The 138,135-nt window shown below is 49.8% G+C and overlaps 3 protein-coding genes and 2 long non-coding RNA genes across 74 annotated transcripts in view, besides 12 other annotated features; 3 read left to right on the forward strand and 2 right to left on the reverse strand.

Annotated features, from left to right (window-relative positions):
• The first annotated feature begins 5,877 nt into the window (after positions 1-5,877).
• On the forward strand, positions 5,878-10,298 carry MARVELD1 (MARVEL domain containing 1). The gene is made up of 2 exons (NM_031484.4): positions 5,878-8,133; positions 9,342-10,298. Exon 1 carries the CDS (start codon positions 6,025-6,027, stop codon positions 6,544-6,546), a length of 522 nt encoding a protein of 173 aa, NP_113672.1. The 5' UTR covers positions 5,878-6,024; the 3' UTR covers positions 6,547-8,133; positions 9,342-10,298.
• Positions 6,190-6,239: an enhancer, noted in NCBI's record as "active region_3858". NCBI's record gives its function as "activates an Ori minimal core promoter by ATAC-STARR-seq in GM12878 lymphoblastoid cells {active_cell/tissue: GM12878}" and the evidence as "EXISTENCE:reporter gene assay evidence [ECO:0000049][PMID:35858748]".
• Positions 6,550-6,769: a silencer, noted in NCBI's record as "silent region_2685". NCBI's record gives its function as "represses an Ori minimal core promoter by ATAC-STARR-seq in GM12878 lymphoblastoid cells {active_cell/tissue: GM12878}" and the evidence as "EXISTENCE:reporter gene assay evidence [ECO:0000049][PMID:35858748]".
• Positions 11,207-12,027: an enhancer, noted in NCBI's record as "H3K27ac-H3K4me1 hESC enhancer chr10:99478816-99479636 (GRCh37/hg19 assembly coordinates)". NCBI's record gives its function as "activates a minimal SCP1, AML or CMV promoter by ChIP-STARR-seq in primed H9 embryonic stem cells {active_cell/tissue: H9 hESC(primed)}" and the evidence as "EXISTENCE:reporter gene assay evidence [ECO:0000049][PMID:30033119]".
• Positions 23,960-24,254: a silencer, noted in NCBI's record as "tiled region #11334; K562 Repressive DNase unmatched - State 12:CtcfO". NCBI's record gives its function as "represses a minimal TATA promoter and a strong SV40 promoter by Sharpr-MPRA in K562 cells {active_cell/tissue: K562}" and the evidence as "EXISTENCE:reporter gene assay evidence [ECO:0000049][PMID:27701403]".
• Positions 28,992-29,141: an enhancer, noted in NCBI's record as "active region_3859". NCBI's record gives its function as "activates an Ori minimal core promoter by ATAC-STARR-seq in GM12878 lymphoblastoid cells {active_cell/tissue: GM12878}" and the evidence as "EXISTENCE:reporter gene assay evidence [ECO:0000049][PMID:35858748]".
• ZFYVE27 (zinc finger FYVE-type containing 27) lies at positions 29,276-53,043 on the forward strand. Of its 70 annotated transcripts, none has more exons than NR_169808.1 (13): positions 29,276-29,473; positions 30,625-30,822; positions 35,242-35,312; positions 35,741-35,779; positions 36,877-37,052; positions 40,417-40,512; positions 41,622-41,734; positions 42,479-42,618; positions 43,539-43,610; positions 45,186-45,330; positions 49,413-49,459; positions 49,790-49,871; positions 51,384-53,043. NR_169808.1 is itself a non-coding variant. In NM_001385876.1 (13 exons), exons 2-13 carry the CDS (start codon positions 30,626-30,628, stop codon positions 51,446-51,448), a joined length of 1,269 nt encoding a protein of 422 aa, NP_001372805.1. In that variant the 5' UTR covers positions 29,276-29,473; position 30,625; the 3' UTR covers positions 51,449-53,043. The 70 variants fall into 70 exon arrangements, 52 of the variants coding, with proteins under 52 accessions (NP_001372805.1, NP_001372800.1, NP_653189.3 ...); NR_169805.1 differs by lacking the exon at positions 35,741-35,779 and adding an exon at positions 46,875-47,006 and having other exon boundaries at positions 36,877-37,063; NR_169801.1 differs by lacking the exon at positions 35,741-35,779 and adding an exon at positions 46,875-47,006 and having other exon boundaries at positions 29,276-29,469; positions 36,877-37,063; positions 43,524-43,610.
• Positions 29,472-29,541: a silencer, noted in NCBI's record as "silent region_2686". NCBI's record gives its function as "represses an Ori minimal core promoter by ATAC-STARR-seq in GM12878 lymphoblastoid cells {active_cell/tissue: GM12878}" and the evidence as "EXISTENCE:reporter gene assay evidence [ECO:0000049][PMID:35858748]".
• Positions 51,666-51,715: a silencer, noted in NCBI's record as "silent region_2687". NCBI's record gives its function as "represses an Ori minimal core promoter by ATAC-STARR-seq in GM12878 lymphoblastoid cells {active_cell/tissue: GM12878}" and the evidence as "EXISTENCE:reporter gene assay evidence [ECO:0000049][PMID:35858748]".
• Positions 52,188-52,687: an enhancer, noted in NCBI's record as "H3K27ac hESC enhancer chr10:99519797-99520296 (GRCh37/hg19 assembly coordinates)". NCBI's record gives its function as "activates a minimal SCP1, AML or CMV promoter by ChIP-STARR-seq in naive H9 embryonic stem cells {active_cell/tissue: H9 hESC(naive)}" and the evidence as "EXISTENCE:reporter gene assay evidence [ECO:0000049][PMID:30033119]".
• Positions 56,600-56,894: an enhancer, noted in NCBI's record as "tiled region #10521; HepG2 Activating DNase matched - State 5:Enh". NCBI's record gives its function as "activates a minimal TATA promoter and a strong SV40 promoter by Sharpr-MPRA in HepG2 cells {active_cell/tissue: HepG2}" and the evidence as "EXISTENCE:reporter gene assay evidence [ECO:0000049][PMID:27701403]".
• Positions 58,899-64,147, reverse strand: SFRP5 (secreted frizzled related protein 5). Its single transcript, NM_003015.3, has 3 exons — positions 63,453-64,147; positions 61,816-61,893; positions 58,899-60,008 (listed from the first exon to the last, which is right to left on the reverse strand). The coding sequence occupies exons 1-3, from the start codon at positions 63,979-63,981 to the stop codon at positions 59,662-59,664; spliced, it is 954 nt and encodes a 317-aa protein (NP_003006.2). The 5' UTR covers positions 63,982-64,147; the 3' UTR covers positions 58,899-59,661.
• Positions 66,980-67,274: an enhancer, noted in NCBI's record as "tiled region #10024; HepG2 Activating DNase matched - State 4:PromP, and K562 Activating non-DNase unmatched - State 7:EnhWF". NCBI's record gives its function as "activates a minimal TATA promoter and a strong SV40 promoter by Sharpr-MPRA in HepG2 cells, with weaker activation in K562 cells {active_cell/tissue: HepG2 | K562}" and the evidence as "EXISTENCE:reporter gene assay evidence [ECO:0000049][PMID:27701403]".
• Positions 114,045-133,580, forward strand: LOC107984260 (uncharacterized). Its single transcript, XR_001747563.2, has 3 exons — positions 114,045-114,836; positions 132,973-133,082; positions 133,548-133,580. It is a non-coding gene; the product is annotated as an uncharacterized LOC107984260 (long non-coding RNA).
• The window catches only part of GOLGA7B-DT (GOLGA7B divergent transcript), a 21,321-nt gene continuing 3,811 nt past the window's right edge, over positions 120,626-138,135 (reverse strand). The window contains exons 2-3 of the long non-coding RNA NR_108035.1: positions 121,742-121,869; positions 120,626-120,782 (exon numbers count right to left, since the gene is read on the reverse strand). This is a non-coding gene — a long non-coding RNA (GOLGA7B divergent transcript). The remainder of the gene's footprint in view (positions 120,783-121,741; positions 121,870-138,135) is intronic.
• Positions 132,022-133,221: an enhancer, noted in NCBI's record as "CDK7 strongly-dependent group 2 enhancer chr10:99599631-99600830 (GRCh37/hg19 assembly coordinates)". NCBI's record gives its function as "activates an origin of replication core promoter dependent on BRD2, BRD4, P300/CBP, MED14 and CDK7 cofactors, with strong dependence on CDK7, by STARR-seq in HCT116 cells {active_cell/tissue: HCT116}" and the evidence as "EXISTENCE:reporter gene assay evidence [ECO:0000049][PMID:35650434]".
• Positions 133,722-134,664: an enhancer, noted in NCBI's record as "NANOG-H3K27ac-H3K4me1 hESC enhancer chr10:99601331-99602273 (GRCh37/hg19 assembly coordinates)". NCBI's record gives its function as "activates a minimal SCP1, AML or CMV promoter by ChIP-STARR-seq in naive H9 embryonic stem cells {active_cell/tissue: H9 hESC(naive)}" and the evidence as "EXISTENCE:reporter gene assay evidence [ECO:0000049][PMID:30033119]".

The raw sequence follows: 138,135 nt of genomic DNA on the forward strand, positions 1-138,135 counted from the left end.
TCCTGATGGTGTCAAGAGTATTGTGGTAACACACCATATTGTGTGTCAGGAGACCTAAACTCCCATCATCAATGAGCAGTGTGACCTGGGGCAAGTCGCATCCCCTCTCTGGGCCTCAGTTACTCCCTCCATAAAATGAGAAGCCTGGAGCAAATGATCCTTAAGGCCTCTTCCAGCTCAGGCATCTAATGGTAGCATACTGCCAGGTACACAGTAGCTGCTCAGGGAATGGTTAGTAATTTAATCATAAGATTCAAGGCAGGATTCCACAGTTCCTGGCACCCATCTGCTTTCTTGCTTTGCATTTTGCCTCTGCCATTAGCAGATTTGTGTCCGGTGTCAGCCCAGGGCCTGGCATATAATAGATGTTAAAAAAATGTGAGCTGAGTCTATATATGCAGTACTTTTACAGTAGCCTAGAGACAGAACAGGATCTGACTGTGAACTGCAAGTGCTGATCACGGGGTCACAGCATGGGCCACACATTTCTTCTTGTTACAAGTTTCTGGCCTTCCTTTCTGGCCAATTGAAAGTCATTGCACTGAGGCTTAGATAATCAACCAAGCAGCACTACCCTGTTCCCTGAATAGTGCAGGCACTGCTTTTGCTCACACTGTTCCTTCTGCCTAGAACACCTGTCAGGGGCTGGGATGTTACTCCACCAATAAGCTAGCCTGGTGTTGTTTCTTAGATGCTGGTAGGAGACACAGGATTCCTGAGACACAGATAAAGCAGCCTGATCATCCTAGTTATGTCTGTTCCCCTTGTCCTCAACTCTCACGGGAACAACAACAGAGGGGTGCAGGTGGACATTACACCTGCAGTGTTTGTGACACAGCTGAGAAGCACTGAACTTGGGGAACCCACCACTGTTGCCACCACCACCACCACCTTTTTTTTTTTTTTTTTTTGAGGCAGAGCCTTGCTCTTTTGCCCAGGTAGAGTGCAGTGGCATGATCTCGGCTCAGTGCAACCTCTGCTTCCTGGGTTCAAGCGATTCTCACACCTCAGCCTTCCGAGTAGCTGGGACTACAGGTGCGTGCCACCACACCAGGCTAATTTTTGAAGTTTTAGTAGAGATGGGGTTTCACCATGTTGGTCAGGCTGGTCTTGAACTCCTGACTTCAGGTGATCTGCCTGCTTCGGCCTCCCAAAGTGCTGGGATCACAGGCATGAGCCACCACGCCTGGCCACCATCATCATTTTTATTGTAAGCAAGCCTGCTCTTTGGGAGATGTTCCCTTATCTCTTAAGGTTGCTGGCTGCAGACACGACCCTGAAGAATGGCAGGGGAAAGAGCAGTCATAGCCTTGCATTCATGGCACGCCCAGCAATAACATCCAGCCATGCTCTGGACCCATGGCGGGGGACCGCTCCCAGCAACTCTGGTCTCCTACCTCTGCTGGTCGAAGTTCTATCCGGCCTCCAGTGACAACTTCTGCTGAAAGATTCCCCAGCTCTCCCCTCACATACTCTCTCCTTCCCTTTTGTATTTCCTTAGAACCCTCATCTACACCTCTCTTTTGTGTCCACAGTGATCCCTCCCCTACCAGCAGAGTGCAAACGCTTTGAGGGCAGAAGTTGGTCCTTTTCATTCCTGCTTTCCACATCCAGATTGTTTGCAGCTAGCAGGTGCCTAGACCATATTTGTTGAGTTGGACGGAATCATAATTTTTCTGCATGTTATGCTTTTTCCAGAGAGTCTGCTGGACCGCCCCGTGGAATGTGAAAACATTCCAGAGGCTAAAAATATCGCCCCAAAGCCGCTGCAGGAGCTTCCTTGTAAGGGGTGATGTGACTCCAGAGGCTGGAAGTTTATGTTCACCAGGTGGCGCTCTGACTCTCAAGTTTCCCAATGCCTTTTTTAGAAAGGAAGGATTATGTTCCCTCTTTTAAAGTTTGTTCACTTAGGTCCCCCCCTCACATTAATTCCCTGTCACCAGCCCAGCACCCAGATTCGGATCCCAGCTGCCCATCTGAGCCTACGCCCTATTCAAGACCGGCATCTGGAGGGCACTGAGGATGTCCCCCCAGGGCACAGAAGGATGCTAAGGGATGCTGAGGGGAAAGCCCTGAAACTGGGATCTGAAGACCTAGGTTTGAGTCCCAACAATGACACTTACAAGTTGTGTTTCTTTGGGCAAGTCACTTAGCCTTTCTGGGTCCCTGTGAGTGTAGTCAAGAATAAAATGTGGAGATTATATAAACGCACTTTAAATTTGGTGTGGAGTCAGCTCCCCTGGGCTGGTGTTTGAGGTTTCACCACCTTCCTATGAACATGGTCAGCTTCTTTTTTTTGAGATGGAGTCTTGCTCTGTTGCCAGGCTGGAGTGCAGTGGTGTGATCTCGGCTCACTGCAACCTCTGACTCCCTAGTTCAAGCGATTCTTCTGCCTCAGCCTCCCAAGTAGCTGGGACTATAGGCGCATGCCACCATGCTGACTAATTTTTTAATCTTTAGTAGAGACAGGGTTTCACCATGTTGCCATGTTGGTCAGGTTGGTCTCAAACTCCTGACCTCATGATCCGCCCGCCTCAGCCTCCCAAAGTGCTAGGATTACAGGGGTGAGCCACCGTGCCCAGCCATGGTCTGCTTCTTTAACCCTGTAAGCCCCAGTTTCCCCATCAGCAAATCAGAAATAGATATAAAAATAACAATCATTTTATAGGGTTGTTGTAAGGATCAAGTAAAACAACGAATAGAAAGTGCTTGTCATAGTGCCTAGAATACAGTAAGCATTCAATTAATAAAAATCACATGTATATTGGCCAGGCATGGTGGCTCAAGCCTGTAATCCCAGCACTTTGGGAGGCTGAGGCAGGCGGATCATGAGATCAGGAGATCGAGACCATCCTGGCTAACATGGTGAAACCCCGTCTCTACTGAAAATACAAAAAATTAGCGGGCGTGGTGGCGGGCACCTGTAGTCCCAACTACTCGGGAGGCTGCGGCAGGAGAATGGCATGAACCCGGGAAGCGGAGCTTGCAGTGAGCCGAGATCGCGCCACTGCACTCCAGCCTGGGAGACAGAGCGAGGTTCTGTCTCAAAAAAATAAAATAAAATAAAATAACATGCGTATTATGAATCCCTGGCCCCTAAAACAGTGCCCAGCATTTAATAGGTGCTCAATATCTATTTGCTGGTAACAGGATTTTACAGATGAGGAAACTGAGGCACAAAGAGCTCAAGCCTACCCTCCCTGCAGGTTCCAGCACTAAGGAGTAGTGAAGCAATGATTCATAGCCAGGCAGTCTGACTCCAGGACCTGCACCCGTAGTCTCTATACCATGCTGTCGCACACAGACAGAGGTGTCATACATCACCATTTGTTCATTTAAAATATGCATTCAAGCCTGTAATCCCAGCACTTTGGGAGGCCGAGGCAGGCAGATCACTTGAGGTCAGGAGTTCGAGACCAGCCTGGCCAACATGGTGAAACCCCGTCTCTACTAAAAACACAAAAATTAGCCGGGTATGATGGTACACGCCTGTAGTCCCAGCTACGTGGGAGGCTGAGGCAGGAGAATCGCTTGAACCTGGGAGGCTGAGGCAGGAGAATCGCTTGAACCTGGGAGGCTGAGGCAGGAGAATCACTTGAACCTGGGAGGTGGAGGTTGCAGTGAGCTGAGATCCTGCCACTGCACTCCAGCCTGGGTGACAGAGTGAGACTCCATCTCAAAAAAAAAAAAAAAGAATATATATATATATATGCATTTATATATATATGCATTATATATATAAATGCTTACATATATATGCATTTAGGCCAGGTGCAGTGGCTCATGCCTATAATCTTAACACTTTAGGAGGCCGAGGAGGGAGGATCATTTGAGCCCAGGAGTTTGAAACCAGCCTGGGCAAGATGGCAAGATTCCGTCTCTATTTTTTTTTAATACATTCAGAGCCTTCTCCAAGTGGGCTGAGTTGGCAGTGAGAGCATTACCCGCTGAGAAGCCACATAGCTTTTCTCTCCCAAGGGGAGCCAGCCTGCTGGAAGAGGACCTGCTCAGCCAGGCCAAAGGCCAGAGGACTCATCTTATGACCGGGAGATGAAGACTAGCTCTGCAGCGTGGGGTCAGCTGTAGGTCTGAGGCATGCACTGTCCCCAGGGTAAGAGGGGCACCCTCAGTTCCATTGCTGCCCCTGCAGCCACTCAGTCATCTGCTCCACGTATTTTACTCAGGGTCTCCTATGAGCCAGGCACAGGCAAAGATGGATAAGACATGATATCCAATAGTTATGATGTAGCCGACTCAACACTGCTGCAGAGGGATGGTCCAACTGGGGGCCTAGAAGAGCAGCCTCAGAGGCTGGACCAAAAGGAAGCAGCATTTAAACTGAGCCTTGAAGGATAAATAGGAGTTTTGCTGTCAAGTGGGGTGTGGGAATGAGGGCATTCTGAGCTTACTTGGGAAATTTGGAAAGGATTAGTGGGTTGTATGCTGGGTGACAGCATGGGACAGGGAAGGAAGTGGCAAGCCAGGAAGTTGGAAATTGGTTGGGGACAAATTGTGAAATAGGCCACACAGAAGAGACAGCTTCTGTCCTGTCTCAGTAGGGGAAGCAGTGTAACAAACATCAGGTCTGTCTTTTAGAAAGATGTCATGACCTGGCTTGGTGGTTCACGCCTGTAATCCCAGCACTTTGGGAGCCAAGGGGGACAGATCACTTGAGGTCAGGAGCTCGAGACCAGCCTGGCCAACATGGCAAAGCCCTGTCTCTACTAAAAAAAATACAAAAATTAGCTGGGTGTGGTGGCACTCGCGACTGTAGTCCCAGCTACTTGGGAGACCGAGGCAGGAGAATCACTTGAGGCCGGGAGGCGGAGGTTGCAGTGAGCAGAGATTGCTCCACTGCCCTCCAACCTGGACGACAGAACAGTACTCTACCCCACCGCCCCCCACCCCCCCCCCCACAAAAAAAAGGAAAAAGAAAAAAGAAAGATGCCATGGGCACAAAGGTTGAGCATGAAGGAGAGAAGAGAGACTGGTGGTAGTTACCAGCTTCCTGGTCTGAACCCAGGTAGGCTTCATTCCTCCTCAGCAAAATGAGGGGAGTTGCGTGTATCTCTGTGGTTGTTTTGAGGGTTAAATGAGAACTCAGGTAAAGCGGTGGCACGGAATAATAATAATGTAAAGCATCGTTAGCCTCCATCACAGGCAGTTCGGCCTAGTAGTTAAGTCCGTGGGCTTTGCTTCCTCTTGGCCCTGGGTTTGTGTCCCAGCCATGTTAGGTAGCGTATTTTGAATGTGGGCAAGACAGAAGGATGGCAAGGAAGGGTTGGATAAAAGAGGGTGTGGACAATAAGCTTGTGCCGAGTGGAACGAGTGGCGGTGCCTCTGGTGGGTGATGGACTCTTACTCCGACATGGGTAACTCGGACAGCTTTGGACAGGACGAGGCGGGCCCTGGCAGGAGACTGCGGATGTCCAGGTGACAGTGGATGCCAGTTCAAAACCAGCACTGCTCTCCTCCCGCGCCCAGGAAGAGCCCAGAGGCCCGGGGTGGGCGCTATGGCAGGAAAGAGGGAAAAGGAGGAGGCAGGGCGGGCAGGGGCGGCCCCAGATGTGGCAAACTTGGCGCAGCAGCGCACGGGCGGACAGGGCGGAAGGCCCGCGTCGGGCTGGGAGATGCGCCCTGCCCTGGCCCGAGGACGAAGGAATCCGAGCTGGGGGCCTGGCGCAGAGGGGAAAGGGGGGCGCCAGGGTGGTGAGCGAGATGGAAAGAGAGATGGCAGGAAGCCGGGAGGAGCGCGCGGGGGAGGAGACAGCCGAGGGGAAGGGGAAGGGAAAGGGGCGGGTGGGAAGGGTGGAGAGCTGGAGACAGAAGGCGAGGAGGGCCGAGGGGAGGAGAGAGGAGAGGAAGGGTGGGGAAAGGAGGAGAGGAAGAGAGGACTAAGAGGGGAGCAAGGCGAGGAGGCCGCGGCGGGCGCAGCGGGCACCTGGGCCGTGCTGCCCCCGCGAGCAAGGCGCCGCCATTCCGCTGCTCGGGGCGCCGCCGCCGCCGCCACCGCGCCCAGGGGCCATGCTCCCGCCGCCCCCGCGCCAGCCGCCGCCCCAGGCGCGTGCGGCCCGCGGCGCGGTGCGCCTGCAGCGGCCCTTCCTGCGCAGCCCGCTGGGCGTGTTGCGGCTGCTGCAGCTGCTGGCCGGCGCTGCCTTCTGGATCACTATCGCCACCAGCAAGTACCAGGGCCCCGTGCACTTCGCGCTCTTCGTGTCCGTGCTCTTCTGGCTGCTCACCCTGGGCCTCTACTTCCTCACGCTGCTGGGCAAGCACGAGCTGGTCCCCGTGCTGGGCTCGCGCTGGCTCATGGTCAACGTGGCGCACGATGTGCTGGCGGCCGCGCTCTACGGCGCCGCCACCGGCATCATGAGCGACCAGATGCAGCGCCACAGCTACTGCAACCTCAAGGATTACCCGCTCCCCTGCGCCTACCACGCCTTCCTGGCGGCCGCCGTCTGCGGCGGCGTCTGCCACGGCCTCTACCTGCTTTCGGCGCTCTATGGCTGCGGGCGTCGCTGCCAGGGCAAGCAGGAGGTGGCGTGAGGCCGCCCGCGCCCGCCGCGGCCCCGATCGGGGCGGGGGAATCCCCGGAGACCAGCCTCCTTAATCCCTTCCCCCGCCGCCGCCCCGCGCGGGTGCGCCCTGGCACCCTCTCCCTGCCCTCCAGCGTTTCCACTGTCGCCCGCGCCCGGGAACCCTGACGCTCAGCTCCCGCCCGACGGCAGCGCCGCCGCCGCCCAGAATCCCAGCCCAGAATCCCGACCGCCGCGCCGGACGCGCCGTCTCCCGGGACAAGCGCAGGCTGCGATCCGAGGGGCTGACACACACTCGCAGACGAGCCGCCCCGAGGCGAAACCTCGCGGTTCCTCTTCCCTTCCCTGCTGAGACTAAGACGTGGACAGGGGCCGCGCAGATCCGGGGGAGGCTCCCAAATTGGAACCAGGCTTCTGGCTGCCCCCTTCCCTCCCGCCCCGTGGTCGGAAGAGCACTCCCTTCCCTGGCCCCTCATCCAGCCTCCGGTGCTGTAAAACGCAGGCGCTGGGCCGCGGGCGGAGCTGAGGACAGGCCTTGGCTGGTCCCAGGATGAGCGACGAGTTTGGTTTTAGCTGGGGATTGTGCTGGCATCCTGCGAAGCTCCTCCCAGCCGGTCTCTCTGTGCTCGGTTGTCTTGGGGTGGGGCCCATCCGCCGAGGTGGGGACCGATAGGAGAAGCCGGTGGGTTGTACCCTTACACTTGTGGAGTCTCCTCTTGCCTCTACCTACTCCGCCTTTGTCCTTAAGGTTTTTGCAGGCCAGTGCCAAACACACACTAACTGTCCTGGCCTCTCCGTGACACAAGTCTCTTCCCAGCCTTCCTCACAGGCTTCTGCCGCCCCCCTCATCTCCACCCTCCCCCATATCTGTTTGCATTAGGAGTTCCACGACCATGGTGGAATGTTAAGGTGAACCCCACCCCTTCTTACAGATGGGGACCCAGAGCCTGCTCTTGGGAACAGCCAGAGTAAGATTGGAACCCAGACTTGCAGTCCAGCGCTGTTTGCATTAAAAGGGTGGGTGAGTCAGGACCCCTGGCTCAGGAGCCGCCTCTCCTAAAAGAGGGTTTCAAGGCCAAATGGGTTTGTCAACGGTGCTGTCTCCCTTTCTTGGAGATGCTCATTAGCTTATCAAAGACTGAGAAGTCCCGCTGTTACAGAAATAATTTAGTTTGCTGTATTAACTGCTCCTGGGCCTGGAGCAGTATTCCCACCTTAAGATTCCCAGCATCCCTGTGCTGTCCCGGCTCTCATTCATGCCGAAGGGCCCAACCCATTGGCTGTGTTCTGTTTGAAGATTTGGGGGGCGCCTTCTCTTTCTTCCCCAGGGAATTCTCTAGCAGAGGGAGGGGACCCACCCCAGTGAGGAAGTAGATTGCTGCCTCTAGCCAGAGACCTGAACTGGGGAATTTGAACATTCCTTTACATTGTTGGAGAAATGAAGCCAAAGTTATTCAGATGGTTTTCCCAGGCTAAAGGAAAGTCACCTGCAAGAGATCCCGGCACTGATCTGGAGCAGCTGACAGGGTGGGTCTCCCTTACCAAAGAGAAGAACCACTCTCTGGCGCTGGGGTGACCTGCTGGCTGGGCCTGTAAGGTAAGACGCTTCTTGGTTTTCTGGAAGGGGTCCTGGGCATTTGAATAAAAAGCACAGAGCCTACTCCTTTTCCAGAAGTTAAAGGGTTTTTATTCAGAGCAAGTTGGAGAGGTGACGGTAATAACCACAATATCTACAGAGTTGTGAAAATTCAACCTTTTTGCTAAATCCTTCAATGGTCTGCTCTTTTATTTTTTCTTTCTCTTTTGTTTTGTTTTTGAGGCAGTCTTACTGGGTCACCCACGCTGGAGTGCAGTGATGTGATTATGGCTCAATGCAGTCTCGACCTCCCAGACTGAAGCGATCCTCTCACCTCAGCCTCCCGGGTAGCTGGGACTACAGGCACATACCACCATGCCTGGCTAGTTTTTAAATTTTTGTAGAGACAGGGCCCCATTGTATTTTGCATGCTGGTCTCGAACTCCTGGGCTCAAGAGATCCTCCCGTCTCAGCCTCCCAGAGTGTTGGGATTACAGATCTCAGCCACTGTGCCTGGCCAGGTCTGCTGTTTGAAAAGGCTCAACCTTCTCTGGATTAGAAACTAGAAGAGGGGAGGCTGCGTGTTTTTGTGAGCTTGTTTTTAAAGCTTAGGTGCACAGGTGTTAGCTTTCTCTGTGGAGGCTGCAAAGGTGTAGTTTCAGGGTGTGTGAAGCATGAATGTAGTTCTAGATATGTTGCCATCAGAGCACCTATGTAGCTCTATTATATGGTTGGCACGTCTCAAAGCATTTTATAGGTGTCCATTGATTCTCTCAGTAACCCTAATGAGGTGGGTTCTAATGTCATTGCCATATTCCAAATGAGGAGGTTGAATCCCAGAGAGGTTAAATACCTTGCCCAAGGTCTCCCAGCTAATGAGTGGTAGAGGTAGGATTTGAACCCTGGCAGCCTGGCCTCTTCATGACCAGGCTATACTCTATATAGTAGGGTATCAATACATGTTAGATACTGTTAATGTAGCTATTTTTTAAATTGTGGTAAAATATACATAAAATTTACCATCTTAACCATTTTTAAGTGTATAGTTCAGTGGCATTAAGAACATTCACAGCTAGTCGCAGTGGCTCATGTCTGTAATCCCAGCACTTTGGGGGGCCGAGGCTTGAGACTAGGAGTCCCCTCAGCCCCAAGTGCTGGTGCAGTGAGAGCCTGGGGTGAGACACTTGGGGTGCTTTGGAAGCCCTTTGACTTTGGTTCTCCTGTTGCAGGTTTCCATGTTGCTGAGGCCATGGAGATTCCCAGAGCTGGTCACACCGACCGCTCTCAGGGCCCGCTGCCCTGGGCTGGCAACACCATTCTGGCCTTGGCCTGCAGAAGCTTTCAGAGTCTTCACTGGCAGTAGGGGGAGATGGGGAGAGGAATGATCTCTGCCCAGCCCCTTCCTTTCCAAACCATGCAATGGAAGAGCCCAGATGGGTGAAGATTGATTTTGCCTTAACTCAAGAGAATTCCTGTTCTCCTTGTGCTATGATTTGGACACAAGATTCTGGATACCTGGAACTTAGCTGTGTACTCCTGTACCCTAAACAGTGGATTTGAGTTCCAGCGTTTATTCTTTTTTCCTTTTTTCAGATCACCATCTAAGTTACATCTTTAGCTCAGGTCCATCCTTCTCAAGATCTCCTTCTTAGCCCCCCAGCCCCTGGTGCTGTCTGTGGTCAGGTGACCTTACTCAGGAGCAGATATCTCCTTGGCCGCCATGGAGCCTCATCCATCCACACGTGCCTGTAGCATTCCAGAGCTCACTGCCCTTCTAGATGTGCCTTCCCGCTTGGCTTCCAGCGGCTTGTGCTCACTCTGTCTGCCAGGTATGAGAAGAACACGTAAGACCGCCACCACACTCACCCTCCCTCAAGGCCCTGTGCCATAGGGGTGGCCACCCGACCTGCCCCCAGAACTTTTGGATACTGGAGGCAGTTGCATAGGTCTCCCTCTCTGGGCACCAGGACTCAGTCCAGCCCAAGACTACTCTGGGCAGCTCCCATCCCAGTCTGGGGCCATTTGCAGACTCAGGAAAGGATTTCTACAGTGTTCTATAAAAGCCAAAAGAGAGAGTGGGTTTGGGAAGAGTGAGGGTGGTTGGGGAGAGGGGACCGATGTGCCTCATTGTTTAGTGGTGATTACAAATATGCTTTTCTGGATAAAGTTTGGTTGTTTGCTCTTGGTGTGTGTGTCTTCTGTCCTGGTCCTCTGTAGCGTCCCTCCATGTGAGGTCCTCCCATTCTATCTCATTGTGCCTCACGCCCTGCTGCTGGCCTCCTTTCTGCCTCTCTGGCTTCCTCTTTCCTTCTAGGAGGGAAAGAGAGTGAGTTCACAGATCTCTAGTGCAGTTAGGAGCTTGGGCCAGGGGTTGCCTGAGGACAGAAACCAGAGGGAAGAAAACTGCCTGTGTCCCTGATGGAGGCTGGAGGGAATTCCAGAGGCTTTTGTCCCTGCTCTCAATGGGCCCTCTGTTAGGGAGCTCCACTGCCTCTCATTCTGTGCGCAGAAAGACCGTGGTTGTGGAGCTAGAGGGTCCTGTTCTAGTCCAACCCCATCGTTTTACAGAAGAGGAAATGAAGTCCAGGGCGTGGTGGCAACCTGCCTGATGCTACACAGCTGATTAGGGGCAGAGTTGGGGTCTCCCGTAGCCAGGCCCTGTTTTTTTCCCTGCACACCACTGTGGCCTGCTCTGGTGTTGCCTCCTGGACCACACCCCACCTGCCTTTCACCCGATTCCCCAGAGATTCTTTGTCCAGCCAGCTGCTGGCTGCTGACGGATGCCCTGGAAAGGGTGTGAGGGCAGAGTTAAGAGGCTTCCTCCCAGGCTCCTCCTCCCTGTGCCCTGGGCGTGACATCTGCAGCCTGGAAAGAGGATTTTTCAAAACTCACCTGGAACATTCCTCCTCCCTGTGCCCTGGGCGTGACATCTGCAGCCAGGAAACAGGAAGATTTCAAAACTCACCTGGAACAGCTCCAGGCTGGGATCTGATGCCACGTGTGTGTGCGCCACACCCACTGTCTTCCAAAGAACCATTCCAGTGCCTGCGCACACAAACATACACAGGCACACACACTCTCTTCATAATTTGGTTTGTGACTGGAGAGTGGGGGAGGAAAACACCATCAGCTGCCAAGGCCCCTCCCCTACTCCCCTCTTCCCTCTCCTGTCTGTTCGTGAATTTCAGGCAAAGTAAAAAGTGGCTCTGCTTTCTGCAAAGGCTGGTAAGCCCCTGCTCTACTCTATTTTAGCAGTGGAGCGTTTTGCAGTTGAAAATGTGCTTCCCCCTGCATTACCCTATTTGATCTTCTCTGTAGTCTTTTGTTTCTTTTGAGATGGAGTCTTGCTCTGTCACTCAAGCTGTAATGCAATGGCATGATCTCAGCTCACTGCAACCTCCATCTCCCAGGTTCAAGCAATTCTGCCTCTGCCTTCTGAGTAGCTGGGACTACAGGCGCGCACCACCAGGCCCTACCAATTTTTGTATTTTTAATAGAGACGGGTTTTCACTATGTTAGCCAGGCTGGTCTCAAATTTCTGACCTCACATGATCCACCCGCCTCGGCCTCCCAAAATGCTGTGATTACAGGCGTAAGCTACTGCACCCAGCCCCTTCCCAGTAGTCTCATAGGTTGGCATTGTTGCCCCCCACATCTGCCACCTCATTCAATAGAGGAAATGGAGCCCAGAGAATGGAAAGGCCTTATCCATGGTCACAGAGCTGGCTAGCGGCAGGGCAGGGACTGGAAGGCAGAGGTTTCTTTAAGCCCTGTGGTCCTTTGGCAGGCTCTAGAGAGTCTAGGGAGTTTGGTTTTCCTTCCAGGAGACCAGGTGTTTAGGAATGGCCTAATCTGGCATTTCCTGCTTAGTGCACTTTGAAATAAGACACTGCTTCTCAGAGACATAATGAGGTCCTATGAGTGGGAAATCTCAGGGTTTATGTCTATTACTTTTCCTGCTTTTCTAGGGTTGGAGGTGGGGTGGTCAGCGGTAAAAAACAAGAATTAATAAATGAACATTTTCAATGATAAAAGGAAAAAGCAGGAATATGAGAGAGAAAAGTTTGGTTAGCATGATTTATTTACGTGTTTTTTGTTTGGTCACAATAGTTATTTATAAAATAAAATAGCAATATATATCCATGAAAATATAATACCAATATGCACCATCAAAAAACGTAAGCAGTATAGATTTGTAAAAAGAGAAGCTGGGCCAGGCGCAGTGGCTCATGCCTGTAATTCCCAACACTTTGGGAGGCTGAGGTGGGCAGATCACTTGAGCTCAGGAGTTCGAGACCAGCCTGGGCAACATGGCAAAACCCTGTCTTGACAAAAAATATGAAAAAAATCAGCTGGGCATGGTGGCGTGTGCCTGTGGTCCCAGCTATTCAGGAGGCTGAAGTGGGAGGATCTCTTGAGCCTGGGAGGTTGAGGCTGTAGTGAGCCATGATTGTGCCACTGCACTCCCACCTGGGCGACAGAGTGAGACCCTCAAAACAACAACGAAAAAAACAAAAAGTAAAAAGAGGCTGGGCGAGGTGGTTCACGCTCTGGGAGGCCAAGTTGGGTGGATCACTTGAGTTCAGGAATTTGAGACCAGCCTGGGCAACATGGTGAAACCCTGCCTCTACCAAAAAATACAAAAATTAGCCGGGCATGGTGACACGCACCTGTAGTCCCCAGCTACTCGAGAGGCTGAGAAGAGAATTGCTTCAACCTGGGAGGCAGAGGTTGCAGTGAGCCGAGATCGTGCCACTGCACTCCAGCCTGGGCAACAGAGTGAAACTCAGTGTCAAAAAAAAAAAAAAAGTATAAAGAAGTCATTTGACCATCCTAATCTCTCTTTTCTTTTTTTTTTTTTTTTTTGAGACGGAGTCTCGCTGTGTCGCCCAGGCTGGAGTGCAGTGGCGCGATCTGGGCTCACTGCAAGCTCCGCCTCCTGGGTTCACGCCATTCTCCTGCCTCAGCCTCCTGGGTAGCTGGGACCACAGGCGCCCACCACGATGCCTGGCTAATTTTTTTTTGTATTTTTAGTAGAGATGGGGTTTCACCGTGTTAGCCAGGATGGTCTCCATCTCCTGACCTTGTGATCCGCCCACCTCGGCCTCCCAAAGTGCTGGGATTACAGGTGTGAGCCACCACACCCGGCTTTTTTTTTTTTTTTTTTTTTGACGTGGAGTCTCACACTGTCCCCCAGGCTGGAATGCAGTGGCGTGATCTTGGCTCACTGCAAGCTCTGCTTCCCGGGTTCACGCCATTCTCCTGCCTCAGCCTCCCGAGTAGCTGGGACTATAGGTCCCTGCCACCACACCTGGCTATTTTTTTGTGTTTTTAGTAGAGATGGGGTTTCACCATGTTAACCAGGATGGTCTCGATCTCTTGATCGTATGATCTGCCTGCCTCGGCCTCCCAAAGTGCTGGGATTGCAGGCATGAGCCACCATGCCTGGCCTTGACCATCCTAATCTCATACCCTAGAGAAAAATCATTGTGTTTTGTTGTTGTTGTTTTGTTTTGTTTTTTTTTTTGTTTCGAGACACAGTCTTACTCTGTCGGCTAGGCTGGAGGACAGTGGCATGATCTTGGTTCACTGCAACCTCCGTCTCCCAGGTTCAGGTGATTCTAGTGCCTCAGTCTCCCGAGTAGCTGGGATTACAGGTGTGTGCCACCACAACCAGCTAATTTTTGTATTTTTAGTAGAGACAGAGTTTCACCATGTTGGCCAGGCTGGTCTCGAACTCCTGATCTGAGGTGATCCATCCACCAAAATCTTTGTTAACTATTAACTCTCCTTCCTCTTTTTTTTGAGACAGGGTCTTCCTCAGTTGTGCAGGTTGGAATGCAGTGGTGTGATCACGGCTCACTGCAGCCTCGACCTCCTGGGCTCAGGTCACCCTCCCACCTCAGTCTTCCAAGTAGCTGAGACTACAGACACATGCCACCACACCCAGCAATTTTTTTTTTTTTTTTTTTGTATTTTGGTAGAGACAGGGTTGTAACCAGTTGCCCAGCCTGGTCTTGAAGTCCTAGACTCAAACAATCCGCCGACATGGCCTCCCAAAGTGTTGGGATTACAGCCATGAGCAACCGCGCCGGACCTCTCTAGTTTTTATAACTAATCAAACATTTATGGATGTGCGCGCACACACACACACACACAGACTCTTGCACGACTTAACTTTTTAAATGTAACAATAATATAGTTCCAACTCTCTATGTCCATAGAAACAGTAGTCAGGGACTGCAAGAGTTCTATGGGCTTTCTGGAACCTTTATAACTTTCTTACACTGGTTAACTTTGTTAGTCCCTTGGGTGTTCCCTGTAGAGATCGTAATTAAACCCATAAAAGGAGGTGGGTCCTTTTCTAGTGATGAGGAAACAGATAGTGAGGGCAGGTGGTTCCCCGGGCCTGTGCCCTTTCTAACCCTTATGCTGCCAAGAGTAGCAAGGATGGGAGGAGCCCTGGAGTGGCTGCATCCCACTCCATAGCCAGTCTTGAGGATAGGAGTCCCAGGGACTAGGGTTGGTGGGGGCAGCTGGAAAGAGATGAGGAGGGCCTGAGACTTTCTGGGCCCGGTGGGGCAACGTATGCTGGGGAGGTGGTCAGAACCCAAGAAGAGCACTTAAGACATGCCTGGCAGGAGGTCTGTGGGACCCACCCAGGCCAGCCTCAACAGCCCATGGAAATTCCAGATTGGTTTCTAATCTGAAGGCCCTTCTTCCCTCCTTAATCCATGGCCTCATGGCCTCATTCCTTTATTCCTTTTATTTTTTTATTTTTTGAGACCAAGTTTCACTCTGTCACCCAGGCTGGAGTGCAGTGGCACGATCTCGGCTCATTGCAACATCTGCCTTCTGGTTCAAGCGATTCTCCTGCCTCAACCTCCTGAGTAGCTGGGATTACAGGCGCGTGCCACCACGCCCAGCTAATTTTTGTATTTTTAGTAGAGACGGGGTTTTACCCCGTTGGCCAGGCTGGTCTCGAACTCCTGACCTCAGGTGATCACCCAGCTTGGCCTCCCAAAGTGCTGGGATTACAGGCATGAGCCGCCACACCTGGCACCTCATTCCTTTTGAACTGGGTGGCTGTTTGGGATCTGGTAGGCACCAAGGCTGTGCCATTCCTTCCGCAGCACAGATGGGGACAGGAAGCTGCTGGAGGCTGGAGGCTGACCCTCCAGGCTTCATACTTGCCTGTCCCTCCAGCTAGAGGCAAGTTATCCTTGCTGCCATCTCCAGGATGCCTGAAGGCAGTGCTCTGACATGCAGTTGTGAAGCACTTCTGAGTCAAGGCTGGGAAGAGGGAGAAAGGGAAGTAGCTTTAGGAAGGACCTACCATGAGCCAAGAACATAATGGGTGCCTTATATAACATCTCTTATCCTCCCATTTCCACGAAGTAGCAAATACCCCCATTTAACAGTCATGGAAACAGGCTCACAGGGGTAGGTTGATGTGGCCTGGCACTTGAATGCGCACTGACCGAAACAAGATTCAAACTCAGGTCTGTGCCACCATGCCACCATGCTGCTTCAAGGATTTCCCAGCAGACAAGCTTTTTCCCAACCATCTGAATACTTCATCCAAACTTCATCCGAGTTTTGAAATATTTACATCTTGAGCTAATGCAGGAAAGAAAGACTAAAGAATAGGCCAGGAGGCCAGGTGCAGTGCCTCACGCCTGTAATCCCAGCACTTTGGGAGGCTGAGGCAGGTGGATCACTTGAGGTCAGGAATTCGACACCAGCCTGGCCAACATGGTGAAACCCCATCTCTACTACACACACACACACACACACACACACACACACACACACACACACACACACACAATTGGCTGGGCATGGTGGCGGGCATCTGTAATCCTAGCTACTCAGGAGGCTGAAGCAGGAGAATCGCTTGAACCCAGAAGCCAGAGGTTGCAGTGACAGAAGCCAGAGGTTGCAGTGAGCTGAGATGGTGCCACTGCACTCCAGTCTGGGTGATAGGCTGGGCGTGGTGGCTCACACCTGTAATCCCAACACTTGAGGAGGCCAAGGCAGGGGGATTGCTTGAGCCCAGGATTTCGAGACCAGCCTGAGCAACATAGCAAGACTCCATCTCTACAAAAAATAAAAAAATTAGCTGGGCATGGTGGCATGCAGCAGTAGTCCCAGCTACACGGGTGGCTGAAGTGAGAGGATTGCTTGAGCCCAGGAGGTTGAGGCTGTAGCGAGCTATGAGTGCACCACTGTACTCCAGCCTGGGTGACAGAGCAAGACCCTGTATATATTTAAAAAAAAGGTATTACAAATCTGAATTATGTCACTTCTCTCTTCCCAGGCTATAATGAAGTTAGCTAGTTACCTTTAGGTATAATCAGCTTATTATGCCGAGGTCACTCTCCCATTCCCTGGAGACCATCCCTCTGTCCGCAGGATGTGAGAAGGATATGTCAGAGGGCCTCCCAGCCCCTCCTCCCTCTCGTGGCCCTGTGCCAGAGGTGTGGACACCTGACCTGACTCCAAACTCTGGATACTAAAGCCTCTGCCTTTTGCAATCTTGTCCTGTACTCTGTTCTGTCTCCTTTTGTGTCTCCCAGGCAGTTAGCATGACTCGTTCTAATTTTTGGGTGAGCTCAGGCTGTGATGTCAGAGGTGAGCTCTATCTCTTATTAGTTGTCCAGTCTTAGGCAATTTATGAAACCTCTTTGCCTCTTAGCTTCCTCACTTAGTAAATGGGGATAATATTAGTACCTACCTCACTGGGCTGTTGAAAGAGCTTCATGAGATGAGGCGTGCCTGGCAATTTCATCAGTGCAATTCAGCCCTCAGCAGTATATGTTTGTTGGGAGGATTTCATAAGATATACATAAAATGCTGGGCTCAACGCCTGACCCACAGTCATAGTTAGTGCTCATAAATGTGAACTCCCTCCTGCCCCATTCCACTCTGGGTCTCCCTGCACCTAAGGAATGATAATCTCACCAGCCTTGGCTAATCCTTCTTTCTCATTGGTGTCTACTGTTCTTTCTTGAATTCTTTCTTGTGTGTGTGTGTGTGTGTGTTTTTTTTTTTTTTTTTGAGACGGAGTTTCACTCTTGTCACCCAGGCTGGAGTGCAATGGAGTGATCTCAGCTTACTGCCACTATGGAGGCTGAGGCAGGAGGCTCACTTGAGCCCAGGAGTTTGAGGTTGCAGTGAGCTATGATTATGCCACTGCACTCCAGCAAGACCCTGTCTCAAAAAAAAAAAAAAAGAGAAAGAAAACATATTCATAATGTCCAAAAGCTTCCCTGTGCTCTTTGTACTCCCTCTTCTTTCCTTCCCATCTCCCCCACACCAGGGAACCATTGATCTGCTTTCTATGATTATAGAATTCTAGAATTTTATATAAATGAAATGTATAGTATGTGCTCCTTTTGGGAGAGGGCGGTATCTGGCTTCTTTCACTCAGCTTAATTATTTTGAGATTCATTCATGATGTTGCAGTAACAGTAGTTCATTTTCATTGCTGAGTGAATATACAGATACACTATAATTTGTTTAGCCTGTTGATGGACATTTGTGTTGTTTCAAATTTTTGGTTATTGCAAATATAGCTGCTTTGAACGTTCATGTACACGTCTTTGTGTGGACACATATGCTTTAATTTATTTTGGGTAGACAGCTAGCAGTGGAATGGCTCATTTGTGTGGTAGGCTTATTGTTTTTATTATTTTAAAATTGTCTATACCCCAGATGAAATCTGGTGTGTGTGTGTGTGTGTGTGTGTGTGTGTGTGTGTGTGTGTGTTCTTGCTTGGGATTTGTAACAGAGGGGGTGATTCTGGACTCACAGACTAAATTAGGAAGTTTTTCATACTGTTCTATGCTCTGGAATAGTTTAACTATATCATTTTAAAAAATGGGTTCTAGCTGGCACGGTGGCTCATGCCTGTAATCCCAGCACTTTGGGAGGCCAAGGGGGGCAAATCACCTGAGGTCAGCAGTTCGAGACTAGCCTGGTCAACAAGTGTTCAATAAATACATCTTTATGTATTTATTTACTAGACCATTAAGTTTAGTAGAGACCAACCCTACCTCTCCAAAAAAGCAGAAAAATTAGCTGGTTGTGATGGCAGGTGCCTGTAGTCCCAGCTACTCGGGAGGCTGAGGCAGGAGAACTGCTTGAACCCAGGAGGCAGAGGTTGCAGTGAGCCGAGATCGCGCTGTACTCCAGCCTGGGCAACAGAGAGAGACAGACTCCGCCTCAGAAAAAAAAAAATGGGTTCGATAAAATTTGTCTATGAAATAAATCTGGGCCTGATGCCTTTTGGGTTTTACATTTTTATTTCTTTTTATTTTTAATTCTTTCAAGTTTGTAAATGATAGTTGGTGTATTCAGGTTTTTTGGTGGGTCACGTACTGCTCTCCCATTGGTGGTATACTTATTCAGGGTGTCTGTCTGTCCCACTAGGCTGTAAGCTTTTCAGGAAAGAATTCCAGGCTCTTCATCTCTATAATCCCATGAAAGGCACATGATACGTAGTCATTTGGTGGAATGAATAAATGCTGATGGCTAGCTGCTATAACAAATACACCTCAGCATTTCAGCAGTTTCATATAATGAAAATCTATTTGTTATTCATATACAAATCTATTTCTTCCTCACATAATTGTGCACTGTGGCTACTCTGGGGCAGAGGGAGACGCTCCACCATACGGTGACTCAAGGACCCAGGCTCCTTCCACCCCGTGGCTCGGCCATCTGCTCTGCACTGAGCTCGCAGGTGAGGGAGGAGAGGCAGGAGAAGGTTTCCTGCTTCCTGCATACCTTCATCTAGAAGTAACAGTCAGCGCTCCCACTCACCTCCTTGGGAGTAACAGGACCTGACCTATAAGCAGAGGATGCTGGGAAATGTAGTCCCTAGCCAGGCAGCTGCTGCGTAGCAACAACTCTATATCATGGTAGGGGGCACAGGACTTTTTGGTGGACAGTTAATCGTCGCTTTCAAGGGAGGCACAAGGTTTTATTGCTGAAGTTTTCATTGCCTTGCTCTGTGAACTCTTTTAGTGCCAGTGTTTGATGAATGGTTGTTTTCATGGCTGCCAAGAGCTGTTGAGTAAGAATGTAACTGCAGACAGTCATTTCCTTGCTGTGTTTGTCCAACAACCACTGTCTCACAGCTGGAAAACTCATTACTCATGAGTACTTCTTTCCCAGGTACAAGAACATAAAGATGTATTTATTGAACACTTTTTAGGGCAATGACACTGAACTGTTAATCCAAAAATATACACTGGTCAAACGATAAGCTTAAATACTAGAGAAAATCCAAATATTAAGGAGACTTTAAAGATACATACCAGTCAAATATTTCTTTCATTTGTCTATTCATTTTTTCTTTCTTTTTTTGTTTTGTTGCATCTATTCATTTTAAAAATGGAAACCTAATTCATATACCATAATATTTCACATAATATGACATAAAAATTCCCAGTTTTATTTTTATTTATTTATTTAGAGACAGAGTCTTGCTCTGTTGTCCAGGCTGGAGTGCAGTGGTGCGATTTCAGCTCACTGCAACCTCCGCCTCTCGGGTTCAATAGATTCTCCTGCCTCAGCCTCCCGAGTAGCTGGGATTACAGGCACCCACCACCATGCCAGGCTAATTTTTGTATTTTTCATAGAGATGGAGTTTCATCATGTTGGCCAGGCCGTTCTTGAACTCCTGACCTCAGGTGATCCACCTGCCTCAGCTTTCCAAAGTGCTGGGATTACAGGCGTGAGCCATTGCACCTGGCCAAAAATTCCTAGTTTTAAAGTGTACAATTCAGTGGTTTTCAGTATATTCAGAAGGTTGTATAACCATCACCACCATCTAATTCGAGGACATTTCCATCACCCCAAAGAGAAACCCTGTACCTGTTAGCAGTCACTCCCAGTTCCTCCCTCCTTCCAGTCTCTGGCAACCACTAATTTACTCTGTCTCTATAGATTTGCATATTCTGGCTGGGTGCGGTGGCTCGTGCCTTAATCCCAGCACTTTGGGAGGCTGAGGTGGGAAGATCACCTGAGGTCAGGAGTTCAAGACCAGCCTGGCCAACATGGTGAAACCCCATCTCTAGTAAAAATACAAAAAAATTAGCCAGGTGTGGTGGCGGGCGCCTGGTAATCTTAGCTACTCAGGAGGCTGAGGCAGGAGAATCACTTGAACCCAGGAGGCAGAGGTTGCAGTAAGCCAAGATCGTGCCACTGCACTCCAGCCTGGGTGACAGAGAGAGACTCTGCCTCAAAAAAAAAAAAAAAAAAAAAAAAAGATTTGTTTATTCTGGACATTTTACATAAATGGAATAGTATGTGGCTTTTATGTCTGGTTTCTTTCACTTAGCACAATGTTTTCAAGGTTCATTCATGTTGTAGCATGTATTAATAACTCATTTCTTTTTTTGTCTTCCAATATGATCTCAAGACTCATTTTTTATGGTGAATAATATTCCAGTGAACGGATAGAATATATTTTGTTTATATCATTCACTAATTTTTAATTTTTTTTTTTTTTTTTTGAGACAGAGTCTTGCTCTGTCGCCCAGGCTGGAATGCAGTGGCGCGATCTCAGCTCACTGCAAGCTCCGCCTCCCGGGTTCATGCCATTCTCCTTCCTCAGCCACCCGAGTAGCTGGGACTACAGGCGCCCACCACTATGCCCAGCTAATTTTTTGTATTTTTAGTAGAGACGGGGTTTCACTGCATTAGCCAGGATGGTCTCAATTTCCTGACCTCGTGATCCACCCACCTCAGCCTCCCAAAGTGCTGGGATTACAGGCGTGAGCCACCGTGCCCGGCTTTAATTTTTTTTTTTTTTTTTGAGACAGAGTTTCCCTCTGTCACCTAGGCTGGAGTGCAATGGCGCGATCTCAGCTCACTGCAACCTCCGCTTTCCAGGCTCAAGCGATTCTCGTGCCTTAGCCTCCTGAGTAGCTGAGATTACAGGCAAGCGCCACCATGCCTGGTTAATTTTTGTATTTTTAGTAGAAATGGGGTTTCGCCATGTCAGCCAGGCTGGTCTTGAACTCCTGGCCTCAAGTGATCCGCAGGCCTTTGTCTCCCAGAGTGCTGGGATTAGAGGCGTGAGCCACACCGCCCAGCCTCTTAAAATTTTTTTAATTGTAGTAACATACACATAACATAAAATTGACCATTTTCAAGTGTACAGTTCGATGGTATTAAGTCCATTCATGTTGTTAAACAACATGGTCTATACTGGCTGTTGTGCAACCATCACCACCATCCATCTCCATGGCTCTTCTCATCTTGCAAAACTACCACCCTGAACCATGAAACAATAACTCCCCATTTCCTCCTCCCCACAGCCCCTGGCAACCACCATTCTACTTTCAGTCTCTGAATTTGACTACGCTAGGTACTTCATAGAAGTGGAATCATACAGTACTTATCTTTTTGTCACTAGCTTATTTCATTTAGCATAATGTATTCAAGGGTCATCCATGCTGTAGCATGTGTCAGAATGTCCTTCATTTTTAAGGCTGAACAATGTTCCATCTTCTGTTTATACCGCATTTTGTTTATCCATTCATCCACTGATGGACACCTGGGTTGCTTCCACCTTTTGGCTATTGTGAATAATCTGCGAATGAACATGGGTGTACAAATATCTCTTTGAGACCTTGCTTTAAATTCTTTTGGGTATATACTCAGAAGTGGAATTGCTGGATCAAATGGTAATTCTATTTTTTAATTTTTAAGGAACTGCCACAATGCTTTCTATACCATTTTACATTTTCATTGACAGTGCACAAGGGTTCCGATTTCTCCACATCCCCAACTTCTATTTTTTTTTTAAGACGGAGTCTCACTCTGTCGTCCGGGCTGGAGTGCAGTGGCACTGCAACCTTCTGCCTCCCAGGTTCAAGCTTTCTCCTGCCTCAGCCTCCTGAGTAGCTGGGATTACAGGCATGCGCCACCATGACCAGCTAATTTTTGTACTTTTAGTAGAGACGAGCTTTCACCATGTTGGTCAGGCTGGTCTCGAACTCCTGACCTCATGATCCACCCGCCTCAGCCTCCCAGAGTGCTGGGATTACAGGCATGAGCCACCATGCCCAGCCCCCACTAACTTCTTATTTTCCATGTTATTTATTCATTTTTAAACAAGCATTCATTGAGTACCTACTATGCCACAGCTCTATACTTGGTAGAAACTGAGGCTGCCAAAATGTTAAATCTGTTTCCCTGCTCTTAGAACTTAGGAAACAATGGAGAAACAGTCATGTTCAAGAGATAGAGTGAAATGCAAGGTGATAGGTGCCTAATAGAGATGGAATCAATGGTAGATTGGATAAAGAAAATGTGGTACAGGCCGGATGCTGTGGCTCACGCTTGTAATCCTAACACTTTGGGAGGCCCAGGCAGGTGGATAGTCTGAGCCCAGGCGTTCGAGACCAGCCTGAGAAACATGGTGAAATCCCGGCTCTACAAAAAAAATACAAGTATTAGCTGGGCTTGTTGACGCGTGCCTGTAATCCCAGCTACCTGGGAGACTGAGGTGGGAGGATCCCCTGAGCCCAAGGAGGTGAAGGCTGCAGTGAACCATGATGGTGCCACTGTACTCCAGCCTGGGTGACAGAGTGAGACCCTGTCTCAAAAAAAAAAAAAAAAAAAAGAAGAAGAAGAAGAAGAAGAAAATATGGTACATATATACCAAGGCCGTAAAAAGAACGAGATCATAGCCTTTGCGGCAACATGGATGGAGCTGGAGGCCATTATCCTAAGTGAGCTAACACAGGAGCAGAAAACCAAACACTGCATGTTCTTATAGATGGGAGCTAAATACTGAATACCCACGGACACAAAGAAGGGAACAGACACCAGGGAGACACCAGGGCCTACTGGAGGATGGAAAGTTGAAGGAGGCTAAGGATTGAAAAACTACCTATAAATACACAGATACTATGCCTGTTAACTGGATGACAAAATAATATGGACACTGAATCCCCATGACATGGAATTTATCTATGGAACCAACCTGCACATGTACCCCTAAAACAAAAATAAAAGTTAAAAAAAAAAAAGAGAGAGAGATGGAGGCTGGGCGTGGTGGCTCGCGCCTGTAATCTCAGCACTTTGGGAGGCTGAGGTGGGTGGATCACCCGAGGTCAGGAGTTCGAGACCAGCCTAGCCAACATGGTGAAACCCCATCTCTACTAAAAATACAAAAATAGTCGGGCATGGTGGCGGGCGCCTGTAATCCCAGCTACCTGGGAGGCTGAGGCTGGAGAATCACTTGAACCCAGGAGGCAGAGGTTGCAGTGAGTCGAGATCATGCCACTGCTCTCCAGCCTGGGCGACAGAGTTATACTCCATTTCAACAACAACAACAACAAAAAGAAAAAAAAAAGAAAAAAAGAAAACGGCGTGTGATTTCTGAGGATGCATCAGAAGAGACTTTTGGCTTCCTTCCTGGCTCCCTGGTGGATCTCTTGTTCTGGGTTAAGGCATCCGCCATGTCAGGAGGACACTCAAGAAGCGTTCAGGAGAGCCCCGAGGGAGGACCTGGCACCTTCTGCCATCTTGTCACTATTGGAGAGTGCCAGCATCACCTTGTCAGCTGTGTGAGGAAGCCACCCTGGGAGCCGATCCTCCAGCCCCACTAAGCCTTCAGATGATTGCAGCCTTGACCAACATGTGACTGCAACCTTATGAAAGCGCCTGAGCCAAAACCATCACCAAGCTGCTCTTGATTTTCTGACTAAAAACACCCAGAACCCAAAAAACTGTGAGATAATACATGCTTATTGTTGTTTTAAGTAATTAAGTTTTGAAATACTTCATTACACAGCAAGAGATAACTAATGCAGCTAGAAGCATGAAAATATCTGGCATAGTGTGGAAATGGCGAGAAATGCATTGAGGCTGGCACGAGAGGTTAAAGCCAGAAACTTGGAGTTGAAAGAGATGCTTCTGAAATGCCATGTTTCTCCATAAGAGTGGGCAAGGGAGCCATCTGGTGGAGGAGGCATGCTTAGACATTCCCTTCTCTCTTCCCTGATTTCTCCAGCCTGTTCTCCTCAGCATTTCCACCTAGTATTTCTCCAAGGGCCACAGTGAGGTTTATGAGTCAAGTATGTGGGCCATAAACACACTTGCTTATTGAAGCAAATACTAACCTCTGCAAAATGTCAAGGTAAGATATTATCTTCAGTGATTATTTAATTTTCTCCCTTAGTCTCTTCTACCTGTCTGCTACCAAGGGGAAAACATCAGCAGCACCAGGAGTTGAGGCAGAATGCTGCAGGAGGGAAAGAAGGAACTAGAACTTGATTATGGAAAAATCAGAATTAGACTCGAGAGAGCACAGTCAAGCTGGTCCGTCTCTTAATTATAAGGGGAGGCCTTTATTCATCGCTACAGGCCACGACTATTGTCCCTTTCTGGTTTTTAAAGCCTTCTTGTATCCTCCAATGTTCCCTCCAGATAATGTCTAGAAATTCTTGAATAATATCTCTCAATTCTATAGCTGCTGGAAGAGAAAACAAATACTATTACTCTCCACTGTCAGACTGAGGCCAAGGAGGAGGAATTGCAAAGAAACTAAAATTTACCTTTGGAGTAAATTACCAGTGTGAGAATTTCAGGCACTTAGGATATATATATTATTATTATTTTTTCGAGACAGAGTCTTGCTCTGTCGCCCAGGCTGGAGTGCAGTGGCACGATCTCCGCTCACTGCAACCCCCGCCTCCTGGGTTCAAGCAATTCTTCTGTCTCAGCCTCCTAAGTAGCTGGAATTACAGGCACGCGCCACCACACCCGGCTAATTTTTATATTTATTTATTTATTTATTTTGAGACGGAGTCTAGCTCTGTCGCCCAGGCTGGAGTGCAGTGGCATGATCTCGGCTCACTGCAATCTCCGCCTCCTGGGTTCACACCATTCTCCTGTTTCAGCCTCCCCACTAGCTGGGACTACAGACGCCCACCACCATGCCCGGCTAATTTTTTTGTATTTTTAGTAGAGCCCAGGTTTCACCGTGTTAGCCAGAATGGTCTCGATCTCTTGACCTTATGATCTGCCCACCTTGGCCTCCCAAAGTGCTGGGATTACAGGCGTGAGCCACCGCGCCCGGCCTGATTTTTATATTTTTAGTAGAGACGGGGTTTCACCTTGTTGGCCAGGCTGGTCTCAAACTCTTGACCTCAGGTGATCTGCCCGCCTCAGCCTCTCAAAGTGCTGGGATTACACGTGTGAGCCACTGTGCCTGACCGGTACTTAGGTTATTAAAGAAAAAAATTTATTTTTCTTAAGAAGGGTGGGGACTCCTTAGCTTAAATACTACATTGTTGAACACAAAACTTTCCCCATCCTCTCACTTAGATTAAGTCTGCCTCTTCTCTCTGCTCCTACGGTTACAGTAGAATCCCCTGCTTTATATCATGGCTCAGTCAAGTCAGCGTCTTCTGTTGAACTAAGAGTTCATAGAGGGTAGAATTTCTGTCCAGTTCATTCTTGCTGGTTTCACAGTCATTGTTTTAAGAAATGATTCATGACCAGCCTGGGCAACATAGCAACACCTCATTCTACAAAAAAAAAAAAAAAAAAAAAATTGGCCAGGCACGGTAGCTCACACCTGTAATCCCAGCACTTTGGGAGGCTGAGGCAGGCAGATCACGAGCTCAAGAGATCGAGACCATCCTGGCCAACATGGTGAAACCCCGTCTCTACTAAAAATACAAAAATTAGCTGGGCGTGGTGGTGTGCACCTGTAGTCCCAGCTACTCGGGAGGCTGAGGCAGGAGAATCGCTTGAATCCGGGAGGCGGAGCTTGCAGTGAGCCAAGATCGTGCCACTGCACTCCAGCCTGATGACAGAGTGAGACTCCGTTTCAAAAAAAAATAAAAATAAAAATTAAGTAGCTAGGTGTTAGTGGTGTGCACCTGTAGTCCCAGCTCCTCTGGAGGCTGAGGCAGGAGGATTGTTTGAGCCCAGGAATTAGAGTGAGCTATGATTGCACCATTGCACTGCAGCCTGGGCAGCAGCAGAAGACCCTATCTCAAAAATAAAATAAAATTACATTAAAAAAGGAAAGAAAGATAAGAAAAAGAAAAAAGAAATGGGCATTGTTCTGGGGCTTTTGTTGAAAGAGATGTGAATTCTGTGCTCCAAGAGGAAACTGACACGCATGCGCTCATTCAAGGAACATTTGTTGGTACCTCCTTTGTGCTAGATGCTGGACACAGAAATTATAGGCAGTTCCCTCAGGACTCTCACTGTCTAGAGAGAGGAGGAGGCACCAAGTGCTGGGGTGGGGCAGGCCCACGGAGCCAAGTCAGAAGGGCACGTAATCCAGACAGTGGCTGCTGATGGGGAAGGTGTCAGAGAAGTCTTTCTTCAGGGGTGAGATCTGAGCTGAATTTTGGAGGAAGAATAAGAGCTGGCCAACTAAAGAATATGGGGCGCAGTGGCTCACGTCTGTAATCCCAGCGCTTTGGGAGGTCGAGGCAGGTGGATCACCTGAGGTAAGGAGTTTGAGACCAGTCTAGCCAACATGGTGAAACCCCATCTCTACTAAATACAAAAAATTAGCCAGGCATGGTGGTGCATGCCTGTAATTCCAGCTACTTAGGAGGCTGAGGCGGAAGAATCGCTTGAACCTGGGAGGCAAAAGTTGCAGTGAGCCAAGATTTCTCCATTGCACTCCAGCCTGCGCAACAAGAGCAAAACTCTATCTCAAAAAAAAAAAAAAAAAAAAGGTGAGAGTAGTCTGTAGAAAGGTACAGTAATGGGAGAAGGTGTGACATATCCGAGAACTGCCAGAGTTGAATACACCAGGCTTTGGTTTTATCCTGGAGGTCACAGGGGGCCACTGAAACTATCCACCAAGAGAGTGGTCTGAGAAAGGTACAGAGGGGTGGACAGGGTGGGGGATGGGAGTGGGTGGGGAGTGGCGATGGCCTATCCTGGAATTCAGACCTGAGGCCAGGTTAGGAAACGAAGAAGAGGGGCCTTCAGAGGCTATCTGCATGACAGACCCAGGAGCTTTCGGGGAAAAGACCCATCCTAAGGGAGGAGAGGCAGAGTCCAGCAGATGGGCCTGGACCACCACAAAGCTCAGTCCATTTCTCTAAGGGGTGGTGAGTGGATTTCTGTATATGGCTTAGTGATATGTGTGGGAATTGGATCTTTCTACATTTTGGCCTTTCGTGGATTCTTGTCTGATTTTTGGGCTAGGGGTGGTGGTGGTAGGGCTTTGAGTAAAAATAAAAATCACAATGATTGCTAACGATTTTTGAACACTTATAACATGTCAGGAATTTACATACTTTAGCTCATTTAATTCTCATCACAGCCCCACACTGAGGGTACCACTATGGTTATCCCCATTTTACAGCTGGAAAAACCAACCAAGCAATTCATCTGAGGAGAAGCCCTCCTACCTTACTTATGTTGGGACTGGCGCATGCCGGGTAATTGACAAAGTCAACTAAAGCAGGGAGCTTTGAGAAAAATACCTACACAGGGTAAGCATTTACTTTTGGGACAATCGTCAATTTATACATAGTTATAAGAACTAACACAGGGTGATCCCACAGACTACCCCCCAATGGTAACATCTTGCAACCCTTCTTAACAGAATGCCTACTATGTGCCAGGTACTGCTTTAGGTGCTGGAGACATAGACACGGGAAACGAAACATTAGCTGACAGAAGCCACAAGAGTGAATGAGATCCTCACGGAGTGCCTTGAGTCAGAAGAAAGAAGGGTAGCAAAAGGAGCCCCAGCATTTGAGGGGTAGGAAGAAAAGCCCTAAGGAGACCTTGAAGGTCGGAAAGAGAGGAGAGGGTGGTGTCATGGAAGCTAAGGTGGACAATGGTGCCAAAAAGGAAAGAGATTCCAGTGCTTCTGAGGTCATCTGCAAGGAGGACTGGGAAGTGTCCATTGGATTTAGCAGCCAGGATGTCACAGGTGAGCAGGCAGGTAGCCCAGAAATATGGAGGGGAGCAGGACCACAGTGCAGTGAGGAGTGAATTGGGCGAGGAAGCAGCGGTAGAGAGCACTTCACAGTGAGTCTTCCAACTCATGTAGGAAAGAGGGGGTAAAGTTAGGCTAAAGGAGAAATTTTCCATGAATTTTGTCTCTAGAATGATGATTAAGAGTTAGCGAGAGTCAAGATTTCAGGCCTGTTAGAGCAAAGCCCTAAGGAAATAAGAGTTGGACCCTGGAGCACAGCTAAGTCCTGGCTGGAGGGATGGGCCTGTCTTTCTGAAAGGAGATAATGGAGGAAGAGATGCAGTTAAAGCTCTGTGGCTACTTGAAGAGGGAAGTGATTACTTCCAGCTGGGGCACTCAAGGAAGGGATACAGACATTTGAGTGCCAGGGGCATTTGAGGGTAACAGTGGAGGGGTTCAGTTGGCCAAAGTTAAAGGCAGCTGAAAGATGGCAGGAGACAAGACCAGGAAATGCAGACCAAGGTGGGTGGTGGTATGGTTGGGGCGTTGGGGTCAGATGACACATAAGCTTCAAATTCCAGCTCCCATTTGCTTCTTAGCTGTGACTCTAAAGAAGTTCCTTAACACGTCTGAGATTCCCCATCTGTAAAATGGCGACAACCCTAATAGGGTCGTTGGAGGAGAACTAGATAATGTCTAAAAAGAGCTCAGTCCGGTTCAGTGCTTGGCTCCTCTGTACCTGAGCGCTAAGTCACTAATATAAAGCCATCGGATGTGTGCTTTAAGGGAAATTAACTGGGCCACACGGTGTGAAGTGAACTGAGCTGGGAGAGGCCTGCACAGGACCTTGTACACACTAGCTACTCCGGAAACAACTGCATGCTCTGCTGGGCATCTCATACAGGATACGGTGTCTTTCCGGGGCTCACACACAGTCCCCAGTTCAGTTCCAAAGTTGGAAGGAAAGAGGATGAAGACGTAAATTCTTCATTTAAGCCTCTCGCCAACTGTTCCCTGCGGCAAGGCAGGGCAACGAGCTGCAGGGTCGCCAAGCACGTGCTTCCAAGGGTCCTCAAGGCTTTGTGAACGGCGGCCGGCCAAGGACAGAATTAACTCCAGCCTGGAGCGCGCGGGAAAGACGCGCAGGCGCACTGCTGGCAAGGGTGCTTGCCTGTGCTGGGGTGGGCGGAGCTAAACCCGGAGCGGGATGACGTCATGAGGACGCAGCCGCAGAGCGATTCGCGTCCCGGAAGCGGCGGTGGCGGCCGCGGCGTAGGCGGAGGAGATTTTCGGACCTGCGACTTCCGAACAACCCTGGCAGGAGGAGCGGCGTTCAGCCGGGGGAGGCCTGAAGAAACGCTCCGGGGCCCAGTGGCTCTACCCCTGCTCCTGCCCGACCCTGCCGCCTCCCTCACGGAGCCAGCGGCCGGGTAGGTGAGGTGCCGTCCCCCCGCGTCCCAGTGTCTCCGCAGGCTGTGTGTAGTTGGGTGCTTGGGCGCAGCGGGGGCCGCCACATGCTGGCCCCACGACCTCGGGCATGGCCTTCCCTGTCCAGCCTCACGGGCTCCATCAGGCCCCCCTGGCTGCAGAGGTGTTGGCCAAGGCCAGTGCGGGCGTCGATATACCTCGCCCCTTCCTGGGCTCATACCTGGCGCCGCTCTGTGCCCTTTCGCCTTGGCTCGGCCTGCGGGGATTTCGGGGTCCCGTTGGCCCCTTTGTCCCATCCCCTCACCCTCCCATCAGGTCGCGGCTGATTGCCTGGGACTGGTTTATGTTGCTCTTCGCCGAGGTTCCGCCCCCTCGTTTGCTGCTTAGAGTTCAGGATAGGACTTTGAACTGGGAAAGACCGTAAAGGCTCCTCGGTTTCCTCATCAGAAAGGGCAGACGGGAATGGGGCGTTCTGATGCCGACTGCCCTGGGGCAGAGATGGCCCAGGAAGTTGTTGGGAACCGAAGGGAGTGGGAAGAGTTAGAGGATCGGGCGAGAGTCCTGGAGCACGGTATTTCATTCACTCATTCAGCAGGCATTTGTTAAGCACCCACTGTGTACAGAAGCAGTCGTGAATGGAGGCCAGTTAAGAGCAGGGAGTTTTACTTTGACGTGGTCAGTGCTCTGCACTTGATCTTAGCCACAAGGCCAAGAAGCGATGTGATGTGATAAGTGCTCTGTTAGGGTGAGTACGTGATCCTTTGGGAGCATCGGAGAGGGTCTCCCAGTCCAGAGTTGGGGGTGTTGGCAGAGACTTCCCAGAGTAAGGGAGTGATGTTTAAGCTGATACCTGAAGGATGAGTAGGAATTAACCAGGTAAAGAGTGGGAGAAAAATGTTCCAGGACATCATTTCATTTCAGCCCATGGGCTGCCTCGCTGCAGCGATCATTTATGCTTGGTTTTTATGATTTTTAGTTTTGATGGATCTTTGGGGAAAAGAGCATTGGATGGAGAGTACAAAGAACAGGATTTTAGGTCTGAATAGTTCACTTTCCCTTGCTCACAGGTTTACTGTTGGCACCACCTGAATCTGTAGGTAGAATTGTGTTGAGGACTAGACGTGCAATGCAAATGTTGGGAATTATTATGGTTACAGGATGCAGACATCAGAACGTGAGGGGAGTGGGCCGGAGCTGAGCCCCAGCGTGATGCCCGAGGCTCCCCTGGAGTCTCCACCTTTTCCTACCAAGTCCCCAGCGTTTGACCTTTTCAACTTGGTTCTCTCCTACAAGAGGCTGGAGATCTACCTGGAACCCTTGAAGGATGCAGGTGATGGTGTTCGATACTTGCTCAGGTACAGACTTTGTGGAGTTGCTCTGGTCTGCTCTGCCTTCTGCCGTCCTGCTCTGTAGTAACTAACACTGACCATTTAGGCAGTGGCTGGGCTGTCCTTTCTGCCCTAGTGAGGAGCAGTTCTGGGAGGTCTGTTCGGCCTCTGGGTTTATCTAGGCCTACCCTGTGTCTCAGGCCCAGCCCAGGAGAGGCAGATACTGGGAATGATCCTGCCTTTCAGCAAGGTTCTTCTTTGTGACTGAATAAGCTCCTTCCTCTGGACTGCTGGACAACCTTGAACATCACGCCTTCTACAGCTTAGAGCAGGCTTAATTTTTTCCTTTGCCCCCAATATTAGCATAATTAATATTAAAAAATTAGGGTATAATTTTGAACAAAAATTAAAGAAATACAAAAACCTGTGAATAAGCAGATACCATTTTCACTACTTTTTTTTTTTTTGAGACAGAATCTTGCTGTATTGTCCAGGCTGGAATGCAGTCGTGTGAACATGGCTCACTGTAGCCTCAGCCTCTTCAGCTCAAGCGATCCTCCTACCTCAGCCACCATGCCTGGCTAATTAAAAAAAAAAAAAAATTGTAGAGAGGCTCTCACTGTGTTGCCCAGGCTGGTCTTGAACTGTTGGGCTCAAGTGATCCTCCTGCCTCAGCCTCCCAAAGTGCTGGGATTACAGGTGTGAGCCACTGTGCCCAGCCCATTTTTACTAATTTATTGAGATTATGGATCTTAACTTTTTCCCTCCTATCCTGCTTTGATTTTCATTCTCTATAATTTTCATTTTTTCTTTTGACTCATTTTATTATGTTAAAATTATTTTAAATTACTTATATGGCATTCTACTCCCTAAATATGTCAGTTTTTATCTCTAAATAAGGACATTTCTTTCAAGATCAAAGTAACACCATACCTAACAAAATTAATAACTCCTTGATATCATCCTATACTCAGTTCATATTCCATTTCCTCAGTTGTACCATCTCTTTTGGCTAAATCACATTTCAGTCCAGGAGTGTGCATTGTTTGTACTTATTATGTCTTTTAAGTCTTTTTTCAGTCTAAGACAATCTCTCTCGTGACATTGATTTGCTGAAGAGACTGAGCCTGAACTGACTTTCCTGGAGAATTTACTACCGAGATTTGTCTGGTTTCTTCCTTGTGGTGCAGACTAGAAGTTAGATTTAAAGGTTGGATTTGATTGAAGTTAGAAAAGTGTTTTTTTTTTTTTTTGCAAAGGTAAATGTTGTGCCCCTGGTGTTGCATTGCATCAGGAGTCACACAAAAACCTGATTGTCCTAAAGAGCAGAGGTTTTTAACTTGGAGCCTATGGGTGAGTTTTAGGGATCAGTGAATCCCCTGAAACTGCATGTAAAATTATGTGTCTGCACATGTGTGTATTTCTAGGGAAAAGCTTCTGGTTTTCATCAGATTCTCATAAAGACCCTCAGTCCTCTGAAATACATGAGAGAGACTGGTAGGAAGCAGGGTGAGTGGAGTTACGTTAACCTCTGAGGATGCCATTGAGTATTTATCCATGCCTCAGTCTGGAAATAGTGGATGTTTTGTTACTAGTTCTCTGGCAAAGGCCCTACATTTTTCTTGTTCACCTAATTTATGTCTGTATCCGTAGAGGTGAGCTAGTCAGTGTTCCAGAGCTGTGTTCTCTACTGTAAGATCACTGTGCTCTTCCCACAAGGGGTAGGGAGACAGTATGAGGAGAGGCTGTTTTCTCCTTTTATAATCTCAGCATGATGTGAAGTTTGGTCTTCTTTAGGAGAGAGGCTGTGCCCCCGGCACATTCTTTGTATGTGTGTGTTGCTCTTTGTGGCAAAGTACGAAAGTTAAGTGTATCCTGTCCTGCCCGTCTCCTTTTCCTCTACTAGTCCGTAGTGCGTCTTAGCACACTAATGTGTTAGGGTTTTTCCATTTTATGGAATTAAAAATTGGAGGATGTGGTAGGATTGGTTAAAGCAGGATGCAGGAGGAGCATTGGACTTAAAAGCCCCCAGGAGCCTGCAGTTTCTGTGCTGCTGGGAGAGGGAGCACTGGTCCATGAAAGTGGCTGTCACGTTAGTTTGTGCTTTTGATTGTTCTTTTCTTAGTAAAGAGGATTTGACTTTGAAGAGGGACCTAATCTTGGGCTCTGGCTATTAGGTCTGAAGCCTAGAGCTGCAGTAAATTGTTAACAGACTCTCTCCTGGGATCAGCTACTCTACTGCTTGGGTCTCCTGGGACCAAAGTGTCAGTAAAGACATTTTATAGAAGGGAAGAGGCTTTAAAATGAAAGTGACTTGAGTGGTGGTGTTTTTATTTCCAAAATGGGATTGGCTTTTATTTCGCTTTTACCCTGGTAGCTGCCACTAGAGGTTCTGAGGCGTAATTAGGGTGGTACAGGTGGAGTGTGTTGAATTTCAGGAGAAAGACACAGATGTCATTTCATTCCCTTACTCATAAATTTCATTAAAAAGTAAAAGCCCCTTTACACTGTTGGTGGCAGTGTACATTAGTTCAACCATTGTGGAAGACAATGTGGCGATTCCTCAAGGATCTGGAAGCAGAAATACCATTTTACCCAGCAATCCCATTACTGGGTATATATCCAAAAGATTATAAATCATTCTGCTGTAAAGACACATGCACATGTATGTTTGTTGCAGCACTATTCACAATAGCAAAGACTTGGAACCAACCTAAATGTCCATCAATGATAGACTGGATAAAGAAAACGTGGCACATATACACCATGGAATACTATGTGCAGCCATGAAAAAGGATAAGTTCATGTCCTTTGCAGGGACATGGATGAAGCTGGAAACCATCATTCTCGGCAAACTAACACAGGAACAGAAAACCAAACACCACATGTTCTCACTCATAAGTGGGAGTTGAACAGTGAGAACACATGGACACAGGGAGGGGAACATCACACACCATGGCCTATTGAGGGGTGGGGGCTAGAGGAAGAATAGCATTAGGAGAAATACCTGAGGTAGATGATGGGTTGATGGGTGCAGCAAACCACCATGGCACGTGTATACCTACGTAACAAACCTGCACGTTCTGCACATGTATCCCAGAACTTTAAGTATAATAATAAAAAAAAGTAAAAGCCCTGCATGAATTAGTTAACCTCATTCAGTAACTCTGAAATACTCCAGAGCACAAGAAAATATATTTAGCCCCAGCACGGTAGCTTACGCCTTTAATCCCAGCACTTTGGGAGGCCAGGGTGGGCAGATCACCTGAGGTCAGGAGTTTGAGACCAGCCTGGCCAACATAGTGAAACACCCCATCCCTACTGAAAACACAAAAACTGGCCAGGTGTGGTGGCGTGCCCCTGTAATCCCAGCTGCTAGGGAGGCTGAGACAGAATCGCTTGAACCCAGGAGGCGGGGGTTGTAGTGAACCAAGATTGTGCCACTGCACTCTAGTCTGGGCAACAGAGCGAGACTCTGTCTCAAAAGAAAAAAAAAAAAAAAAAGAAAATACATTCAATGCTTGCCAGCAATTTACCTGTTTATTTTTCTGATGTTTGTCTCTCTCCTAGTGGCTCACCTATATATTGACACTGCCTTTAGAATTTGGGTGTCGTGGCTTCATTGTTGCATCTGTGCTCCTCTTTCCCTACTAAATGTCCTTTATCAGGGACGGAGCCAGCAGCATTTGCTTGTTCTCAGCAATCTGAGTCTCTGGTCTTCCTTGTTCCCTGTTTGGGGGCTTCTGCATTGCCATTTGGTGGTGGTGGTGGTGGTGGCAGTGATGTATCTGTGTTTGCTTCTGTCTGTTCCAGCTCACTTAAGGTGTGATTGCTAAGTGAATGCTGCACCCTACTTTCATCTTGATTTTTAATATATTAAAATAAAATCTTTACTATTGTTTCTCTTTTTGAATTAATAGGTATTCAAAATAAACTCTCAGATAAACTCTCAAATTTTCAAAAACATGGACATAAGAAGATAAAGGCACAAATGGGGCCAAAGAAGTCCACAATTTGTTTTTTCTTGATTTCTGTATTAGTTGAATCTTGTGCAATGATTATATATTCTTATGAAATTATAAAAAAAGAATAGAGGAAAATATTAAGAACATTTGTCAGTGTCACCTCTTAAGGAGAATACAACCTTACAAAACACAGGTTAAATGGTATTAACTGGGTTTCTTAACTGATATTTTATAAATTCTTCTTCCTTTTGGGAGAAAGCACTACAGACCTACCAGTTTCCTCACCCCAGGTGCTAATGTGTGACATCTTACCGCCTCTCCTGGTCACCAGTCCAAGTGAGAGGCCCCCTTTTCGTTTCTCCTTGACCTTCTGTGTTCCAGGCCTCCTCTTCTGGTTTGATGTCCCGTCTGTGCTGCCTGGTCTCCCCTCCCCAGCTGGAGGAGTGACTCTCTGTAGTGATCAGGACTCTCTGTATTGTAGGTGGCAGATGCCTTTGTGTTCCTTGCTGACCTGCCTGGGCCTCAACGTCTTGTTCCTCACTTTGAATGAGGGTAAGAACTGCCTTCAGGGGCCAGTGGTTTTTGTGAACGAATGTGGGGGAAGAACACCTGGATGCAGCCCCACCCTATGTGTGGGAGCTGCTCTTGTTGCCCTGGAGTTAGTGTTCCTCTGTGTCTGCTTGGAGTCAGAAACAGCCTCCAGAGGGACGATCCAGGCTGAGCTGCCTGCTGTGACCTTGGGCAGATTATTGAACTTCCCTGTTAAGGCCTAATTTTCCTTACCTCTAGAGGGAGGATAAAAATGACGCTTTCCTCCTAGAGTATTTGTGAGGAATGCGGCAGTCTAGGCATAATACTTAGCACAGTGCCTGGCGTGGAAGAGGCAGCCAGTGCATTGTAGCTGCTCTCAGTATTATCGTTGTTTCCTTCTTGACTTCCTGCTGAGGATGCATTGACCTTTTTCCATTTTGGTTTTTAAGCTGATTCAAGGGTCATCTGGGGACATGGCATGAGTAAAGGTACTGGGATGAGGAGCTGATAAGGGATTTTTGCCATATCTGTTGCTTTTCTCTGGTTCAGCTAGTGAGCCTAACGGGAGCTGCTGGGCAGTCACCAGCAGTGAGGAGTGGCATGAAGCCTTTGAGATAGAAGTGTGGACACATGGGTGTCTGTTGGGGTCATGGGTAATGTCTTCTATGAACCTCTTACTACAGTGCATACCGTGACCCTACCCTATCCGTGGTTGGCGCTGGCAGATGGCCACATAAAAAGCCAAACCCCTCAGGGTGAGAATAAAGAGTCTGGGACAGAATGTTTGGAGGAGCTGGGCCATTATTCATGTTTTTGTTCTTTTACTTACCTTGTATTTCTCAGGTGTCTTCTTTGTTTCCTCTGGAGATAGGGATTGAGTAGGTTGAAAATAAATCCAGTTCATATAAGATCTCATTTTCTGTTTCTTAGTTGGACTCATCTTTACCTGTTCAAAACTTCCTAGGATGTTTGATTTTTCTATATATGCTCCCAAAGTAAGTCAGTTCCTATGACAGATGTTTAGTAAGCATTTATTATGGGCCCGCTGCTCTGTTAGCTTGTTGTTGGGGTGCCATGTTACATGGAAGAAGTTCTTTCTTTGAATTTTATCTCGGCTTCGCCATTTCTCAAGGCACAATCGTCTGCAGTGTCCTAAAAGCTGAACGAAAGGCTTCTAGCTTCCTTAGTGGCCCAGAGGTCCGAGTGTCAGGCATCAGGAGCTCCTGGCAGTCACACTCCAGCGTGAGCCTCCTCTGTGCTAGCAGCATCTTAAAACGTATTAAAAGTGAGGATGGGGCCACAGCAGTGACCAAAGGGACAAAGTCCCAGCCCTCAAGAGCTTACTTCATTAGAGGAGACAACAGACATGCCTGCAATGTGTCATGTGGTGATAAGGTCTATGAGGAATGAAGCTGGGTTAAGGGGGCTGGAGAGTAGGGGTGAGACACTGTGTCGTACAGAGCTATCAGGGAAGGCCTGACTGGCAGAGCCCTGGAGGAGGTGAGGAACAAGCAGTGGGCGTCTGGGTGGGCCGACTCCTGGTCTTTGCTTACCTGTGTTACCTGCAGTGTTTTTGATTCTGCAGGTGCATGGTACTCAGTAGGTGCCCTGATGATTTCAGTGCCCGCCCTGCTGGGCTACCTTCAGGAGGTTTGCCGGGCACGGCTGCCTGATTCCGAGCTGATGCGGAGGAAGTATCATAGCGTGAGGCAGGAGGACCTGCAGAGAGGTCGCCTGTCTCGTCCCGAGGCCGTGGCTGAGGTGAAGAGCTTGTGAGTATGGAAGAGAGGCCAGGGAGGTGGGGGAACAGTAACAGCAGCCATGACACTAAGTGCTAGCTTTGTGTGCTCGACATCATATTAGGCAAACCACAGCTGTTACTTCATTTAACCTTTTTAACAGTTCCGGGAGGTAGTTAATATTAACATCTTCCATTTATGGGTAAAGAAAAAGGCTGACTTACTTAGCTAGAAAGTGGCCAAGCTGGGATGAGAATCTCGATCTAGCTGTTTGTTTTCACAGCTTCTGTTCTTTCTTTCTTTTTTTTTTTGAGACAGAGTTTCGCTCTCGTTGTCCAGGCTGGAGTGCAGTGACGCAATCTCGGCTCACTGCAACCTCCGCCTTCCATTGGTTTCAAGCGATTCTCCTGCCTCAGCCTCCCAAGTAGCTGGGACTACAGGCACACACCACCACGCCCAGCTAATTTTTTGTATTTTTAGTAGAGACCGGGTTTCACCATGTTTGTCACGATGGTCTCGATCTCTTGACCTTGTGATCCGCCCGCCTCGGCCTCCCAAAATGCTGGAATTACAGGCGTGAGCCACCACGCCTGGCCCTGTTCTTTCTGCTGGAGAGACAGTTTAGGGTCTTGACTAAGCATGTGCATGTATAAGCCACTGCCTGGGTTCAAATCCCAGCTCTTCCATTTACTTGCTGTGTAACATTGGGCAAGTTGCTTAGCCTCTGTGTGTCTCAAGTTTCTCATCTGTTAAATGGAATGATAACAGGGCTTACTCAGAAGGTGGTTGTGAAGATTGAACAGGTGTCTTGTACTGGGGAAGTGTTGAGTAGATATTAGTTATCATCACTACACTGTGGAGAAACTTCGTAAACATGACAGAGCTGGTACTTCTGAGGAAGCATTTTAAGACTTGAAAAATATTCATCTAACAACTTCAGTAGCAGTGGACGTTTACACCTCCCTTCCCTGGAGTGGGGTCTCTGCATTCTCTTGAAATAGAATAGGGGCAAGAAAAGTTATAAACAAACAGATGGCTGGGCCTCACCCCAGAAATTCCGAGTCAGTTATCTGGAGTGGGGCCTGGATATGTAGTTTTTTTAAAAAAGACTTTCTTACTTTGAAATAGTTTTATATATATATACACATATATATATATATATATATATATTTTTTTTTTTTTTTGAGACAGAGTCTTGTTATGTAACCCAGGCTGAAATGCAGTGGCGTGATCTCGGCTCACTGCAACCTCTGCCTCCTGTGTTCAGGCGATTCTCGTGCCTCAGCCTCCAGAGTAGCTGGGATTACAGGCATGTGCCACCATGTCCAGCTAATTTTTGTATTTTTAGTAGAGATGAGGTTTCATCATGTTGGCCAGGCTGGTCTCGAACTTCAGCCTCAGGTGATCTGCCTGCCTTGGCCTCCCAAAGTGCTGGGATTGCAGGCATGAGCCACCGCACCCAGCCTGAAATAGTTTTAAACTTAAAGAAGTACAGGAATAATACCAAGAATGCCTTTTACCCAGATAGAACAATTATTAACATTTTGCCATGTTGGCTTCGTCTATCTCTCTACATATACATATTCTTTTCTTTTTCCTAAACCATTTGAAAGTAAGTTGCAAACGTGACTTAATACTTCAGCGTGTATTTCCTAAGAACAAGGACATTCTCTTAAATATCCACAGAGCTGTAATCAAAATTAGGAAACTTAACGTTGATAACTAATGTATAATTCGTAATCGGATTTTACCAGTTGTATTAATAAAGTTCTTTTTCTTCTTTTATTAATTTTTTTCCTTTTTTCTTTTTTTTTTTTTACTTTTTGAGACGGAGTTTTGCTCTGTCATCCAGGCTGGAATGCAGTGGCATGATCATGGCTCACTGCAGCCTCAACCTCCTGGACTCAAGTGATCCTTCTGCCTCAGCCTCCTGAGTAGCTGGGACCACAGGCACATGCACCATACCCTGCTAATTAAAACAATTTTTTTGTAGAGATAGGGTCTCATTGTCTTGCCCAGGCTGGCCTTGAATTCCTGGGCTCTAGCAATCCTCCTGCTTCAGCCTCCCAAAGTGCTGGGACTACAGGTGTGAGCCAGTGTGGGTGTCCTAATAAAGTTCTTTGTATCAGTTTCCCTGATCTGGGATCCAATTCAGGATTATACATCATGTTTAATTTTTTTATGTCTCTTTAGTCTTCTTTAATCTGGAGCAGTTCCTCAGTCCTTGTTTCTTGTGACCTTGACATTTTTGAATAGTACAAGCTTATTATTTTGTAGAATCTCCCTAATTTTTGGATTGTTTGGTTCCTTGTGATCAGATTTAGAGTGTGACAAGTGATGTGTCATGTTCAGTACATCCGTATCAGGAGGCACCTGATGTCAGGAAATACTGACTTTGATCACTTGGTTAAGGCATCCATACTGTAAATTATCATTTTACTCTTCATTAGTAGTAATTTGAGGGGAGATACTTTGAGACTATGTAAATATCTTGTTCCTCATCAAACATTTATCCACTGCTTTAAAAATCCATTGATGGGTCTTGCCTTAATCAGTTTATTACTATGATGGTTGCAAAGATGATCTTCTAATTATTCTATCGACATTTTTTTAGCTGGCTTTCTACTATAAGGAAGCTCTTTCTTACTATTATCAGTATGAACTCATAGATTTATATTTTATTTGATGAGTTAGAATCTATTACTATCATTATTTATTTTGATCTCAAATTGTCCTAGATTTGGCCAGTAGGAGCTCTTTTGAGTTGGCTCTTGTTTGCATTGGTCCCTGTCATTTTTGAATGCTTCCTTTATGGTACAACAGGATGGTCAAATTCATCTTATACTTCCCTGCCCCAGCCCTGGAATCAGCTTATCTCCATGTTTCCTGGTTTCCCTTCAGAAACCCAGATCTGGGTTCAGATTGTGCTCATGGCTTCTGTGGTTCATCCATGTTTAAAAAAACAACAACCAGAACTCCCCAAGTGAGTCTGTTTCACATCCCAGGTAGAGAATATCATGCCATTTATTCTGACAGCTGCTGTGTACCCGTGAGGTGGGTCCTCTGATCCTCATTTTATAGATAAAGAAGCCACAGCCCTGGAGAATTTCAGTAGCCTGCCTGACATCAACAGTTAGAAGACCAAAGCAGGAACATTTATACTGTTTCCACCTCAGCAAGAGGCTCCAAAAAGGGGACTGAAATGTAGCTGGGGTGGCTTAGCCAGGCCTGTTTCTCCCATGCTCTCTCGACTCCTCTCTCTTTAAGCACATGGTGAGTGTGTTTAAAGAGATTGACCATCCCTAGCCAACTGTACCTGCAAGGCCCCAGGCTCCACTTCCCAGGGCTTCTGTCCTGCCCACTCACCAAAGCCCCTGTGTCTGTAGCTTGATCCAGCTGGAGGCCTTCCTGAGCCGCCTGTGCTGCACATGTGAAGCCGCCTACCGCGTGCTGCACTGGGAGAACCCCGTCGTGTCCTCACAGTGAGTGACCCCTCCTCTCCCGCCACCACCCTATAGGAATTTGCAGCTTGAGCCCGAGCAAAGCCAGCTGCCTTGAGAGGACCTCTGCCCCTCTTACCTCAGGGGAAGAGCTCGCCTCCTGGGCTCTTGTGTGTATATCTGCACATATGCTTGCGGGCTCTAATGTACTGCTTTTGTTTAGATGCTTGCTTTTATGTGTGGTAAAAATAATAATAGAAAAATAACTCACCATATAATCCACCATGCAGCCGAATCTCTTGTTTGTTTTGCCTGCTAGAATTTGTCACATGCATCTACTTTACGGATGTATAGTTTCATAGTGTATGTTCAATTTTTCTTTTGTTTTCCACTTATCATTATATTAAAGATGATTTTCTTTGTTGCTATATAGCTTTTGGAATTATTTATAATACCAGATTAATATAGATGGCAAATATAATTTGTGAAACCATTCTGTTACAGATTTAGTCAATTTCCCTTTTCATTACTAACCCCATGGTAAACATTTTTATGGATTTAGCTTTAATGTTTTAGAAAATTTTTCTTGGAGTAAATTCAAGGATGAAACTACCATATCAAACAGAATGGGTGTTTTTGAGGCTCTTTAATATGAATAATAGTGATAACTAATGTTTGTTGTGTTCACCTGGTGCCAGGCACTGCTCAACACTCCCTCTGTATTATCTCACTCTTATAGTAACTCTATTAGGTAGGCGCTACTTCAGTCCCCATCTTACACGGGAAGGGAGCTGTGCCCAGAGAACCAAGAGACTTCTCAGAATGAGAAGTGGCAGAGCTGGATTCAAATCCCAGTCTGTCTTACTCTAGACTTCAGAGTCTAGACCTTAAGGAGTGATGATGGTTGAACCAGTTTATGTGCCACCAGCTGACACCACTTTGGCCTCACCAGCATCAGGTGTTTGCACCGGTGACTTGGGATAGTTCTCAGTCTTCATCGCCATTTTCCGCTGGTTTGATGAGCGGCTCTTGTCAGTTTATTAATGTGCCCAGAGCTGTGTCTCACCTGGACCCTGCTGTGGGTGTGCTCCAAACCCGTCTCCTTCTGCTGTTACGAATTTCTGATCTTGTGGTTCTTCCCTGTCATCCAGGTTCTATGGGGCTCTTCTGGGCACAGTCTGCATGCTGTATTTGCTGCCACTCTGCTGGGTTCTCACCCTTTTAAACAGCACGCTCTTTCTGGGGAATGTGGAGTTCTTCCGAGGTAAGCCCTGAAGGGCCTGAAAGATGGGGCCCAAGCTGGCTCTGAGGGCTAGGCTAGGCTCCCCAGTTCTTCTGTCTCTACAGCTAATCATCAGTTTGCTGTGCTTCCACAAGTGCAACACCACACTGGGGTCCTCTCTCATGGGCTCTGCATCTCTGAGATGTTAGATGAAGCTGGAATCTCACCAGGGGAGGCTGCTACCATTGGGCTCCCATCTCCCTTCGCTCCCTTCCCAAGGCAGATGAATCACTGCTTATATGATATGATGGCTTCTGGAAGATGAGGGAAGGATGTTTTTCCCAAAGCTGCCACCCATCCCCTGGGGTGCAGCCACCTGGAGTTGCTACCACATCTCTGTGTGATCCCAGAATACCCCTCTGTTGTCTGGCTTCTAAAGCGCTGAGGCAGTCTGGAGAGGCACTGAGTCGCAGAGGCCCGAGTCTGTACATATGTTTGGGTGATTGCTGTATTTGTTTTCCTCCCTGTGGTAGAGTTATTTATTACAGAAGCCATGATTTATTGAGCATTTACTACATTTAATCTCTGTAGCTGTCTGGGGCAGGTGGTGGTATCTAAGTTTTGTTTAAGAGGCTTAAGTTAGGTGACTCGCTCAGAGTTAGGAGGGTGACTCTTTCCTGTAGTGAAGGGAAGAGAGGCCAGCCAGCTGCAGAAGTGGGTACCCCTAAAGTGCCACTCACGGTGTCTCATTTTTGCCTCCTACCTTGTTCTCCATTCCCTGGGTAGTTGTGTCTGAGTACAGGGCATCTCTGCAGCAGAGGATGAACCCAAAGCAGGAAGAGCATGCCTTTGAGAGTCCTCCACCACCAGATGTTGGGGGGAAGGATGGTCTGATGGACAGCACGCCTGCCCTCACACCCACGGAGGTAAGTGCCACTGTCAGGGCAGAGCCTGCTGTGGCCGCTTGTGGGCCCCCCTGTTATCAGCTTGTTTTTGGCTCCTGGGCTGGCCTCTGTTGTAGTTCCTGCTATTTCCCAGGCCTTAACTCCCCTGAAGTGTTCAATAATAATAATTGTAATAAAAACAGCTACTCCATGCTTCACTGAGTGCTTACCCTGTGTCAGATGCTGCTCCAAGTGCTTTATAGATAGATATTCACATCATGGAGTGCAGGTTCTTTCTTTCCTTTTCTTTTTTTTTTTTCCTTTTTTTTTGAGATAAGGCCTCCCTCTGTCACCCAGGCTAGAGGGCAGTGGGGCAATCACAGCTCACTACAACCTCCATCTCCTGGGCTCAGGCAGTCCTCCCACCTCAGCCTCTTGGGTAGCTGGGACTGCAGGCAGGTGCCACCACGCCCAGCTAATTTTTTTGTATTTTTAGTAAAGATGAGGTTTTGCCATGTTGCCCAGGCTGGTCTCAAACTCCTGGGCTCAAGTGATGTGCCTGCCTCGGCCTCCCAAAGTGCTGGGATTACAGGCGTGAGCCACTGCACCAGGCTGGTTATTTCTGAGAAAGAGATCATTCTCATTTGTGGAAGAGAAGGCTGAGGCACAGAGTGGCTGGTAAGTGGCAGGGCTGGGTCTAAGACCCCAGCCCTGTGGTTCTAGAGCTCGTGCCTTCAACCACTGTGCGATGTGGCCACTGTAGGGCCAGCTGTGCTCGTGTTTCCATCTCCCCCGCCCTGCCAGGCTAGAGGTTGCTCCTTCCTGTGAGTTCCTTCTTTCTTGCCATTGTGCCATTTCGTGGTGTTTTGGGTAGCCTGGATGCTGGCTTGGGGAGGTGGTCCTCTGCCTTAGGGAGCAGCGCTGCCATCCTTCTCCTTCTGTCATAGAGTCTCTCTTCCCAGGACCTCACACCGGGCAGCGTGGAGGAGGCTGAGGAGGCTGAGCCAGATGAAGAGTTTAAAGATGCGATTGAGGTGGGTGGCCCTTCCCCAGCATCCTCTACTCAGCAGGCCAGAAATTGGGTGGTCCTGGAGCTGTTTTTTGTTTTTGTTTTTTAATGTCCAAGTGAGAAGCTAAAACTTGCTGTGAGCTAGAACTCACTGGTTGAAAGAGTGCCACTGAACCCCTCCCCACTCCTGTTTCTGGTTGAGCCAGCTGTCCTGGGTGCCCAGGGCAAGAGTGGCTCTGGAAGTCTCCGGGTAATGCCCTGCTAGGGGAGCTGGACGATTTCTGGCCTTTGCTGGAGACCGTGGGCTTGGTGCCTTTGATATAGGAAAGGCAGCTTTTGAGGAGGCTACTGCCCTGGGTCTCCGCTCTTCTGCAGAGTGAGTTCCGTAAGATGTCCCTTTGCGGGGCTGGGAGGGGAGGTTGGAGAAAGTAGTTGCATGGCCAAGTGCTAGGTCAGAGGAAGTTAAACAGCTTTCTTGATTTTAGGATGGTAATTCAAATTGGTAGTTTGCAGAAGTGTTTTATTTGGCATGCAAAGTTTCAAAATAATTTTTTGAGCCAATGTTTAAATATGGAGAGATTTTTATTAGAACTGCAGGTTTCCAGTTTCTCTGGTAGTCCTGAGTCTGCAGCAGTAGGTGTAGCTAAGGAGCTGCTGTCCCCTTTACGCAGGTCACATGCTGTGGCTACAGGTGGTCCTCAACACCCCCTGCTGTATTTTGTCACTGAGGTCAAGTGGGAGTTGCCATTTGTCACATTTGCGTTTTTGTTTTTCTTAGAGTAGGATATCATTTCTCTTTATTTATTTCTCTTTGTAAAGTGGGAAATTGAGATATAAGAAAAACACCTCGTGGATTTCCACCAGGCCTGTGATTTACCCCAACTCACCTCAATCATACATCAGCCCAGGCCATGCAGGCATTTGACTTTCTGATGGCTAAAAGATTGCTCCAAAACTTTGATATATGATTGTAGACCGTGAATCTTGGTGGAGGGAATATGTAGAGCAGGGGTTTTCAAGCATTTTTGTTCATGACCCATAGTAAGGAACACATTTTGCATCTTGACCCAGGTCACACTTAGGTCTATAAAATATGTAAAACTTAAGTGAAACAAAAGTTTCCGGAAAATACGTTGTAAGGGATATTTTCTTTCCTTTTCTGTTCTATTCAAATAAAGACCTACTAAATTATTTTCACCCAGTTTGAGAAACTGTAGTACCTAGCTTTCTCCAAGGCTGTTTGATGCTGGGATCCTCTTGTGGGGGGCGTCTGTCAATGTCACCATTTGGGAAGTGCGCAGAGCTCAGAGCAGCGCTTCCATGCTTCCTTCTGCTTGGGGGCCCCTCCAGGTAGCTTCTTTCTTCTTGCTATCTTTTTCTTTCTGTTTTCTCTCCTCTTCCCCGCACCTTGGGAGGCAGGAGACCCACTTGGTGGTGCTGGTAAGTGGAAGCCTTGGTGGGTGGGCAGGGGCTGGGCTGGGGAGGGTGGCTGAACCGGCTGCTGCCACACCTCGTGGGGGCTGCCGCGCAGGATGCCTCTGCACACGGGTCCTGCAGCCTTGCAAGAGGTGGGCAGGACTGGAAGGAGCTGTTCCCACAGGAGGATGATGAGGGCGCCCCGTGCCCAGCAGAGGATGAGCTGGCCCTGCAGGACAACGGGTTCCTGAGCAAGAATGAGGTGCTGCGCAGCAAGGTGTCTCGGCTCACGGAGCGGCTCCGCAAGCGCTACCCCACCAACAACTTCGGTGCGGCCAGGGGACAGGGCTGGGCTGGTGGGGGAGTGGGGGTGGACTTCTGGGACTCTAGTGGGGAACACCCAGCCACAGGGGCAGAGTCTCAGAACTGTGGGTACTGACTTGTGACAAGAGCAGGGAGTGAAGGTGTGTCCGCGGGACCCCGGGGAGCTAGCAGATGCCCGGCAGGACTGCTGAGGGAGTGGGTGTGGGTTCCTTCTTGTCCCTCCATCCTGATTGGACATTCAGTTGTGGGAAGACAAGGAACTCAGTTTGGGAAATGCCATCCCAGGACTGTAGAGAACCATAATCCTGACAGAACTTCAGAAGGCAGTGTAGCATGATGGTGAGGAACAGAGTAGAGTCTCACTGCCTGCTGCAAATCCCAGCTCAGCCAGGTGTCCTTGAGCAAATTATTTCACACCCCGTGCCTCAGTTTCCCCTTCTGTAAAAGGGGGATCATCATTCTTACCTCATAGGGTTGTTACAGGTCTCATGTCAAATGAGACAGTAGTACTTACGAAGGGCTAGCACAGTGCTGGTTGGTTCATAGTAAGTAGTGGGTGCGGTTAATGTGGGAGGCCCTGACCCACGCTGTGGGTTCCTAGGATCCTGTCTTGGTCTTTCTTATCCAGCTGGAAGCAAGTTGAAGCAAACATTGTTTCTCTGGACGTGATAGAGCCCTGAGTTCACCTCTCCCCAGCCAGTCCTTATTTTACTGAGGGTCGGGGGAGAGCGGTCAAGGAAGGCAGCTTTGGAGAAGGGTGGACTTGACAGCACAGCTTAGAGACCTGGCTCAGATCAGCAGCGCTGAGAGCTGAGCCACATACAATTATGGTGGAAACCTAGAGTAGCTAGGTTGACCTGGGAGCTGCTGTGCTCCTGAGGAAGGGCCCTCCTGCCTGCTGTCAGATGGGAGCAGGGTAAGGGGGCAGTACTGTGTGTTCTGGTGTTGAGTGAGTTCTAGGGTCTGTGCCCTGGAAGAAGACAATGGAGTTTATCTTGAGGAATTTGACTCAGGGCCCCCAGGGTCCTGCCTTCCTACCCCTGCAGCAGCCAGGGCAGTTGTTTTCTCAGGATTAGATGTCCTGGACAGGCTCTTTCTTTCTGCTGTGTGAATGTCCCCCAGTTATTCAAGATCCCTTTTTTTTTTTTTTTTTGAGACAAGGTCTCACTGTGTCTCCCAGGCTGGAGTGCAGTGGCATGATCACAGCTCACTGCATCCTCGACTTCCTGGGCTCAAGTGATCCTCACAGCTCAGCCTCCCGAGTAGCTGGGACTACAGGCATGTAGCACCATGCCTGGCTAATTTTTGAATTTTTTTTGTAGAGACAGGGTCTTACTTTGTTCCTCAGGCTGGTCTTGAACTCTTGGGTTTAAGTGATTCTTGTACCTTGGTCTTCCAAAGTGTTAGGATTACAAGTGTGAGCCACCACGCCCGGCCCCTTTGTTTTATTTATGCTGCCTGCTGACTTCTGCAGGGCATTCTGTATGTTCAGTGATCTGTTTACCCTCCATACTTGCACATGTGTGATCTCATTTCATCCTTACCGTAGGTGTGACAGGAGCAGGCAGTTCTTAAGGGTTCAGAGCAGCCAGATTCCAGCAGTGCCCGGTAACACTACACACAAGAAGTATTACTCTGGTCCAGCAAATAATTTGTCTATTTCTACAACTTCTAAGTAAAGGTACTTAGCTGTTCCCATTTTACAGATGAATAACCTGAGGTAAAAAGAGTGCTTTGCCCAGAGACTTTGGCCTGGAAATGGTGGAGCTGTGACTCAAATTCAGGTTGTCTGATTCGGCTCTTGTCTTCTTTCTACCTCTTCATCCTCCCTCTCTGTTTTCCCTTTGCCCTTGCGTGTGAAGTCCCTTGTTTTATGCCTGTCCCGCTTTTGTATTTGATTTTTGGTTTGGATAATCTCTACCAGCATGGGCAGAGGCCTTTTCAGCCTCCCTCAAGGATGGCAAGGGCAGAAAGTGCTTCTTTTCCTAAACTCCTCTTAGTTCCTCATCCTTCAAGACCACTTGCTACTTTCCCTTTTCTGAGATGTTCCCAAGCTCTTTGCCATGAGGGCAGGTGTAGCAGCTCTGCTCCTGCGGCCTCTGCTCCTGAACCTGGGTCCTGAGAGCAGGGCGAGGGGAGCTGCTTTGGGGGCTTTCTCCATTTCAGCGACTATAACGAAATACACTAAGCTGGGGGGCTTTTAAATAATGGAAATCTCTCATCACAGTTCTGGAGGCTGGAAGTCCAAGATCAGGGTGTCAGCAGGATCAGGTTCTGGTGAGGTCCATTTCCGTCGTCATAGACAGCACCTTCTCACTGTGTCCTCATGAGAAGGTGGGAGGGGCACGGCAGTTCTCTGGGGCCTCTTTTATAAGGGCACTAATCCCATTCACGAGGGCTCCACCCTCATGACCCGGTCACCTCCCAGGGGCCCTGCTTTGGGTGTTAGGATTCCACATGTGAATGTTAGGGGACTGTGGTGGGGGCTATTCTATTTACCCCTGCCAGTGGATGAGGGGGTGCATGGGGAGAATGAGGGCAGACTGCAAAGGAGCTTCTCTGTGGCCTCCGTATGGGAGAGGTCTTGGTGGGGAGGGCCCCCCTTTGTCCTGGAGGCTCCATGACTGTTGCCCTGGCAGGCCCCACTGGGCCTTAGTGCCCCTGCTGTCATGGCCTCGGTGGCATCGTCACGTGGTGAGTGAGGATGGGTGAGTCCAGGCTGTTGCTGAGAAGGGGCAGAAAGAGTTGGTAGGTGTTGGAAGGGAACGTCACCTGGCTGAGCTGCTCTCAGCTCCCAGAGCCCTCCCTGGCTCCGGTCTGTGAGTGGGTTCACAGCTGTCTCCCCAGCCCACTTGGCTGCCCTGGGGTGCTTGGCCCTGACATTCCATTCAGTTTAGAGGAGACCTTGGGCTCAGGTCAGTGTCAGTCTTTGAGTAGCTCCTTTTGCCTGTCCCATTCCCCTTGTGTCCCTTGCTAAGGAGAGGCTGGGGCAGGCTGCCTTCCCCAAATTCTTGGTGTAGGGACAGAATCTTGGAGCAGCCAGTTTCCTGGTTTGGCACCAGCAGTAGGCTTGTTCTTCTCTTTCCCTGGCTGACTGACAGGGTGGGCATTTACCTGAAGCACCTTGGCCTCAGATTTCCCCTGGCTCTAGCAGAGGTCTTCCTTTCCCTGAACCTAGGGAGTCTCCTTTAGCAAGAACTTCAGGTGATTTTGGCTGGACAGAGGAAGGGACCACATGTAGCCGTCAATAAAGCTTTGGGGCCTTTCTGTGAAAGTGAGGCCTGGTGCTCTGTACTTGCCCAGACAGGTGGTCCGGCTGGGTCATAGCAGGCCTATGGGCCCCACATCCCAGAAACCTCATTCTCTGTCTCTCCTCTCCCCTTACACCCCCTTGTTGTCTTCTAGCCATTTTCTAAGCTGCCGTTGCCCCTCCACTGTTGCCGGGCACTTGGCCATCTTGGCATCTCTGGTGGTTTAGGCAGGACCTCTCCCTGCTCTGCGTCCCCCCATGCCACTCACTGCCCACCACAATTGAGCATTCTACCCTTCGTGTCTTTACAGTTGAGCATTCTACCCTTCATGTCTTCTTGGAATGTGCCTGGCTCTGAGTTTCTCTCCTGCAGTCTTCAGGGGACAGAAAGCAGGAGTTTAGGTTTTTAGGAGTTTCTGTCTTTAGCCTGTGGGTGGAGTATTTGTAAGGCATTGCTCCGGAAAGGGTCATGTTAGGCAGGTGTCATTTGGGGATGCCTGTGGTCAGGTCCCTGCCAGCTTAGCTGGCTTTCTTGGAGTGGATTCTGCTGGGTGCTCTTTGATTTCTGTTGAACCTGTAGGTAGGGCCACTCAGCTCTGGAAGGGTTCAGGGACTGGTAGCTATGTATGGCTGGAGACATCAGTCCTCAGGGGCTATCAGTCTTCTTAGTTTGAGTCCTTCTTTCTGTCTCTGAATCTGGCCTTGCTCCCTGGCTCACTGTGTCCAGCCAAGGAGGCTGGGCTGGTGTCCTGAGTGTCCCATTTAGAAGCGCCAGGAGCAGGTGAGCGTGAGAGTCCTGGGATGGGCGGGGGTTGAGCTGCTGCCTCTGTTTCTCAGGGAACTGCACGGGCTGCTCGGCCACCTTCTCAGTGCTGAAGAAGAGGGTGAGTGTCTGTGAGGGTGCATTTGTTGGGGACAGTGTCCTTGGGACTGTCGGGTGGGGAGGAGTTGAGGGGAGTCATTGAGAAAGTCTGGCTCGGGTCACATTGGGCCTGGCAGTGGCTTTCTGGAGTGAGTGTGCCCTCCCCTGCGCCTGTGCCACCTTTTACCAGCCTCCCCAGGGGGTATTCCATTTGCTCTCTTTCCTGCTCCACTTGGGCACCCCCCAGGCCCAGTTTCCTTGGGTGGGATCAGCTGGTGGAAAGGAGGGAGGTGCTGAGAACTCCAGGTACCTGAGGGTGAGGGACACATCTGACCTTGGCTCTTGTCTGCAGCGGAGCTGCAGTAATTGTGGAAACAGCTTCTGCTCTCGATGCTGCTCCTTCAAGGTGCCCAAGTCCTCCATGGGGGCCACAGGTGAGTGGTGCAGGTGGTGGGAGGGCTTGGTTGGTATCCCGCCCAGGGGATGTCACGCTGTGGCACAGAGGCAAGGGTGTCAGAGGTCAAGGGAACTTGGGATTGTAGTCAGGCCTACGGGAACGTTTCCTCCATCCCCTTTAGCAAAATCCTGAAACATTTGGTACATGCCGAAGAATAGATATGATGTACCTGTGAATTGTGAAGGGTAATAACAAGATGAATACCTGTGGCTGCTTCACTAAAGTTGAAAAACAAGAGCCCTGGCAACACCCCCGCAGCTCCCAGCACTGCTCCTGCCTTCCTGGAGTCAATCACCAGCCGCAATTTTAATCTTTTTCTTATTTCCTTGGCACTTTGAACAAAACTAAAAATTCCTTTTTTTCCTTTTATAAAATATAAAATATTTCCTATACATATTGTAAATAAAAAACACAGATAAGCAAAAGGAAAAAAAATTCCTGATTTCTTCCTGAGAGAACAATCGGGCATGGACCCTGCTGCTCATTAGCTTGCATGTAGAATAAAAGCACATGCATATTCCTGAAAAATGTGGTCACATTTCATGTACCGTTTTGTAGTATAATGTTAAACCAAGTTTTTTTTTTTTTTTTTTTGAGACGGAGTTTCACTCTTGTTGCCCAGGCTGGAGTGCAGTGGTACGGCCTTGGCTCACCACAACCTCTGCCTCCTGGGTTCAAGCAATTCTCCTGCCTCAGCCTCCCGAGTAGCTGGGATTACAGGCATGCGCCACCACACCCGGCTAATTTTGTATTTTAGTAGAGACGGGGTTTCTCCATGTTGGTCAGGCTGGTTTTGAACTCCTGACCTCAGGTGATCTGCCCGCCTCGGCCTCCCAAAGTGCTGGGATTACAGGCGTGAGCCACCGCCCCCAGCCCAAGTTCTTTTTTCTTCCGATGCAAGTAACATATGCTTACTAACTAGAAAATTTGGAAATTATTATACAGAGGACGAAGGAAGAGAAAAATAACCCTGTAATTTTACCACCCAGAGGTAACCACTGTTAAAACATTTTGGGAAATTTCACTGTGATATTTTACTTATTCTGTTTTTTTGAGACAGAGTCTCGCTCTGTCGCCCAGCCTGGAGTGCAGTGGCGCCATCTCGGCTCACTGCAACCTCCGCCTCTTGGGTTCAAACAATTCTTGTGCTTCAGCCTCCTGAGTAGCTGGGATTACAGGCGTGCATCACCATGCCTGGCTAATTTTTGTATTTAATATTTTATTTAAAAATTTTTGAAGGTGTTCTGTTGGTGCCACAATAATGTCTAATTCATAGCACAGGAGTGGCCTGCTGTTGGCATCATCACCCCCAGGATCCCCAGTTCCCATGGAAAGAAGAATCTCTGCGGGCAGGCTAGCAAGCTGGGCAGGGAGGGTGTGGGCTGGGTGGGGGGTCTGTGTGGGGCATTTGGGAGGGTGCTTCTAGTAGTTGGGGCCATGAACCAAAGGGCGCAAGGAAATGTCTCACCAAGTTCTTCCTCCTTTTCAGCCCCTGAAGCCCAGAGGGAGACTGTGTTTGTGTGTGCCTCGTGTAACCAGACCTTGAGCAAGTGAGAAGAGAGGCCAGGGTCCAACCAGGCACCCGTCCTTGGGACCAGCAGTAGACCCCCCACTCTCCCCACCCCTGGCCCACTGTGGTGTGTGCTGGGCAAATGTGGCCTGAATGCTAGGTAGGCTTCCCCTTCCTTCCTCACTCTCTCCAGCTGGATTCTGGAGCTGTTCTCCATCCATGAGAGTGGCTGGCAATGGCTGCTCTCAATCCCTTGAGGGAGAAGAGCCCCTGGAGGGCCTGGCATGTTTGTCCTGCTCTGCCTGGGACTGAGCGAGTGGACTTAGGGCTGGGCAGGCAGTAGCCACCAGAGGGCAGCAGCGAACTAGGCCAGGCCTGACTGGGGTCTGAAGATCAGGGTCAGTGTGGCTGTGCCTGGGAATTCCAGACCTGAGGTTGGGAAAAGAGGTTTTTCTCCTGCAGGGTACTGGGCCAGGCCCTCAGCCTCAGAGAGCCTGCAGAAGGGCTTGGGAGTGCCACACCCCATCTCTGCTGATTGAATGTCCCTCCAGGCACCAGGATCTCATCATTTCCCCATCAGAGGGTGTGGCCAGGCCTAACAAGACCATGGGTGCTTCTAGAAACAGGGTTGAAGTTCCCAGATTCCCTGAGAGGAGAATGTGTATAGGAGGGTTTGGCTGAGTCCTTCAGCGTTAAGTGGAGGAAAGCTTGGGGAAGCCCCAATAGCTGGACAGACCTCGGCCTCCCCTCGAAGACACCTCAATTCACAGACTCTCAGCCCACACAATGCCCCAGTGTCCCCAGCTCCGCTGGAGCAGCTGCAGGGCACTTGGATCACAACTTCTGCACCCTCTGTCCAGAGTCTAGGGCAGTCCTCCACTGGCCCAGCACTCCAGTTTCCTTTCCCTGCCTCTTGTCCAATGGAGTGGGAGGCCAGGTGAGTGGAGCAGAGGTCCTGAAGCCCTTGACCCCTGGGGGCCTGGGTAGTGTAGGATCTCGCTGGGCTGGGTCCTGGATTCCAGGGCTATTCCCTGGAGGACAGTCTCAGTTATGGGATAAGGCCCCCTGGGGGTCTCCATTTCTTTCCAACAGTTTCATGTTCACTACTGGACTCTTACGGGCTCAGTATCTCTCCCTTAGCCATGAGCTGGCTCAGGCATCCCTTCCCTTCCCTGGAGCTGCCCTGCCTTTCTCAAGTATTTATTTATTTATTGCATGGTTCCTGGGAACATGTGGCACAAGTAATGGGATGAGGAGGAATTGGGGGTGGGGGTCTTCTACCTAGGACTCTTCCCTGGAGTCATGGGCTGCCTGGGACCCAGGACCCATGAGGGGGCTGAGAGGTTTCTACACTCGAGGAGCAGGGGTCCAGAGAGGCAGGCTGGGGAGGCAAGGGACCCATCCTAGGCCCGCTTTCTTGCCGAGCCAAGCAGCTTAGCTGGGGCTGTGCAGCCAGGGGCTTACCCAGGCCAGTGGAGGTGCCACAGCCCTGGGGAGCCAGACAGGCTTTGGTATCGTATCGCCTCTGTGTCCTTTTAAGAGAGGAGAGTTCAGTACCCCGTGCTTTCTTTACACTGGAGAGGAACTAAAAGGATCTCTGTGTCTATGGAGAATTGTCAATAAAAAGGCCTCAAGCTTCTTGTTTTTGTCATGTCTTTGTGTTGGCATTTTCCCTGAGGCTGGAAGACCAGATCTCTCTGGCACTGCTGGAGTTTTGCAGGCCTGGGCAATTCCTGCAGGACCAGGCTGAGGGGCGGGCCTTTGGGGCACCATGGTGGCAGGGGCGTGGGGGCTGCAGCCTGGTCTGGGTATGAGCTGGGGGCCAAGAGGAGGAAAGCTGTGCCTTGCACGCAGGAGAGGCTCAGCAAATGCTTGTCGGATTGACTTGAGGCCCAGTCTTGTGACCCAATTGTGAGGGCCCAGCACTGGGGGTTGGGGTTGGGACTAGAACTTGGTAAACCCCAAACAATGCAGGCTTTACAACGGAAAGATTTTAACTAATCCCTCTGAGAAAGCCAGAAAGGGTCAGCCTTCAGGGAGGCTGAGAGCAGCAGGAAAGAGGATTGGACATGAGATGGGAAGTGCAAGCCATGCCCTGAGCTGGGGCAGGTGGGTGGTGGGTGGCTGGGTGCTGGGCACTGGTGAGGGCTTTGCGTGCAGTATCTCATTTATTGCTCACAGCAACTCTGAGGTAGGCACTGTTCCCCTGAAGTAGGAGCAGAGTCCCTGCAGCAGTAGAGGGTGGTGCCTGGCGCCTGCTGTGGCCCACCTCCATGCTTGGACCCCTTTACCATCTGTTGGAGCGGTGCTGGGGCCCATTGGCATAGGGATGCTGCCCCCAGGCTCACTGTGCTTTCCTCCTCTGGAAAGTGCACCTGATGGTGATGCATAGCTTGTGCGGGTGCTGTGAGAGAAATGAGAGAGTCGACGGGAGGCATGGGGCCCGGTGCCTGGCATGCTGGACACGCTGGCTCCTGTCATCCTGGCCACCTTCAGAGGACAAACAGCTCTGTCCTGGGTGGCTTAGAACAGTGATTTATTTTTTTTAAACCAGAGTGTAATTTTAGATGATTCTTCAGAGAAGAGTATCAGAGAGGCACAAGTGTAGTTTGGAAAAGCAGTCAATGCATTTTATTTTTGGAAAATGAAAATGCCAAATGTTGGTGAAATCTCAACCATAACAGCAGTAACTTGAAGTCTGTGCCTGCAGGCATGGATTACAGAGATGGGAGAAGCATGAGTTTCCATCCTTGGGTAACAGCCTCCGAGAAGGGGATGCTAGAGGGCCTTGTCCCCTTGAGGTGCCCCTGAGAGTAGGCAGGGGACATAACTTTAAATTGCAGGTACCGCTGGGAAGCGAAGTCACGGAGGGATTGTGCTTCACAACTGGCTGCGTCCACAGCATGGAGAGGACCTGCACGTGGGTGGCCTACAAGACAAACTGTCCATGTTTGAAAAAAAAACCAATTTGTTCTCAGGCCCCTGAGGAGGGGATGGGGAACCAGACTGCTGCAGCCCTCGTGCCTGCTGGGGCAGGTCTGGGGCTCCAGCTCCCACAGCCTGGCGTGGGCTGAGGGCTCTGCCAATCCTTTTTGTGGTTGGTTGTGTTGAGCAGCCTCCCGTGAGCCATGGCCGACCTTGAGCTGGCAGTGGTTTCTGGGATCTTCAGGATTTTCAGCCCTCGGGGCTGAAGCCATATGAAGTTCTGTCTTCATCCCCTTGTCTCCCTGGAACCTTTGAGGCACCCCCTAAGAGAGGCCCTGGCCCAGCATCTGTCTTACAGCTGGTGGCCCTCAGGATAACACCTACATTGATGGAGCACCTGTGCCAGGCACCATGCTGAGTGCATCATCTCATCGAGACCTCATGACAATCTCCAAAAGTAGGTTCTGTTGTTAACTCTGTTTAACTGACGAGTAAAAGGAGGTGTGGGGAGGTTAGGGAACCTGCCCAAGGTCACATAGCTAGTAAGTCGTGGAGCCGGGATGTGAATTATGCCACATGAGCTTGCAGGGGCCTCATAAGAGAACCTTTGGAGGAACAGAGCAATCCTGGGTGCCACCCTCCCCCTCTTTCTGCCTGGCCCCCACTGGCTCCAGGAGCTAGCCACTGAGCTAACAAGAAGGCCTACCCACTAAGCATGGCCTCTCTCCTCTCCTCCCTCCCACCCCCAGCCCTAGCGAAATGGGCTCAGCCACAAGAACAGAGGCAGCCTTGTGGCCGGAGCTCCCCCAGCTCCCAGCAACCCCACCTCCGGCCTGGTCGGGTATGTTTCAACACCCCAGAGCAGCACATTCCATTCTCTGGCACAGCTGGGGGCTGGGGATTCCGGATTCCCCTGGCTGCCTGTGTTCTTCACAGCCCCAGCAGAGCCTGCTGTCTGGGCTGGGACATGGGGTCCCAGCCACACACATTCCAGCAGCAACCACCCCCCCATGTTACATTTCCCCAGGAGTGAACTTCAGCCAGGATTACAGGCGACTAAACAGTTGTGGGATGTGAGCTTCCTTTGTGGAGACCTAAGGCTGGATGCTGGCAGGGCTGAGAGGGGAGAAGGGGTTGGGGGTGGGCTGTCTTTGGGAATTAGGAGAAAAGCCACTGGCTCCTCTGCCTCTGTCAGGACCCTTGGAGTGGGATTGGAACAGGGCTCCCAGAAATCTTCCTGTGAGGCAGGCTGGCAGAAGCATGGCTGCCTGCACCCCTGAGCCTTGGCTTTGCCCCTACCGATAGTAGTATAGTGGTTAAGAGCATGAAGTCAAATTCTAGCACTGCCATGTGCAAGCTGTGTGACCTCCAACAAGTTCCTTAACCTCTTTGAGCCTCAGCCACCATCACTGAAATGCCACTACCTCAAATGGCTGTTGGGAGGCTTAAATTAGAATGCAAAAGCTGGGTGAGGCACAGTGGCTCATGCCTGTAATCCCAGCACTTTGGGAGGACAAGGAGGGAGGATTGCTTGTGTCCAGGAGTTTGAGAGCAGCCTGGGCAACATAATGAGACTTCAACTCTAAGAAAAATAAGAGATTAGCCGGGCATAGTGGCATGCTCCTGTGGTCCCAGCTACTTGGGAGGCTGAGGCAGTGGGATTGCTTGAGCCTGGCAGGTTGAGACTGCAGTGAGCCACGATTGTAATACTGTGTTTAGCCCAGGCAAAAAAAAAAAAAAAAAGAAAAAAAAAAAAGAAAAAAGAGAAAAGATCATATGCAAAAGTTTTGAGTAGTGCCTGCCACCCATCATGGCCTTGATATTTATTGATATTGGCTTGATACTGGCTTACACCACCACCTGTATTTCTGAAGCAAAACCCCAAATGTAGGTTCTAGCTCTCTTCTGAAAGTAGCGTTCTGGCTTTTAGATAAGATACTCTTGTCTTTTCCCTGCCTTCCTGCCGATATTGTTTCTTAGTTGATTAATCAATCAATTAGGAATTTTACTGAGCACCTATTATGGACAGGCACTGCTAGGTCATGGCTTTTGGTTAATAAAAATAGTCATTACCATTTAATGGACATCTACATGCTGTGCGTTGTACTTTTCATGCATTTTCCCACTTAACCCTCAGCAACCCTGTGAAATAGACATTTTTACTCCATTTTACAGCTGGGCACTATTCCCGATGTCACGCAGTCACTAAGTCACAGGATTAGAAGCCAGGACTGGACTGTATCTGCCTCTTCTCACCCCAACACGGAGTGTTCAGCTGCCTCCTCCCCTGTCTGTCCTGTTCTTTATTAGAACTCTGATTTTGTCCCCAGCTGAAAAAGCTTGACTTCCTTTGCTGTCTTGCACCTAGGGGTGGCCATGTGACTTAGTTTTGGCCAGTGAGCTAGAAGTGGAAATCTACTAGGTGGGATTGCTGGGGAAATTTCTGTTTTCCTGATCAAAGGGGCCAGAGGCAGCTGACAAGCTGTGCTCCTCGCCCTTCCCCGCCTTGCTGTCTGGAATGTGGTGGAGAAGTTGGAAGGAGGCATTGTCTATAACCACGAGAGCAAACGTCACCCCATGGCAGAGCAGGAAGGCAGTTGGACATAGACCTCCCACCTGTCCACCTCCACCCCTCTTGTGTGGAGAAGCTGGGGTTTCGGTTCCTGGGGTTTCTGTTATGTGTGGTTGGGGGCCGCATCGTTCACTGCACCCAGGTGCTCTTGGGGCAGCACAGCTGCTGGGTCTCCAGCCAGCGGGAGGGAGTCTTGTGTGACTGAAGGGAATGAAGGGTGGGGCTCAAGCCTGGAAGGACCTCCCTGGTCTTTGGGAAGATTCTTCTTGGTCCCAGAAAAGAGATTCTTGGCGAGTCTGACAGCAGATGTTGGGGGACAGCAGATGTTTCAAGCTGGGCCCTGACCCCTTGTGGGGGTAGAGGAGTGCCTTCCTGGGCTTCACGGGATGGGCTAAGGGAGTCCTCCCCTCGCCCTGCTGCCCCACAGCTGCCAGCATCTGGCAGAAGTCAGTGTAGTACTTCAGCCAGGGCAGACCCAGTCCTGTGTGTGCCATGGAAAATCATCCCTGGTCCTGGTTGACCACAGAAGTGTCCGTAAACATTTGGTCAGGGTAGGAGGCTGGGAGACAAGGCGCAGATTCAGGGAGCCAGGTGCACTGGGCAGGGTTTGGGCGCGGATGGGTGAGGGAGGAGCAAGGCGGCCTGTGCAGCTGTTGACCTGCGGCGAGGCCACCTGCCTGCCCGGGGTGATTTATGGGCGCGCTGTCGGACCACCTGCTAGCCAGACCTCAGGCGAATGTGCGCTCATGGCCCACAGAAGAACTCAGCCCCTGGCCCCTCTGGAGTCATTTCCCTGAGGTGACGTTCACCTCTGGGAGCGGAAGCCAAGGCTTTCCTCAGTTCCAGAGAATGAGGCTCCTTTGTCTTGGAGGAACACCAGGCCTTGACTGGACAGCATCCCAGCTTTACCCCCACCGGTGGGGAGAGCCCCTCAGGGGGTGCCCCTAGCCCCCTGCTCTAGGTACATCTGGCATCTGCTGACAGACCCCCCCAGGGAGCTCCTTCCTGGCACTGCCCTGTCCATAGTCTGCCCATTAGAGTGGGGGTGGCTTCTCGCCTCCCAAGCTGTCTCCCCTCCCTGTCCATCTACCTCAAGGCAGCAGCCCCCATCTGCTCTGAGCCCACTGGGGCACCCCCTCAGCCCCTTGCCCTCTCCCTGTCTCAGTTGTCACCTTATCTAGATAGTAGTTCTCAATCCTGGCTACACATCACCCCAGGGAGCATCTAAAAACACCAACTCCTGAACACCCTATAGAGATTCTGATTTAATTGCATTAGAGTAGGGTGCAGGATTCTATAAAAGCTCCCTAGATGATTCTAATGTTTATGTGTTCAAATGCAGATTCAGATACAGCAGGTCTGCATTTCTTTGTTGTTGTTGTTGAGTTAGGGTCTCACTGTGTTGCCCAGGCTGGTCTTGAACTCCTGGGCTTAAGGGATCCTCCCGCTTCAGCCTCCCAAGCTGCTGGAATTATGGGCATGAGCGACCGCACCCCCGGCCAGATGCTGTCTTTCTAACCAGCTCCCAGGTGATGCTCATGCTGCTGGACCAGGGACAGGTAAGGAGCAGTGCCCGCGGTGTGTGAAAGCCGAAGGGGAGGAGTGACACGTCTTCGGCCTCAGGCTTTTCACGATAGTTCCCTGTGGCCCCACCTTCTTGGACTCCTCTGATCAGGCCCTGACCTCCTCGGGGAGCTGCTGCAGGACCATGGGAGTCTTCTGACTGTGGGAGAAGCTGGGAACTTGGCACCTCCATTCCTCCTCAGGGACAAAAGAACGGCCATCTCCATCCCTCACTTAGCGGTCAGAATGACAGGGTGACCCTTGCTATGTACTACAAAAACACAGGCCTTGCTTTTCTTAGGCATTCCAAGGAGGTCTATGTGGCCAGGCCATGGGTTAAGATAAGGGCTTCTTTTTGAAGCTCCATTCTAAACCTCCCTCTCCCCCCACCTCTTGGGAACCAGCTGACAAAGAAACCACCTGGTCCAAACCAGTTATTGTTTTCTTTGATTTAATTAAAAAGTTAAAAAAATTAGAAAACCCAACCCTGCATGTATTGGTTGTCTAGTACCTATGGCCTCACAGCAGTAGCAATAACTTATTGGGATAAAAGGGAGAAGCAGAGGCTGAGGAATGAATCCCGGGAATCGAGCCGCGGGCGGACCAGAAGGGGGTCTATGCCGAGGCTGGGCTGGGCTTGCTCTCCAGTCTGGGGGGAGCTCTGGGCCTTGGGGCAGGGAAATGGGCAAGCTGGGGAAGGCAGGGGGTGTGGCTGGAGGCACTGAGACCCTAACTCCTTTCCTAAGGGGGGCTAGGATGACGCGTACAGGGGCGGTGGGGAGAACTTTCCCAAATAGCTTAGCCTAATATTGAGACTTCCCTCTTCAAGGTGAGGCCCCACCACCGACAGAGGGGAGCTGGAGCTGACACCACCTTCTACTCTGAAACCTCCGCCTCAGGGTGCCCTGAGCCCCTCCACCTTTCCCTTACCCTCTCCTCCCCTGCCTACTTTCTGAGACCCTGAGGTCTTCACCCAGATGAAGAAGCCCTGCTCCTGAGAGAGGAAGCCCAACATCCCAGGGACCCCAGGACCCCTGGGTCAAAAAGGACAGCCTGGGCTCCGTGCCCATCCCTTAGGCCTTGTGCCAGTAACAACATTCGTGAAAACACCCTCCAGTAGGGCCGGGTCAGCCTGGAAGTTGGGGCGGGGCCAGAGGGCAAGCAAGGCACAGCTGGCAGGGCAAGGAGGAGTGCCCTTCAGTGGGGCTCTGCCGCCCCGTAGAAGAAAGGGTAGTAGAGGGAGCAGGGGTAGGAGAACATGAATTTGACTGCAAACTTCATCTCCTTATTCTTCTTGTCCCAGCGGTAGACGGCCATGAGCAGCAGCTGTCCATCCACTTTGCGGCCCATGACCAGGAAGCTGCCCGCCAGGCTGTCCAGCTGTGGGCAGGGGCAGCCCGCGCCATTCTTCATGTGCAGCACCAGCCGCTTGGTGTCCTTGCGCTTCAGGGGGCCCGGCTTGAGCAGCTTCTTCTTTTTCTGGGCTCCAATCAGCTTCCGGTCCCCATTCTCTATCTTGATCTCCTTGATGCGCATTTTGACCACTGTGGGAAGAAAGGACAGGGGCAAGTTGGGAATGGTCAGATCTGTGTGGGATGCTGGTGGGCACAGAGTTGGTGTGTTCTGGACCTTCGGGCTGGGGGAGCCTGATGCCCTGCGGGGCTTGGAAGGGTGGAGCTCGTAGGGCACATTTTCATATTTATGAAGCACTTATCATGCTGCACTCTCAAGGACAGCATCACGTTTCATCCTCAAGGTACAGAAGAGGGGAATTGAGGGGTAGAGAGCTTGTGACCTGCGTGAATCGAGAGTCCAAGCCCTTCTGAGACACCAAAGGCAGGGTGGAGAGCTCTTGATGGAGCAGCATGTGGGGCTCCCCAGGGAGGGGATAAGGAGTGGATGGGACTGGGGCCGACTGCTTGGAAGGGGATCCTTGTGATGGAGGGAAGCTGGACTTCCTGATCTCTGGGGATGATTCCCACTGGGATTTCTGGCTGTGTGTGAGTGTATGGTATGGAGTATATATGGGGTGTGTATATGTGTGTGCATGCACACACGGTGAGTGTGGTTGGAACAGTGGTGGGCTGGCAAATATTTAACAGCCGGCTCTGTGGACAGGGAGCCCTGCTTTGCATTCATTGACATCCATGGGGTAAATACTCCCACCATAACTGACCGCATGACTGGGTGTGGAGCTGGGAATAGATACACACAGTTCAGCTGTTGCTGGTGTGAACACACCACTGTACAGTAATGTGTATGTGTGTGAGAGAGAGATTGTACGGTGGGTGGGAGTGTGTTTGTGCTATGTTTAGGAGTGGGGCAGGGGGTGTGGCTGGAGGCACTGAGACCCTAACTCCTTTCCTTTGGGGGGCTAGGATGAAGGCAGGGTCTGTGCCCAGAGAGCCATGGTGCAGGTCACCCTACAGTGGACGTAGAGAGCCTAAGGAGTCCTGGGCCTCAGGGTGGGGTGGGGAGTCCCTCGGGCTGGTCTCTCCCTTCTTCAGGCTTCTGGGCCCCCATCTCTGTGGGGCCAGGGAGAAGTCAGAGAATAACTGCCCACTCTTGGCAGGAAATTGTCATAAAATCTTGTTCCTTCTCTTTATGTCCCCTTCCCCCTCTCTTTCTCTCTCTGACACACACATACACCCCTTGCAATAGCAGTATTCTCTTTCCAAACAGGCTACCAACATAAAAGACTCCTCTGAAGAAAGGACTTCATTATCATCTCCTTTTTTCTTTTTTTATAGACAGGGAGGCTAAGACACAAAACAGGGAACTGACTTGGCAAAGATCACACACTGGACTGCGTGGCCCATGTGTGAGCCAGGTCCTGACCGGACTTGGCTGGATTGTCCCAGAAAATGGGAAGGCTCTGGGATGAAGCTGTGGGGACAGGTGACCACAGCTCCGCTGGCAGGAGGTGTGCTGAGTCCCAGGTGGAGGTACCCATGGACAAGGGTGCTCCACTTCCATCCTAGAGCCATCACTCCCCACCTGGCTCCATCCATCTCTGGGCTAAGCCTGCACTATCCACAGAGATGATCCAGTCATGGAGGGCCCTCTGAAAATGACACCAAGGGAGGGCTGTGGGAGCCCTGGCCGGGGTGGTTTCTGAGGCCCAAGGCCCATGGCCTTAGGGGACTTGTGATGGTCCTGAGATGATGCAGAAAGAGGTGCATTTCTCTTGGGAAAGGGTTTATGGTTATAATTGGCTTCTAAACGGGAGCCATGATGCAAAAACTGTTGGGATTCACTGTGATGGATGTGGGCATGTATGTTCCCGTGTGCGTCAAGAAAGAGGGGCTGGGGGTGATGTCGGGGCAGTGGCAGCGTGGGCCCCACACTCACCAAAGTCACTGGAGCACATCTGCTCCATGAGGCCGTCAGCACTGTGCTCCATCTCACACTGGGCGCAGATCTTGGTCACTGAAGAGAGAAAGTGGGGTGGGGTTGGGGGACAGTTGGTGAGGGGATTGGAGTTCCAAGAGCCACTTGGGGTGCAGGCTTCCTCACTGACCAGCCACTTCCCCTTGCCAAGCCTCTACTTCCTTATCAGGAGATGGGATGATGGCAATCATATCACTACCTGCTCACAGAGTGATTGACAATCACCAGACAGGCTGTGCAGTGACAAAACTGCCAGGTGGGCACAGTGACTGCCCCATGACCCTGGCGGCTGCAGCCATGATGTGCATTGTCTTTTAAATTTTATCTCCTCTCATCCTCAGCCTATGAAATAGGGATTCTTATTCCTATTTTATTTTTGAGATGTAGTCTCGCTCTGTCACCCAGGCTGGAGTGCAGTGGCTCTCTAATCTCAGCTTACTGCAACCTCTGCCTCCCAGGTTTAAGCGATTCTTCTGTCTCAGCCTCCCGAGTAGCTGAGATTACAGGCGTGTGCCACCACGCTCGGCTAATTTTTGTATTTTCAGTAGAGACGGGGTTTCACCATGTTGGCCAGGCTGGTCTAGAACTCCTGACCTCAAGTGATTCACCCACCTTGGCCTCCCAAAGTGCTGGGATTACAAGTGTGAACCACTGCGCCCAGCCCTTACTCCTATTTTGGAGAAAAGGGAACCGAGGCCCAGAGCGGTTACTCAAGTCTGACAGCAGACGGGGAGGAAGGGGGAGAGGGCATGGAGCCAGCCTGGAAGAGCTATGTGGACCAGCACAGAAAAGGGGAGGCTGAGACCAGGGAGAAATTAGGGTTCAGGGGACTGAGGGGTGGGTGGGAGGAGGGACTTAGGACCTCATAGGTTTCATGAGCCTGGGATGGCTTCCTATTTTATGGATGGGGAAACTGAGGCTCAGTGAAGTCAAGCAACTTGCCTAAGGGCTTCTCTTCAGGGGCAGAGCCTAATCTGCTCTTCCTTCCGCACTGAGCCTTACCCGAATGACTCCCAGCCAGGGGAACTGGGGAAGAGGGTGGAGATCTTAGGGTTCCAGGTACAGAAAACGGGGACGCAGATCATAGTCCAGAACATTCTTAGTCCCCAGTCTTTCTCCACATCCCTTCCCTCACCTCTCCTCTCTTCCCAAGGTCCCAACACGGAGTGGGGATGATGCTTGCTTTGGTGCCTCGGGATCCAGGTGAAAGGCATTGTTTAACGACCCCAGGCATTCTTGGGCTGAGAGGGGTCATAAGGCATTTATCAGGACGTCCCAGGATTGGGGGGACGGCATTGGGGGATTCTCAGCAGCTTGGTTGGATGGGTACTGAGAGGGGTGCCAGGGGTTTCCAGGGAACGAGAGCCAGAGGGAAGGTCTGGAGCCGCCGGGAGGCACTATGCTGCCACTCCCTGGGGAGGTGGGAAGGCGGGAAGGCTGCGGGGGATAATTCCGGGGACGCTGGGCTGAGCTAGGACAGCGTGTGTGTGTGTGTGTGGGCGGAGGGGGGGAGCTGCACCTCTTGGGGGGTTCGCAGAGCTGTGCTAGGGGAGCTGCAGGGCCGTCGGAGCGCGCGGGGACGGCGGCGGCGGCGCTACCTGGAGGCGCGGTGGCGGGCAGGTGCCCGAACTGCACGGCGATGCAGAGGTCGTTGTCCAGGGGGAACTTGTGGCAGTGCAGCATCTCAGGCCAGGGGAAGCCGTAGGCCTCCATGAGCGGCGCGCAGCCGGCGCGCACGGCCTCGCACAGCGAGCGGCACGGGTAGATGGGCCGGTCGAGACAGACGGGCGCAAAGAGCGAGCACAGGAAGACCTGCGTATCCGAGTGGCAGCGCTTGGCCAGCAGCGGCAGCCAGCTGCTCGCCTGCTGCTTCACTTCGGCCAGGCTCTCGTGCTCCAGCAGGTTGGGCAGCCGCATGCGCTTGTAGCCCACCGTGTGGCAGAGCGGCAGGTCGGCAGGGATGTCAAGGCACTGCGGCGGCTTGGAGTAGGAGCGGCCGTGCAGCGGCTCGGCCTGCCAGCCATAGTAGTCGTACTCCTCGCAGCGCGCCGGCGCCCAGTGCAGCGCCCCCAGCAGCAGCGCCAGCGCGGCCGTCCGCACGCCCCCCCCCGCCGCCGCCGCCCGCATGGCTGCGCCCTCTCCAGGTGCGCGCCGCGCAGCCCCCCGACGCTCGGTGCCCGGCGGCCCAGGTGTTCCGGCGTGCGCCCCCGGCCCTGACTCTACCCAGCCGCCGCCGCCGCCGCCGCGGAGGTCGCCCAGGTGGGTGGCAGCCTGCGCTGCGGGCGCCCCGACTGATCCTGGCGCCTCCCACCTCGGGGCTCCAGCCCGGGCCTCGCCGTGCGCCCCAGCCAATCTCCGGCCGCCTGGCCCCAGCTCCAAGGCGGGGAGGCAGTGGGGGCGGCCCTCAGCCCCTCCCGCACCCTGCCCGAGCGTCCCGCCCAGCGCCAGGTCTTGCGCCCCTCTCCCGGCTCGGCTCCCCTGCCGCAGCCCTGGCCTCGCCCAGCGTTTCTCCCCAGGGCTCCCTGCCTCCCTGGGCATTTTCCTCGACCCTCGCCTTCTCCATCCTTCCTCCTTATCTCTCTCCGCCACAGCCTCTCCTGTTCCTTTTCTCACTCACTTCACTTGCTTATCTCTCTGCCTTGGCTTTTCTCCCTCTGCTCTGTTTTCTCTTCCCCGACACCTCGGTTCCTCTTCTCCCTGGTGGGAGGCTCGTGCCACCCCACACCCTGGATCTTCTGGTCCTCCTGGCAGGTCTTCATTGAGCTTGGTGCCAGGCCCCATGCTGGCTGCTGGGGAATCAAAGATGGATATGACCCAGAACCCACCTCCAGGGCCAGGATAGTCTAGTGGGGGTGAAGGTAATCATAGCTTCTATTTAGTGAGCTCTTACTACCTGCCAGGGACGGTGCAAGGTGCAAGGTGCGGTGCAAGGTGCGGTGCAAGGTACGTTCCAAGCTTATCAGCTATTGCTAATGATAGCCAATACTTAGTGGGTGCTAATTGTGTGCCAAGTCTGATCTGAGCACATTGCATAAACTCCCTCAGCTAATTCTCACAATAAGGCTAGATGGTGGGTAGGTACTATTATTGTCCCCACCTTACAGATAAAGATCCTGCGGCAGAGAGGTTAAGCACAGATTAGAGCTGGGATTTGAACCCAGATAGTCTTTTTCGAGAGTCAGAGCCCAGAAACAACCAGGAGGCCTGGATTCTGAGTCTGTAGGCCTAATGACCAAGGGGATAGGGAGTTCAGAGAAGTGGAGTAACTGGCCCTTGGCCACACAGCTCATATGTGAAGGAGCTAGGATTTGAATCCAGATGTTGGGCTACAAAGGCCAGGGCTTAACCACTCTGTGGTAAGATAACTTCCAACCCATGGTAGGGAACACAGTGGGAAGAGGGGGAATTGATGGTGTGTCTGAGCAGGGCACCCAGGCAAGCATCAGAGGGGAGGGGACCTTCAGGAGCCCCATGCTTGGTGTCTTTCTCTCCTGTCTGAGTCCTGCCTTTCATTGGCTCTCCCTTGAGAGGAATTTGGACTGGAGGCTTGAAGGGAGGGGAATTCCTTCCTGAGAGCCTAGCCTGACACCTGACCTCCCAGTCTTTGGTGGGGAGGGTACCTTGGGGAGGTGTCTCCTAGGAGGGCGTGGGGAGCTGGGGGCTGGCTCTGCTGGAAGGCAGGAGTACTGGGCACTTTCCCCCTCTGCTCCTCCCCTTAGTCCCACTAATGGATGTTTCCAGGGCTCCTGTCTTCCTCTGGGTCTGTCCTTGCAGTGGTAGTGGAGAGGGGTGAGGGGCCACTCCTTAATATTCACAGAAAATGCATAGAGTACCTACTATCTGCAAGGCATGGGGTAGGGTATGCATGGGGACACAGAGGTGCAAAAGACATGGCTCTGTTCCTTCTGATCTAGTTGTAAGAAAAAGATACAAGGCAGGCAGAGGAGGCAGGAGAAGCCTCATCTCACTGAGCCCCAAGGGTGGGACAAGCCGTGTTTGATGTCCAGGATGACCTAGTGGGGTCCAGGTAGAGTAAACTTTGGCCTTCTTTTCCCCTCTCCCTCTCCCAGCCCCCAGCATGAAGAGGTTATGCAGATGGCCACTCAGAAGGTGAAGGACTGGTCTCTGCAGGGCCAGGCAGTGCAGTGTAGCAATGGTGCGAGAGCCTGGGCTCTGCAGACGATGGAGCCAGGTTCAGATCCTGGCCACATATTAGCTGTATGACCTTGGGCAAGTACTTAACCTCATTTCCTTCTTTGTAAAATGGAATTTCTTCAGCAGTTACTGTGAGAAGCAAATAAGGTGAATGGAAAGAAAGCCCCCTGCACAGTGCCAACACACAGAATGAACACCTAGGAATGTTAGATCCCCAAGGGACGTGTGACTTTGAGGTAAAAATGTGCTGTATGGGCTGGGTGCAGTTGTTCTCGCCCGTAAATCCCAGCACTTTGGGAGGCTGAGGTGAGAGGATCGCTTGAGCCCTGGAGTTTGAGACCAGCCTGGGCAACACAGCAAGACTCCATCTCTACAAAAATTAGAAAAGTTAACTGGGTATGGTGGCATGCGCCTGCAATCCCAGCTACTCTGGAGGCTGAGGTGGGAGAACTGCTTGAGTTCAGGAGTTCGAGGTTACAGTGAGCTGTGATTGCACCATTGCACTCCAGCCTGGGCAACAGAGCAAGACCCTGTCTCTTAAAAAAAGAAAGTGGTGGCTGGGCATGGTGGCTCATGCCTGTAATCCCAGCACTTTGGGAGGCCGAGGTGGGCAGATCACCTGAGGTCAGGAGTTTGAGACCAGCCTGGCCAACATGGTGAAATCCTGTCTCTACTAAAAATACAAAACTTAGCCGGGCGTGGTGGTGCGTGCCTGTAATCCCAGCTACTCAGGAGGCTGAGGCAGGAAAATTGCTTGAACCCAGGAGGAGGAGGTTGCAGTGAGCTGAGATCATGCCACTGCACTCCAGCCTGGGAGACAGAGCAAGACTCCGTCTCAAAAAAAAAAAAAAAAAAAGAAAGAAAGTGGTGTGTGTTCTGAAAGCCCTTGGATGCCTTGGTTCTGGCTCTGGTTTGGGGCTCTGAACAGCAGTTCTGCCCCTGCACCCTGACTCTCCCACCCCTCCAGGCTTGGCAGGCTCCTGCCCTCCAGGGAAGGTATGGCCTTGGGCACTGACGGTGTGTTAGAGCCTCCCAGGTGGTTGTGCAAAGTGCTGCCTCCTTGGGCAGCTGGTCGGCTGTGCTGTTCTTGGCGTCCCAGTACCTGGCCTGGACAGAGCAGGGCTTTGTTTCTACTGGTGGTTATGTAAGAACTGCGCATGATCAGAGAGCTGTGAGTCCACACCTGACAGCTCCGAGGGCTGTAACGGGCAGAGGGGACTGGCTGAAAGCCTCCTGGAAGAGGAGCATGGACACTCTTTACCTGGCAGCTCTGTCGTGGGGACCCCCGGGGGCCCCTGACACGGGACAGGGTGAATGCAAGGAGGGAAACTTGACAGGAACCAAGCCGAGGTGAGGGCTGCACCATGGGGCTGTTGTCAGGGGAGCTCTCTCTCTGTGGCCATTTGACCTGGTTCTGCAGCCTGGGCAGGAGAAGGCTGCTCTCTGATGTAGTGCCCCTTCTTGCTGAGGCCGAACCAGGGCCTAAGCAGCAGGTGGAACACCTGGGCACTGTGCCGGGCATCTGTCCATCTTGGAGCATCCACAGCCTGTCCAGACCTTTCCCCCAGCTGATAAAGGGGACCATTTGTTCAAAAAAATGTGTATTCGTAGTTTGTTGTGAGCAAAGTTCTATATAAATACCTCTTAGATCAAACTTGCTAATTATGTTATCAAATTCTACATTTTTTCACTCTTTTATTGTCTATTTCAATGGTTCTCAAAGTATGGTCAGTGTTCCCCAGGGGGACCCCGAGACTCTTTCCGGAGGGGTATACAGGGTCAAAACTGTACATAATTCAAATGCCCATTCAAGGTACAAGATAGTCCAATGGATTTTAAGGTAATTGGGTAAGAGAAGCTTATTGATATGGTTTCAGATTCTGCATTACATTTAAGAAACTACACATGTCAGGCCAGGCGCGGTGGCTCATGCCTGTATTCCCAGCACTTTGGGAGACCGAGGTGGGTGGGTTGCTTGAGCCCAGGAGTTTTGAGACCAGCCTGGGCAACATGGTGAGACTCTGTTTCTACTAAAAATACAAAAAAATATCCAGGCATGGTGGTGTGTGCCTGTGGTCCCAGCTATTCAGGAGCCTGAGGTGGGAGGATCGACACTTGAGTGGGGGTTGGGGAGTGGGGTTTGTTGAGGGGAGGCAGTGGAGGTTGCAGTGAGCCAAGATCACGCCACTGCACTCCAGCCTGGGTGACAGAGCGACACCCTGTCTCAAGAAAAAAAAAAAGAAAGAAACTACACATGTCAGTCTTTGGGGTAGTATCAAAGAAGCATACTCACAATTAACTGAAAAGGCCATCAAAATACTCCTCCCTTTTCCAACTACATTTATGTGTGAGGCCAAATTTTCTTCATATACTTCAACCAAAACAACATATGGCAACAGACTGAATGCGGAAGCATATATGAGAATCTGCTGGCTTCTGTTAAGCCAGACATTAAAGAGATTTGCAAAAATGTAAAACAATGTCACTCTTCTCACTAAAATTATTTTTTGTTTTGAAAAATACAATTATTTTTCATAAAAATTTATATTAACATATAAACATTTATTATTTTAAAGCATTAATGCATTTAACTTTTTCCTCATTATTAATTCCAAATATGGTGAATAATGATAGGTATAAACCCACGTAAACAAAATCTCTTTGGGATTCTCAATTTTTTTCTTTTTTGAGAAGGAGTCTCGCTCTGTCACCCAGGCTGGAGTGTAGTGGCGCAGTCTCAGCTCACTGCAACCTCTGCCTCCTGGGTTCAAGTGATTCTCCCACTTCAGCCTCCCGAGTAGCTGGGATTACAGGTGCATGCCACCATGTCCGGCTAATTTTTGTATTTTTAGTAGAGACAGGATTTCACCATGTTGGTTGGCCAGGCTGGTCTCAAACTCCTGACCTCAGGTGATCCACCCACCTCAGCCTCCCAAACTGCTGGGATTACAGGTGTGAGCCACCGTGCCCAGCCTGGGGTCTCAATTTTTAAGAGTGCAAGGAGGTTCTGAGACCAAAATGTTTGAGAACTGCTGGGCTACTTAATCTGTGCATTTCTGATAGAGGTGTATGAAATCTATTGTGCATATGGGTTTGGCAATTTTTCCTTTTTTTAAAATCAATTTTTGCTTTATATACCTTAATGCTATGTTGTCAGGTGTATAAAAGCTTCATGATTATTATAGCTTCTGGTTGAATTGTAACTTCTATCTGTATGAAATATCCTTTTTTGTTTCTTTTAATGCCTTAGGCCTTAAGAATAATGATTTCATGAACCAACACTTAAATAGAACCTGCTATGGGCCAGGTATGGATGTGAAAGAGACTTGGTCCTTGTTGGTGTGGAGTACACAGGCACGGGAAGGCAGCGTATGTGGTGCGGCAGGCATAGTCTAGGCTTTGGAGTCAGACTGACCTGTGCTGAATTCTGAGCACTTCCTAGTGGTGTGTCCTTGGGCCTGTGTATGTTGGACCTTGAACCTCAGTTTCTTTATCTGTAAAATAGAGTTAATAGCATCTATGTACTGGTAGTGCTGGTTGCTGAAGGCTTCCTGAGATAATGAGTGACAGCAGCACCCTGCAGAGTGCCCTGTGTAGTAGCTCTGTGGTCAGTGCTGCAGCAGATCCGCCAGCCAGGAGATCTGCCCTGTTTATGCCTCCTGACAAGGCCCCCAGGAGAGGCAGTGTGGGGCAGTGGGGAGTACACCAAGCTGGGATTCAAAAGATCCTGAGTTACACCTTTTTAATTTACTAGCAAAAGTAATTTAATTACCTTTTAATTTACTGAGACCCTGAGTCTCAGTTGCCTCATCTGTGCGGTGGCGGGGACCACATTGCCCTGCATTCTCTGTGGGTTTATCTTGAGGATCCAGTGAGATAATGGAAGGGGCTTGGGATGATGATGGAGGTGGGGCTGAGGAATGGAAGGAGGCCCCCAGGTTCGCTGTTGCCTCCCCTGTCCCGGGCTATGAGGAGGCCTTGCCAGGACAGGCTTGCTTGGGCCCCCAGGAGGGCTGGGATGACTGAAGTGGTAAGACAGGGTCTTGTCATTATTTCAGACTCCTGGAATTGTCTGCCTTTTTTTTTTTTTCCTTTTTGAGATGGAGTTTCGCTATGTTACCAGACTGGAGTGCAGTGACTCGATCTCGGCTCACCGCAACCTCTGCCTCCTGGGTTCAAGCGATCCTCCTGCCTCAGCCTCCTGAGTAGCTGGGACTACAGGCGCGTGCCACCACGCCCAACTAATTTTTGTATTTTTAGTAGAGACGGGGTTTCACCATGTTGGCCAGGATGGTCTTGATCTCTTGACCTCATGATCCGCCCACCTCGGCCTCCCGAAGTGCTGGGATTACAGGTGTGAGCCACCGCGCCCGGCCAGTTGTCTGCCTTTTACAATCCCAGTGCTCCTCTGCTAGGGTGGTGTCTTCATAGCAGCTGCCATTAAGTGCCCATTAAAAAACTGGGGTGAGTGGTCTAATTAATGAAACTATCAGTGCTGGCAGGCACCTACTGTCCCCAGGCATCACCCTCCTGGTCCCCCACCATTTTCTATAAAAGGAAACTAAAAATTGGCCTTCCTGAGCCCGCAGTCTAGAGCTCTTCCTACCATACCTCCAGTTGTTTTACTTTCCTGCATTTTAGCTTTTGTCGGTTGCAAAGTCTGTCCCAGAGGCCCCCAGCTGTGCAGGGCCTCCCTGCTGAGCAGCCTGTGCTCTGGTTGGCAGTTCAGGCAGGCCTGCTCAGCATCGCTGGGTAGGCTGGTTACAGAGGGGCTTGAGCGAGACTTACTGGCAACTGAATCAACTGACGAGGGGGGCCAGCCTCGGTCCTCCCTTCCATGAGCCTAGCCACTGAGAGGCTCTCCGACTTGTCCTGATCTCACATGGCTTGAGGAACAAAAGCAGAGGCGAGGCTTCTCTTGGGCCTGGGGGCTGAGTCCAGCTCAAAGTGTGCCCGTCTGAAGCATGAAGGCAGGTGGGATGGGATGAGCACTGCTGGCATTCTCTAGTTGGGGCTATGGATGGAGAGAAGGCTGAATACTGCTCTCCTCTTCTGCCTGGGTTCCCAGCGCACCTGGAGTCCCTGGGCTGTGGCCAGTTGGCAACACTGGTTAGAAGCACATTGGAGAGGCTGTCTAATGTTTTGGTTAAGAGCGTGAACTCTGGGGCCAGACTGGGTTCTGATTTTAGCAATGCCACATGACCTTGGGCAAGTTATTTAACCTCTTTGTGCTCCAGTTTCCTCATCTGTAAAATGGGGATATTAATAACAATAATTTCTTAGAGAATTGTTGAGGTTAGAGTTAATTTTAAAAATTGTTTAGGACAGTGAACAGTAAGCACTGTATAATTGTTAGTTAATATTATTGAATGTGGGCATGACAGTGGTCTTTAGAGACCATCGCCAAATCCTGTAGCTCTTCACTCCCAGTTTCTCTGATATCCCCCAGCATTCTCCCTCCTTTTGCTCTCCGCACATCCTCCCTGCTCCCTCTGCAGTCTCAGTTTTCCACTCTGCAAGAGCCAACAAGATCATTTCAAACTGCAAACCTGATGGTCTCACCCTTCAGCTCAAGCCCCTCAGTGGCTCTTACTGTTCTTCGGGTAAAGTTCTTACCCAGGCTCTGGGTAAAGCTCTTACCCAAGGCCAGGTCCCCTTGCTGGGCACTGTCTGGAAGCGTGAAGCTCCCTTTGCATATATAATGACACTGGTCATTATATAACTGTGTTTATTTTATCAACGTCCTGGCTTCTCACTGGACTGAGAGATCCACAAGGGTATGCCCTCATCTTGTTCATCTCAGTTGCTCCCAGACCCCTGTCAATCACATAATGGGTGCTCCATAAATGTGTGGTGAATGAATGACTGAACGGATGGATGAATAGTTGGTGGGAGGAAGTAGTAGAAGGAAGGAATCTTTGGAGCCAGATGGGCTCAGGCGGGAGCCCAGAACCTTTTTCAGGACCTGTTGGAGTTCTTGAGAGGCCCAAGGAAGATCAGGAAAATTCTAGCAGGGAGCTGGTGAGGACCGAGTGGAGTGGAGTGATACGTCAGTTGCGGTGCTTGCTGCCGACTGGGGAGTGATGGACATGCTCCCTAAGTGTGGGTCGACCTCTCTTTCTCCTTCCTTTCATGAATACTTGTTTAGGGCCTCCTAGGTGCTTGGTATTATGTTCCCTGCTCTCCCGTATATTATTTCATTTCATCATCCGGATAGTACTGTGAGGGAGGCATTATTATCCCCATGTTATATGAGAAAATTGAGGTTCAGAGAGGGTCAGCAACTTGCCCAGAGTCACACAGCCAAGAAGCAGCAGAGTCAGGACTTGAACCCAGGACTTCCTCCTGTGGATATGAGAAGTGACTGGGGGTAATGCCACTCTGTTGAACACTGACCCAAACTGGCATGCTGGGGAAGGCAGCCCTAGGGGAGCAGACCCTTCCATGATAATCAAGTCACCGAGGTTGCAGCAGGTTTGACCCAGTTGGCTGGGTTGTTGCCTTTAGGGAGCTCACAGTCTAGAGGTAGAGGGGGAGCCAGCTGATATACAAATACGCAAATAGCTTATCATTGCAACTAGGGTGACTTCCTGGGAGATGGGTGGAGAGGCGCCCCAGGGCCTGCTCTTTGTGGGAGCTGGAAAGAGCACCAGATGCAGAGTGAGAGCTGCCTATGCCTATTAGGCTTTGCCTCTACCACTTCTGGGCTGTGGGAACTCAGGCACATGAATCCCTGTGCCTCAGTTTCCTCATCTGCAAAACAGGGACAGGAAGAACTTCTTTGTAGATTTTTTTGGAAGATTAAATGAGAGGTACTTGAAAGTGCTTAAAACTGCTAGTGTTAAGTATTCAAAGGGTTTTGTACAATCACAAGAGGTGGGCGGCATGGCCCCCCCACCGCTTTGCCTTGGCTATGGCTATGTGGGGCCCTTGGGACCCCAGATTTATAAAATGTTGCAGCTGAAAGCTCTCCTATATTCTCCTGACCACCCAGGGGCTGTGAAGGCGGTACTAAAGGTTCATAAATGATTCTCCATGTTTCCCCAAATCAACACAGAAGGGTTCATTTGCTGTAAACAAAACAGCAGACTTCTTTGCTTTTGGCTGAATTACAGCTCTCAGGATGGAACTCCTCTCATGCTGAACAGAAGTCGGCTGGCAGTCCCTGCATCTCTGATTAATATAAAAAACAGAGGCTGGGAGGGGGAACTGACTTGCTGGCACGGGACAATAGGTCAGAGAGGCTTCAGGCTACTTTGTGCTGGGCGCCAGGGGAGGAAGTGAGGAACCCCCAGGGAGGACCCTGGGGGCAGGATTGTGGAGGGGAAATCCAGGGCAGGAGTGTTAGGGGTGGGGGCAGGAGTGACAGGGAATCCTGGGCAGACAATGGCCTCCTTAAGGAGAGGGTGAGGGTGTGGAGAAGCGGCATGGCCACAGCTAGTGAGGGTGAGGAAGTAGCGGACTGAGGCTCTTCCCCCTAACCCCAGCCAATGGAGCAATTGTCCTCTGCTGGGAGGGAGCTGGGCCTGGGCCTGGGAACAGCTGGATGCCTGCCCTTAGGGCCACCGAGGTGGTCCTGGCCTCCTTGCCTGGTCCCAGAATAGCTCCTCTGTGCAGGCTGCTGATCCTTCAGGCCCCAGTAGGGGTTACCCAGTCCTACTTCTTCCAGTTGGCAGTTTGGGGTATGGATGCCCACCCAAGGCTCTCTGAAGAGGGGCCCCCACTTCCCTTCTGCCCACTTCTGGGAAACCTGAGCCCTGTTTAGGCTGGTCGCTGAGGCCAGGGCTCAGCCCACTTCCTGGAGCTGTCTGTTTCCAGCTCTACCCTGCTGCCCTGTGGCCGGCTGGCTTGGCTTTTGGGTCTCAGCTGCTTTACCTGTAAAGTGAGAGAGTTGAGCTATGAACAGCAGTGCCTCTCCCCCAGTGGATAGCCTGTCCGGCCTGGGGTGGGGCATGGGCTCAGTCCTCAGGACCCCTGGGGCTGGCACTCAGGGGAAGGGCCAGGGCTGCTAACTTCCTGCTGGGTTCAGCACAGCCCTACAGGATCAAGAACTGCCATGCCCCAAGAGCCGATAGAGCCCCTGTTGAGATGCACTGCTAGATCGATGCTTTTCACTCTTGTTGTTTTTAGGGTAGCGCCATCCTGTTTTCAAACGATGTGGCTTGTGGGAACTCGACAGATAAAACAGATGAAAGGGGCAAGTATGGTTAGGGCTGGTGGGGGGCCCAGTGGGAACCCTCCCTAGGCCCTCAGCCGGGCCTCTCTGCAGCTGGCTGTGCCCTGTGTGCGCGGTTCTGGGTGTTCTGTTCTGATTGATGGGGCATCTGCTGAAACTGGCAATGTCCGTGCTGTACCGGTTGTTACTCCTTACCCTGGCACATGCCGCAGGGTTTTGTCTTTTTGTTTAATCTAAGAGATAGGATGGGCAGACAGGGTTTGGAGATTAACTTCCTGTGGCTGTGAATTGTCCTTGGTCTCCTGGGCCAAGGCTTGACCAGGCTGGCTGAGACCAGGCTGCTGACATGGGCACACCCCCCAGCCAGGAGAGGAGAGGGGTTCCCAAACTTTATATTGCAAAGCAATCACTATAGAAGCTGATTAAAGTATATATTTAGATTGCGGGGCCACTGCACATATTCCAGTTCAACACCTGTGACTCCCAGGCAATTTTGAGGCAGTGGGCTGCAGACCAGGATGGGAAGTGCTAGCCTCCCAGGGGGCTGTGCCTGCTCCTTGTTCCACCGCTGCCTCCCCCTGCCCCAGCCGGCCACAGCCTCCCTCCAGGGCCCTGCTAGTGGGCCTCCTTCAGGCTGAAATGAGAACTCTTTCCTTCTGGAAGCTGCACACAACCTGGCATCCCCTCCACAGTCCTTTTCCCTGTCCCCCTCTGTGTGGGGTAAGTAGTTGGGTTCACAGCCACCTTATCTGCTCCAGCGCCCAGCTCAGGGCTATGATTAATGATGGTGTCGGCAGACATTAGTGTGCCCAGGCCCTAGGCTAAGTGCCTTATCATCTCATTTAAACCTCTTGACAATGCTACGAGAGACGGGTGTTATTATTATCACCCTCCCCCACTCCATTTACAGATGAGAACTCAGAGGTGATTGAGTAACTTGCCCAAGGTCACAGAATGGGGAGTCTCCCAGGTAGATCTGACTCGACTTCACACATGCTGGGTACTGGGAGGGCAGCCAGCCCTGGCCTCTGTCTGGGTTTTCATAATCACCCTTCAATGAGTCTGGCATGGTACTATTATTACTATTTTGAGTCAAGGTCTCACTCTGTCGCCCAGGCTGGAGTGCAGCAGCACGATCACAGCTCACTATAGCTTTGAGCTCCGGGGTTCAAGTGATCCTCCTGCCTCAGCCTTCCAAGTAGCTGGCACAACAAGCACACGCCACCATGCCCTGCTAAGTTTTCCTATTTTTTGTAGAGACGAGGTCTCACTATGTTGTCCAGGTTGGTCTCCAGTTCCTGGGCTCAAGTAATCCTCCTGCCTTGACCCCCCAAAGCATGGGGATTTCAGGCGTAAGCCACTGTGCCTGGCCATTAGTATTATTATTAATGAGGACTTGAGGTTTTTTTTTTTTTTTAAATAGAGACTGGTCTCCCCATGTTGCCTAGGCTGGTCTCGAATTCCTGGGCTCAAGGGATCCTCCCACCTCAGCCTTCCAAGGTGCTGGGATTACGGGTGTGATTCACCATGCCGGGCTGTTATTATTGTTATTATTATTATTATTATTATTATTATTATTGAGACCAAGTCTCACTCTGTTGCCTAGGCTGGAGTGCAGTGGCATGATCTTGGCTCACTGCAACTTCCGCCTCCTGGGTTCAAGCGATTCTTGTGCCTCAGCCTCCTGAGTAGCTGGGACTACAGGCGTGAGCCACCACACCCGGCTAATTTTTATAGTTTTAGTTGAGACGGGGTTTCACCATGTTGGCCACGCTGGTCTCAAATTCCTGACCTCAGATGATCCACCCGCCTTGGCCTCCCAAAGTGCTAGGATTACAGGTGTGAGCCACCACGCCCAGCCTGTTAGTATTATTATTAATGAGGACTTGAGTCTTAAGACTTCCCAGAGGTTGGTGCTTAAGGAAAGATCCCATGGGAACAGCGGCTGAGAATTGCTGGGGTCCTGGGGAGGAAGGCTCATTACGGTGTGTTTGGGAGTCACATCTGTGACCTTGTTTCTTCCTTATGACAACTTAGGGAGGCATGCATGGACAGTCCTTATTTTACAGATGAGGAAACTGAGGCTCAGAGAGGTTAAGTTCACTTACTCAAGGTCTCTCTGCCAGTAAGTGATGGAGCCCAAGTTGAACAAAGTCCTGACTCTGCGGAGATGCCATGCTTTTCTTATTGCCCCATGAATTAAGATTGGGCCAAAATCAGAGAAATGGAAAAGGCCTGAGATTTGTCCCCTACCAACCCACCCTGGAGGGCTCTGAAGCCAGCTCAAGGTCTGCTGGAGACAAAGAGGTCCATGCCCTGTTGACCTAGTTATGTGGCGAGGCAACTCGGGGTCAGGGAAAGGTGCATTCTTTCCCTTCAACTTGTATTACCCAGCTTCTGGCTTCCTGGAATTTTTGTTAATATTCCAAATCACTTGGTAATAAGTTCTCTTCCCCACGGTTTTTGCAAACAGGAACCGAGCACCCTTCAACTAGAAGAACACACACTTTCACACCCTTTTCTCCTTTAAACTGGTGCCAGGGCCCTGTTAGGAGAAAGGAGCTCTGGATAAGAAACCAAGAGGCGAGGTGTGGCAGAGGAACCAGAAGGCCTGAGAGGAGTTTGGTGACAACATCCTGGGCCCAGGCCCATGTCGCAGGAGGCAGAAGGGACCGTGGACTTGATGCCTAAAGACCCAGTGTGAGTCCCTGGCCTGCCATTCCCTGTCCTCCTCGGGGCTGCACTTCCCCTCCCTGGGTCCCAATTTCCCTCTTAAAGGAAAATAGGCCGGGCATGGTGGCTCACACCTGTAATCCTAGCACTTTGGGAGGCCGAAGCAGGTGGATCACCTGAGGTCCAGAGTTCAAGACCAGCCTGGTCAACATGGTGAAACCCTGTCTCTACTAAAAATACAAAAAATTAGCCGGGCGTGGTGGTGGGCGCCTGTAATCCCAGCTACTTGGGAGACTGAGGCAGGAGAATCCCTTGAACCCGGCGGAGCAGGGGGAGGAGATTGCAGTGAGCCGAGATCACGCCACTTCAGTCCAGCCTGGGCGAAAGAGTGAAACTCCATCTCAAAAAAAAAAAAAAAAGAAAAGAATACCCTCCTGGTGAGAGGATCAGGTGAGAAAATACATGTGAAGAGGCTGTACCCTTGTAATTATTTGGTTACGTGGAGGTCAAGTTTGCCTAGCAGTGTTGTTTAGCAGGATCTCTGCAATGACAGAGGGCTTCTACCTCCGTGCTCTCCAGTTCGGTAGCCACGCATGGCTGCTGAGCACTTGAAATGTGGCTAGTGCTACTGAGAAACTGAATTTTAAACTTTTCAATTAAAAACAGGTTTTTTTAGGGACAAGGTCTTGTTCTGTTGCCTAGGATGGAATGCAGTGGTGCAATCATGGCTCACTGTAACCTTGAACTCCTGGGCTCAAGCAATCCTCCTGCCTTAGCCTTCCCAGTTGCTGGGACTGCAGGTACGCACCATCATGCCCAGGTAATTATTATTATTATTATTTTTCGTAGAGATGGGGTTTCCCTATATTGCCCAGGCTAGTCTCCAACTCCTGGCCTCAAGGCATCTGCCTGCCTTGGCTTTCTGAAGTGCTGGGATTACAGGTGTAAGCTATCTCGCCTGGCCCTCTGAATTTTAAATTTAATTTTGTTTTAGTGAGGTGAAATTCACACAACATAAAAATAATTAAATAAAGTGAAACATCCGGTGGCATTTAGTACATTCATAATGTTATGCAACCGTCACTTGTATCTAGTTCTAAAATATTTCTTGTCACCCTTGAAAGAAGCTCTGTGCACATTAAACAGTCGTTCCCTATTCCCCCTTCCCCCCAGCCGCTGGCAGCCACCGTGATACCTTCTAGGCATCTGCCTGTTCTGACATTTCATACCTGCGGAAGCCTACAGTACGGGACTTTCTGTACCTGGCTTCTTTCACTTATGTTTCCGAGCCTCATCCGTGTTGTGGCATGTGTCATTACCACATTCCTTTTTGATGATGGAATAATATTCATTTTAGTTAATTTTAATTCATTTAAATTTAAATAATCACAAGCAGCTGCTGCCTACTGTATTGGACAACCAGGAACCTTTGGTATCCTTCTGGGCAAGTGAGGGAGCAGGGCCCCCACATACCTGCTGGCACCTGAGAGAGAACCCCATGGGAGAGGAGAAGGAGCCGGAGAATGAAAAGACTGAGATGGGCATCCCAGGTTCCCCAAAGGAGCCCAAAGCTTGGCCACTGACCGACATGCATCTGGCATGTTCTGGGGCCTCATGAGGCTGGGCACTGGGCTGTGTGTGTTGCGGATGTCAACTCACTGTGTCCTCACAGCAGCCCTTTGGTGTAGGTCTGTCCTACCATCATCCCTGTGTGACACAGCGGGACTGAGTGATGAAGTATAATAGCTTGCTCCGTCCGGGTCACATAGCTGGTTATTGGAAAGAGACGGCTCTAGGAACCTGTGGTCCCTTCACGAGTCCATGACCTTCACTGCTAGGCTACATAGTCTATTCAGCCTGATTCTGGGGCTGCCCAGTAAAGGCCAATCAAGGACCCTAGCTACATACACACACATTGCACACCTCGAGGCAGGGCTGTCTACTCCATCTCATGCTGGCCTTTCTGAGCTTGGACTGCCTGGGACACGGGGGCCTCTTTGGGTCAGGAAGGGGTGGCCGATGGGACACCTTGGAGCAGGACGAGGGAGTAGCCTCCATCAATTCCCTATTGTTTAATCAATGAGTAACCTGGCCGTTCGGGGCTCCTGGTGCCTGCTGTAGGCCCCCCACTATTCATTGATCTGGGAAGGAGACTTGGTTAATTGCCCACCCAAAGTAAACAGGGCTGGGATAACCGAGGCTGACAGCAGAGAGTTTTCCTTGGCTGTGCTGCCCTTTGCCCTTTGGGAAGGGGCAAAAGAGAGCGAAGGGGAAGGGCCGTTCTTGGAATGTCTTTGGAATGAGGGAGGGAAGACTGGCTTCTTGGGGTCCCAAAGACTCAATCTGTCTGTCCTTCTGGAAATTAAGTCCTCTGCCAGGCTTTATTGTGCCTTGCGAAAGGGATGGGAGCTGGGGCCGGCAAGACTCTCACGTATCTCTCTTCATGCCCCCTTTGTCCATCTGTCCATCTCTTCATCCCTCCCTTTTGACATCCTTCCCTCCTTTCTTTCTTCCACTCACTCATTCTCCCCTTTCATCCATTTGTCCCCTCCCCTCATTTAATTCACCCAGGCTGGAGTGCAGTGGTGCAATCATGGCTCGCTGCAGCCTCTATGTCCTGGGCTCAAGTGATCCTCCCACCTCAGCCTCCTGAGTAGCTGGGACTACAGGTGTGCACGGCTACGCCTGGCTAATTTTTTTTAGTTTTTGTAGAGACAGGGTTTCATCACGTTGCTCGGGCTGGTCTTGAACTCTTGGGCTCAAGGGATACCCCCACCTCCATGTCCTAAAGTGCTGGGATTACAGGCGTGAGCCACCATGCCCAGCCCATTCTTCCCTTATTCTGCTCATCTGTCTGAAAGTTCATCCCCCACCTTGTTCCCTCCATCCTTTTTGCCCCTCTCCCCCAACACACATTTTTTTTTTATCTTCCTTTCCCTCATGCAGCAAGCACAGGCTTCTTGAGAAAGCCAGGGAAGAGGTGGGTGGGAGTCCTGTGGGCTCTTCCCGTGGGGGCCAAGCCCAGCCATGGGGTTCTGAGTCTGGGCCCCCACGTAGCCCTGGCAGAGTTAATTGCCTGGCTTCAGACATGCAGGCCACTCACTCAGGTTAGATGGAGCCTCATTGTCCCTGGAAGGAGAAAACTTGTTCCTTCAACATAGGGACCATGTCAGTTTTTGTCCAAATGGGGACGCTTTGGAGAGTGGAAAGGGTTCTCTTGACAATAGGAGTTACCACACCCAGGCAAGGGGAGTAGCCTGGGACTGTCCTGGGCAAAGAGGGACATTTGTCCTGGGCAGAGAGGGACATTTGTTCCTCCTCCTTCAGCCCCAGCCTTGAGAGGGCCTGTGACTTAGCATCCTTTCTCTCCCAGAGCTGAGCTGGATTTTGGGGTTGGTCCTGTGTGTAGAAACCCACGTCAGCGTCAACCGCTTGGTGAGAGTTTGGTGTCTGACTCCTTCTGGGATCCCAAAGCCCACGGTCCCGTGTGACGTGGAATAGTCCCTAAAGGGCTTTCCAGAAGTTATCGCATCCTAACAGTCCTGTGTGGAGGACAGTGTGAGGTTAGTTTGTCCCTTTTACACATGGAGAAGCTGAGGCTCCAAGTGTGAAGGATTTGCTGAAGCCTGGATAGACCAGCTGGATAGACCTCTAAGCCCACACTTAGGCTACTCAGTAAAATCACATTAAAAAAATCAGGCCAGGCACAGTGGCTCATGCCTGTAGTCCCAGCACTTTGGGAGGCCAAGGCGGGTGGATCACTTGAAGTCAGGAGTTCAAGACCAGCCTGGCCAACATGGCGAAACCCCGTCTCTACTAAAAACACAAAAATTAGCCGGGCGTGGTGGCGCACGCCTGTAGTCCCAGCTAATCAGGAGGCTGAGGCAGGAGAATCACTTAAACCGGGGAGGTGGAGGTGGCAGTGAGCCAAGGTTGCACCACAGCACTCCAGCCTGGGTGGCAGAGTGAGACTCTGCCTCAATGAAAAAAAAAAAAAAAGTAAGATCTACAGTCCCGTTTCTAAGCCCCAAGCCCGTGCCTACGTTCCAGATGGAGCCTGAGGCTGGAGTGGGGTGGTGACTTCCTCATTGCTGCACGGGCTGTTCAGGAATCTTGTGGGGCAGCAGGTGCTGGCCTAGGACTCCCGGAACTAACAACAGCAACAGAAACAACGCTACCATGCACTGAGCCCCTGTTAAGTCCCGGGCACCGTCCTGGGTGCTTTACCTATTTTGCAGTGGCTCAGCCGGTTCAGATGGGAGAGCAGGACGGCAGCGAGTGAACAGTCCGCTTGGAGCTCTCCTCCTGCTCCCACCCTCCTGCAGAGTTCTCGGGTTGATCTAGGGGGCAGAATGTGTTCTTCCTAAGCCCTGCCACCCCCGTTAATTTCTAACCAATGCAGCTGGGAGATAAGATAGCACCAGCCCATTAATCAAGGCTGCCTGGCAGGGTGGGGTGGGGGTGGGGTGAGACAACACCACAACACAGTTGGAGATAAGCCCCTTCCTCCAGGCTCCCTCAGGGGCTGGGCCAGTGGAGATTGCTGGGAAGTTTGGCCCAGGTTCCAATCCCAAGTGTCTGGGTAGGGAGGGTGGAGCCCACAGTGGCTACCGGGGCGGTCACTGCGCTGGGAAGGGCAGGGGGGGCAGGCTGGATTGAGACGAGACGGGAGACCTGGGTTCTGGCTAAAGGGCTCCCTCAGCTCCCTCTGTGCCTTTATTTATTTTATTTTTTAGATGGAATCTCACTCTGTTGCCCAGGCTGGAGTGCTGTGGCATGATCTCAGTTCACTGCAACCTCTGCCTCCTGGGTTCAAGTGATTGTCCTGCCTCAACTTCCTGAGTAGCTGGGATTCCAGGCACCCACCACCACGCCAGACTAATTTTTGTATTTTTTGTAGAGATGGGGTTTCACCATGTTGGCTAGGCTGGTCTTGAACTCCTGATTTCAAATGATCCACCCGCCTCGGCCTCCTAAAGTGCTGGGATTACAGGTGTGAGCCACCGCGTCCGGCCCCCTCTGTGTCCTTAGATAAGTCACTGCACCTCTTTGGGCTGCTGTTTCTACATCTGAAAAAATGGGGGGTTGGGGGATTGGACTAGATGACACGAAGGGCCCCTACACTTTAAAGGTGCTCAATGCCTGGCCCTGGGTAGGTGAGGCATGGACTGACCTGTCGGCAGGGAGAGGGGCAGAGGGTGTGTGGGCAGAGGCACCACCTTGGCTAAGGGACAGTGGGCTGGACGGGATTTGTCCCTGCACCTGTCTTAGTCACCCAGGACAGCAAGTGGGTGGTGGTGGTGGGGGTGCTGCTGGGGTACAGGAGGGGTAACAGGGCCCTTGAGCCACTGTGCACCTTGGAGGGCCATGCAGTACGCTGGTTAAGCACCCAGGTGCTGGAGTAGTGGCATTTGATTCAAATCCCAGGTCTGCTTCTCCCCTGTGTAATCTTGGGTGAGTCCCTCAACCTCTGGCACCTCAGTTTCTCTATCTGTACAATGGGCATGATAATAGTGTTTACCTTGTCATTTTTGGGAAGTTTTGCTAGAAAGATAAATGTAAAGTGCTTAGCTCGATTCCTGGCAGATGGCAAGTGCTCAGTAAATGTGAGTTCTTACTTCTTTCCCGGCCAGGTCCATAGGGCCTGGACCCTTGTTAGAGCAGATTCTGTGTGACCACAGCTGTGGAGGAGATGGGGCAGTTCAGCCTCAAAGCAACTGCTGGCCCAAGGATGCTGATTATAAAGTGTACTTAAAATGATCAACATTTATTATCTCACAATGCAACAAATAATTATAATAAATAATTCAGTGGCTCAGGAATTCAGGAGCATCTGAGCTGGGTGGTTCTGACTCAGGGTCTCTCTCACGAGATTGCCATCAAGATATTGTCTAGGGGCCAGACACAGTGGCTTACACCTGTCATCCCAGCACTTTGGGAGGCTGAGCTGGGAGGGTCTCCTGAACCCAGGAGTTTGAGACCAGCCTGGGTAAACAGGGAAACTCTGTCCTTATAAAAAATTAACAAAAAAATTAGCTGGGCATGATGGCATGTGTGGGATCCTAGCTACTCAGGAGGCTGAGGCAAGAGGATCACTTGAGCCCGGGAGTTCGAGGCTGCAGTGAGCCATGATTACACCACTGCACTTCAGCCTGGGTGACAGAGTGAGACTGTCTCCCCTGCCTCTGCAAAAAAAAAAAAAAAAAAAAAAAAAAAAAAAAAAAAAAAAAAATTGGCCAGGGCTGCAGCCACCAGGAGACTTGGGAGGGGCTGGAGGATCTGACCCCAAGTCCACTTGTGTGACTGTTGGCTGGAGGCCATATGGGGAGCTTGAGTGTCCTCACGACATGGGAGCTGGCTTCCCCAGGGCAAGTGACCTAAGGAAGCCAGGCGGGGGGAAGCACAGTGCCTCTCATTACTTGGTCTCTGAAATTGCCCGCCATGAATTCTGCTTACTGTGTTCATTGGAGACAAGTCACTACCTCCACCTCACACCCAAGGGAAGGGAGGAGTATCAGAATTTGTGGACCTCTTTTAAAGCCACCACAAACATTAACAGCTATTCTATGCCCAGATGCTCTGTGGTGGGAACTGGACACACATTATCTCTAATTCCCACAAAAGCTTTCTAAGTTAGGAATGAAGTTTCTTCTATGGGTGAGAATATAGTGATTCAAAGGGATGAAGCATCTTGCCCAAGGCCACCAGCCAGGGGGTGTCCACAGTGCTGTCTGGTCCCAGAGCCTGGCCTTTCCCACCACACCAGGCCATTCCCCACCCCAGATACAACCCAGTTTCAGCCACACCCAATCCAGCCTTGGCTTTGAAGCCACACAGGACTGGCTACGGTAAGGAGACCTCCTTGGTTGTAGGATTAAAAGTAATGTATGAGGCACAGGGCATGAGAAAGGTAGGGACTTTCAGAGCCACACTGACCTGGGTTTGGGTTCTGACTTTGCTTCGTGCCTCAGTTTTCTCATCTGTATGGTAGGAGCAATCATGTCCATGGGGCAGGACAACTACAAGGATTAGATGAGGTGTGTACGCAGCAGGTATGCAGCACTGGCTGTTATTATCATGGGATGGGGCCAGGTAGCCCTGAGGCTGGGCCGAGAGAAGGCTGCCCTCCCTGGGAGTAGTGTGTTCTCATGGTGGAAGCAATGTCCCCCCTTCCTGGTCTGAGGACTCCCATCCGGGTTGTGTTCAGCAAAGACAGGGAATCCAAGTGATGGTGCTGCTTTGCCAGCCCTGTAGGTAGGGCTGAGGCCAGGCCCCCACGCTTGAGGGCCAGACTCGGCCAGGCTACGGACTTTCCCTAACCTCCCCGCCCTGACTCTTCCTAGGCTCAGGGGGTCCAGGCTGGGAGCTCCCCGGAGCCCTCCCCTCCTGCCTTCCCAGTGTCTCCCATGTCTCCGGCAAGGAGGGATCTGCATGCACTTGTCTGCTTCCGCCAGCAGAGGGAGCAGGTGCTGTGTCTGGGAACCAGGGAGGCTCCAGGTGAGGTGGCTGCCTGGCAGGGGGTCCTCTTGTCCTGGAAGCCCCTTAGCCCAGTGGGTGACTTGGTGATTTGGAGCAGAGCTGGCAAGGGTGGGGGCTGCATCCTAGAGCTCCTCCGAAAAGACCAGTCTCAGCTCTCTAGAGCCCAGGAGATGGGGCCATGTTCAAGGAAGGGAAGGGATGGGGTTTCCTGGGCCTGAGATCTCAGATCTCGGCCCCCGCCTCCCTTGCAATCCAGGGAGGCAAAGAAGTCATTGCTGCACTCCATAGTCTGTCCAGCTAATTTCATACAGTGCCAACTGTATGCCAGGCACTGTGGTAGCCCTGGGAGTGCACGGCAGATGTGGCCTTTCACAGGGCTGACATTCTAAAGGGAAGCTGGGCAAAGACAAGATGTATGAATGGAGTAATGGCAAACATGCGGTAAAGGAAATAAACAGGAGGCTGGGAGAGGCAGCAGCTGGGGACCCATGTCTACACTGCTCACCCAGATGGCCAGGTGGAATTGAGGTGGAGCAAGTCCGTGAGTCTGTGGGTGGGAACTGCCTCCTCCACTATGCCCCTCTCAGCCATGGGCTCCTATTGTCACCAGAAATCACCACAGGTCATCATAAGGACCTGGCCATGACAGCAGGGAGGACGTTTAGTCCACTAGTCACCTGCAGGATTATCCATGGAACTAATTCACTGGAGCACCTGGAGTCACACAGGCCTGGCTTGTGGCCTGGCTCAGTCACTTATCACCTGTGTGACCTTGGCTAAGATGCTTAAATTCTCTGTTTTGTCATCTGCAAAGCAGTAATAAAGATTCCTACATAGTGCGAGGACTGTGGTGTGTTCATCCTCTTGCAGCGCTACCTCTTGCCAGCTGACGTGTTGCGCTCACATACATTTGTTTTTTATTGCTGCTGAAACAAATTACAAATGTGTGTTACTTTAGCATTTAAAGCAACGCACATTTATTAGCGCACAGTCTCTGTGGGTTGGGAGTCCAGGCCTGGGTTACCTGGGTCCTTTGCTCAGGGTCTCACAAAGCTGCAGTCAAAGTGTCAGCCAGGTCCAGGCACGGTGGCTCACGCCTGTAATCCCAACAGTTTGGAAGGCCAAGGTGGGTGGATCACTTGAGGTCAGGAGTTTGAGACCAGCCTGGCCAACATGGTGAAACCTCATCTGTACTAAAAATACAAAAGTTAGCCAGGTGTGGTGGCATGCACCTTTAGTCCCAGCTACTTGGGAGACAGGCAGGAGAATTGCTTAAACCCAGGAGGCAGAGGTTGCAGTGAGATGAAATCGCACCACTGCACTCCAACCTGGGTAACAGAGTGAGATTCCATCTCAAACGAAACAAAACCCAACATGTCAGCCAGGGTAGGGTCATCTGAGACTTGGGAGCTTCTTCCAAACTTCCTAGGTTTTGGCAGAATTAATTTCCTTGCAGATGTAGAACTGCTTCTTGCCTCCCTTCCTCCCTCCCTCCCTTCCTTCTTCCCCTTTCTTCCTCTCTTCCTTCTTCCCTTTCTTCCTCCCATCCTTCCTTCCCTTTCTTTTATTTCATATAAAGATGAAGTCTCGAAATCCTGAGCTCAAGCAATCCTCCTGCCTTGGCCTCCCAAAGTGCTGGGATTATAGGTGTGAGCCACCACGCCCAGCCCAACCTCTTTAAGATCCTTCCTTCCTCTCTTCCTTTCCTTCCTTCCTTCCTTCTTTCCTTCCTTCCTCTCTCTTTTTCTTTATTTCTTCTTCCTCTTCTTCTTCTTCTTCTTTTTTTTTTTTTTAAGAGATGAGGTCTTGCTATGTTGCCCAGGCTGTTCTCGAACTCCTGGGCTCAAGTGATCCTCCCACCTTGGCCTCCCACAGTGCTGGGATCACAGGCGTGAGCCACTGCACCAAGGCCTGCATCTTCTTCTTGAAGACTGTGTCTTCAAAGCCAGCTGGAGAGCTCTCTCTGAGGTGTCACCATCTTTAAAAAGGCTCACCTGATTAGGTCAGGCCTACCCAGGATCATCTCACTTTCTATTAACTTAAAGTCAACTGATTATAACATTCCATATTTGCTGGTCCCACCCAGACTAAGGAAGAAGAGATCATACAGGCCATGCATAGTCAGGGTAGGAATCCTGGAGGCTATTTTAGAATTATCAGTATGACAAAAATTATTTTCACTAATAACCATGTAATAATCAGTAATAATTATTTTTAAACAACTTGTTCTTTCATTTTGAAACAAATAAACACAAAGAAAATGTCAACTTTAAACATACTGTTCAAATTCAGTAAAATGTTTTGTGTATAAACAAATGTTGTATTTACCAGACAAAAGCATTCATACTTAACATCATGGTTATCCATTTTAAACACAAAACAAACCTCCATAGAGTGGTGCCATAGAATGACAGAATTGAAGAAACTCAAATTCTGTTTTTTTTCATACTCAATAGACTATAATTTTTTATTTTGAATAAAATAAAATAAAAATAATAAAAAATGAACTAAATAAATAAAATACCCTTTAAATGCAGGAATGTGTAGTACTGTATGATTTGGGGACACAAACTGCACTTGAAGCCAGCTGGAATGATTCTTTTTTTTTTTTTTGAGATGGAGTCTCCCTCCGTCACCTAGGCTGGAGTGCAGTGGTGCGATCTCCGCTCAATGCAACCTCCGCCTCCCAGGTTCAAGCGATTCTCCTGCCTCACCCTCCCTGAGTAGCTGGGACTACAGGTGTAGTCTGTAGTCTGTAGACCATGCCTGGCTAATTTTTTTGGTATTTTTAGTAGAGATGGGGTTTCACCATGTTGGCCAGGCTGGTCTCGAACTCTTGACTTCAGGTGATCCACTCACCTCAGCCTCCCATAGTGCTCAGATTACAGGCGTGAGCCACCATGCCCGGCCCAGCTTGAATGATTCTCAACTGTTAGGAACTTACCCTACAAATACACAGGTGGGAAACAAGCAAGGTGCCCTTCAATAAGTAAATGGTAAATTGTGGTACATCCATGCAATGGAGTGTTATTCAGTGAGCAAAAGAGATAAGATACACTGTCAAACTATGAAAAGATACTGACGAACCTCAGATGCATGGTACTAAGGGGAAAAGCCCATCTGAAAAGGCCGTATGCTGTGTGGTTCCAACTACAGTGCATGACATTCTGGAAAAGGCAAAGCTATGGAGACAGCAAAAAGATCAGTGGTTGCCAGGAGCTGGGGGAGGGAGGGATGAATAGGTGGATGGCAGACGATTTTTAAGACAGTGAAACTATTCTGTGTGATACTATAATGACGAGTAATATCATTACATGGTCAAAACCCATAGAATGTACAAAGCTTTTGCTGGTCATTAGTGAACTCTAATGTAAACTATGGATTTTCATTAACAACAGTGTATCAGTATTGGTTCACCAATTGTAACAAATGTACCACTGTAGTGTAAGATGTTAATATTAAGGGAAACTACCCGCACTCAATTTTTCTATAAATCTAAAACTGCTCTAAAAATGAAGTTTACTAATTAAAAATATATCACAAGCATAGCTAAGTCAGCGTGTGTCTAAGGCTGCCCGAATAACCGAGAGCTTTCTAAATTAACTGTCATGTAGAATATGATGCTTATGAAAGAATAAATCACGAAAGTGTGCTAATTGGAAGTTAACTTGTATGAAAGCCCAGCAGTATAACCACGTCACTTGTTTAGAACTTAGACCAATGAAGGATTTTTTAGGGAAGGGTATTTTATCACTGATATACCTTAAAGGAATTGCTTGGTGAGAATAGCATGTAGATGGCCCCTTGGTTTGTTTTACTGATGTTTCCAATTGTCTACCAGCACACTCCCATATTGCCTGCACCTGGGAGGGCCCACTCCCAGCGCCCTGCTCTCAGCGCCCCCTGCCAGCAATCCAGGTGTTCTTTCCATACTCAGTGCGTCCCTGGATGCTGCATCCCATCTCACAGGACCTTGTTAATGGGCAGAAGAGAACTGTTTCTTTTCTCATGTCCCTTTTTAACTTTTTATTTTTAATAGGCTTAATTTTTTTAGAGCAGTTTTCGGTTCACAGCAACATTGAGAGGAAGGTAGAGAGATTCCCCATATACCCGCTGCCCTCCCAACATGCACAGCCTCCCCCATTATCCATACCGCTCACCAGAGTGGTACGTGTGTTACAACTGATGAGCTTACATGGGCACACCATCATCTCCCAAAGTCCATGGTTTTCATTACGGTTTGCTCTTGGTGTTGTACATTCTATGGGTTTGGATAAATGTCTAATGACACGCATCCACCATTATAGTATCATACAGAATAGTTTCATTGTCTTAAAAATCCTCTGTGCTCCACCTATTCACCCCTCTCTCTCCACTAACCCCTGACAACACTGATCTTTTTACTGTCTTCACCATTTTTCCTTTTCCAGAATGTCATATAGTACATAGCCTTTTCAGACTGGCTTATTTTACTTAGTAATACACATTTAAGCTTCCTCTATGTCTTTTCATGACTTGGTAGCTCGTTTTTTTTTTCTTGTTGAATAACAAGATTGCATTGATTGGCCACAGTTTACCTATCCTCTGTGTCTTTTTTTAAGAGCAAGAAAGCATTTCCTAGAAGTCTCCCCAGCTGACTTCCTGTCATGTCTCATCGGACAGAATCAAGTCACATGCTCCTTCCTAAGCCAGTTGCTGGCAAGGGGAAAGACGTTACCATGAGTGACCAAGTATCAGTCCTGGGACAAGGAGAGTCCAGCCTTCTCTGAAGTTCTGACAACCTAATACATGAAAAAAATTCTTGCAAGGGCTATTTAGTGAGGATGGAGTCAGGAAATGGCTGTTGGGTGGGTAACCAATAATGTTTGCTTCGGCAACCACATTTTTTTTTTTTTTGAGACAGGATCTTATTCTGTTGCCCAGGCTGGAGTGCAGTGGTGTGATGTAGCTCACTGCAACCTTGAACTCCTGGGCTCAAGTGATCCCCCTACCTCAGCCTCCCAAATAGCTGGGACTACAGGCACACACCATCATGCCCAGATAATTTATTTATTTACTTTTGTGGAGACGGGGGTCTCATTGTGTTGTCCAGGCTGGTCTTAAACTCCTGGCCTCAAGCGATCCTCCTGCCTTGGCATCCCAAAGTGCTATGCTCAGCCTACATCTTTTTTAAAGATAAAATTTAATTTTTCTGCTTATAAAATGCATTTTAGAAAATCTGAAAACTACATAAAGTAAAATAAAACTCACCAATAATCTCAACTTCTGGTGATTATTATTGTTAGCACTGTGCAGTATCCATCTCTTTCTTGATTTTTTTCTCTATTTACTTGCAGTGACACATAGAATGAGATATTAAGTCAGGACTCTTTCTCTTCCAGTATTGACTGAGGCACGAAGACAAAGGTGCCACATGCAGAAGGAGCTGTGGGCAGCACACTGTGGTTGAGAACTGGGGAGATGGCAAAACGGGGTCAGGATCTGGAGATTTGGGAGAAATTTGAGAGAATTTCTTTGTAGAAGGCTATGCTGTGAGTCCCAACCCCTTAGTGCCAACCTGTGAGGGAGGGAGGTTACCCCTCCCCTCAAGCCTGATAAGATGGGCTACAAGGAAACCCCTTGGAGGAGCCTAGGGTGTGTCTCTTGGAGTTTGGGAGGCTCAAGGATCATGACATGAACCCAAGGAGTCTAATGGGAAGGGCTTTGGCTTTCAGCCTGAAAAGGTGTAGCAAAGACAGCAAGTGAAAAAAAACCTGTGTTGGGAGCCAGCTCCTCTTCTATGGATGGTGAAGCAAAGGAGGTGTGCATGTTCTCTGTGGACCAGATGAGGCCATGAGTGAGGGAGATGCAGTCTAGAGCTGCTTTAGTTTCATTCCACTGGAACCACCTGGAAGGGTGGTGGGATTCCAACTGAGGGTCAGGGTGACTGGGCCACAGGAAATCAGACACTCTGGGGAGAAACAGTTAAGTGCACTTGAAACCTTCAGAGGCTCTTAGGATCTCTCTTAGATCTGAATTCTGTTCTCCCAGGCTTCCTCAGACCCCTCCCATAGGTACCTCTTTGCACCTTTCCCATCTGGTTTCCTATCCCGGTCCTTGCATATACTCCTCTCTACTGCCCAAGGTAACAGAGTACCAACCCCCATGCCCCTTCCTGTGTCTTACAAAACTCTGCCATCTCAGGCTTCAGCCAGAGGCTAATGAGGTCTTCCTCTGCCCAGACTTTTGCAGGTTGAAAATTAGGAGAGGGATTTGACAAAGAAGGAAAAGTTTAGGCTTTCTCTACCAGGGCTGTGACCAGTGTTCTACTTACTTAAGGAAAAAAACACCTCACTATCATCAAGGAACCCATAGGATAGAGTAAGGAATGCTCTGCTGCATGTTTTTTCTTCTCTCCTGAGACTTCTCTTAAAAGTGTGCTAAGTCTTCTAACTCTGTCTTCTAGGTCTCTTATAATTGCATCTATATTTTTCATTCTTAATCTCTCTGTGCTGCATTCTAGATAATTTCTTAAGACCTAATTTCTAGTTCACTAATTCTCTTTTCAGCTGTATATAAACTGCTGTTAACCCTATTCTTTGAGATCCTAACTTTTTTTTTTTCAGAGCTAGAATTTCTATTTGGTTCTTTTTCAGACTTGCTATGTCACTTTTTATAGTTACTTATTCCCTGCCAAAATTTTAAAACTTAGACTTAAAAAAAACCCAGACATGTGTGAGAAGACTTTTATTTCTTTAAATACATTAAGCCTAGTTGGTTTTAGTTTCTACCTGATAATACCCATATTTTATGTACTTTGGGACCTATTTCTGTTGTCCATTGTTTCTTTTATTCTTAGAAAAATAACTCTACCTCCAGCTCAGTGCTACCCAGGCTGTGACCAGGCTGTGATCAACTGTAGCTCTGAAAAAAAAATTAGAATCTCAAAGAATGGGGTTAACAGCAGTTTAGATACAGCTGAAAAGAGAATTAGTGAACTAGAAGTTAGGTCTTAAGAAACTATCTGGAATGCAGCACAGAGAGATTAAAGATGAAAAATATAGATGCAAATGTAAGAGACATAGAAGATAGAGTGAGAAGACTTATCATACTTTTAAAAGAAGTCTCAGGAGAGAAGAAAAAGCATGTGGCAGAGCATTCCTTAAGTGACTCATCCTATGGGTTCTTTGATGATAATGAGGTGTTTTTGCCCTTAAGTAAGTAGAACACTGGTCATAGCCCTGGTAGAGAAAGTCCACAAAGCAGCTTTGTAGCTGAGCTTAAGCAGCTTTGTAGCTGGGTTTATCTCTTGGGGTGGAGATAAACTTTGTGCTGACACCAGCCACCTTGCTGCTCCTTCATCCTTAGTGCAGGGCCTTATGGCCCAAGACGCTACTCAAGCTGCACCTGCATTTTAGGTGTGGGAGGAGAAAGGCTGGAGAAAGGCATACCTTCACATTTAAGGAGGCTTCTTGGCAGTCCTGCAGAATAAACCTCCTTAATCTCATGGACTGGACCTTGCATACCACTCACATGGAGCTGCCAGGGAAGTTGGGAAATGGAACCTCTGAGCTGGGTAGCACTGGGCTGGTTGCGGGGTTCTTTTTCTAAGGAAGACAAGAAAAAGGGAATTTGGAAGGCAACTGGAAGTTTCTGCCACCGTAACTTTGACCGGATCACTTTTCGTCATTGGATTTCAGTTCTTCACCTATAATTGGGGAGAAGGCACTGTTGGCAGTGCCTTCTGTGTTGGGTGGCACAATTCTTCACTGTGCAGAACTGTCCTCTGCCATGTCGGACATTTAGCACTCCCAGGCCGTGTGTGTTAAATGTCAGTAGCATACCTAGGCTCCGTTACCACCACAACAGCCCTGGTCTTTGCTACCTGCTTCTAGGGGACAGTGCTGCTGCCTGTTGTGAACCCCTGGACAACATCGTGGTTCTAGATTTCCCCCTAACAGTGGCATTCTGTGGGAGCCTGTGGTTCTATGATGTTTGGGTCTCAGTAACTTCATCTGCCAAATGGGCAAAGGAAGGAGACAGGAGGGGAATGCAAATCTGCTTCTTTAGTTCTCCTGGGCTTTAGAGGGAGAAAGGAATCATGCAGCTAGAGTCAGGGTCATTGGTCTCCAAGGTCAGTGGTCAGACAGGGAGAAAGGACAGAGGGGAAAGGAAGGAAGGGGCCAGGACAGAACTTTCTAAGGAGTGGGAGGGGTGGAGACAGGAACCACCCAGAACACCTAGTCCCAGCAGGGGCCCGCTGTCCCTCCACAGGCCTTCACTGTGCTGCTGGTGTGAGCATCATCTCCTGAGAAGCTGGCACGCTGGCCTTCATCTGTCATGATGCCCTTATTAGTGGCTCCCACGTCCATCGGCGGGACCTCATAAGCGGGGCCTGCCTGACCTTTGGAGCAGCAGATGCTACATCTGGCAGGGCTGATCAAAGAACCCCAGGACCAGGAGGCCTTGGGACTGAGCCGGTGCCCAGGGGCTCTGCCTCCTCTCCTGCGGGCTCTCAGTTTCTGGTCCCTGCTGGGATGTGGGAGGCAATTAGTTGGATCACACTGTGCTCACCCCAGTGAGTTCTCATGGAGCCAGAGGGGAGGATGTGCGACTCGCAAGAGCTTTGCTGCCTAGATTCAAAGTTGGTTCTGACACTTATTTAATTGTGTGACTTTGGGCAAGTTACTTAACCTTTCTCTCTTGTTTGTTCCCTCATCTGCAAAATGGAGATAATGATAGTTCATATAAATAAGTGGTAGTTGTTGCTATTCTGGGTGGAACTCTGCTCTCTTTGTTCCTGGCCCTGGAGATTCTGGTGCATATGATGCGGCTTAGAGGATTTAAGCAGTTTGCCCCAGGTTCCACAGTCAGCCAACGTGGGCAAGGCCCTGCCTACCTCAAAGTGCAAGCTCTCCACCAACCTATGATGCAGAGAGGGGTTCCCCGGGAGGGAAGTGGCAGCCTTGGCATTTGTTGTTCTGCCCAGAGGGGCTGGGATGTGTGGGGAGTGCAGGGGATGGAGGTGATGGAGAATCTGGGCCACACAGCTCCTGTGCAGAAAGCTTCAGAAGGCTTACCAAGGCTGGACCAACAGGGAGGCTGAGGGCTGTGAGTGTCCTTGGAGGAAGATGGGGTGGGACACAGTGGCGAGTGGACCAGTAGCAGCCATGCAGCAAGCAGAGTCCAGCTGGGCTCCACTCGGGGTGGACATCTGAGTCCCCAGCTGCCTCAGCTGTGCCCAGTGTAGGTCTAGGAGCTCAGAGAGAGCCACCTGTCTGCCACCTGCCCCAGTTCAGACATAGATGCAGATGTAGGCTTGCATGCACTGTTCGATTTTTGTCTCCAGCTATTCCTCAGAATGTGTGCCAGGAGCCCGAGGGAGGAGCTGACCCAACCCAGAGAAATGTTCTTGAAAGCTGCCCAGGCCTTAGGGAGGGGCCCATGAACAGGCTCCCCGGAGCTAGCCAGCAGTGCAGGGTCCTGACCTGCCAGTGGAGGTTCCACAGAGTGCCATGGAGGTGCTGGGGAATGGAGGGGGGCAGGGCTGGGCCCCACAGGCACACAGCAAGGAGGCACAGAACCACTGCTGGGGCCCCTTTCACCCCGCTGCGGGGTCCACTGGGTGAGAAGGGGGAGGATGGGGCTGTGGCTGGGGAACAGTGGGGCGTTTGGCAGATGAGCTGGGTCTGAGGTCAGAAGACCCAAGCACTAGCCCTGGTTTTGGCATTTATGATCATTGAGTATAGTATTTAAGCTAATGTCATAATTAGGGTGTCATCTTTATAGATGTCAATGAATAATGAACATTAATTAATATGGGGAGCAACTATTTATGTATCACTTACCATGTGCCAGGCATTGTGCCAAGGACATCTATGAACGGTCTCTTGTAATTCTCCCAGAATCTTATGAGGAAGGTGTCGTTTTCAGAGAGGAAACTGCCATGAAGGCTGGTGACTTGTCAAGGTCACTGCAGCAGGCAAAGGGTGGTGTCTGGGACTGCATCCTGCTGTGTCTCCTCCACAGGTCACGTGCTACATCATGGACGAGCATGACACTTGTTAGCTGTGAGCCACGCTACCTTTCCAAACTTCCTTTTGCTCATCAGCAAAATAGTTTTAAATACTTTTATCCTGATTACATCACAGGGAGCAGTTAGAATCAATTGAATGAGGCATGTGACAAGTATTTGTAGGTTCATTTATTATTTAATCAACGATGATTTATGGAGTCCCTGTTTTGTGCTGGTCACTCTTCTAGAGCCCAGTGAGACAGCAATGAACAGAACAGGCAAGGTCCCTGCTTTCAGAGGACCTAAACTCTAGCATGGGGGTAGGGGGACATGCAATCAACAATTTATGTATTTGTACATACAACACTTATGCAATTGTACATAAAGAAATACGATGTTCTTTCTCATAATGTTCAGTGCTTTGAATAAAAAAAGAGAGGGTGATGGGACTCAGTCTATGTCAGATGGATTGGGAGTCAGAGGTGATGTGAGGAGGTGATGCTTAGAGTTGAAGACCACTGACATAAGGGAGCCAGCCACGTAAGGAACCTTACTGGTGAAGGGATGGGAGGAGGGTCTGACCAGTGGCTAGAGCACAGTAAGTGGAGGGAGGGCAAGCACGGGAGTACAGAGTCAGGCAGGGGCCAGGCTGCCGGAGTCTTGTGGGCACTGGCAGGGAGTTTGGATTTTTTTTTTTTTTTTTGAGAGTACAGTGGTGTGATCACATCTCACTGCAGCCTCAACTTTGAAGACTCAAGCGATCCTTCCACTTCAGCCTCCCATGTAGCTGGAACTACAGGCATGCACCACCATGCCTGCGAGATTTTTTAATTTTTTTTTTTTTTTTGTAGAGACGAAGTCTCACTATGTTATCCAGGCTGGTCTTGAACTCCTGGCTCAAGCGATCCTCCTGCCCCAGCCTCCCAAGGTGCTGGGATTACAGGCGTGAGCCACTGTGCCTAGCCAAGTTTGGATTTTATTCTCAGGGGAATGGGAGCTGGGTTGTGTATTTTAGAAATACACGTGCTGCAGAAAACTAAACTGACAGTGTCACAAACAAATGAAGTTTATTTTTCTCACTTGAAAAGGAGACTGAAACTGGGTGGCTGTTGGTGCTGGCTCAGTGGCTTGGGGAGGTTGGGGCTGGGATGTATGTCATTCCTGGGCTTTCCCCTCTGGTTGTGAGTGGCTGCAGCAGCTCCAGGTATCACGGCTACATCCCAGATAGTCTGCTGGCTTCTTCTTAATCAGAACTGCTCTTAGCTTCAAGAGAGGCTGGAAAAGGGAGTCAGGTATAGGAATGAACTTTTCTGGCCCTCAGATGAAGGCAGGCAGGAGAGCTAGGGCTGGAGGTTGGGTATGGGTGAGCCTTGGCTTCAGCTACACTAGCGCTTGTTGAACTTTCAGGACATAGGATGCACGGGTCTGGGCTGGGGTCTGAGATTCTGTGTTTCAGGCATGCTCTCAGGAGATGCTGATGGGGCTGGCCTATCACTCAGACTCTGAAGAACATGGGTAAACACCACTGGAGAGTTTTAAGTAAGAAAGTCGTAGGCCAAGCATGGTGGCTCATGCCTGTAATCCCAGCACTTTGGGAGGCTGAGGCCAGCGGATCACTTGAGGTCAGGAGTTTGAGACCAGACTGGCCATCATGACGAAACCCCATCTCTACTAAAAATACAAAAACTAGCCAGGCATGGTGGCAGGTGCCTGTAATTCCAGCTACTCAGGAGGCTGAGGCAGGAGAATCACTTGAACCTGGGAGGTGGAGGTTGCAGTGAGCCGAGATTGCAATTGCACCACTGCACTCCATCCTGGGTAATAAAACCAGACTCCTTCTAAAAAAAAGAAAAAAAAAGAAAGAAAAGAAAAGAAAGGAGTGACTTGAATTGTGTGGCTCTGTGGAGAGTCCAGTGTCAGGGACTAGAGGTGACACCAGGGGTCCAGTTAAGGGAACAGAAATCACGATCACTTGGGTTAGGGTGGTAGCAGGGCAGATGGTGCTGACAGTTGGGTTAAAAATATTTTTTTATTTTTAATTTTCAAAATTGTAAAATATACATAACATAAACTTTATCATTTTCACTGCTTTTAAGTATATACAGTTCTGTGGTGTTTAAATACATTCACAGTGTTGAACCCCATCACCACTGTCCATTTCCAGAGCTTTTTCATCACTCCAAACGGAAACTCTGTACCCATTCAGCAATAACTTCCCATTCTCTTTCCCCTCCGTCTCTGGCAACCTCTGTTCCACTTTCCTTCTGTATGAATTTGACTACTCTAGGTGCCTTATAGAAGCAGAATCACATAATATTTGTTCTTTTGGAACTGGCTTATTTCACTTCACATAACGTCCTCAAGGTTCATCCGCAATAATGCTGCTGTGAACATGGGTGTGCAAGGATCTGAGTGAGTCCTGTGGTTGGTTGTAAGAGGTCTTTTGGAGTAGAGCCATCAGAATGCCCTGATTGGTGGAAACACAGGCTGGAGCAGAATGACTCCTGGGTTTCTGGCTTAGTGGCCGTGGTGGCTTATATTAAGTTGGGGAAGAACTTGTAAAGTGCTCTGCAAACACCAGATAGTATTTTATTCAGAATTGTTTTAAGGAGTTATCAGCCATGAAATTATCCTAATAAAGGCATGAAAACCTCCCTTTATTTATTTATTGAGACAGGGTTTCACTCTGTTACCCAGGCTGGAGTGCAGTTGGCGTGATCTCGGCTCACTGCAACCTCTGCCTCCGGGGTTCAAGTAATTCTCCCACCACAGCCTCCTGAGTAGCTGGGACTACAGGTGCATGCTACCACACTTGGCTAATTTTTGCATTTTTAGTAGAGATGGGGTTTCACCATTTTGGCCAGGCTGGTCTCGAACTCCTAAAGTCATGTGATCCACTGGCCTCGGTCTCAAGCTCCTGGCCTCAAGTGATCTGCCTACCTTGGCCTCCCAAAGTGCTGGGATTACAGGCGTGAGCCCCCGTGCCCAGCAAAAACCTCTCTTTAAAGAGTCATGCACCTGGGGCCTGGGCATGCAGGTTTCCATACCCCTTCCATAACTGCCTGATTGGAATGAGCAGTTGGCAAACTATGGCCCACAGACCAAATCCGGCTCACCACCTGGTCTTATATGTCCTAGAGCTAAGAATAGTTTTCACATTTCAAAATATAAAATGTGGGGGAAAAAAAGACGATGTAGCCCTTCACCTAGAACAGTTGCTGAATTTTGCCTCTTGGCCCCACAGAGCCTAAAACGTTGACTGTCAGGCTCTTTGTAGAAGTTTGCTGACCTCTGACCTATGTTTATTGGTTTGGCTCAGACAGACGATAGTGTGGTATCTTCTTCTGGAAATAAAACAAAAAACAAAACTCCTCCTCACCACTGCTGACCTACTTCTGTAGAGTTTTTTTTTTTTTTTTTTTTTTCTGATGAGCACCTGCTGGTTATAGGAGACCGCAAGCCAGACCACCCACCCTGAAGGCCTCTCCGGCCACCGCCCGCCCGTTAACAGCCCCAGTCAGCTGAGCCGGTGAAATGGATTCATGCCAGCACAGTGCTGTTTACCAGAGCAAGTGATTTATTTAGCATCTAAATTTTAAAGGGTGCCTGTGCTTCCCAGGAAGCTGTCTGGTTTAGAAAATTGCCCATAATAAATGCATGTAATAAATCCATTATTTTGAACCTAAAGAAAGGTATTCAAGTTTTATAAGAGAAAAGCAGTTTCTCCTCATCCTCGCTAAATACGTGTTGTGTAAATAATTACAAACAATGGTTTGAATGGGTGCTAAATTATCAACTTGCCAAAATGCAATCATGGCTCTTATTATTCCAATTAATCATGCAAACATCCACTAGCTGGTTTCTCCCTAGTGAGGCCTCCCCCATTCCTGAATAACCTAAGAATCCACGGTGCTTTGTGTCAGAAGACTTTGGAGAGAGCCGCCCCTTCGCTCAGGGTTTTTAGCTGTCGGACCCAGCCCTGGGCACTCCTGGGCCTCCTCATCTGCTGCTGCAGGGATGCCTTGGCCTGCTAGGCTGTGAGCCTGCCCCATTCTCATGTTCTTGAAGTTCTAGTTATTTTAGTTCATGCTTACTTTGCTCCCGAGGGGCTGAGTCCTAAGAGGTAGTGAGCTTCGATCCCAAGCCATGTCCCTTCCCTGGGACTTCCAGGCCAGGGATGAGGCTTAGATCCACGATGCTATGTCCTGAAATGTGGATGTCACCACATCCATCTTCGAGGGTGCTGGGATTGGGCAAGGCATTCTTCCAGGAAACTTTTTGGTCTCCTGGAAATTTGCAAATTTACCCACCTGCTCCTCTGGAATTACTTCTGTGTACCAAGGGAGATTGGGCGTGGTGATCTTTGTCAGGCCATAGGAGGTCCTGGGCAATGAGTGTCTACTTGCCTCACCTTTACATAACCAAGAGAGGTTCCCAGGAGTCTCTTCCTCCAGCTGAGAATATTGGTGGTGCCTGGCGTGTTGCTGGTTCACCTAGTTGAAGTGGCCAGAAGCCTCGGTCCTGCAAAATTTATGCATTCAACAGTGTTTTTTTTTTTTTTTTGAGAGAGTCTCACTCTGTTGCCCAGGCTGGAGTGCAGTGGTGCGATCTCAGCTCACTGCAATCTCCACCTCCCGGGTTCAAGTGATTCTCGTGCCTCAGCCTCCTGAGTAGCTGGGACCACAGGCGCGCACCACCACACCCAGCTAATTTTTGTATTTTTAGTAGAGATGGGGTTTTGCCATGATGGCCAGGCTGGTCTCAAACTCCTGGCCTCAAGTGATCCGCCCACCTCGGCCTCCCAAAGTGCTGGGATTACCGGCGCAAGCCACCGCACCTGGCCACATTCAACAAGTGTTTATGCAGCACCTCCCGTGTGCTGGGCACTGTCCTGGGCAGTTGGGATATGCCAGTGACCAGTGTGCAAAACAAAGGTCCCTGCCCTCTGAGGCTACATGGTGATGTATAAAGCTCTGTTCTTGAATACAGCACAGTGCTGGGGGACCCAGATTGCCCTGTGTGTGTGTGTGTGTGTGTGTGTGTGTGTGTGTGTGTTTGTGTCCAGGACACTGGAAAGGCTTCCCATAAGAGGAGGCATTTGATGGGGTTTTGAATGCTGAGCGGGATTCACCAAGGCCCACAGAGGTAGAGCTGGGGAAGGGCACCCATGCCTGAAGGTCTGGAAGTGGGCGGGAGCTGCGCAAATTCAGGCTTGGAAGAACCATGTGGCAGGAGCCAGGAATACTCTGGGAGAGCAGTTTGCCCATAGAATTCCCAGTTTCTTGCAAATAAATTAGCTCCAGGAGGGGCCACTCAGGGGAAAAGGTGGCTGTAGGGTGGGCTGGGGCCCAACTCTAAGGGGCTTTGAATGCTTTGCAAAAGGGGTTGATCTGTGTATTTGTAGCCTCATCCTTAGGGCCCCCAGCAGTGGACAACTCTAGGGGGTGGCATCACAGAGGCCTCAAGACGAGTGGCACCCCATATGGTTGGGTCCTGCCCCCTTCCCAACCACTGGTTCCCGATCTCCCCCAGTATGCTCTCCAAGGGCTGGCTCTGTGGGTGCATGTTAGAGAGGAGCATCCTGACTCGCTGTCTCATCCCCACCTGTTCTAGAGATCACATTGAATAACTTTTCTCCTTCTTAGGTGCTGCGTGCTGCACCTCCTGATTTAGGACCAGAATTCATTAGCACCTGTTTTGGGCACCTCCAAGGGTGGGGACGATTCCCCTGGGTCTGTCTTCTTAGTTCAAAGCAATTCTTTGTGTGCAGTGTTCCTAACTGTGGACTCGACCCCCACATTTGAGTTTCTGAAACAGCAGCAGGTGGGAGTTGAGGGCAGAGGTCATCAAGATTGGCCCTTGGACCACGTGAACCTGCATCATCCTGTTGGAAATGCAGATCTCCAGCTCAGATCTGCCGAGTTTGAATCTCTAGGAAGGGGGCCTGGAGTCGGTTTTTGGAATGTGTTTCTCAAGCATTTCTTAATGTATGTCAAAGTTTGAAGACTACTATATATGAGAGCAGCTCCTTAACATTTTGGGAGCTGGGGCTAGGTCTCCTTGATTGGATGCATGCATTTAGCCTTCAGAGATAATGGGATCTGGGCTCAGCTGGCCTCTGCCTGATGTGGTCTAGGTCGCCAGAGTCACTACCTACAAGGCCATTGTTCACAGTGGAGAAAAGGTAATCCCTCCCTCCCTACCTCTCTCTCTCTCTCTCTCTCTCTCTCTCTTTCTTTCTTTCTTTCCTGATGGAGTCTGGCTCTGTCATCCAGGCTGGAGTGCTATGGCATGATCTTGGCTCACTGCAACTTCTGCCTCCCAGGTTCAAGCGATTCTCCTGCCTCAGCCTCCTGAGTAGCTGGGATTACAGGCACATACCACCAGGCCTGGCTAATTTTTATATTTTTTAGTAGAGATGGGGTTTCACCATATTGGCCAGGCTGGTCTTGAACTCCTGACCTCAAGCAATCCACCTGCCTCGGCCTCCTAAAGTGCTGGGATTACAGGCATGAGCCACCCACGCCCGGCTGGAATCTTTCTTTGTTTTTGAGACAGGGTCTCACTCTTGTCGCCCAGGCTGGAGTGCAGTGGCACAATCACAGCTGACTGCAGGCTCAACCTCTTGGTTCAGGTGATCCTCTCACCTTAGCCTCCCAGATAGCTGGGACCACAGTCATGCGCCACTGTCCCCGGCTAATTTTTATATATATTTTTTGTAGAGACGGGGTTCGCCATGTTGGGCTCAAGTGATCTTCCTGCCTTACCCTCTAAAAGTGTTGGGATTACAGGCATAAGCCCCCATGCTTGGCTGAATCTTTCTTATTTGAAACTAAATCTCCTTCCCCGAGATTTCTACCCTGTGGTTCTGGTTCTGCCCACTGGAGTCAGACCAAGTAAACCCAGTGTGTCTTCCAGATGGCACCCCCGCAGACATCTGCAGGCTGCTGTCATATCAAGATCCCTGGATTTTTTGACCAGTTTTTATCTATTATGATCTCTAGACACTTTACTCTCCTGGGCACTCCCTTGAATGATGACTCTGTGCTATGTGCTTTCTATGTATTCTTATTTAACCCTCCCCGCATCCCAATAAGGTTGGCTTTATTTTCCCCATTTTACCTGAGCAAAGGTAGGTCCAAAGAGGTGAAGAGACTTTCCTAAGGTTACATGACTAGTTTGTGCCAGATCTGGGATTTAAACCTAAGGTCAGCTAGACACCAAAGCCAGAGTGCTATTATGACCCCCATTTTACAGACAGGGAAACTGAGGCTTAGAGAAGTCAAGGACCTACCTAAATCACACCACAGCAAGTGACAGAGCTGGGATATGACTCCAGAGCCTACATTACTTTTTTGGAGACGGGAATCTCACTGTCGCCCAGGCTGGAGTGCAGTGGCATGATCATAGCTCACTGTAACCTAATCTCAACCTCCTGGACCCAAGGGATCCTCCTGCTTCAGCCTGCCAAGTATCTGGGGCTACAGGTGCATGCCACTATGCCTGGCTAAGTTTTTATAAAAAAAAATTTTGTAGATATAGGGTCTTGTTATATTGCCCAGGCAATATAACAATTCCTTGCCTCAAGTTTTCCTCCTGACTTAACCTCCCAAGCAACTGGGATTACAGGTGTGAGCCACTATGCTTGGCAGAGCCTGCATTCTTAATCATGATGACAAATACTGCCTTCCCACCTAGTAATCATGCCTATATCAGGGGCTTCGCTGCTGAACACAAGGGCTGCTAAGCACATAGTTAGCAGCCAAAAGAAATATTGGATAATAGGATTATTGATATTATTATTAGAGATTGACACTGTTCCCACCTAATATGACATATATATATATGGACAAATATACCTGTCTTATATCAAAGGGAATTTTTTTTTAACTTGACATACTGTAAGATGACCAAAATTGCTGTTGCTTGGGTGGGTGCAGGAAGATATTTCAAACCATCCTTGGGAGTGACTGGTACCATTCAATACCATCAGTAGTGTTTTTTTAGCTTTTTAAATTAAAAAATACATATTTTTGTAGAGACAGGGTTTTGCTATGTTGCCCAAGCTGGTCTTGAACTCTTGAGCTCAAGCAATCCTCTCACCTCAGCCTCCAAAGTGCTGGGATTATGGGGGCGAGCCACCACACCTGGCCTACCAGAAGTGTTTACTGAGTACCTAGCACAGGCCCAGATGCACAGGGCCCCTGAATCAGATCCTATAGCTGTCAATTCACAGTCAAACCTCCTTCCTTGTAGACTGAAAGAGATTTTGTTCTGGTATCAGGTAACTGTGTTTCATGACCCCTTCTCCAGCTCCAAAGGCCATATATTAATAAGCCCATACCATTTGTCTTATCTCTGATTACATATATTTCCAGTCCTCTTGCTAGTGGTTGCCTTAGGTCTGGGCATGTGATAGGTATTCAGCGGTCTAACAATTGGCCAATGAGTCATCAGGAGATGTGTGCATCGAGAGAGCAATGGGAAAATTGTAGTGGCTTTTAAGGCAAGGCGTACAAAGGCCTCTTCCTGTCTTTTGGATATTATTGCGTGAGAATGAGATGTTTGTCACTGTCACAGGCCTCTATGACCGGGTTGGGTAAGCCCAGAGAATGCCAGAAAAGGTGACCCGAAGCCCTGATTTTGTTGCGCCACTGAATTAACATAATCTGGATGTCCCCTGCCTCCAGGCTTCTTGTATGAGATTATAAGTGTCCTTATTACATAAGCTACTTTCAGTTGGGCATTCTGATACTTGCAGCCAAAAGCATAACCTAAATGCTTATGGTCCCTAAAGAGCTTACAGGGCTCCTGGGGAGATAAGGAACACACTCAGGTATCATTAGGTCACCATATGGCAGCAGGAGGTAACAGCACCAACCACACAGTGACAGGCAGGACATTAGGAGAGAAGGGTGAGATCTGGGAGAAGGAAGAGGGGAGGTGAAGCGTGAGTGGGCTTGGGATTCAAAATGACTTAGAACTTGGGCTTTTTGTTGTTGTTGTTGAGATGGAGTCTCGCTCTGTGGCCCAGGCTGGAGTGCAGTGGCACGATCTGGGCTCGCTACAACCTCCGTCTCCCAGGTTTGAGCGATTCTCCTGCCTCAGCCTCCTGAGTAGCTGGGACCACAAGTGCACGCCACCACACCTGGCTAATTTTTATATGTTTAGTAGAGAGGGGGTTTCACCAGGTTGGCCAGACTGGTCTTGAACTCCTGACCTCAAGTGATCTGCCCACCTTGGCATCCCAAAGTGCTGGGATGTGAGCCACCACACCTAGCCTAGAACTTGGGCTTTGAAACCTGCCTCTACCGCTTACTGGCAGTGAAGCCTTGGGAAACGGACTTAACCTCTCTTGGCCCCAGTTTCCTCATCTGTCAAGTGGGGATAATACTAGGGGCTAAATCATGGGGCTTTGTGAGGATTTGAAAAGCCATTGAGCATGGTGCTTGGTACATGGCAAACTCTCAAATGAAAGCCATTGTGATGATTACTCTGGAGACATGAACCACTGTGAGGACCCTGGCTGCAGCCTCAATCCTGCCACCTGTCCCGAACCAGCTGAAGCACTTTCCTCCCGCTGCAGGTGCAGGCTCAGGTGGGCATGAAGAAACTCTTTAGCAAAGATCTTCCTCCAGGATGCTTCTACTTCTTCTTGCTTGTGCTATGCTCTTGTTCTATGTGGTTCTGGACGTCAGGGCTCAGCTCTGACCTGGTACCCAGACTTCAGGCTTCCTATTGAACCTAAATTGGTCCCTAGAATTGTGTCTTTTTTCTAGCCATGAATTTGGGCTCCCTGGTCTTGAAGATCTTGAGCTACCCTTTTTGACCCGCCCCAGTTTGATGCTCTGAGGGTGGAACCTCCTTGCTGATAAGTTGGCTCACAGGTGGCTGTGGATTGGTGCTTCTCCAGCTTCTGCCTGAGAGCACCCCTGGAGACAGAGGCGTGTGAACACCATTCAAGTCAGCTACGAGTGAGAAGGGTGTCTAAAGCCTTGTGTCTGATCTTTAATTCATGTGGATTTTGCAGCACTTCCTGACTTGAACAAGTCATTATAATATAAAAAGTTTAAGATAATTTACCATCAGGAAAGAATACAAAGAGTGGCTGCCCTATTCATTAATGCATGGGATGCAGCTGCAAAGCATCTAGCTATTTTTTTTGTATTGCACTGAATTGAAAAGAGATCACATTGCCTCACAGATTAGCTTTTCTCCTCTGTCCAAGGTTACAGTATGTTAAAAACCCAGGTCCATGTAACTCTGTGGCTATAAAGGGCAACAGTTCTTTGTATGGCAGCTTCAGGTAATCGCCGATGAGAGACATCTGGAATACCACCAGAGCAGTGGGCCCGTGTAGCATGTCCAGCCTTCTGTTGGCAGGCTGGATAGCCTGGGAAATGATGAGAATACTCTCCCTGACCTGGTGAAGCTGCAGAACTCTGTCTCTTGCCACCCTCCAGGTCTTCAACCAGCCGGCCCCTGCTTCTTCAACCTGCTCTCATTCATGTGACTTGAATCCTGCAGCCTGTATCTGTCTGCCTCTGCCCTTTGAGTCGGATAGGATGCAGGTAACAGAAGACCCCATGGACAGTGGCTTAAACCACGATGACACTGAATTATCTGAGAAGTCTGATCCAGAGTTGATGAGCAGATAAAAAATGTTGAAAGGATCCACGCTCTTTCCATCTCTCTGCTTAGTCATCCTCACTGTGTTTGCTTTTCTTCAGTTTGTTACTTTTTTTTTTTTTTGAGATCGAGTTTCGCTCTTGTTACCCAGGCTGGAGTGCAATGGGGCGATCTCTGCTCACTGCAACCTCCACCTCCCAGGTTCAAGCGATTCTTCTGCCTCAGCCTCCTGAGTAGCTGAGACCGCAGATGTACACCACCACACCCAGCTAATTTTTGTATTTTTAGTAGAGACGGGGTTTTGCAATGTTGGTCAGGCTGGTCTTGAACTTCTGAGCTCAGGTGATCCGCCCACCTCGGCCTCCCAAAGTGCTGGGATTACAGGCATGAGCCACAGTGCCTGGACAAGCTTGTTACCTTTTGATGGCAAGATGGCTGCCACAGCTTCAGCCATCGTGCCCTCACTCAACCACATTCAAGGCAAGAAGGAGAAGAAAGGGACAGTTTCTTCCATTAAATGTCTATCTCTTTTATCAGGAAGCAAGAAGCCCTCCCTCAGATTTGTCTTTATTTTTCACTGGCTGGAACTGTATCTTGACGGCAAGGGAAAATGGAAAAGTAAGAATCAGGGAAAAGCAAATGAGATTACTTTGTTTGTTTAGCCCAATCATGATTCATCTTCTGAGGCTGGAACAAATATCAGAGTCTGTAGCAATAAAGAGAAGGCAGTGACTTTAGGGTAGGCACTAACGGTGCCCACCAGTCTTTCTAATTTCCCATGTCACCCTCAACTTCTCAGGCCCACCCCTGGCCTGCCTGAAGAGCCTCAGGAGAATGCCCCCTTCTTTGTCAGACCCTCTTTGTAGCTATTGAGGCCCTCTTCGTACTTTGTTTTGAAATCTGTCATAGGGAAGACATGTCCTCTTTCGTCAAATCTCACAGAATTGCGTTCTGTGCCAGTCTGTAGGTGACAAATGACTGAGATAGAGACAGCTCTCACCCCGGCACATCTCAAAGACTACTGTCTCTGCGAACAGAGATTGTTCTGAAGAAAAGGCTGATCATTAGCCCCCCACCACAAAATTATTCCCCAAATCAAGTTTGGGTAAAATGACTATCCCTAGTAATTGGCCATTTTTATAGACAGTTCCGCGCATTCGCATTGCTTTCGAATGCAGGGTGGCCTAGGAGGGGCACGCTTTCTTCTGCAGGTAGAAGGAAGGGCACAGACTTGGGAGCCCAGGTTTGAGTCCTAGCACTGACAGTGTGACCTGGGGCAAGTCCTTGAACTTCCCTGGGCCTCTATTTATGTCCCTCTGAATAGGAGACATGATTTGCTGCTTCAGGGTTGCTGTGAGGATGCTCTGTGGCTTTATGGGAGAAGGCTGGAGGACTCTAAATGTGGTGTTACCTCCTGCCTTCAAGGCTTCTACTGTGAGCAGATTTTCAGTTATGTATTTGCAGTTGAACTTGGCCACCCGCTGGCTGGCTCACTTTGTTAGAAATCAGGACCGTGGCTTATTTGGGAGCAAGGTTCTTATACCTCATTGGCTTTTGTGCCTCTCTTTAAACTTCCCCAAGGAGCAGGTAAGGAGGTCTCCAGCTTCTTGGGTTTGTAGGTATATGTGGGGAGCTTTTCTCTTCCTTTTGTCCATTGCTATTTTCTTTTCTTTTATTATTGAGGTAAAATTTACATACAGTAAAGTCTACAAATTCTTTTTTTTTTTTTCAGATGGAGTCTCTCTCTGTCACCTAGGCTGAAGTGCAGTGGTGCAATCTTAGCTCACTGCAACCTCCGCCTCCCAGGTTCAAGAAATTCTCCTGCCTCAGCCTCCCGAGTAGCAGGGATTACAGGCATGCGCCACCATGCCTGGCTAATTTCTGTATTTTTAGTAGAGATGGGGTTTCACCGTGTTGGCCAGGCTGGTCTCAAACTCCTGACCTCAAATGATCCACCCACCTCAGCCTCCCAAAGTGCTGGGATTACAGACATGAGCCACTGTGTCCGGCCAAGTCCACCAATCTTTACATGTGCTGTACAGTTGATGTATTTTTTCTATATTTGTACATCAGTGCAAGCACCGCTCTAATCAGGATATGGATGGTTTCCATCACTCCAGAGGGTTCCCCATGCCCCCACCCGCTTCCCCCATCAACCCAGCTTGTGCTCACATGCAGCAGCTGCCATTGAACTTCACATGGGGCGGGTATTATATACCATGTGCTTTACATTGTTCCCTTAGGACTTTCACGTCTTTTTCTGATCAGTTTTAAGCAGCCTCTCAGCCCTTCTTCTGATGGGCTGGGCTCCTCCCTCCTGGCACATCACTGGTGACTGTCTACTGTCATCTCCTGAGGTGGCAGAAGCCTCAGATGTACCTCCCTTGGCAGGGTGTGTCCTGGGATATTCCTGCGGGCACCGAGACCAGGCCTTTGCTCCCAGGGGCGGCTCTGTGGCTTTGCTGGCTCTTGCATTGCAGGGCTTGGAGGAGCTGGGAATGGGCTGGGGATGGGGTGCCCTGGGCAAAGGTTTCTGAGAAGTGGCCTGAAGTCAGGCCAAGCTGGGGGGCTTTAGAGAAGGAGTGGATAAAGCTACAGACCCAAGAGAGGTCTGCACAATGGGGGGTGCTCACAGAACACCCACAATGTTAGAAGTGGCAGTTAAGTGTGGGGTGGTGAATTAGGCATTAGCTTGGCCCTCTACTGAGAATGACGGAGGACAGACCCCACCCCTGCTGACAAGGCTGACCTTAGGTGTGGTATGGTGGGAAGTCGCCCTTCCCTACAAAAATATCCCTTTCGCCTGCCTGCCAACACCATGTGTTCACTCACTTGTTCATGTCAGGGGTATTTCCTGGGACCCCGGGGATGCAGGCAGGCAATGTGCTAACGCCAACTGTGTGAGGATGCCCACAGGCAGGGCCTCTCATCCCGCGGGCCCACTTCCTAGACAGGCTGCTAACGGGTGGCCCACAGGCCAGATTGGGACCTTGGATGTGCTGGCTTTGGCTCCCATAGTTTAAAAACCTGGAAATTGCCTATAAAAACTAGATTCCTGACTTCTCCTGACAAATCAGGAGATCTGGCAACCCCAGCCTGCTACACAGCAGCAGGTAGGAGTGGGCACGGCACGCTTTCTCCAGTTTGCTACAGTACCTACCATCCCTCTGGCCTCATACCTGCTGGCCTAGGTATGTACATTTCTGCTACTACAGAAATGTAGATATCTCTGCTAATTTGAATGGATGGGAAGAGTTGGTGAAGGCCTCACAGGAGAGGCAGTGAGGCTTGGTCACCGGTTGGAGGGTGCCTGTCCAAACCTACTCAGGCTCTTCCTCTTGAGGGTGATGCTCTTCTCGGCAGATGCTCTCTGGAGAGGATGATAGTGTGGGGGAGGGGGAATGGGCAGGAGAGCAAGATGCTGAGATATTATCCCACCAAGGCCCAGGGTAGTGGTTCTCAAAGTATGGACTACCTGGATTAGGATCACCTGGGGGTGTTGGTTCAAAATGCAGCCCCACTGCAGCAGAGCCTGGAGGGAAGGTCCCCAGGTGATGCCCTGCTCACTCAAGTATGAGAAAAGGAGGCCGGGGCTTAGCAGGCCATGGGTCTGACACAAACTGTGTTTTCTAGGGCAAGACTGGGGACCCAACTCCTCCTTCTAGTCCCCTGATGGAGTCTTGTTTTGGACACCCTGCTTCCAGGCACAGCTGGGGCCCCCACCAAGCTGAGGGCATGAGAATCATCTTCTCCAGCCTTCTGGCTCCTGCACCTGGAGGAAAGGTCATGCTTGGCCTTGCCAAGTCTTTTCATTTTCCAGAATCTTTGAACTGCCACCCAGGCAGTGGGCCAGCTGTGAGAAATGGGATGGTGGCTGGCTGGCTGGTAAGGGACACCTTGTCTCCTCTTCCCTTTGATGGGTGTGCTTGCCTCTCAGCCAGGTGGCCTGACAGTTGCTGGGCTCTGGCCAGGGGGCTGGAATCATGGCCCTTTGTAGGTAAGGAGGGGCAGGGGTAGGGAGGCACCCTCGTGGTGGCCAGGGCGTACGTAAGGAGGCGCTTATGCTCAGGTTCTTGAAGTGGCCCAGCAAGAGAGCATTTCCTTAATAATGAGGTTCCTGGGGAGCAAAATATGGGAGGCCCTCATTCTCAGGGTGGTGAAGGGCCCACTCCCCACCCACTCCTGCCAGAACTTGAGAATGCGGGCTCCCTAAATGTCCCACTCTCCCAAACTTGTCTGGTCCTGCATCCTGGTTACTGCACTCAGGGAGCCCGAGGGATGTGCTGGGATTGCAGGTGAAGGAGAGGGTGGGGCAGGCAGAGCATTCAGGACCTCTCACACCAGACCATGGCTTCTCAACCCCAGCTGCACACAGGAAGCCCCCGGGAAGCTTTAACATTTCCTGATGCCAGGACCCCATCCCCAGAGATTTGGATTTAATGAATCTGGGGTGCAGCTGGTGTTGGGATTTTTAAAACTCCCCAGGGGATTCTAATGGGCAGCAAACTTTGAAAACCTCTGATCTGGATGGAGCAGGGAGGGTGTTGTTTATGGGTTTTCCTTCCATCTGTTTTAGTTGGAAGCAACAGACCGACAAGCAGGACACAGACTTCTAAGGGTAATGCTGTTTTTTTTTTTCTTTGAGATGGTGTCTCACTCATTCCGATTGTACAGTGGCATAGTCTTGGCTCACTGCAACCTCCGTCTCCCAGGTTCAAGTGTTTCTCCTGCCTCAGCCTCTCGAGTAGCTGGGATTACAGGTGCTCACCACCACGCCTGGCTAATTTTTGTATTTTTAGTAGAGACGGGTTTTCACCATGTTGGCCAGGCTGGTCTCGAACTCCTGAGCTCAGGTGATCTGCCCGCCTTGACCCCCCAAAATGCTGGGATAACAGGAGTGAGCCACCGTGCCCGGCCTGGGTAACACTTTTGCTGGTAACACCAATAGCTGAATGCTGTTGTCAACATTCAACAAGGTGAATGGACTATGAGGAGGACGGAAAGAAGCCTAAGATTCAAGCTCCCAATCTGTGCCACATGCATCATGTTTGCCACTTAACGGTCAGTCCTGGGAGTTTACAGATGAGGAGCTTGAGTCTTGGCCAGGCTAAGGACTTTGCCTGCGCCTCACAGCTGTGGAATTGTAGAGCCTTAAATGAAATTGATGTGTGACAAGGTGCTGGTAGGAATGAAAGTCCTTCCTGTTGCTTTCAGATTGATTTTCTAAATAAAGTATTTCTGGGGTCAGCTGGTGGAGGAGAGGGCTTGGGAAAGAACTGGGCCCCGACTCCTCTCTGCCTGCAAGATAGAGGGTGGGGAGGAGCTGAAGGCTATTTTAGGCCCCGTCCCCCATCAGATTCTGTCGGAATCTGGCCTCAGCCAGCTGCCTCAAGTGATTTTAAGGAAAAATACCTCTCCCTCTGCTTAAAGACAAATAGATCCCTGAACGTAAAGTGAGTTGACTAGTGTGATAAAAACGGGCCTCCTCCTTGCCTCCAAATTCTCTCACACACACACACACACACACACACACACACACACACACGTATGCACACATACACACACTCAGAGTTACCGCAATTCCACCACCTAGGTGATTAGATTGAGCCAGAAAATACTCATGGGAGGGTAAGTGGGGAGACAATTCCATCTGTTACAGCATATTATAGGTTACAGAGTACTTTTATAGGGGGCTGATCCTACATTCTCAGCAGACCTATGCATCCTGCTAGACAGCAAACACCGTGGGGAATATGCCACAGAGGCTTCTGTAGATGCAAAGAGAGAGCATTTAAGGTGAGGCTTGGAAGATGCTGAAAGTTGCTCTTTAATGGGTAACTTTATGCAAAAGAATTGTCCCACTGGCTTCCAAAGCAGTAACAATGCTGTGAGCAGCTTTTTGCTGTGGTGACAAAAGTTCACTTTCTCCTACTGAGAGTGGTTTCTGCATTCTCAGTTGGTTCATGCAGGAGCAGTGGGCCAGGGAAGAGAGCACCAGGGCTGGTTGGATTCCTGCCTGTCCACTTATGGGCTCCCTCACCTTGGGTGAGGGGATTAGCCTCTGAGTCCTGGTTTCCTCCTATGCATGTTGGGGGCTTCTGCTTCTGGCCAAGACAGGGTAGCAGGGACTGGATTTATACTCCTGCCTGAAACAATTTTTAAAAAACAGACAGAACATATGAAATAATGGTTTTCAAGACACTAGACATTAGGCTACAAGATTCAGGGGTCCCACAGAGCTCTATGGTTGTCTCTGCTTACTACCTGGAGAGTGTTTTCGGCCACAACCCAGAGAGGGGGAACTCGGGCCAGGTGGGGAGAAATGGAAGTAAATTCTGTAAATGTAAGGTTCTTATACTCGATGTGAAGTGGCACAACATCACTTGAAGGTAAATTGTGAAAAGGTCAAGATGTGTACTATAAACACTAAAGCAACTGCTAAAATAGCAGAGTTACAGCTGCTAAGCCAATAAAGAAGATAAAATGGAATAATCAAAAATAGTCCAAAAGAAGGCAGAAAAGGGGAAAAAAATAGATGGAACAAATAGAAAACAACCTGGGGCTATGCCAGGTTCCCCTGCCTCTCCTCCTTGGAGTCAGGAGGTCCCAGCCCTGCCTCCAAGCCACACTGAACCTTGGTTTTCTCATCTGAAGAATGGGATAGCAGTTCTGACCTCTCAGGGATATCCGAGGGTTCCTCGGGAGTGTGGTGCCTGGTGCAGGATGGCTGCTTTCCCTCTTCTGTCTGCCTGGCCCAGCTCCTGCCTCTGCGCTCCTCTCCCCTCTCTTACTTGGGGGTACTTTTCTCCCTTGGACTGCCCCTGCCTCTCCAAGGCCTTCTGGGAGCCAAGTGGCTTGGCCCTGCCAGTGGGCAGGTTGAAGATTTTTCCTTCAAGACCCTCGAAGGCCAGGTGGTCAGGGGTTGGGGGGCATGAAAGTTGAGTGAGACTAAGCTTTTTGCTTTTGTTTTTGTTTTTATTATTTTTAATGTTTCATTGTGGTTTTTTTTGTTTGTTTGTTTGTTTTTTTTTTTTTTTTTAGATAAAATTCACATAACATACAAGGAACCGTGTTAAAGTGTACAATTCAGTCTGGGTGTGGTGGTCCACACCTCTAATCCCAGCACTTTGGGAGGCCAAGGTGGGAGGATCACTTGAGTCTAGGAGTTTGAAACTAGCCTGGGCAACGTGGTGAAACCCTGTCTCTACAAAAAGTAGAAGAATTAGCTGGGTGTGGTGGTGTGGGAGCTGGGGGTGGGAGGCTGAGATGGGAGGATGGCTTGAGCCTGGGAGGCAGAGGTTGCAGTGAGCCGAGATCACCCCACTGCACTCTGGTCTGGGCAACAGAGTGAGACCCTGTCTCAATAAATAAATAAATAAATAAATAAAAATTATACAATTCAGTGGCATTTAGTATATTCCCAATGTTGTACAACCACCAGTTTCAAAACCACTAGTTTCAAAATTTTTCGTCACTCCAGAAAAACACCCTGTGCCCATTAAGTAATCACTCCTCATTCTCTCCCTCCCCCCAGCCTCTGGTAACCACTCATCTGCTTTCTCCCTTTATGGATTTACCTATTGTGTTCATTTCATTTCAAAGGAATCATAGACTCTGTGGCCTTTTATGTCTGGCTTCCTTCCCTTGGCGTAATGTTTTAAGTTTCATCCATGTTATAGCAAGTGTCAGCACTTTATTTCTTTTTAATAGCTGAGTAATATTCTATTGCATGTACATAACACGATTTGTTTATCCATTCAGCCGTTGATGGACATTGAGTTGTTTCTACCTTTCGGTTACTGTGGATAGTGCTGTGATGAACATTTGTGAACAAGGGGAGTCCCTGTTTTCAGTCATTTCGAGCATATCCAAATGCGTGGAGTTGGTGGGTCATACGGAAATTCTGTTTACCTTTTGCAGAAACTGCCAAACTGCTCTCCACAGTGGCTGTACCTCCTTTTAGTTTTCATATTATATTATTCTAAGTGCAAAGATAAGACAACGCCATAGAAAATTTGGAAATTATGCCTTGAGCAATTTTTTTAAAAAAGTTTTCATTTTAAAAAATCATAAAGTTTATATAAATCCATGCTTATTGTAACAATTCAAAGACATTTCTAGCAGAAAAAAGTCTATCTGCTCCTCCATCACTTTCCCCCTAGCTGATAAATGTTGACCCTTTAGTAAGTATCTTTCCAGACATTTTCCAGGCATTGATAGAGTTTTGGGATTTTTCTTTTTACATGAACTTGTCATACTATCCATATTATTTGCTTTGAAATCTTTCTATGCATTTCTTGTGAATTTCAAGTTGGAAAGACTGTCCCAGAGCCAGGCGGGTGGTCCCTGGAGGAGAGACCCTCAGATCTGTGACCTGTCCTTGCTCTGTTAAAAAAAGTTTGGAAGTCTGGGCCACAGGTATGGACAAAGTTGTCCTTGAGTGGATGGATAAAGAATGTATTATAATTTTCTTTTTGTTATCTGCATATATAAATTCTTTGTAAAATGAGTATGAATTGCTTTTATAATAAGAAAAAAAAGTGGGGAAGAATTGAGGGCCTGCAGTCTTGGTGCCCAGCTTGTACCTTAATTTAGCACTAACTTCATTCCTTCTCATTGCATAATGAGTTGTTTATGTGTTTGCCTCCCTTGAGGGAGGACAGGCTTATTCATCTCCTTGCCCTCCCGACTCCTTCCCTGCTCAGGTCTGAGCCCCATGCCAGGCACACAGCAGGATTGCTGAACCAGCAAGTAGCCCCTGCAGGGTTGTGGTGGAGGCTGCAGAGGAGAGGGTGGGTCCCAAAGACCCCCATATGCCCTCAGCTCAGGCTCCCAAAGGAGAGTGCATAGCCGGGGGAGTCCAGGCCCCCAGGACCAGGCTCCCAGTGGTCACACTCTCTGCAGGGGCACTGGGCCCAGCCTCTGTGGGAAGCTGGGTGTGAGCGCAGGTGCAGTTATTCATGGCAGCCCTGGCCAGAGTACCCATGGCAGGCGGCATCCAGCTGAGGAGTTAATTAGAGCACTGCCAGGAGCAGGAAAGGGGGGCAGGAGGCTTGGAGGCTTGGGCTCCCTTTCCATAGAGATAGAAATAGCTGGGCTCCTGGCGGAGGCGGAGAGCAGTACACACAGGAATGGAGGTGCGAGCAGCCAGCGCCTGGGGCACAGGGTGGGGGTTGTCTTCTTGGGCTTGTCCCGTCATTCTTGTTTGGGAGGGGGAAGGGGAAGGGGCATGTGGTCTGTGGCCCGGAGGGGGCCTGTCCGAGGCCCTTCTTCTCCTTCCTGGGGCCTCCCCATCTGTCTCCCAAGCCTGGCCTGCCCGGGCTCACGGGGGGCATCACAACAGCCCCAGAGCCCTGGCCTCACCTTCCTGCCTCTAGCTTTCCATGAGAAGCAGGCTATGAAGGGGTGGGGTGGGGTTCCAGAGCTCAGGATCATTCTAGCATTTCTAGGGGGTAGTCCCTGGTGGTGCTGGGCAGCTCCGTGCCTGACTCATCTGAAAACACTTTATAAATAACCTGGCAGAGGGACGTGGGCTGTCCACCCCCGTACCCGCCACACTCTGTGAGCAGGTGGCAGCACCGAGGTCCTGAGGGCTTTTGAGATGTCCAGGGCAGGGTTCTGGTCAGAAGCCAGGCCCAGGGGGATGCCGGGAGGGAGTGTTGTCCACCTCTGGTGAATGGCGCTGCGGGGGTTCTGGGCACCATGGAGTCCTCCTCTCAGCTGTGATGTTGTCAGCGCCACAACCTTCGATGGGAGCATTGGGGATTTCTGGCTGGGCAAACTGAGCCACTATGGACTAAAGTTGCTGGGAAACCTGGGATGAGTCACTTCCCTTCTCTGGGAACCCTCATTGGTAAAATGAAAAGGTTGAACTAGGTGAGTACTAAGGTATATTTTTTATTCTCCTTGGTGGGTACAGGTTGGTGTTCCTAAATTAGATACCACAAATATTTACTGAACCCTCATGTCCCTGCACTGTGCTAGGCAGCTCTATGCAATTATTAAAAAAAAATTTTTTTTATTTAGAGATAGTCTTGCTCTGTTGCCAAGGCTGCAGTGCAGTGGTGCGATCTTGGCTCACTGCAGCCTCAACCTCCCAGGCTCAAGCAATCCTTTCATCCCAGCCCCCTGAGTAGCTGGGACTACAGGCGCACACCATTACAGCCGTCTAATTTTAAAAGTTTTTGTAGAGATGTGGTCTCCCTGTGTTGCCTAGGCTGGTCTCAAACTCCTGGCTTCAAGAAATTCTCCCTCCTCAGCCTCCCAAAGTGCTGGGATTATAAATAGGTGAGAGCCACTGCACCTGGCCTTTTTTCTTTTCTTTTTTTCTTGAGACAGAGTCTTGCTCTGTTGCCCAGGCTGGAGTGCAGTGGCACGATCTCAGCTCACTGCCACCTCTGCCTCCCGGGTTCAAGTGATTCTCCTGCCTCAGCCTCTCAAGTAGCTGGCATTACAGTCGCACGCCACCACGTCTGGCTAATTTTTGTATTTTTTTTTTGTTTTAGTAAAAATAGGGCTTTGCCACGTTGGCCATGCAGGTCTCGAATTCCTGACCTCAAGTGATGTACCCACCTCGGCCTCCCAAAGTGCTGGGATTACAGGCATGAGCCACCATGCCCGGCCTCAAATATTTTTTAATAAGGCTCATTTGCTGCTAGTTAGTGCATTGGGTAGGGGCCCATGCCGGTCAGGCCACATCAGGGTCTCAGGCCAGGGCAACAGCTGTATACGTGTCAGTCGTCTGAAGGATTAGCAAGGGAGTGTGGCCACGGCTCAGGCAAAGGCAGAAAACACCTGACACCGAGAGGGAAGGGCACGGTGGGCTCTGATGCTTGTCTGAATTTCCCTCAGCAGCCCCATTCACCAGATGGGCCCTGGGACTCGCTCAAGGTCCCATAGCTGGAAGTGATGGGGGCCCTGGGAGGACCCAGGTGTTCTGATTTCAAGCCCGGTTTCTTGGGAGGAATGCTCATTGTTTCTATATTCTCTATTTGGAAATATCTCAAGTAGACACGATGGCACCAGGAGCAAGAGGCCACTGGGCAGAGAAGGCAGGGTCCTGCGTGTTCCTGATCAGGCCTGCTCTGGTCTCAGGCTGGGGAGGACACTGTGTCCTGGTGCTCGGCGGTGTCTGGCACAGATGGGCGTGTGTGGGTGGGGCAGGAGGAGGAGCAGTTACCCGCAAATGGAGCCTGCGTGCTGGACACGGAGAGTCTCTCCCTTGTCAGGCCTAAGGGGACACCAGGAGCCCCCCGGGCAGGAACAGTATCTGGGCGGCCAGCGGTTGGACACAGGGCTGCAATAGGGTCTGATTTTGTTCCTGAGGAAGAAGAGACATTTGACTGGTCAGCCACAGAGGGCAGACGAGGATTCTGGACGCAGATTTCAGCGTGGCACAGCCTGTGTACTCACTGCTGGGGCACTGCCACCTGTGAGGTGATGAGCTCCCAGTCCCCCGATGAGTGGTCTTCTGTGAGGGTGTGGAGGAGGGGACTCCATGAGGGAAGGGCTGGATTAGGCTGGTGGTCCCCAACATGGCAGCACATCAGAATCCCTGGAGGAGTTTGCTTATGGTACAGATCCCCGAGTCGCCCCCCGAGCCCCCACTAGATAGGACTCCCCAGGGATGAGCTGCACAACCTCCACGTCAGGCCTTCAGAGGCTGGGGCTCCATTTATCCCAGCCTCCCTTACCCACCCCTGAGATACGCTGTTGAGGTTTCAAGCACAGTGCAGCTGCACATGTAGTAGCAGTCCATAGACAGAGAACAAACGGCAACCTCAGGAGACTGCGGATTCAGAGCTTAGTCAGTGGATTTGGTGGCTGCACACAGCTTGGACAATGGCTTCCCTGCAGGCCACTCAAGAGACTGATGTCAGGTGTCATGCCTTTGGGGATTAAGATGCTGAAAGGGTTTTGATATCTTTCAAGGGAAACAGAGCTACAGGGCCTTCAACAAGCTGCTTTGCTCCTGCGGTCAGTCCAGTTCAACAGTAGTCTCTGGCTGGGTGCGGTGGCTCACGCCTGTAATCCCAACACTTTGGGAGGCCGAGGCTGGAGGATTGCTTGAGGCCAGGAGTTCAAGACCAGCCTGGCCAACATGGCAAAACCCCATCTCTACTAAAAATACAAAAATTAGCAGGTGTGGTGGTGCACACTCGTAATCCCAGCTACATGGGTGGCTGAGGAACGAGAATTGCTTGAACCCAAGAGGCGGAGGTTGCAGTGAGCCGAGATTGTGCCACTGCATTCCAGCCTGCGTGACAGAGCCAGAGTCCATCTGGAGAAAAAAGAAACAAAAAACAAAAAACAAACGTGGCCCCTGATGAGGGGGAGCCTGGTGCAGTAGGAAGAGTGCGGCCAGGGGCAAGTCCAAAGCCTCCTCCTGTCTCGCTGTGTGACTTTGAGCTAGTGTCTTACCCCCTCTGGGCCTCTCATTTGTAAAGTGAGGGCGTTGCACCTTCAAATCCTCCCTGACCTGGCATGTTACAATACCTTGAGTGACCAGGATCTGGGGTGTTTGCCTAGTGACTGGCATCAAATGTTGTTCTGACCTGTTCCTTGCTGTGGCATCTCCCCTCCTTAGTTACTTGTTTCCCACTGTCTGCTGGAAGTGTGGCTGTCCTGGCTAATCAGGCAGGAAGGCCTGGTAGCAATGGAGGCAGGGCAGTTGGTGGGCGGGAAGGAGTGAGCACGTGGACCTTCCAGGCAGTGGGGCCGGCCAGGGGCAGGGTTCCAGGTCCCAGGGCAGGGGAAACTGCCAGGAAACTATAGGCCCTGCCTCAGAGAGAGGACTGGGGCCAGAAGTGGGGGATTCTGGCTTAGTACACTAGCCCTTGAGGCCCATGAGGCCTCCCAAGAGCACGGTGGACAAGTGTAATGTATAGGATACTCCTGGGGTTAGGGACGGGACAGGCAAGGAGACATTAATGCCACATCTTGAGGGCACATTCAGGGCCAGGCATTGCATTTGTACAATTTCCAGATTTCACAAAACTCATGGGAGTGGATATCACTTGCCTCATTTATAGACAAAGATAGGAAGGCCCATGTTAAATGATTTGCTCATGGCCACACAGCCAGTGAGAGGCAGAACGGGATGTGAACTCAGGTCTGGCTGATTCTAAAATGCACAGGGCTCCCTCTGCATCGTGCACCTCCTCCTCTGTTACAAGCATCGTTCTTCTGAAGCTCAATGGCACCCATCAGCTCAAGGCTCTGCGTGTATCTGTCCAAGGTCAGGGGTACGTGCACAGAAATGGACATGCATGAAGGAAGTGTGACTCAGAATTAAATTGCAACAGAGAAATTTAAAATCACCTAGGCCAACAGAGTGTCAGCAGGATTTGAGCCTGAGACCTGTCAGGTTGCAAAACTGATTGCTGGGGAAACTGAGGTTGATGAGCTCCAGCCCCCGGCCATGCGCTCACATGGTATGTGGGAGGCCAGCTGCGCAGTAGTTGCAATGCCTCATATTTCTGGGGAGGTGGCCATGAGCTGCTGTGCTGGAGGCAATCAGGGAGGGGTCCCCCAAAGGGGCAAAGTTTGAGTTGTCTCTCAAAAGATGGGTTGAAATTCACATGCCAGTTAGGTATGGGAGAAAAGAGTTCTAGGCAGCTGGAACAGCATATGAAAAAAATCAGAGGCCTGGAAGGATGCGTGGAGTTGGGGAAACTGGGAGTAGCTCCCTGGGGTGGGAGGCTGGGTGCAGGTGAGAAGGGAGGTGTGGGAGACGAGGCTGGGCAGAGGAGCCAGAGCGTGGGCTGGATTATGGAGGGCGTGTATCTGTGTGACCTTCTGACTTTGGCCAAGCCTCAGTTTCCTCAGCTATAAAATGGGAGAAATAAGGCCGTCTGTCTGTACAGGTTGTTGTGAGATGTAAACTAGACAGTAACAGTGAAGTGGGTGGCAGTGAGCCTGGTGCAGGGGCAGTAACTGGCTGTTGCTGCTATAGTTGGTGATGGTGATGGTGATGGTGATGGTGATGGTGATAATAATAACTGGGTTTCCCAGTTTTCTTTCATCTGTTCTCAACACAGTAGCAAGAGTAGTTCTGTTAAGACATATGGCAGATAATATCCTTCCTTTGCTTACAAGCCTCCAGGGACTCCCCTTTCATGCAAGGGAAAAGCCACAATCCTTGTGACAGTCTTCAGGCCCTGCCTGACTTGATTTGCCCCTTAGCATACTCCCTGTGTTCCCATGCTGCTCCCTTCCTGTCACTCTGCTCTAGCTGCTGGCCTCTTCACCATGCCTGGAACTTGCCAGAGTACTCCTGCCTCAGGGCCTTTGCACTTGCTGCTCCTGCACCTGGAATGCTCCTCCCCAGGTGTCCGTATGGCTTGCCCTATCTAGCCTCCTTCAGGTCTTCAATCACATGTCACTTTTTTTTTTTTCAGACAAGGTCCTGTTCTGTCACCCAGGCTGGAGTGCAATGGTGCAATAATGGCTCACTGTAGCCTCAACCTCCTGGGTTCAAGCAATCCTCCTGGGTTGGCTTCTTGAGTAGCTGGGACCACAGGTATGCGCCACCATGCCCAGCTAGTCTTTTAAAATTTTTTGTAGACATAGAGTCTCACCATGTTGCCTAGGCTGGTTTCAAACTCCTGGGCTCAAGCAATCCTCCTGCCTTGTCCCCCAGAAATGTTGGGATTACAGGCGTGAGCTACCATGCCCAGCCACGTCACCTCTTTAGTGAGGTCTTTGGTTGTGCTGCCTAAAATTGCAAACTGCCCCCTGGCCCTTGCCAGCACCCTGCCCCCCCTCCCCATCTTTCCTCCCTCTTCTATATCCCTTCTAAGTGTTGATCACCTTCTAGTTTATTATGTATTTGTGTTGCATTGCTTGTTACTCCCGTTAGAACATAATGAGAGCAGGGCCCTTTGCCTGTCTTTTGCCCCACGGTATCTCCAGCGTCTAGCTCAGAATTGGTGCTCAGCAATATGTTATTATTTTTTATATGATCTCTGGAGGATAGGTTGGGCCAGCCCCCCCCGCTGGTGTGGCTGGGCCATGACCAGGATCCTCTAAGCTTGCTGTGCTTCTTAGGAAAGGCGTTTCCTGCATCCCTCCCGTCTCTTCCACAGGAGCCCCGGAGCTGCAGGATTCCTGCTGACAGCCTCTCCCACCTGCAGTCATCCCACTGATTTCAAAATGCAGCCCCTCTGCTGGCTCTGGGCTCCCTCCCTGCCAGAAGCTCAGTGAGCATCGCGGGAGGATGGCTGGCAGCCTGTGTGCCATCTCATTCCGGAGGAATTTCCCCAGTTCCCAAAGCAGTCCAGTGCCTGGGGGCCCTGGAGCCTGGGTGGCCTGATTTAGATCCTGGGAGCAGGGCCCCAGCTGCAGTCTTCCCTAGCCAGCCGAAACTCCTTCTGCCAGAGAGGCCTTCTCTCTAAAAGCTCTCTGGCCTTGTGCATTTCTGCCCCAGGGAGCTGTTCTTTCTAGATCACTGGGCTGCACCCAAGTATTGGAGTAAGGTACCGCAGTCACTCAGTCACTCTGCTGTACCAAGCTCCTCTTTCTTTAGGCACACCTCCTGGAGCACCTGCAGGTGTCTCTCAGACCCCCTCCCCTCCCAATAGTCCCAGCCTCATCCCCTGTCAAACCTTGTTGGCCCATGTCCCACTTGCTTATAGCCTGGCCTGTTGGAGTGACTGACAGTCCGATACCTTCTCCATTTATTGTGTCCCTCTGGGACCTTCAGGAGACAACAGTGCTTTCATTCAGAGGAGTGGCAAATGGAATTGCAGGCTGGCAGTGGTGGGATTTTGGAATAGGCTGGGCTCCAGTCTCTGGATTCCCACTAGAGGAGTGGAGACTCCTCTGAAAAGAGGACAAGATCAGGTATCAGATAGACTGGAGTTGGAATCCTGACTTTCCTACTTGGATGTGTCCTCTTGGGGAAGTTCCTTGCCCATCTGTAGAAGGGGTGTAGCAGAGGTACCACTCCTCCCAGGATGGCTGGGGGGACTAAGTGAAATGATGGATATGAGGCCCTTGGCTTGGGGCCTGGCACAGAGTAAGGGTAAACAAATGCGAGTGGTTTCCTGCTGCACCAGGATGTGGGTCAGGTCTTCTCCCTGCTGAGTGCTGAGCCATCAATGGTACCCAGCTATCCCAGGGCTATCTGAAGCAATGCAGGAGCCAGCTGGTCCCCTAGAACCTGCCCTGGGCACAGGCGAAGCCTCCTCCTCCTGGGATCCAGCATCTCTCTGGCTGTGGCTCTCCATGCAGAACCTGTTTCTCCCACCTTGCTCTTTCTGTCTGGGCAGTCAGGGCTGATGAAGCTGGCCACCCTGGAGCCATAGGGAAGTCTCTGCCTGTTGTGTTTGGTAGATCCTCTGGCACTCAGTGACTTCAATTTCACAGACCTCTCGAGGATCCTGATTTCCTGCTCTCTTGTTTGTAAAATGACTCAAATGAGGGACAGAAACCCAGACACACATGAACAGCTAGAACGCAGGAGAATTTGCAAATCTCAGGGTGTCAGGCCTGGGAGAGCCCTGAGGGTCATGAGGCCCACCTGCCTCTGTCAATGATGGAGAGCCCGAGGTCCAGAGAGGGCCTGTTACCTGTCACAGGTCACACAGCTTGTAAAGGACTGAGCTAGGGTTCAAACCTGGATTTCCTGACTCCCCATCCATTGCTGTCTCCACTGCACCCCACCAGCCTGAACAGTGTGCTGGGGACCCCACAGGGAACCCCACTTTCATTTCCTGCCTCCATGTCTTGTCCCACATCCCCATACCGGATCAGGTAGAAAGTCACAGGGAGCAACTCACGTGGGGATTGGTGAGGATCAGGATGGTCTCTAATTCCAAATGGGCCGGTTACAAGAACTTGCTGACTGCCTCCTCTCCACGCCTCTGTCCGTGCTCTTTCTGTAGTCTGGACTGCTCTCCTCCCAACTCTGCTGGTCAAAATAGCCTTCTCACACCTCCCAGGTCCCATACCTACCAGCTCCCACACCTCCCGGATCCCACCTCTCCCAGGTCCCACACCTCCCGGATCCCACACCTCCCAGGTCCCACACCTCCTGGATCCCACACCTCCCGGATCCCACACCTCCCGGATCCCACACCTCCCAGGTCCCACACCTCCCGGATCCCACACCTCCCGTGTCCCACCCCTCCCAGGTCCCACACCTCCTAGATCCCACCCCTCCCAGGTCCCACCCCTCCCAGGTCCCACACCTCCCAAGAAGCTTTGTGCAGAAAAGGAAGGACTGTACACTGTTCCTTTGTTCCCCATATAGCACTTTGTTTATGCTGCTTTTATCACATGGTTTCTTATGTTTTCATTGTCGGCTGAAGGAAATGCCCCTTCCCTGCTTTCATTCTAAGACATTTGGGAGCCAAGTCAGTTTCAGAGGCTACAAGACAGGGAGCCAGGAATCACCTGTGTCCCGACCAGAACACTCAGGGGGAGGAGCTTCTCTGCTGCTGAGGCTTGGCTGGCCTGGCTTCCTCCCACCTGGTCAGACTCTCATCTTCCCTCGGTTTGTGGGAAGTGAGTCCATTCATCTCTGAAATACTCTTAACAGGCACTTATAAACTAGACATTGGGTCCTTCTGTAAACCTGTTCTGGCACAGATGCTTACAAAAAAACACTCATCTCTCCAGTAGGGTCCTGAGGCCAGATGGCCTTGTGCCCACGGTGCCAGTAAAAGGCTGGAGTTTGGTTGGTTTTCCCTGCCTAGAAAATAAAGGAAAGGAAGATGTGGCACCTGCCTAACCAGCCTCTCCTGCTGAGGGTTTCCAGTTCTCAGAAATCTCACACTGTTATGAGCTATGATGTCTGAGCTGGGGCCTGCTATCACCTGCACTTCCCAAGCAGCTCCTGCAGGAAGTTGGACCTCAGAGCCAATCAAAGCCTTGGGATTCCAGGGATCTGCCTGTATCCTCCTTCTAGCATGGACCAGATATCCTAGCAAAATCCAATGAGTGGCTCCACGCAGATTTTGTAGCTGACACTTAATGCCTTCTTCCTGTATACCCGGCACTGTGACATGAGCTTATATGTTATCACATTTAATCATCCTGATAGCCTTATAGCACAGGTAGTATTGTCACCATTTCATGGATGCAGAAATTGAGGCCCTGGGATGTTGAGCCATGTGCCCAAGGTCACACACAGCTAGAAGGCTGCCAGCTGGGACTGGAATCCAGCTCTTGCTGACCAGAAAGGCTGTGCAAATGACCATTGCACCACCCTGCCATCAGATCACCTCTGCCCCCTAACACCTGATCCCAGCTTTCTAGAATAAGGCCAGTGTACTCGTAGAGTCTCCAGGCTTGGCTTGGCTTAACATCGGCTTAAATGCCATCAGTGTGGGACTCCACTCCTTCCATTAGGAAACTGCTGTCCAACCTCAGAGCTTTTGCTGGGAGAAAATGGTTCCTGCCACTAGGCCTAAAATTCCCAGGGATTCATCTCATGCCATTTTGCATAATTATACCCTCTCATGTTATCCCCAATACTTCCCCTCCCTCAAAGGCCTTCACACCCCTTGGAGCCTTGCATGCAATTATCCTATTTTGCTTAACTTGGCAAAGCCCAGAGTGTGCGTCTTTTCATCTGTTATAATTATTCCATTTCCCTTGTTCCTGCATTGTTTCAGATATTTCATCTCTGAACACCCTCCAATTGCAGGGTACCCTCTGGAACAGTGGTTGCCAAGAGCCCAATGCTGCAGTCAGGAAAGATCTCATTAGGAGCAGATGGAGGGAGGGAACATCCCCACTGGGCAGGGGTTGCCCAAGCTGCCAGTAACAATGCCATCTGGAGGGTCTTACCTCCTCCCTTCCTGGGCATCCAGGACTGCCCAGACGCTAGTCTGAAGGCAGAAGGGGCTTTCCAATTGCTCTCCTGGGCACAGAGGGTGTGGATAGACACCTCTCTGAGCGGGGACATGGGTCTGAGTCTGTCTGCATGTCTCTTGTCTCAGCCTTCTTTCACTACTCTAGTTCAGCTGTTCGTTTATTTAACAAACATTTGTCAAAGACCTGCCATATGCCAGATCTACAGCTGGGCAGTGGGGATGCCATGGTAAATATAGGCATGCATTCCCTGCCCTCAGGGGACATATGTTCCAGTGCATGGGAAAGACAGTAAGCAAGCAAAGCAGCTGATGCATATGGACAGTTGAGGCACAAGGAGGGCAAATGGCAGAGTCCAGGGAAGGAGAGTAACAAGGGGTCCCACTGAAGTGGGGTGGTCAAGAGGGGCCTCTGAGCAGGTGGCATTGAAGCTGAGACCTGAAGATGGGAAAGACCCTGCTAGGGAAAGATGTGGGAGGTCGGTTTCTGAAAAAGGTGACAGGATGTGCAAACCCCTGGGCAGGAGAGTCTTGGCTGAGTAGAAGGATGGATGGAAGGGCAGTGGGCATGAGCTGAAGCTGGAGGGCCGGCAGCCCAGACTGGGAGGAGGTTACATATGATTGCAAGTAGCTGCCTCTCCCACTGACTTGCTGTGTGGCATAAGCAAGTTAATAACTTAGGTCTTCTCTTTGGTAAAATGGAGAAGGAAGGTCAGGCGCGGTGGCTCATGCCTATAATTTCAGCAATTTGGGAGGCTGGGGCAGGAGGATCACTTGAGGCCAGGAGTTTAAGACTAGCCTGAGCAACATAGCAAGAACCTGTCTCTATGGAAAATAAAAAAAAAATTAGCTGGGTGCAGTGATGTGAGCCCGTAGTCCAAGGTACTCAGGAGGCTGAAGTGGGAGGATCACTTGATCCTGGGAGTTCCAGGGTGTAGTGAGCTATGATGTGCACTCCAGCCTGGGTGACAGTGTGAGACCCTATCTCTTAAAAAGAAATGGAGATGGTAATTCCCCCTCCCTAAACGTGTCAGGAGGCTTCAGTGGGAAGCCGGGCTGCTCCAGGCCCAGGGCAAGCCCTGTATGCAGGGAGCAATTCTTTTCTTTTGTTCACCACTAGTTCCTTAAGGAAAAACATCCTCATGTCTGGCTGTCTCTCTCCATCCCACTCCTGTCCACCATCCTTTCCCTCCCAAATGCGAGGTTCTCCCCATTCTAAGTGACACCCAGACAGAACTGGCCAGACTTTAGCCATAACACATCTAGTTGTCTCAACTCCATGTTGTCTGAGCTCTGGCGGTCCCAGATGGTGATGCAAAGGGCAGGGCTTCTGCCCCCACAGTGGGCTCGCAGGTGTGCCTTCATCTCACTTGCATTCTCTCTCCTTTTTAATTTTCAAATTGTTTTAATTAGTTATTCAGTGGGTACGAAAGAATATTTCTGGCATCTGTGTAAAGTATAAAGAATGAGAACACAGCGAACACCAGTGTACCCACCGCTCAGTTTAAGGAGAGCATTTCTTTCCCATTTGGATTTCTGCGTCTGCGTCTCCCCAAGTTTGCCTAGAGCTAATCGCTTTCTTGAATTTTGTGTTTATCTTTTTATTTCTTTTCTTTATAGTTTTGCACTTATGTTTATATACCCAAGTAACATATTGTTTTAGTTTCTGCATGCTTTGGAACTTTATGTAAATATAAACACAACCACACTGTATGTATCTTTCCTTTGCCTTTTTTGTTCAACCTGGTTTTTCTGATATCCGTGTTGTAACTTCTTTGTTGTTGTTGTTGAGATGGAGTTTCACTCTTGTCCCCCAGGTTGGAGTGCAATGGCTCGATCTTGGCTCACTTGAACCTCCCTGGTTCAAGCAATTCTCCTGCTTCAGCCTCCCGAGTAGCTGGGATTACAGGTGCCGGCCACAACGCCCCGCTAATTTTTGTATTTTTAGTAGAGATGGGGTTTCACCATGTTGGTCAGGCTTGTCTCAAACTCCTGACCTCAAGTGATCTGCCCACCTCAGCCTCCCAAAGTGCTGGGATTACAGGCATGAGCCACTGTGCCCGGCCAGTTACTGTTATATAGTTATTCTATTATGTGAGTAGATCACGATATAATTATTCATTTTCTGACCTAAGGATGTTTGGGGTTGTTTTCAGGTTTTTTCTTTCACAGTGCTGCTGAGAACATTTTGGTTTGTAACTGGACCCACAGATGCAATGGTGTCGATCTAAGAGTGGAATTGCTGGGTTATGGAGTAAGGCTAAATTGTTTTCCAAAGCGGCTGTACCTGCTGATACTCCCGTCGGCAGTATAGAAGTATTCCTGTTGATCCACAGCCTTCCCAGCCCATGGTTGGTGTCTTTTTAAGTTTTGTTGATTTAGAGGGTGGTATCTCATTGTGGTCCCCCTCAATGTTCCAGTGCATTCTTCAAAGCAGCCATTTTTTGTCTTTGCCAAGGTTAAGGTTACTCTCTCCTCTTCAGAGTCTGTTTCCAGGCCCACCCTCTACCCTTCTTGGCTATGGCAGAAAAGGATGCAGCCTTCCTTCTCTCTCAAGCCTGGGCTCTTTTCTCTCTAATGTAGGAGCCTACTTCTCCCCTTCATCCCCATCATCTCCAGTGTCCCCATATTTATGATTTCCAGATTTCATAAATGAGTAGTGTGGTAGGTAGTGTTGGTCACATATCCAATCTCTGGCTATGTTCAACCTCTTCTTCCTTGCCTTCCTCTTCCTATAGAGTCTGAAAATGCTGGAGAGCTTCCTGGCTGCCCTTGCAACTAGACATGGCCATGGGACCCGGTTCTGGTCAATATGATACAAGGGCATGTTTACTGGGAGGCTTCTGAGAAAGATTTATCTCCCTGAAAAAAGGAAGTAGGTTCTCCCTCCTTCTGCCTGCCATGGATGTTTATATATGAGAACATGATGTTTGGAGCTGCAGCAGCCACCTTGCAACTCTGGGCAGTAAGTCCGAGGACAAGAAGCCAATGTGCTCAGGATGTAGAGAAAGGATGAAAAAGGCCTGGATTCTTAGGGACACTGGGGGCCAGTGAGCTCATTCTGGAGCTGCCACCCTATAGACTGCTTGTTATGTTAATCAGATGTCTTTATTGCTCAAATGATGTTCATAGGATAATCTATTTGCAGCCCCAAAATCCTGACTTTGGCCTTTGTAGTGATTTCTCTGTCTTGCTTTTTCTGTCATTCTGTTCACTGTACTTTTTGTACAGTGTACATCCTGTTCTTTTTGTACTCCAAATCGCACTCTCTAAAGACTCAGTAATGTAATTCCTGCCAATCCAGTTCCTCCTGAACTTTCTATAATACCTGACACTGTTCATCCACCTTCTGGAGGGCTTTTCCCTCCTGGGCTTCTGTGATGCTCCAGGGTCCAGGATCTCCAGCTGCCATCGTCTTTTTCTCCTTACACTGACTTCTTCTCTCCATGAGCTACTTTTGCTGAACACCTGCTACAGACCAGGAGCTGAACATGGTTCTTTCCAGAGGTCATTTTACTCCCTACAAAGCTCCTGTGACTTCGGTATTATAATTTCCACTTCACAGATGTGGAGCCTAAGCTCAGAGATGGTAATTAACTCATCTACAGTGATGGAATTAGTAAGTGACACAGCTGGGATTTGAACTGAGGTATCTTCAACCTCAGTTGAAGATCTTGCCCAAGGCTAGACAGCCAGTCTTTCTCATAGCCCTTTTTAACCCTCTCCTGAGGTCAAATGACACATTCTTATTGTATTAGGCCATTCTTGCATTGCTATAATAAAATACCTGAGACACGGCCTGGCACAGTGGCTTGTGCCTGTAATCTCAGTACTTTGGGAGGCCAAGGAGGGCAGATTGCCTGAGTCCAGTAGTTCAAGACCAGCTGGGCAACATGGTGAAACCCTGTCTCTACAAAAAATACAAAAATTAGGCAGGTGTGGTGGCTTGTGCCTGTGGTCCCAGCTATTCAGGAGACTGAGGTGGGAGAATCATTTTTTCCTGGGAGGTTGAGGCTGCAATGAACCATGATAGCACCACTGCACTCTAGCCTGGGTGACAGAATGAGACCCTGTCTTAAAAAAATACCCGAGACTGGGTAATTTATAAAGAAAAGAAGTTTAATTGGCTCACAGTTCTTCAGGCTCTACAGGAAGCGTGGTGCTAGCATCTGCTTGGCTTCTGGTGAAGCCTCAGGGAGCTTTCAATCATGGTGGAAGGCAAAAGGGGAATAGGAATGTCACATAGGTGCCATACACTTTTAGACAGACAGATTTTGCAAGAACTCACTCACTACTGTGAGGACAGCACCAAGAGGATGATGCCAAACCATTCATGGAAATCCACCCCCATGGTTGAGTCACCTCCCACCAGGCTGCACCTCCAATACTGGAGATTACAATTCAACATGAGATTTGGGTGGGGACAAATACACAAACGATATCACTCATTGCATCAATTCTATAGAGCCCTCCCAAGTTTTTCCCAGTCTTTTTTTTTTTTTTTTTTTTTTTTTTGAGATGGAGTCCCTTCAGTCCTGAAAAACCACGAATGCTTCTCCTCTCCCCTTACATCTGCCATGTGTAATTCTCACCTGGTCTGCCTTTGTGGTTTCTGACCACAGCATCTTCCAGCCATGGAGATGGATGGGTCGTCCTTCATTCTTTTGTCCACCCCTCCCTTCTCCATCTCATATACTCAATCAGAAGCAGCAGCCCTGGGTGACCACACTGAAAATGTTTCTTGCATCTGTCCCTTTGTCCTCACTCCTAGGCCATGCCCCATGCCCCACCACCTGGTCCTTCCCCTTCTCATCCACCCCCAAAACTGCTTCCAGATGGATGGTTCCAATACATTGCTTTCCTGATGCCCTCACATGCTCCCATTGCATATATGGCCCCGTCCTGGCTTTCATGGCCCTTCATGATCTGGCTCCAGCATTGGTTCTTGACAGAGTAGTTCAAATCCACCAGCATGGGCTGCTGTTTCCAGACATATCTTCCCCTTTCTTAACTTCCAGCTGCCCACTCTCCACCCCCACACTGTCTAGCATCTTCCTTCCCTAAGCATAAAACACCTCATCTTTCGTATCTACCTCTAGTCCTATGGGTGAGGGGAAGACTTCTGTTACTAGACTGCTGGGATCTCTCCCTGCTCAGCTTTCCTATAACTCTTGCTGTCTCTATAGGTCCCTGGGGCACCTGTTAGATGCTCACTTTGTCATGGTGTCTAAGCCAGATTTCCCAGACAAGACCATACAGTTCTTTATGATTGGAACGATGCCTCTCCCTATCTCAACCTTGGGGAACTGAATGGAGATGTTCCCTTTCCTGTAAGTCAACTCAACTGCCTATATAAATATTAACTGAGCATTTACTATGTTCCAGGTTCTATTCTAGGCACTGGGAATGCAGATGAGGAGACAAAGTTCCTGCCTTCAGGAGTTTATGGTGTGATAGGGAAGACAAACAAATAAATTGTAGAAAGTATGACTTATTATGGGGAAAGTATAGGGTGCTCGTAATAGGGGTACACATGACCAAGGCCAAAGTGACAGGAAAGCCTTAATCCCAAGGAAGGAAATTGTAAATCGAAACTAGAAGAGGTTTAGCCAGGTGAAAAGGCAGGTGAAGAGCAAGGAATGTTCCAGGTAGAGCACATGTGAAAGCTCAGAAGTGAGAGAGCACAGCACATTTGAGAGAGTGGAAAATCAGTCTACTCTGGCTGTGGCTGGCATGGAGTGTGTGTAGAAGAGAAGTGGTGAGAAGGGCTGGGGGTGGTGGTGTGTGGGGGCCAGATGGGCTGGACACAGGAGAGAGAGGAGTCCTGGGTGTTGTAGTCTTGGTGAGGAGGGATGGCACTTTTTTTTTTTTTTTTTTTTTTTGAGGTGGAGTCTCGCTTTTTCACCCAGGCTGGAGTGCAGTGGCACGATCTCAGCTCACTGCAACCTCCCCTTCCTGGGTTCAAGTGATTCTCCTGCCTCAGCCTCCTGAGTAGCTGGGACTACACGTGCACACCACCACACCCGGCTACTTTTTGTATTTTTTATAGAGATGGGGTTTCACCATGTTGGCCAGGCTAGTCTGGACCCTTAGCCTCAAGTGATCCGTCTGCCTCGGCCTCCCAAAGTGCTGGGATTATAGGCGTGAGCCACCGCGCCTGACCCCAGCACTTTTTAGCCAAGATAACTTTAGGTCCAGGGGAGTATCAGGAGCCCAGCAGGAGGAATAGATGACGTGGAGGCAGGGAATGGTGAAATGGCTGCTAGAACTCGGAAGACTATGGAAATGTTCCAATTGCCGGAACTTGCCCTGTGACCTGGGCAATGGTCAGGAATTCCAAAACCTCTAAGGAGTTTACCAGGCAAAGCATGGTAGGATAGAAACCATGAGAGAGATGTCTAGAAAGTCCTGTGTTTGGGAGTGGGATGGTTCAAGAAAGGCTTCCTGGCCCTGATGGACTTCAAGATGCGTCTGCAACATGGGACTGATAGTGCTGGGCATCGGTGTGGTGAGAATGGTGTTCTCTCCTTCCCGCCAGTGCCCAGAACAGTACCTGGAACATAGGAGATGCTCAGTCCTAGCCTGTGGCTAAGAGCTTCTGGCTCTGGGGCCTCTGGTGGCCCAGTTACCCCTGGGACCTCTGGTTCTCCTTTCCACAGCAGCAACTGACCTTGGGAGAGTGAGGTTGGCAAAGGCCATTTCCTCATCATTCATGTCCTTCCCAGTCTCTACCAAGCTAAGCAAATAGCTACTTTCTTTCCAAGGTAATTGGACCAATTTGTCCAAACATGGAAAGCCAATAAGTGGGTCTGAACTGAAGTCTTTATCTATTATGGCACCACACCTATTGTCTAGAAATTTGTATCATCTACAAAATAAAATTTTCATTTATACGCCCTCCCACAGAACAAATCAGATATAAAATGATTGATTCTAACAGTATCTCAAAGAAGCTCCCTTTCCAGAGAACTCTGCTTTAATCAATTCAACAAATATTTATTGAACCAGACATTATTCTAGGCATTTGGGATACATCAGTGAACATAGCAAAGATCCTTACCCAAGCTTGCAATTTAGCAGGCAAGACAAACAGAAGACATAATAAGTAAATTATACAGTTTTCTAGAAAAGGTGATGAGTGCTACAGAAAAGGATTAGAAGGGGGACTAAACAGAGAGTTCTGTTTTCCATAAGCCAACCTACCTGAGTGGGAAGGAGGATTGGGAAGGACGGGAGGGAAGGAAGAGATAGGACACAACTTCTGTGTTTTACTGCCCGCATAAGCCTTTGTCCCTGGTTGGAATTTTAAACTAATTGCATGTATTACTTTGATAAAAATTAAGTTTAAATAGTGACATAACTATATTGGGAGGGGAGGGCAGCGGTGTGACCCAAGTTCTCTTCTGTCACTGAAGAAAACAGGACAGTTTCTAAAGTGAATAAATCATAGAAGTACCGGTATATAGGTCAGGCGTGGTGGCTCACACTTGTAATCACAGCACTTTGGGAAGCCGAGGCAGGCGGATCACTTTAGGTCAGGAGTTCGAGACCAGCCTGGCCAACATGGTGAAACTCTGTCTCTAATAAAAATACAAAAATTAGCCAGGCTTGGTGGCACACACCTGTAATCCCAGCTACTAGGGAGGCTGAGGCAGGGGAATCACTTGAACCCAGGAGGTGGAGGTTGCAGTGAGCCAAGATCACACCACAGCACTCCAGCCTGGGCGACAGAGCGAGACTCTGTCTCAAAAAAAAAAAAAAAAAAAAAAAAAAAGTACAGGTATATCATTAGAAAGTAAAGATCATTATCAGAAGAATTTAAAACAGAAACCACGAAAAGAGTGAAAAGTCATTTCTTCTAGAGGAAAGAAGACAGAGTGGGAAGGCTCAGGACAGAGCTGGTGGGGGACTCTTGCCTTTTTAAAATAAGTCTTGCTGTATGTTTGGGTTTTTAAAATCATAGGCATGTGTTACTTTAATGATTAGAAAAAAATCTGCTGAGCCCTTGAGGGGGTCCACGGTGATGGGAGGTGCCTTTGGGACTTCTGCAGGGAGTGGAGGGTGGTAGAGCAAGCAAGTTCTGCCGCATTTCCTCCAAATCCACTTTCTTTTATTTGTTTTATGTATCTGACTTTCATGCGAGACTTTGAACAAAGGGTTCTGCAACTAAAATTGGTTCGAACTCTATGATCCCTTTTGGCTCTCGTAATTAATGATGCTTTATAAGCACCTGTTACCCTTTGTGCTCATGTCTATTTACTTCCTGAAATAATTTCCTTAATTTAGCCAGAAGCCTTGCAATCTGCCCCCAGTTGGCTATGGTTTGAAATGATTGGTGAGTTTGCTGCCAGTTTGCTCGGTGTAAAAGTGAGACCTTGCAGTAGGTCATTCCTGATTGCTACTTCAGAGGGCCTCTGGAGCCACTGTTAGAACAAAGGTCCGGTGGGCATTCTGTCTGGCCTCCAGCACAGTGGCTATTGTAACAACAGGTAAACATTTTGGCCAATAATTCCCCAATGTCATCTCAGTATCTGCAGTCTCTCCTGTGCAGCTGTGAATCTGCTTATAGAATCTACTTATAGAACCTTGCCTCCCACTCCACTTCCTGGAGATGGGGAAGAGAGAGAGAGAGAGAGAGAGAGAGAGAGAGAGAGAGAGAGAGACTATGAATGAAGTTAGGAAAGGGAGGGAGGGAGGCAACTCCCCTTTCGCTTAGTCACCTCCTAGTGACTCCACTTCCAAACATGTGTCATAGTCAGCCTGCCCTTGTTCTATTTTTAGGGCAGGTCCACTCCATTCATGTTTCTGGGGCCTCTGCAGTTGTTGCTGTGTCTGCCTGGCAGCTGCTTTCTTGAATTTGAGGTTCCAGAGGTTTTGTGTTTCCAGGCACCTTTCATGCATCCTTGCCTTTGCACACTGTTTTTCATCTGGTGTCTGGGGATCTGACACTAATCCCTGAAGGCCAAGCTCAAATGCCACGTAGTTAGTAAGACCTTTCTGGGCCCCCAACTGTGGAGAATCTGTCTCCACCTTAGCACTTATCACAGACCCTGGCCATCACTTGATTATATTTTGTGTCCTTAGGGGGTTGGAAACATCCCATGGTCATCTCTCTGAGGCATACAGTGGGTGCCTAATTAACTACTTGCCGAGTGAAATGAAGCATGTTTGCCGATATCTCTTCTATGCTTTAGGAAATCCCACTGGGCCTGGAAGAAATGTCAGTGTGGGAAGATCTCTCTCAAGGCATCACCATAAATCTTTTCCTGTTTTCCTCTTGAAAGACAAGATTTGGAAAAGTCAGGTAACATCTAGAGAAAGCCTCTAATAGCCCTCTCCCTCTCCCTCTCCCTCTCCCTCTCCCTCGCCCTCTCCCCTTTCCACGGTCTCCCCTCTCCCTCTCTTTCCACGGTCTCCCTCTCACGCCGAGCCGAAGCTGGACTGTACTGCCGCCATCTCGGCTCACTGCAGCCTCCCTGCCTGATTCTCCTGCCTCAGCCTGCCGAGTGCCTGCGATTGCAGGCGCGCGCCGCCACGCCTGACTGGTTTTCGTATTTTTTTGGTGGAGACGGGGTTTCGCTGTGTTGGCCGGGCTGGTCTCCAGCTCCTAACCACGAGTGATCCGCCAGCCTCGGCCTCCTGAGGTGCCGGGATTGCAGACAGAGTCTCGTTAACTCAGTGCTCAATGGTGCCCAGGCTGGAGTGCAGTGGCGTGATCTCGGCTCCCTGCAGCCTCCACCTCCCAGCCGCCTGCCTTGGCCCCCCACAGTGCCGAGATTGCAGCCTCTGCCCGGCCGCCACTCCGTCTGGGAAGTGAGGAGCGTCTCTGCCTGGCCGCCCATCGTCTGGGATGTGAGGAGCCCCTCTGCCTGGCTGCCCAGTCTGGAAAGTGAGGAGCCTCTCTGCCCGGCCGCCATCCCACCTAGGAAGTGAGGAGCGCCTCTTCCCGGCCGCCATCCCATCTAGGAAGTGAGGAGCGTCTCTGCCCGGCCGCCCCGTCTGAGAAGTGAGGAGACCCTCCGCCTGGCAACTGCCCCGTCTGAGAAGTGAGGAGCCCCTCCGCCCGGCAGCTGCCCCGTCTGAGAAGTGAGGAGCCCCTCCGCCCGGCTGACACCCCGTCTGGGAAGTGAGGAGCGTCTCCGCCCACACCCCTTCCGGGAGGGAGGTGGGGGTCAGCCCCCGCCAGGCCAGCCGCCCCGTCCGGGAGGGAGGTGGGGGGGGTCAGCCCCCCGCCCGGCCAGCCGCCCCGTCCGGGAGGTGAGGGGCGCCTCTGCCCGGCCGCCCCTACTGGGAAGTGAGGAGCCCCTCTGCCCGGCCGCCACCCCGTCTGGGAGGTGTGCCCAGTAGCTCATTGAGAACGGGCCATGATGGCAATGGCGGTTTTGTGGAATAGAAAAGGGGGAAAGGTGGGGAAAAGATTGAGAAATCGGATGGTTGCTGTGTCTGTGTAGAAAGAAGTAGACATGGGAGACTTTTCATTTTGTTCTGTACTAAGAAAAATTCTTCTGCCTTGGGATCCTGTTGATCTATGACCTTACCCCCAACCCTGTGCTCTCTGAAACATGTGCTGTGTCCACTCAGGGTTAAATGGATTAAGGGCGGTGCAAGATGTGCTTTGTTTAACAGATGCTTGAAGGCAGCATGCTCGTTAAGAGTCATCACCACTCCCTAATCTCAAGTACCCAGGGACACAAACACTCTGCCTAGGAAAACCAGAGACCTTTGTTCAGTTGTTTATCTGCTGACCTTCCCTCTACTATTGTCCTATGACCCTGCCAAATCCCCCTCTGCGAGAAACACCCAAGAATGATCAATTAAAAAAAAAAATAAATAAATAAAATAAAATTAAGCCAAATTGCAATCTAAAACTAACTTTTTTTAAAAAAATGTTTTAATGGGAACAGAAATGTTAAAACTCACAGTAGAACAGAATTTTAAAAATAGTAATTTTAACAATAAATTTGTTTTCATAACCATAAAAAAAAAAGAAAGCCTCTAATATTTGGATGAATTCTATCTGGGAAGGGAGAATTATTGCCACCATTTTACAGATCAGAAATCAGAGGCTCAGAGAGATTGAGACTTGCTAATGATTACATAGTAAATAGGAGAGCCAGAGGTTGAAACCTATGTCATCTGACTCCAGGGATGCCGTTTCCTACCACATACTTCCTAGTAGTCTCCGCAATGTGCCATGAGATGACATTGTTTAAGGCTTTCCAGACCACAATTTCCCCCTCAAGCATTCATGCAATTGTTTTCCATCCAGACCCAAGTGCTGAGAATTTCCTCGTCTCCCCTGCTTTTTCTTCATCTCCCTGAGGTTTGCTAGCTCTTTCCCTGGCTTCTCTGCCGTCTGCAAGAGTTCGTTTTTCTCTCATCTCTTTCCAGCTATTATGATTTCCAAATCTTTCAGTTGGTTTCTTTTTCCGGCTGTGGTCCTTTATGGGGAGGCTTTCCAATGCAGCCGCAGATTGGAGGATGATAACACTGAATGTTAGTGGATCTTCTTTGATGTTATTTTGTGGGTGAACTCATTAATTTATGATAAAAAACATCAAAGAGCTAGGCTCTTGCATAGGACTAGGTTGTCCCAAGGCAGCTGGATAATAATGATTAGTCAGATTAAATCTCAAAGAGCTCTCTGCCTCAAATATAGGAGTTAAAGTCCAGATGACTGCATTTGGGAACATCCCATCCTCTAGCATCTCATCACAGCCTTGAGTCAGCCCAACATGGAATGCTGCCCACTCTGAATGTGGGTCTCTCTCTGTGGCTTCCACTTTGAGGCCTCTAAGACTTGAGGTCTGTTGAGATTGTTACAACCCTGGAGGCAATGTAGGGGAAATAGGGTGAGGCTGTGAAAGCCTCTTTCCCACCAGAGGAGCTAGATATTAAAAGGGATCATTTGTCCTTGCATGAGTGATCTCAAAGCTCTCTATAGACTCTAGTCCTGTGACGTCAATGGGGAGAACTCTCTCTGGGCTAAGTGCCAGCTCCATGCTTGGCACGGAGCAAGCTTTCTATAGGTACTGGCTGAATGATGGACCAAGCTTTCTAGAGGTAATGGTTGAATGATGTGTGAAAAGCCGTTGGCTAGTTGAAGGGGAGCAGGAGTGGAGCTCAGGTTTTTCTTTATGTGACAAAACCTCCTAACCAGCTCCCATCTGTGGCCATTTACTGTGTTTTTTTTTATTGTTATACTTTAAGTTTTAGGGTACATGTGCACAATGTGCAGGTTAGTGACATATGTATACATGTGACATGCTGGTGCGCTGTACCCACTAACTCGTCATCTAGCATTAGGTATATCTCCCAATGCTATCCCTCCCCCCTCCCCCCACCCCACAACAATCCCCAGAGTGTGATGTTCCCCTTCCTGTGTTCATGTGTTCTCATTGTTCAATTCCCACCTATGAGTGAGAATATGCGGTGTTTGGTTTTTTGTTCTTGTGATAGTTTACTGAGAATGATAATTTCCAATTTCATCCATGTCCCTACAAAGGACATGAACTCATCATTTTTTATGGCTGCATAGTATTCCATGGTGTATATGTGCCACATTTTCTTAATCCAGTCCACTGTGTTTCTTTCGCCTCTGTGGGAAATTGTCTGTGCTCCTCTCCTGAGCCATCCCCTCTCTGTTTGCCCTGTGTCCCATTCTCTGCTGGCCTGTTAAGGGCTTGCTCCTGCAATTAACCCTCTCTTTTCTGAATCATCAGTGTTTCCCTCTCTACTAGATGATTCCTGTCAGCAGACAAACATGCCCTAATGTCTTCCCTCTTGAAAGGAAACTCCCTTGCTTCCATGTCTCTCTCAGACCCCCATGCTAGTCTTTGCTTCCCTTTGCAGGAGAAAGAATTGTCTACACTCTCAGTACCTCTCCTCTCTCTCCTCCATGCTAACTCTCAAACCCACTTTAATCAGGATCTTATCCCTGCACCACTAAAATGGCTCTTGTCAAGGTCACTGGCGAACCTTCTTGCTGCCAAGTCCAGTAGTCATTCCTCAGTCCTCATCTTATTCCACCTGTGAGCAGCATTCAACATGGCAGGCAAGGCTCTCTTTCCAGCCTTCTTTGCTTGGCTCCAGGACACCGCCCTCTCTTGAATCTCCTCCTACTTCACTGGCCCCTCTTCTCAGTCTTTTGTCTTCCAGCCTGTCAGTGACCAAGTGTCCTGAATCAGTTCTTGGACAGCTTTTCTAGCTATGCCTACTCGCTCGATGATGTCTCTAGTCCCATGGTTTTAAATGCTATCCACATACTGAAGGGTCCTGAAGTTATATCTCCAACTCCTCATCCTCCCTTATAATTTGCTTATAACATGCACATCAAACTTCAAACCTAAGTGAACAAAACACAACCAAAATGCTGTGTTCTCTATCCCTTCAGGCCTGCTCAGTCCCTAGTCTTCCCCTCTCAGTAGATGGCCACTCCTTTCTTCTGATGGCTCAGATCTCAAGACTTAGACTCATCTTTGACGATCTCTTATTTATTTATTTATTTTGAGACAGAGTCTTTCTCTGTCCAGGCTGGAGTGTAGTGGCACAATCTCGGCTCACTGCAACCTCCACGTCCTGGGTTCAAGTGATTCTCCTCCCTCAGTCTCCTGAGTAGCTGGGTCTACAGGTGTGTGCCACCATGCCTGGCTAATTTTTGTATTTTTAGTAGAGTCAGGGTTTTGCCATGTTGGTCAGGCTGGTCTTGAACACCTGATCTCATCTCAAGTGATCCACCTGCCTTGGCCTCCCGAAGTGCTGGGATTACAGACATGAGCCACCATGCCCGGCCTGCCTTCTTTATACCACACATCCAATCCATCAGAAGATCCTCTCAGCATTACTTTCAAATTATATCTAGAATCTAGCCACTTTTTCCCACCTCTACTGCTACTACCAAATTCTAAGCCACCACCACATCTTCTAAGCCTGGGCTGCTCTAACAGTCTCCTAATTGGTTTTGCAGCTTCTAGCCTTGCCTCCCCTCTGACATCCAGTGGAATCTTTCAAAAACTGCAATTAGATGATGTCACACCCCTACGCTAAACCTTCTTAGGCTTGCCATCTTACTTTATGAGTAGAATCTGAAGTCTTTATCAGGGCCTACAAAACCCTGGAAGACCTGATTCCTGCTACCTCTCTGAGCTCAACTCCCAACTCTCTTCCCCTTGTTCACCTCAGGTCTAGCTACACTGGTCTTCCAGCTATTCTTTGTTTTTATTATTATTATTTTTGGGGACGGAGTCTCACACTGTCACCCAGGATGGAGTGCAGTGGTGTAATCTCGGCTCACTGCAACCTCCGCCTACCAGGTTCAAGTGATTTTCCAGCTTCACCCTCCCAAGTAGCTGGGATTA

Source organism: Homo sapiens, chromosome 10, assembly GCF_000001405.40.
Source record: "Homo sapiens chromosome 10, GRCh38.p14 Primary Assembly".
In the NCBI taxonomy this organism is placed as follows: Eukaryota; Metazoa; Chordata; class Mammalia; order Primates; family Hominidae; genus Homo; species Homo sapiens.

Excerpts from the sequence above, each read along its gene's own strand:
- MARVELD1 (NM_031484.4), top strand. The coding sequence starts at position 6,025 with ATGCTCCCGCCGCCCCCGCGCCAGCCGCCGCCCCAGGCGCGTGCGGCC.
- ZFYVE27 (NM_001385876.1), top strand. The coding sequence starts at position 30,626 with ATGCAGACATCAGAACGTGAGGGGAGTGGGCCGGAGCTGAGCCCCAGC. Across the intron at positions 45,331-49,412 it reads CTACCCCACCAACAACTTCG|GGAACTGCACGGGCTGCTCG; the intron begins GTGCGGCCAGGG and ends TCTGTTTCTCAG. Across the intron at positions 49,460-49,789 it reads TCTCAGTGCTGAAGAAGAGG|CGGAGCTGCAGTAATTGTGG; the intron begins GTGAGTGTCTGT and ends TCTTGTCTGCAG.
- SFRP5 (NM_003015.3), bottom strand. The coding sequence starts at position 63,981 with ATGCGGGCGGCGGCGGCGGGGGGGGGCGTGCGGACGGCCGCGCTGGCG. Across the intron at positions 61,894-63,452 it reads GCCCGCCACCGCGCCTCCAG|TGACCAAGATCTGCGCCCAG; the intron begins GTAGCGCCGCCG and ends TTCTCTCTTCAG. Across the intron at positions 60,009-61,815 it reads GATGTGCTCCAGTGACTTTG|TGGTCAAAATGCGCATCAAG; the intron begins GTGAGTGTGGGG and ends TTCTTCCCACAG.